General features: G+C 36.3%; 1 protein-coding gene across 2 annotated transcripts; it reads right to left on the bottom strand.

The window, feature by feature from the left end:
* Nucleotides 1-60,738: 60,738 nt before the first annotated feature.
* Nucleotides 60,739-138,198, bottom strand: CLVS2 (clavesin 2). 2 transcript variants are annotated; one of them, XM_024357399.3, is made up of 6 exons: nt 137,962-138,198; nt 135,967-136,913; nt 123,000-123,174; nt 84,998-85,108; nt 77,692-77,912; nt 60,739-70,032 (listed from the first exon to the last, which is right to left on the bottom strand). In XM_024357399.3, exons 2-6 carry the CDS (start codon nt 136,353-136,355, stop codon nt 69,945-69,947), a joined length of 984 nt encoding a protein of 327 aa, XP_024213167.1. In that variant the 5' UTR covers nt 136,356-136,913; nt 137,962-138,198; the 3' UTR covers nt 60,739-69,944. The 2 variants fall into 2 exon arrangements, with proteins under 2 accessions (XP_024213167.1, XP_527496.1); XM_527496.8 differs by lacking the exon at nt 137,962-138,198 and adding an exon at nt 137,386-137,476.
* Between the last annotated feature and the right edge of the window lie 5,981 nt (nt 138,199-144,179).

The raw sequence follows: 144,179 nt of genomic DNA, 5'->3' as shown, positions 1-144,179 counted from the left end.
GAAGACATTTATGCAGATAAAGGGAGAATTTCTCTTCAGCCCAAAGACTCTTTAATTACAGATGAACAGCCCTAGTAATTGTCTCCAAACTGAACAGCATCTTTACCCCACACTCACTGTAGGTCCATTTGTCATTATGACATTTTAGAAATTCTATTCTGCAATATATTATCAAGGAATTATTATATTGTGAGAAAACCAAAATTACTGGGTTATTTGATAATGCATTTTCCATATTAAATGCTTCATACATTCTTTCCCCCTCCAAATCTGTCCTTTCCAAGTGATCTTGAAAGTATCTATTTCATGGAAAGTTCTCTGTTGTTCTTAGTTAACTCACTATTAATCCAATTTCATACCTCATTATAATTAAAATCTGCTTTAGTTTGTGTCCATAGATCCTGGGGCACTTCTTCCATACCAAAGCCTACCCTGCCTCATATTGTATCTAGTGAATGACAGAAGTGGGTTGAGCCGGGCTCTGCATATAATTTCATTGTCAAACACAGTATGGCTTGTGTTCAGTTTCCCAAAATGGATCTTAACTGGCTTTGTTTTTTCCATTATTCCTTCTTCCTTCCTTTCTTTCTTTTCTTCTTTCTTCTTTTCTTTCCTTCCTTCCTTCATTCTTTTTTTCTTCCTTTTTTCTCTTCTTGAGTCACAGACAACCTTGCATGTGACTCATATGACTTCCCATATAGCACTAAACAGGAAACCAAATAAGAGTTCTACAGCAGTCCACAAATGTGAGACAAACTGCGCCACCTGAGGTCCAGGACAGAAAACACAGAAAAGCCAGATATATTATACAGTATGTCACCCTACCCCCACCCTGCCATATGCCTTTCCAAAACTCTTTTTTGTCTATATTTTAAAAATCCAGTTTTAAACTCAAGAATGGAAAATTAAATATAATCTGTTCTCATTTGTAAGTAGGAGCTAAGCTATAAGCATGCAAAGGCATAAGAATGATATGGTGGACTTTGGGGGCTTGAGAGGGAAGGTTGGGAGGCGGGCGAAGGATAAAAGACTACATATTGCGTACAGTGTACACTACTTGGGTGACATGATGGGTGCACTAAAAACCTCAGGAATCACCACTAAGAACTTATTTGTGTAACCAAAAACCACCTGTACCCTAGAAACTATTGAAATAATTTTTTAAAAAAACACCTTATATCGTATATATCCAGGAAGCTAATAACTCCACTCCTAGATTCACACATTGGTCACTTTACAGTACTTTTAGAAACAATATTGAAAACTCATATGGGCAAAATAGTAACTTTTACAACATACTTTATGTACTGTTTTTATTTTGGTTTTAACACTATAGCTTCTTTTATATGTTGAGCATATTTAAACTAGCTTTAATAATTGTTTCTTTTTTCTACCAATTCCTGTTTTTCATTTCTAATTGTCAGAATTTCCCCCACTAAAAGCCCACAATTCAGGCTGAACAATTTGTCCATTTTAACTCTAACCCAGAAACTACTGAGTCTCCTTGTTTCCTTTCTCTTCTTTTCTTTTCTTTTTTTCTGAGATAGGATATCACTCTGTTGTCCAGGTTGGAATTCAGTGGCACAAACACGACTTACTGTAGCCTCGACTTCCTGGTCGCAAGTGATCCGCCTGCAGCAGCATCCCACGTGGCTGGAACCGAAGGTGTATGCCACCACACCCAGCTACTTTTTTAATATTTTGTAGAGTCAAGGTCTCACATTGTTACCTATCAAACCATGATTGGGATTGTAAACCTGTGAGGAAAAGGATCACGTCACCTATATTATCTACTTTATCACAGCACTTATTTCAGTGCAGGCACACAGTAGGTGCTCAAGAAACATTTTTGAATAAATGAATGCATGGTTGAGGTTGACCTTAGGTGTTCACCTGGTTAGTCCCACTCTCAGGACCTCAAATGCTGGGCCATACTCACATCAGATTGGCTTTGTATAGGTCTTTATGAGCCCAAAGGGCTCTCTCCTTCTTGTCCTCCCAAATTAATTGTATTAACAATGAGACTTCCACAATGGTTAGACTAATTTACATTCTCACCAATAGTGTAAAGTGTTCACACAAAGGAATATAAATCATTCTATTATAAAGACACATGCATGTATATGTTCATTGCAGCACTATTCACAGTAGCAAAGACAGGGAATCAACCCAAAATGCCCATCAGTGATAGACTGGATAAAGAAAATGTGGTATGTATATACCATGGATTGCTATGCAGCCATAAAAAAAACCAAAACAAACAAATAAAACCAGATCATGTCCTTTGCAGGGACATGGATAGAGCTGGAAGCCATTATCCTCAACAAACTAACACAGGAACAGAAAATCAACACTGCATGTTCTCACTTTTTTTTTTTTTTTTTGAGGTAGAGTTTTGCTCCTGTCATCCAGGCTGGAGTGCAGTGGCGCGATCTTGGCTCACTGCAACCTCTGCCTCCCGGGTTCAAGAGATTCTCCTGCCTCTGCCTCCTGAGTAGCTGGGACTGCAGGCGTGCACCACTACGCCTGGCTAATTTTTGTATTTTTAGTAGAGACAGGGTTTCACCATGTTGGCCAGCTTGGTCTCAAACTCCTGACCTCAGGTAATCCACCCACCTCAGCCTCCCAAAGTGCTGGGATTACAGGCATGAGCCACCGCGCCAGGACTGCATGTTCTCACTTTTAAGTGGGTGCTGAATAATGAGAACACATGGACACAGGGAGGGAAACAACATGCACTGGGACCTGTTGGAGGTGGGAGAAGGAAGAGCATCAGGATAAATAGCTAATGTATGCAGAGCTTAATGTCTAGGTGATGGGTTGATTGACAGGTGCAGCAAACCACCATGGCACACATTTACCTGTGTAACAAACCTGCATGTCTGCACATGTATTCAGGAACTTAAATTTAAAAAAAGAAAAGAAAAAAAGGACTAAACATCTGTTAGCATATTTATCATTAAATACCAAATAACTAACACCAACACCACCACCAACAACAAAAACATGAGATTTTAGGGATTCTCCAGGTTTCTAGTGCAGTGTAACTAAAATTTTATATGTATACTATGGGCACTAAGTTAGAGGCTTACAGTTTTGAAATTTCCAGTAAAAAAGGAAGTGATTTACTTTTTATTGGCAGGGCCTGGGGGGCAGTGCCTGGCTCTCACATTAGTCAATATTGTTCACATGTGGAACTCAGGATTTAGCTCTATGTGCTACTCAATTCATTTTAAGGAAAAAAATTTGAGGCCTACTATGAGCCAGATGTGGTGCTAAATTGAAGTAACTGTATGAACCCTGCTTTCAAAGAGTTGTTACATCTTGCTTTATGCAAACTTTGGAGGAAATTTTAAAAATTAACTTGAAGAAGAGTTTTGTATTTCTGTAATTCTGATTTGAAAGAAGCTTATATTCTGTAAGATGTTTGACCTTGCTATACAGATAAAAAATACATTTTCATTTGAAGAAAGAACTTTCTTTAACATCCTCTACGGTCATATAAGACTGGTTTCTGATTCATCTTGATGTTCTTGGGCAGAATAGAATGATTTCATATTTAGTTCTTGGTGTGCCCATTAAGATACATTAAAATGTAATAATAACCATTTATTTGGGGACATAGTATTAGAAAATTTTATTTATGAGGCCTTGGGATATAACAGGAGTTTCAAAATTCACTATGATGTACCAATTGCTCTCTGGATTTTGGGAAAAATAATGTCCAATTTAGGCTTTTGATTAGAACAGTCTTCCTCAACCAGAGTTACATAGACTGGATCACAATCTTTTTACAGCAGCTGGTGAAGGTTCAAATCCTCAGGTAACAGCAGACCAGACCAGCTGCTAGAAAGAGTGAAAAGCAACTGGAAAAAAAAAATCCATGTTGAGAAAATCGAGGAACTACTTGAAAATAATTGTTAATACCACAAATATATTTTAGTAAAAGTTTAGGATTCACGAAAAATGTGAAGTGATTTTCCATAGACACATAAATTTTCACAAATTTTACTTGTATGCATAATGAGGTGGTCCAAAGTTAGTTTTCTGAAACACATTTACTAGAATTCTTTCATCAATAATATATCATAGACTTTGATAATGGGTTTGCACCAAAAAGATATTTGTGTGGTCTGAAGTATATTAGTTTATTTTAATGCCACTGATGAAGATATAACAGAGACTGAGACATTTACAAAAGAAAGAGGTTTATTGGACTTACAGTTCCACATGGCTGGGGAGGCCTCACAATCATGGCAGAAGTCAAGGAGGAGCAAGTCACATCTTACGTGGATGGCAGCAGGCAAAAATTTTAAAAAAGCTTGCGCAGGGAAACTCCCATTTTTAAAACCATCAGGTCTTGTGAGATCCATTCACTATCACAAGAACAGCATAGGAAAGACCTGCCCACATGATTCAGTCATCTCTCACTGGGTCCCTCCCACAACACGTGGGAATTATGGGAGCTACAAGATAAGATTTGGGTGGGGACACAAAGCCAAACCATATCAGTAAGCATTTTTTTTCTAGATCTTAAAGCTCAAAGTTGGTCCTTCAAGGACCACTATGTCAAGAATATTTCTTGGTTAGAAATTTGATTTTTAAATAGATAATAAAATAATAAAATCAAGATCAGAATGCCTAGTGAGTGCTTTTTACATGTTTATCACTAATCATATGCTAGTTGAATTGAACTGAAAATCAAGTTCACTACATTAATAACCGTTCTGATTAGTGCAGCCTTCCAAACTACAATATTTTCAATAAGCACTGTTCAACAACCAAATGTAATTAAAGGATAATTCCATTTTTACTAAATCTCATCAAGATCATTAGGGGAATACAGATGTGCAGCATTACTCTTCCTGTTATCTGTTGTTGCATAATAAACTACCTCAAGATCAGTGGCATAAAAACAGTTATTTTATTAGGCTCATAGTTTCTGTGGTTCAGGAATTCAAATGGGCGAAGTAAGGATGGGTGTATCTGCTCCACAATGTCTGGATCCCCAGTTGGCTTTGGGCTAGAATAACCTGGAAGCTTCTCATATCTAATGCCTTCATTAAAATGACTCAAAGACTAGGCCTAGCTGAGATTTCCTACTGGGCAAAAAATTACTGCTTTCCTGTGTGGTTGGGCTTCTCAGAGCATGGCAGCTGGGTTCTGAGAGGGAGCAGCTGGGCTCTGAACAATGTCCCCAGAGTAATATGTGGAAGCCACTTAGCCTTTTCTGATCTAGCCTCAAAAGTCACATGACATCCTTTGTATCGTACTCTTGGTCAGACAGCAACAAGACCCTGTCCAGATCCCAGAAGATTAGACATGTGGCTCCCCCTCTTGATGAGGGTAATGCCAAGGTCATATTGCAGAAGAGCATGTGGGATGCAAGAAGTTGCAGCCATCTTTGGAAAATATGATCTGCCACTTGTATGTATTTTCTATCCTGTCCCAACTATTTCTCGTGGTCCCTGTAGTTACTCCACTAACGTATTCTTTGTAAAAAACATCTCCTAAGTTTCCCCCAGTCTCTCTTTCTCTCCTCCTCCTAATGACTTTGCACCTTCTCTGTATTTCATTGTGTATATCAGTTTAACCTCTTATCTTAAGTCACTCTTGGTTTCATCTACTTTTTAGAGTCATAGATCCTTTTCTCTATTTTATTTAAATTTACAGCATCAAAAAATCAAAGAAAGAATCTAGAGTAGCAAACATTACCATATTCAGTGCTGAGAAGGGAGGGAAAGAAGAAGCTGAGTAATCAAATAAAACCCTCTTTGGCATATGGGAAAATGGAAAAATTTCCTTGGAAGCCAAGATGTTGTTTTTAGTGCCAACACCCCACTCAATAATATCCCCTTTCTCCTGCCCAAGACAAGGCTTCTATGGTGTCAGTGAGTCACTAACACCTTCATCACATCGTAGTAAAGCACTGGATCATCTCTCTCTCCTTACTCACCCCTTACTCTCTGTGATAAAGATACTTTTTGTTACCACCCTGCAATGCTAGAAGCAAATGTCCGGGTGTAGTCTCCAGCTAAGTACCCAACCTGGCTTTCCTCCAAACAAGACTGCCCTGTTACTTACCTGGAATTTTCATCCAAGTGGCAATTGAGTTAATTGCAGATTCCTAAGTCCATCTCAGGTCTAAACTTTAAGAACGGATTCTATTAACAGAACGCTGATTACACCACCTACTTTTATTAAGACCTGATAACCTTCAACAACAATAAGAGTTGGAGGACCTCCTAGTGCTATTAATGTAGTCAGTGCTTATTTACTGTTGACTGAAAAGTGTCTAGACAGCTTTTACTGAGCTGTTTATGAGCCCCCAAGTTTCCCTCTCCTGCCGCTCAGCAGATGGCCTGTTGAAACAGTGCATGGGCCCTTGGACACTGTAGTAAGAGATTTACTACCCAAGTTCCACTGACTACCCTGCCATATATTCACTCTATGTCTACTTTTTTGCCATTGATTCCAATAACAACTTTGTGAGCAGGTACTTTCTTCATATACAAATATGGATATTTCTCTATACCTGAAACTGTCCATTTTTACACTATTAATGTGTCATTCCCTAAGCCCCATTAAAGGCCTTATGTCTAGAATTTGGCACAGTACTTTCTGAAAATATACCAGAATTTTTGTAGGAATTAACATGTTCTGGTGACTAAGCCACATTTGTTTTGTGTCCTACAACAAAGCTAAATCTCTAGGGTTGGCATCGGCCTGTAAATCTGAGTGAAACTCTAAAATGCATCCAAGTGAACTAGACTTCCCTTTCTGTGTGTAAAAATGACTTCAGTATGTCAAGGAATCCTGCAGTTGCCTGAATGCAGGAAGGACTAAATTAATTTTCAGCTTGTTACATTAGAGGGAAATATTTTAGTCTTATTCGATTTAGTTAACTTACACAATTGTTGCATAGATTTGACCCTTTTGATAGTACATCCCATCCAGAGCACTGCATTTTCTTAGAACTGGCAATTTTCTGGCCTGAAGTCATTTTCACAGTGTCTCTTTAAATCAGCATACACATTTTAGTGGCCATCACGGATCAAGTTTAAACAATCTTTTTCCCTTTGCTTCATTGTTCCCATATACAGGCAATCATATGAAAATATGCTTATCTGATTCCAGATAAGTCCTCTCAAATATATGTCTCTCAAAATAACTGTTTCGAGTCAGAGCCCTATATAGCTTTGTACCAAGAATGCTATACTCAAGATATGTATTTGAACAAATCTAATTTATAGAAATTTAGTTTATTATTCACATGGTTCAAAAACATTAGACGAGATCCAAATACAGAATGCACATTTTCTTTTGTTTTGTATCCATTTTCTCCACAGCCTGCAGATTCCCTCCAGCTATACTCAAAGACACTGGGAAAATCTCATTCATCACTACCACTCTGCACTCTGTCTGGATCATTCTTTTTCTCTTTCCTACTTACCTCACACTCCAAAGGTACAACTGCCACAGAGAGATGATCCTGTAATCTGCTCTCCCAAGCTCAAACCTACCATCATTTCCACTTAAATATCCTACCAGGGCCTAAAGTGCAGTATATCCAAAATGTAACCTATCATTTTCTGACTTAAACCTTCTCATAGCTCTCCATTCCCTGGGAAAACATCACTATCCTCAATTCAAAAAACTTACTTGTTAGAAAATCTTTTCTGTTACACTCCTCAGCTTGACCCAGGAGGCTCTGCTATGTAGAAACCTTTCCAGCCCCTGTCATAGTACCTACCACATTGTATTTTTGTGATTATTTAGGTTGTCTTGTCCACTAGAGTAAGCTGAAGATCAGGGATTGTTTCTTTAATCTGAGAGCTTATCACAGAACATATTTTTTTTAAAGTAAATGAAAAATAGATAAGTAAAGTAATTCTGTTCATTACAAAATATGGGAATTATTCCCATCTACACACCAACTGCTGCTATAAATAAGAATATAAATAAAGGAGAAAATGAAAATTAAACATTTAAGACTATTGGTAGTCTGGAGCTCGGCCAAGAAAAAAGCATTACCAGAAGCCAGAAATAAAGAGGAAACCAGTAATGGCAAAATAGACATGATGCTATGTGCCCATGGGGTACCTGGATTTAATACATGCTTTGATGTTTTAATACTAGAGCAGAGATAAGCATTGAAGCTTGAAGTCCAGTATGAGGCAGGGAACTATAACTCATTCATGCAGGAGAACTGGAAGGCACTGCCATAAATAGAAAACAATATTTATAAAATATCTTAAGCCTGGGCCTAAATAATTATCAAGAAATTGAATCCAAATTTGAATTTACCCCAAAGTATGCAAATCCCAAATACATAAACTAATATAAAACTTTTTTGGAACTCCAAAGGGTCCTCTTAGGAGCATGTTTCCACAATAAGGCATGCAACAGAAGAAAACTCTGGAGATTAATTCACAAACAGAAATTGCACAGCACATTAGGAAATTCAACAACAAGGAAAACAGTCCACAGATCTAAAAAGTACAGCACATTTAATTTCTGATGTACTAGAGTAGAAGAAAGGTATTTTAAAAGAAGAATATTTATGGTAGAATAAAAATCAATCTTAAAATTCTAAAAATAGAATTATACATTTTTATCTAAGTAAAAAGTAAAAGATGGCTTAAAGAGTAAACTAGAATAGTGGAAAACAAAATTAGGGTTTAGGGAGATTAGTATAACACTAAAGGAAAAGAGATGAAATATAGAAAAATAACTTAGTAAACATGAATAATTGACTGTGATCCTCCAGGAAGTGAGAATAGAAAAAAATTCAATCAAAGAAGTACACCCCCCCAAAATAAAAAAACAAGAAAGCAAGAATTTTCTGGCATTAATTAACGCATACACACATAGTCAAACAAAGTCAAACCATGATTTTATATCAAGACACACAGCATTGAAATTACAGAAGAGCATAAAAAAGATAATCTCATGGGCTACTAGAAAAAAAAAAGAGGACAGTTATACTGACATTCAGACTGTTTTCTAATAAGCAATTGAAGATGGCTGAAGACTTTGAAATAGTATCTTAAAGTGCTGAAGGAAAGCAACTGTCAAGTTAATAATCTATACCCACCTACATACAATCTCAGTCCAAAAAAATGTTAGTTTACCATCTAAAAATACTCACAGAAAAGACAATCTTTGCAAGAGAAAAAAATCTGGGAGAAAGTGCTGCATGTAGCAGCAATAAGGAGGAAAGACAGCAGTACAAAGGGTAGTAGATGTCATTTAACTATTAACATCAATGTGTGATGACTTTAAATATCACAAAATATAATGTTGAATACAATTATAACAATACTTCTCTATGAAAAATATAATGGAAGATGCAAGGGGCTCTGTATGTAAATATAAAAGTTTCACAAAACATGGTTTTTGGTAACTTTTACTAGATACAAGTAGTTCCATAAACATCTCCACAATGACATCTATCAACAGAGAACTTTGCAACATCCATTACTATGAAAGGGTTTAAGCTGCTAAAGCTTACCTTTTTATATGACTTTAAACAATTTTGTTTTCTTTATCCATATTATTTTTGACACTATTGGGGATATAAGGCTTTCCTAATTGATAATATACAGACATATCCAAACTACAGTCATGCATCACTTCACAACAGGGATGCACTCTGAGAAATGTTAGGTGATTTAGTCATTGTGCAAACATTATGAAGTGTACTTACAAACCTAGATGGAATAGCCTACTGCACACTTGGGCTTATCAGGTATAGCCCTTTGTTTCTATGCTGCAAACCTGTACAGCATGTGACTGTACTGAATACTGTAGGCAGTTGTAACACAATGGTAAGTATTTGTGTCTATAAATATAAAAATAATTTAAAAGATATGGTAATAATACAGTATAAAAGCAATAAATGACACACCTCTATAGGGCACTTACTACGAATGGAGCTTGCAGGACTGGAAGTTGCTCTAGGTATGTCAGTGAGTGAGTGAGTGGTGGGTGAATGTGAAAGCCTAGGGCATTGCTGTACGCTCCTGCAGTCTTTATAAACACTGTAAACTTTGACTACACTAAATTTATTAAAGCACTATTTTTCTTTCTTCAATAATGAACTGACTTTAGATTATTGTAACTTTTTTTTTTTTTGAGACGGGGTTTCCCTCTGCCATCCAGGCTAGAGTGCAGTGAGATCATGGCTCACTGCAGCCTCTTCCTCCCAGGCTGAAGCAATCCTCCCATCTCATCCTCCCTTGTAGCTGACACTACAAGCTATGTACCCTCATGCCCAGTGAATTGTTTTACTTTTTTGTAAAGACAGAATCTCACCATGTTGCTCAGGCTGGTCGTGAACTCCTGGGCTCAGGTGATCCTCCCACCTCAGCCTTCCAAAGTGTTGGGATTACAGGTATGAGCCACTGTGCCCAGTCTACTTTATCACGTTACAAACTTTTTAATTTTAAAAATTTTCTTATTTTTTACTATTTTGCTATAACACAACTTAAGACACACACACACACACACACACACTGCAGAGCTGTACAAAATAGTCTTTATTCTTTATTCTACAAACATTTTTCTATTTTTAACTTTTGAAAATTTTTGACATTTTAAACTTTCTTGCTAAAAACTAAGACACAAACACACACATTAGCCGAGGCCTACAGAGGGTCAGGATCCACAATATCACTGTCTTCCACCTCCACATCTTGTGCCACTGGAAGGTCTTAAGGGGCAGTAACATGTATGGAGCTGTCATTTCCTAAAATAACAATGCCTTCTTCTGAAATACCTCCTGAAGGACCTGCCTGAGGTTGTTTTACTGTTAACTTTTCCTTTTAATAAGTAGAAGAAACACACTCTAAAATAATAATAAAAGTATGTATAGTATTATAAATACATAAGCTAGTAACATGGTTGTTTAGTATCATTATCAAGTATTATGTACTGTTCTATGTGATATATTTTTGTATGACTGGCAGTGCAGTAGATTTTTTACACCAGCATCACCACAAATACATGAGTAATGTGTTGCACTACACTTTATGATGACTACAGGATCACCAAGCAATAGAAGTTTTTAGGTTCTATTAAAATTTTATGGGACCACAATTGTATACGCAGTCTATTATTGACCAAAACATCATTATGTGGTGTGTGACTGTATTTACAATTAAAACATTTCAATATGAGTTTTCCTTTTGCTCCTGAGACCAAAATTTATATTGTGTAAGGAAAGAAAAGTATTACATATACAAAATGTCAAAAATTAAAATAAACAGTATAATTCATGAGTGTCATTGCTTCTAAAGGAAACTTTAAAAATCGACATTTATAATAGGAAATTCAGAAATTAATTTTTAAATGCAGGGCTCCAACCCAACAAGAGTTAAAAATGAATTGGAAGCTAGCCAACTTCACCTAGACACAGTTCAGCTTTGAGTCAACTGGGTGGACCAGAAAAGCTCAAGTCCTGAGATTAGATTATGGTGGTTCCAGATTGCTAATGCCCACAATAACTGACAGAAGCAAAGGAAAATCCTGCCTGGAGAAAAATAACATAAGATTAGAATGAAATTGTTTGTACAAATTATTTTTTAAAGTTTAACATAAAATGAAGCCTAATGAGGCACAGAAGGAAATAAGACAAAATGAAAGAGAACAAACAATAGCCAATAGAAAAAGACTCAGAGAAATTAAAGAACAAGACCAACACATACACACAGACACACACACTCAGCAACTCAGCTAGCTATGTTTGTATTTTTTAAATCTATTAATATAATTAAATGTATCAGCAGATATAAAAGCAATACCCATGTTTATCTCAATAACAGAAAAGAGAGATGCAATAAAATGTGATACAAAATTCAATACAATTCATGGTTTTTAAATAAAATAATTAATTGCAAATAATAGACGGAAACACTATTAATAGAGAATACCTATTGAAAAGTAACAAGCATAATATTTACTGGGAAAAGTGTGAATTACCTTTAAATAAGAATAACAAAGAGGATGACTGCATTCAGTTTTAATTTTTAAATCTGCCTGTGACTATGTCTCAAAGAAAATAGTTTAGGAAGTTGAGGCTTAAGACACATATTATCTGGTTTTAATATATAATATATGGACTTCATTTGGATTTGGATTTGATCAAGGAATATGTGTGTGCGTGTGTGTGTGTGTGTGTGCGTGTGCTCGTGCGCATGTGTGTGTGTTTATGTGCATGCATCGGTGTGAGTGTGTGTGTGTATGTAAGACAGATAAACAACCAGGGACTTCTAAATTGACCAAATATTTGACAACATTAAATCATTTCTATAATTTTATGTGTGTTAAGGATATGATAGCTTTTATTTAAAAAATACTCATATGCTGTATTGATAACTTGCAAATTAAATTATATGATATCTTGCATTCATTTCAAAATAATCTGAAGAAAGGGAGGAGTATGTAGGTGAAGCAGCTTGGCTATTAGTTGGTAATTGGCAAATTTGGGAATATTTATAATTCATAAGTGTTCATTCTGCTACTTTTCTAAATGTGTATATATATATATAGAATTGTTCCTAATTAAACATTAAACAAATTAGACCTAGACACATCATAGCGAAGCTATTGAATATATTTTATATATCTTTGAAAAAAGTAGATAAGAGAAAAATTATTTACAAAAAAATCAAAATTATACTGAGAGTAATATGTATTATAAAATTTCAAGAATAGATACTAGAAATATAGAAATGCATTTATGACGTATAAAATAGGGAAGGGGAGAAATGGCAGAAGGGAAAAAAATTACTACAAAAGAAGGGAAGAAAAGGCAAGGAAGGGAAAGAGAGAAACAGCGGAGAAAATGTATGACAAATAACACAAAATTAAATAGTAATGCAAGTCTAAATATATTTGTGTTCACAATGAATATAAATGTACTAAATATATCCATCTAAAAACAGCAGTTGCGCTCTGGATTTTAAAAAGTAGGTCACAAGTTATAAAGAAGAGGCACACCTAAATCATAAAACACTTGGAGTCTGAAAATAGAAGAATGGAAAAAGATATACGAAGCAAATACTAGTCAAATAAATCTGGGGTGGCTGTTAATATGGGTGACTTTAATATCATGTTAAAATTAAAATTTACTTGAATTTTTAAGAAAGCACTTTTAAGGATAAAAAGAGTATTTGTATAATGTAAAAGGTCTCCATATATGACAGTTGTAAACTTCCATGCACCAATAAAAGAGCCTCAAAATGTATGATGTAAAAATTAATAGGTGATGCACAAATTATTATTAATAGAACTACAAGGAGAAACAGGATTTTCATAATGAAAAATTTTAACAGTTGTTTCTCTATTGCAAGGGCAAGAAAGCAATGTTTAGTAAAGATTTAGAAAATGTGAGTAACAAGCTAACAAATTGGATCGAGGAGCCAAGATGGCCGAATAGGAACAGCTCCGGTCTACAGCTCCCAGCGTGAGCGACGCAGAAGACGGGTGACTTCTGCATTTCCATCTGAGGTACCGGGTTCATCTCACTAGGGAGTGCCAGACAGTGGGCGCAGGTCAGTGGGTGCACGCACCGTGTGCGAGCCGAAGCAGGGCGAGGCATTGCCTCACCTGGGAAGCGCAAGGGGTCAGGGAGTTCCCTTTCTGAGTCAAAGAAAGGGGTGACGGACGCACCTGGAAAATCGGGTCACTCCCACCCGAATATTGCGCTTTTCAGACCGGCTTAAAAAACGGCGCACCACGAGACTATATCCCACACCTGGCTCGGAGGGTCCTACGCCCAGGGAATCTCGTTGATTGCTAGCACAGCAGTCTGAGATCAAACTGCAAGGCGGCAGCGAGGCTGGGGGAGGGGCGCCCGCCATTGCCCAGGCTTGCTTAGGTAAACAAAGCAGCCAGGAAGCTCGAACTGGGTGGAGCCCACCACAGCACAAGGAGGCCTGCTTGCCTCTGTAGGCTCCACCTCTGGGGGCAGGGCACAGACAAACAAAAAGACAGCAGTAACCTCTGCAGACTTAAATGTCCCTGTCTGACAGCTTTGAAGAGAGCAGTGGTTCTCCCAGCACGCAGCTGGAGATCTGAGAACGGGCAGACTGCCTCCTCAAGTGGGTCCCTGACCCCTGACCCACGAGCAGCCTAACTGGGAGGCACCCCCCAGCAGGGGCACACTGACACCTCACATGGCAGGGTATTCCAAAAGACCTGCAGCTGAGGGTCCTGTCTGTTAGAAGGAAAACTAACAAACAGAAAGGACATCCACACCAAAAACCCATCTGTACATCACCATCATCGAAGACCAAAAGTAGACAAAACCACAAAGATGGGGAAAAAACAGAACAGAAAAACTGGAAACTCTAAAACGCAGAGCGCCTCTCCTCCTCCAAAGGAACGCAGTTCCTCACCAGCAACGGAACAAAGCTGGATGGAGAATGATTTTGATGAGCTGAGAGAAGAAGGCTTCAGACCATCAAATTACTCTGAGCTACGGGAGGATATTCAAACCAAAGGCAAAGAAGTTGAAAACTTTGAAAAAAATTTAGACGAATGTATAACTAGAATAACCAATACAGAGAAGTGCTTAAAGGAGCTGATGGAGCTGAAAACCAAGGCTCGAGAACTATGTGAAGAATGCAGAAGCCTCAGGAGCCGATGCGATCAACTGGAAGAAAGGGTATCAGCAATGGAAGATGAAATGAATGAAATGAAGCGAGAAGGGAAGTTTAGAGAAAAAAGAATAAAAAGAAATGAGCAAAGCCTCCAAGAAATATGGGACTATGTGAAAAGACCAAATCTACGTCTGATTGGTGTACCTGAAAGTGATGCGGAGAATGGAACCAAGTGGGAAAACACACTGCAGGATATTATCCAGGAGAACTTCCCCAATCTAGCAAGCCAGGCCAACGTTCAGATTCAGGAAATACAGGGAACGCCACAAAGATACTCCTCGAGAAGAGCAACTCCAAGACACATAATTGTCAGATTCACCAAAGTTGAAATGAAGGAAAAAATGTTAAGGGCAGCCAGAGAGAAAGGTCAGGTTACCCTCAAAGGGAAGCCCATCAGACTAACAGCGGATCTCTTGGCAGAAACCCTACAAGCCAGAAGAGAGTGGGGGCCAATATTCAACATTCTTAAAGAAAAGAATTTTCAACCCAGAATTTCATATCCAGCCAAACTAAGCTTCATAAGTGAAGGAGAAATAAAATACTTTACAGACAAGCAAACGCTGAGAGATTTTGTCACCACCAGGCCTGCCCTAAAAGAGCTCCTGAAGGAAGCGCTAAACATGGAAAGGAACAACCGGTACCAGCTGCTGCAAAATCATGCCAAAATGTAAAGACCATCAAGACTAGGAAGAAACTGCATCAACTAACGAGCAAAATCACCAGCTAACATCATAATGACAGGATCAAATTCACACATAACAATATTAACTTTAAATGTAAATGGACTAAATTCTCCAATTAAAAGACACAGACTGGCAAGTTGGATAAAGAGTCAAGACACAAACCACATGATTATCTCAATAGATGTAGAAAAAGCCTTTGACAAAATTCAACAACCCTTCATGCTAAAAACTCTCAATAAATTAGGTATTGATGGGACGTATTTCAAAATAATAAGAACTATCTATGACAAACCCACAGCCAATATCATACTGAATGGGCAAAAACTGGAAGCATTCCCTTTGAAAACTGGCACAAGACAGGGATGCCCTCTCTCACCGCTCCTATTCAACATAGTGTTGGAAGTTCTGGCCAGGGCAATCAGGCAGGAGAAGGAAATAAAGGGTATTCAATTAGGAAAAGAGGAAGTCAAATTGTCCCTGTTTGCAGATGACATGATTGTTTATCTAGAAAACCCCATCGTCTCAGCCCAAAATCTCCTTAAGCTGATAGGCAACTTCAGCAAAGTCTCAGGATACAAAATCAATGTACAAAAATCACAAGCATTCTTATACACCAACAACAGACAAACAGAGAGCCAAATCATGAATGAACTCCCATTCACAATTGCTTCAAAGAGAATAAAATACCTAGGAATCCAACTTACAAGGGATGTGAAGGACCTCTTCAATGAGAACTACAAACCACTGCTGAAGGAAATAAAAGAGGATACAAACAAATGGAAGAACATTCCATGCTCATGGGTAGGAAGAATCAATATCGTGAAAATGGCCATACTGCCCAAGGTAATTTACAGATTCAATGCCATCCCCATCAAGCTACCAATGACTTTCTTCACAGAATTGGAAAAAACTACTTTAAAGTTCATATGGAACCAAAAAAGAGCCCGCATCGCCAAGTCAATCCTAAGCCAAAAGAACAAAGCTGGAGGCATCACACTACCTGACTTCAAACTATACTACAAGGCTACAGTAACCAAAACAGCATGGTACTGGTACCAAAACAGAGATATAGATCAATGGAACAGAACAGAGCCCTCAGAAATAACGCCACTTACCTACAACTATCTGATCTTTGACAAACCTGAGAAAAACAAGCAATGGGGAAAGGATTCCCTATTTAATAAATGGTGCTGGGAAAACTGGCTAGCCATATGTAGAAAGCTGAAACTGGATCCCTTTGTTACACCTTATACAAAAATCAATTCAAGATGGATTAAAGATTTAAACGTTAGACCTAAAACCATAAAAACCCTAGAAGAAAACCTAGGCATTACCATTCAGGACATAGGCGTGGGCAAGGACTTCATGTCCAAAACACCAAAAGCAATGGCAACAAAAGCCAAAATTGACAAATGGGATCTAATTAAACTAAAGAGCTTCTGCACAGCAAAAGAAACTACCATCAGAGTGAACAGGCAACCTACAGAATGGGAGAAAATTTTTGCAACCTACTCATCTGACAAAGGGCTAATATCCAGAATCTACAATGAACTCAAACAAATTTACAAGAAAAAAACAAACAACCCCATCAAAAAGTGGGCGAGGGACATGAACAGACACTTCTCAAAAGAAGACATTTATGCAGCCAAAAAACACATGAAAAAATGCTCATCATCACTGGCCATCAGAGAAATGCAAATCAAAACCACTATGAGATATCATCTCACACCAGTTAGAATGGCAATCATTAAAAAGTCAGGAAACAACAGGTGCTGGAGAGGATGTGGAGAAATAGGAACACTTTTACACTGTTGGTGGGACTGTAAACTAGTTCAACCATTGTGGAAGTCAGTGTGGCGATTCCTCAGGGATCTAGAACTAGAAATACCGTTTGACCCAGCCATCCCATTACTGGGTATATACCCAAATGACTATAAATCATGCTGCTATAAAGACACATGCACACGTATGTTTATTGCGGCATTATTCACAATAACAAAGACTTGGAACCAACCCAAATGTCCAACAATGATAGACTGGATTAAGAAAATGTGGCACATATACACCATGGAATACTATGAAGCCATAAAAAATGATGAGTTCATGTCCTTTGTAGGGACATGGATGAAACTGTAAACCATCATTCTCAGTAAACTATTGCAAGAACAAAAAACCAAACACCGCATATTCTCACTCATAGGTGGGAATTGAACAATGAGATCACATGGACACAGGAAGGGGAATATCACACTCTGGGGACTGTGGTGGGGAGGGGGGAGGGGGGAGGGATAGCATTGGGAGATATACCTAATGCTAGATGACGAGTTAGTGGGTGCAGCGCACCAGCATGGCACATGTATACATATGTAACTAACCTGCACAATGTGCACATGTACCCTAAAACTTAAAGTATAATAAAAAAAAAAAAGCTAACAAATTTGGTTTAGTGGACATCAAAACACAGAAAGAAACTTTAAGAATGCTTCAACATTTTCAAAATCTGAACATGTGCTAGACTGCAATACAAGAAAATAGAATGCACTACAGTATCTCAAGACTAAATTAATTTTGAAGAATTGCTATTATACAGACCAGGTTCTTTGATTTTAACATAATTAAGTTAGAAACCTTATTTAACAAAGAATAAATAAGCTTTGTAAAGTTGGAAATTTTAAAATACATATTTTTGGTAACCAGTGGATCAGAGATGAACATAATAAAAATTAAAATACTTAGAATTGAATTTTGTAGAAAATGCTATATATCAATACTTGTGGAAAATAAGACAAAATCAACCAAAAAAAGGAGAACAATAACTGCAGAATCCCACTATTGTCACATACGATTGTGAAAGCCATGCCCAGCACAAAGCTAACTGGCAGTGTAGACAAATGGGGTTGTAATCCAACTATATTCTGCTAGCAGAGTCTTATTCCCACTGTGTTTTCTTGAGGAGCTATGTCTTTTTAAATTTTTTGCAACAGCACTCTTTATGGTGACTAGCCACTCTGATCAATAGTTACCAAACAGCAAGAAAGTAACTAGGAAAATCTATCAGACTAAAACCTAGAAGTCAGTGATAAAAAATTAAAAATGTATAATCTACTGAGACTTAGAAAACAATGCATACCAATGAGCAAAGATGCTCATATTTGTGCCAGACAAATCCTAATTGATGCAAATGAGGACATGTCAATCTATGTATCTGGTATCCAAAGCTCATGTAAAACTGGGTAGCAGCAAAATCCAACTAAGATTGGTAGACTGTATTAATGTCAATATCCTCGTTGGCATGTGGTACTATAGTTTTGCAAGATGCTACCATTGAGGGAAATCAGGTAAAAAGATCTCTATATTATTTCCTACAAATGCATGTTATTATCTCCTACAAATGCATCTCTATATTATTTCCTACCAATGCATGTCAATTTAAAATCATTTCAAAATAGAAAGTTTACTTAACAAAATCAAATTAGAGAAAAAAGAGTAAGTAAATTACAGAACAGGTGGTATTTAGCTGTGGTGAATATCCTGAAGGTGACATATGACTACCTGTAAACTAGGATCTTGGGGTGGTGAGATCAAGAATGTGAGCTCTTAGAAGCCTGCAAATTTGGGTTTGTCTGCCAAGCACTTAAGCACTAGTTTTTTAGGTCTTGGTGTGTGTGTTTTCCTTTCAAGTGAAGGAAGTGGAAATCGGAGCAATTCCACCTAAATCATGTCTGGGAGGAGAGTTTTCCTCAAGTGAATATATGTGATATTAACAGAAGAGTAATTGGTGCTGCAAGGCAAGAAAGGCACCTGAGATCTTCTTTTTGTGGAGAAGCTCAGAATAGGGATTTCTCCAAAATCTAATAATTAAAAAAAGGATATAAGGTGCCAATCTCTGCTTCCTTCCAACATTGCATAAGTGGGGATGCTCCTACAGTGTATAATTGTAGGCTTCAGTCATGTTTATATAAGGGAAGAAGAAGAAACCTTTGGGAAATGAACAGCATTACATTGAGAGAGACTTGGGCCAGGGGAGAATTAACCAGATTTTAGCTTAGAGGCTGGAGGATGAACTCAACATTTCTATAAACTCTAGAATTCTGATTTGGTCACTATTCATTTTGGTCACACTAAATGGAGATGATGACAAGCTAGGTAGAAGCTCCATCTGGGAGGAAACATTAAATCGGAAATTAACCTTTGCTTCATGTTCTAACATAGCAGATATGCTTATAGCGGTGGTTCCTGTTTTCCAAAGCTTGCATATAATGTGGAAATATTTTCAAAAAATTGCCTAAAGCAGTTTTTAGTATGTATGAATGTATGAGAATAGTCCCCATTATATTTATCCCGACAATTTAAAAATCTCTTAATTTGCAAAGAGACTGCTTATTAAAACAAAACAAAAAATTTCCCTGAGCCATAAGATTTCAATTGGTGAGTAGATTATATGTTTACTATGACTCTTGATGATTAGTACATATTATCAAGCAATACAATTATGCTTAACAAAGAAAATAAAGCTACGGATCATTTCAATAGGTTTCTAATGTTACCTTCTGGTAGGATCACAATCAGATATTTTAACTAATTTTTTAAAGTAGTTTATAAACTTCAGTTTCTAATGCCAACCAACCACAGCAATTGCTCATCAACAGAAAATTAGCACCTTGAGAAAAATGTTGGTCACTAATTACAGAGTACAAAATTCATGAAATTCCCTCCCTCAGTAAAATTAACTAGAAATAATTGTGTTGAAAAGAAGAAAAAGAGGCCACCCTTGCTGCTGAAAATACCACTTTATAAAGTTATTCTCCCCTTCAACTACTTTCATTTTCCTAAGTGAATAAGTGACAGTTATTTTAATCATTCTGCCAAACAAAAGACATTTCTAGGTAAGAAAATGCACTTTAAATGATTTATTTTCATCATCTTATGGCTATGAGAGAAGAATAGTCGTATTATTGTGAAATTATCTTCCATGTGATGGAAAATAGGCTCCCTGAAATGGCTAAAAGAAAATAAGTTATATACTCATTCACTTAATAATGATGCCCACTCATTTAAATAATGCAATGTAAACTACAGTGTGATTAAGAGCATGAGCTTTGGAGTTAGATAAACCTAGGTTAGAAATTTAGCTCTGCTTTTGATTGTCTGTGTGACCTTGGGTGATTTATTTAAATTCTCTGGGCCTTATTTCTTCATTTTAAAATAGGTGTTATATGACCTATACATAGGATTATTACAAAGATTAAATAATATGTTCATAAAACATTTAAATAGTATGTCAAAAAAGCATTTAAAGGCACAGTATTTACTTCATTGTGCTAAATAATGGAAACCAAATGGTGAAGATTTGTTTTTATTAAATTCAGAAGCTCCAATTGCTTGGACACACAGCTTCAATCACAAATTGTTGGCTAAATAACCCATAAATAACAGAGAAAAGCAACATATATTTTAAAGAAAATGTTAGTCTTCTAAAAGTTGAAAGTTTGAAAAAGTCCAAATATTTTAAATGCATTATATTGTAGCACAATGTTTGTTGAAATGTAGTATGACATTGTATCTGGAATTGGTTCCTTCCGGTAGGTTCTTGGTCTCGCTGACTTCAAGAATGAAGCTGTGGATCCTCCCAGTGAGTGTTACAGTTCTTAAAGATAGTGTGTCCAGAGTTTGTTCCTCCTGGTGGGTTCATGGTCTCGCTGACTTCAGGAGTGAAGCAGCAGACCCTTGCTGTAATGCGGAACCAAAGGGTGAGCAGCAGCCAAGATTTATTGTGAAGAGTGAAAGAACAAAGCTCCCACAGCATGCAAGGGAATCCCAGCAGTTTGCCTCTCCTGGCTCACGTGGCCAGCTTTTATTCCCTTATTTAGCCCCACCCACATCCTGCTGATTGGTCCATTTTACAGGGTGCTGATTGGTCCGTTTTTACAGAGTGCTGATTGGTGTATTTACAAACCTTTGGCTAGGCACAGAGTGCTGACTGGTGTGTTTACAATCCTTTAGCTAGATAGAAAAGTTCTCCAAGTCTCCACCTGACCCAGAAGCCCAGCCAGCTTCACCTCTCAATATAGTCTATAATTTCATAATATAACAATTCTTAGTTTATATATGTTATATATTTTAAGTTGCCCACTATAGATACATATATACATACATATATATGCATGATAAGCCATGCCCTGCCACACACATACACAGGTACAAACACACATACATGGCTAATAATTTTATAGAAATTACATAAGCCTTAAGTCTTAGGATAAGACTTTGTAAAGAAATTGGGTCAATTTAAATCAAGTTAGAGAAAAATATTAAGTAAGTTATAGTACAGGTTGTATTTAATGAATTCTAAAAGAGTGTTGACTACTTCAAGCCTCTTAATGTAGAAAAAGATTATAGCAAGGTTTTTAGTAAAGAATAGGCAAAGTTCTTTACCAAGGAATCATCTGTTTTGTACAAATCATCATGAATATAAGAGTCAAAGGGTTGAGGAAGATGGTCACTAACTCTTTAAAGAAATAAGATTGGAACTACACTTCATTGCTTCTATGTAAATCCAGGAGTGGTGTCTTCTTAGATGTATGATGGTCTTTCCTCTAAAACTATATTTTAAGACTGGGGAATTATAGTATGTCAATAACAGATCATTTTTCAGAGGCAGCCCTAAGCAGAATTTTGAAATGGATCAAGTTGTCTTTGTCATTGTTCCCTTCTTTTCTAATAATTCTACTCTCCACCTGAGGCACATTTCTTTTCAGTCCCAGTAGCATATGCTCTCATAACTGCTAGTAATTTAGGAAGCAAGATAATTCCCCTTATAATGCCAGCTGTTCAATAGTAACATGTATTTCTCAGGAGTATTATCAAGATTCTTGCTGACCAAAAGAATCTTCAATTCCCAAAGAAAACCATTCCTAAGAGTGCAAATTAGTATTATTATCAGTGCTTATGTACATATTTTGGGACAGAGAAATTTTATTAACATTACTGAATCTCTACAATGTAGATATTGTTCATTGATTAAAAACTAGTCTAATACCATCATTTTCATATATTTAGCTTATTTTCCAACTTGAGCAGACAGAACACACACATATACACACAAAATAAATACATAGGTATATATTTCTATGAAAGAAAACAGAGTAAGAGGCCCATGTCTAGCGTTGTCTAGGGCTTGTACCCTTGTTTTAGGATATCTCTTATGCTTGTTTAGGGTACGTCTTATCCTTGTTTTAAGATATCTCTCAAGTCTTACAGTTGTTTTTAGGGCTTGTAGAGCTGGCAATTGCTCTACAAGCCCTGGAGACAACTCTGTACTGCTTCTGAAATAATGCAATGTAGGAAATTTTTTTCCTGGGACGTTTCTGGCAGACGTAGAAAGTGGAACTCTGAGGATGTTTTCTTTTCTTGTTGTCTTAGGGGGATAAAGTGATAGTTTAATTTTGGATATAAAAGTTATCAACTGTATCGCTAATCTTTACTTAAATTTTCCATCAAAGCTTCTCCTTTGTGTCTTTTTCTTTATGCTCCCAACACCACACAATCTTATTTATTCTGAGGAGAATTTATTCTCACGAGAAAACAGAAATATCCCTTTGATTTAGTGCCTCTACTTGATTCTTTAGCTAATGCTCCTCTTTCCTTTCACTGCTGCCTTATTCAAAGTAGGCTTCCATGGTTATTACAGTAAATATCACGTTATCATTATGAAAACCATCTTGTACATTGTTGAAATCATTTTTCAATCAAGAATTTAATGAGGGAGAAAAATAAAACTTGGGCTATCAGTATGGTCACCTGAAAGGATGCACCGTAGGAGCAAGGGAAAACTCAAAATAGATCACTTCATACATAGAAAGCCAAGAATTTAATCACTGCTACCTAAGATTGGATTAATATAATTTTCAGAGGCTGAGGTGGGCGGATCTCTTGAGGTCAGGAGTTTGAGACAAACCTGGCCAACATGGTGAAACCACATCTCTACTAAAAATACAATGATTAGCTGGATGCGGTGGTGTGCGCCTGTAATCCTCGCTACTGGGGAGGCAGAGGCACAAGAATCGCTTGATCCCAGGAGGTGGAGGTTGCAGTGAGCTGAGATCATGCCACTGCACTCCAGCCTGGGCAACAGAGTGAGACTCTATCTAAAAAAAATAATAAATAAATAATAAAAAATTCTACTCTTTCTGTTAGAGTTAAAAGAAAATCACCTTTAAATCATCCAGAAACTCTAATCATTCATATAATAATATGGCAATCTGTATGATATTATCAAGAAAAACAAGTTAAGAAAAAGAAGATGACAAAACTAGACAACAGATTAAGGACCAACACACTGGTACGCATTTAGAGTTATCAAACACAAACTTAGAAATAACACAAACACAAACTTTGGATAGTTGTCCCTGCTGAAATCTCACATTGAAATATAATCCCCAATGTTGGAATTGGGGCCCTAATGGGAAGTATTTGGGTCATGGGGGTGGTTTCCTCATGAATGGCTTGGCCATCCTTTTGGTGATAAGTCAGCTCTTACTCTGAGTTCTCTGGAGGTCTGGTCATTTAAAAGTGTGTAGCCTCTCTCCCTACTCCTACACACTCTCTCTCTTGCTCCTGCTTCTGCCATGGGAAGTGCCTTCTCCTGCTTTGCCTTCTGCCAGATTGTAAGCACCCTGAAGCCTCCCCAGAAACTGAGCAGATGCCAGAGCCATACTTCCTGTGTATAGCCTGCACAACCATGAACCAGTTAAACCTCTTGTCTTTATAAATTACCCAGTCTTGAGAAGTGTCTGTTCATGTCCTTTGCCCACTTTTTAATGGAGTTGTTTGTTTTTTCTCGTACACTTGTTTAACTTCCTTATAAACTCTGGATATTAGACTTTTGTTAGATGGATGCAGCCAAGAAACATATGAAAAAAAGCTCAACATCACTGATCGTTAAAGAAATGCAAATCAAAACCACAATGAACTACCATCTTACACCAGTCAAAATGGTGATTATTAATAAGTCAAGAAACAGCATATTCTGGAGAGGCTGTGGGGAAATAGGAACACTTTTATACTATTAGTGGGAATGTAAATTAGTTCAACCATTATGGAAGACAGTGTAAAGATTCCTCAAAGAATTGAACAAGAAATGCCATTTGAGCCAGCAACCCCATTACTGGATATATACCCAAACAAATATAAATCATTCCATTATAAAGATAAGTGCACACATATCAAGTTCATTGCAGCACTATTCACAATAGCAAAGACATGGAAACAACCCAAATGCCCAACAATGATAGACTAGATAAAGAAAATATGGTACATATATGTCATAGAATACTATACAGCCATTAAAAGGAATGAGATCACATCCTTTGCAGGGACATGGATGGAGCTGGAAGCCATTATCCTCAGCAAACTAATGCAGGGACAGAAAAACAAACACTGCATGTTCTCACCTATACATGGGAGCTGAGCAATGAGAATACATGAACACAAGGAGGGGAACAACACACACTGGGGTCTGTTGTGGGGCTGGGTTGGGGGAAGGGAGAGCATCAGAAAAAAATAGCTAATGCATGCTGAGCTTAATACCTAGGTGATGGGTTGATAGGTGCAGCAAACCACCATGACACACGTTTACCTATGTAACAAACCTGCACATCCTGCATGTGTAATTTGGAACTTGAAATAAAATAAAATAAAATAAAATAATTCAGAATGGCAAAACAAAATTTAAAAAATATATTACCCAGTCTCAGTCTCAGATATTTATTTATAGCAATGCAAGAAGAGCCTAATACACATGTGATTAATATATTCAAATAGATGATAAGATCAAAAGATGATAAAATATAAAATTTCATCAGAAATCTGGAATCTATAAAGATGATGAAACTCTAAAACAAAAAATATAATAACATAAATTCAGGATTTAATTGGGCAAAATGGTGGACTGGAGGCTTCTAACATGCCTCAGCCAGTTGGAAATAGCAAAATCGTGTGTAAGGATCAACACTGTGAGCTTTAAGAAGGAAAACAGGAATCCACTACAATAGCAAAGAACACAGAAGTCCTATAGAGGTAGGTAGGCAAACAGCTCCTGTGACAGCATCTGGCTGATAAAAATTAATGAAGCCCCAGAATGTAAGACGGGCAGAGTTTCCCTCTCTGTGACCCACTTTTCCCCCGGCGTTTGTGCAATGCAGGCCATGGGAGAACTCTTCTTTTCTTTCAAGCTCTGGCACAAACTTGGGGAGAGGCTTGAAGACAATGAGCGGGAAGAATACCAGAAAAATCTACAGGCATTTTCCCAGACCTGGGTCTGGCAGCAGGATACCATTTTTAATCCAGGTTTATACAAATAAGTCATTCTTTGGCAATCTGGCAGCATGGCCACACAGGCATTTTAGTCTCAAGACAGAGATTGGAACACTGGGGCTCTGAAGTAGGGTGGGGGTCTAAACAGCCAGAATTGTGTGACGAGTATGGAAGGTGCCCCAGCAATAGGTCCTGGAATGTGCTCTTCCCTGTTGCAGGTCTGGGGCAGGAGGAAGGCTACAGTAGCTGCGGTTTCTCCTGGGTGAAACAAGGCAGAAAACTGACAAATAAATTATTGTCTTAAATTAGACACTTGATCAATTAGGCCTAATAGATATCTACAGACTACTCCACCCAGCAACCACAGATTATGCATTCTTCTCATCAGCACACAGAACATACTGTAAGATCAACCACATTCTTGGCCCCAAAGCAAGTCACGATAAATTCAAAAATTTAAAATCATACCAACATACTCTCAGACTGCAGTGAGATAAAAATAGAAATCAACAACAAGAAGATCTTTTAAAACCACACAATTACATGGAAATTAAACAACTGGCTTCTGAATAACTTTTTAGTAAATAATGAAATTTAGGCTGAAATAAAAAAAATCCTTGTAATTAATGAAAACAGAGACATCACATAACAAAATATCTGAGATGCAGCAAAAGCAGTGTTAAGAGGAAAGTGTATAGTGCTAAATGCCTACATCAATAATATAGAAAGATCTCAAATAGACGATCTAAAAACACAACTAGAGGAACTAGAAAAATAAGAACAAATTAACAACAAAACTAGCTGAAGAAAATAAATAACTAAAATCAGAGAAGAAGTGGACAAAATTGAGACCTAGAAATCTATACAAAGGATCAATGAAGCCAAAAGTTGGTTATTTGAGAGAATAATCAAGATCAATAGACCACTAGCTAGATTAACAAAGAAAAAAAGAGAGCACATAAAAAATGACAAAGGGGACATTATAACTGATCCTACAGAAATACAAATGATTATCAAAGACTATTACCAACACCTCTATGCACACAAACTAGAAAATATAGAAGAAATTGATTAATTTTTGGAAACACACAATCTCTCAAGATTAAAAAAGGAAGAAATTGAAACCCAGAACAGATCAGTATCATGTTCCAAAATTGAATCAGTAATAAAGAACTTACCAACTAACCTGGACCAGATGGATTCACAACCAAATTTTAACAGAAAAGCTGGTATCAATTCTACTTAAACTATTCCAAAAAAAAAAAAAAAAATGGAGGAGGGAATCCAGCCATCAGGAGGAGGGATGATGCTATGAAGCCATCTTCATACCAGAACCTGGAAAAGACACAATAGAAAAAGAAAACTATAGGCCAACATCCCTGATGAACATGGATGCAAAAATCCCTACACAACAAAAAGTTAATTCATCAGGATCAAGAAGACTTTATTCTAGAATGCAAGGTTGATTCAACATATGCAAATAAATAAATGTGTTCATGACATAAACAGAATTAAAAACAAAAACCTTATGATCGCCTTGATAGATGCTGAGCAACCTTTTGTTAAAATTCAACATCCCTTCATGATAAAAACCCTCAGTAAACTAAGCATCAAAGGAAGATACCTCAAAATAGTAAAAGCCATTTATAGAAAACCCACAGCCAATGTCATCCTGAATGAGGAAATGCTGGAAGCATTCCACTTAAGAACAGGATGTTCCCTCTCACCACTCCTATTCAACATAGTACTGGAAGTCTTAGCAAGAGCAATCAGGCAAGAGAAAAAAAATAAAAGGCATCTGAATAGAAAAAGAAGTGAAATTATCTCTCTTCACTGACGATATGATTATAGACCTAAAAAAACCTTAAAGACTCTGCCAAAAGGCTCCTAGAACTGATGAACAACTTCGATAAAGTTTCATAATGCAAAATCTATGTAGAAAAATCAGAAGAATTTCTGTACACCAATAGTGTTCAAGCTGAGAGCCAAATCAAGAATGCAATCCCATTTACAATAGCCATACACACACACACACAAATACCTAGGAATATATCTAACCAAAAAGTGAAAGACCACTACAGGAAGAACTACAAAACACTGCTGAAAGAAACTATAGATGACACAAACAAATAGAAAAACAGTCCATGCTCATGATTGGAAGAAGCAATATCATTAAAATGGCCATACTGCCCAAAAAAGTCTGTAGTTTCATCACTATCCCTATTAAACTACCAGCATTATTTTTCACAGACTTAAAAAGAATTTCTAAAATTCATATGGAGCCAAAAAAGAGTCTGAGTAGCCAAATATATCCTAAGCAAAAGGAATAAACCTGGAGGCATCACATGACCTGACCTCAAATTATACTACATGGCCACAGTAACCAAAACAGTATGGTACTGGTTCAAAACAGACACATAGACCAATCGAACATAATAGAGAACCCCAAAATAAAGCCATACACCTGCAACTATCTGATCATCAACAAGGTAAACAAAAATAAACAATGGGGAAAGGACTCTTCATTCAATAAATGGTGCTAAGATAACTGGCTAGCCACATGCAGAAGAATGACACAGGGCCCCCACCTTTCACCATACACAAAAATTAATTCAAGATAGGTTAAAACTTTAAATGTAAGACCTCAAACTTTAAAACCCTAGAAAAAACCTAGAAAATACTCTTCTTGATTTCGCTCTTGGCAAAGTACTTATTCTAAGACCTCAGAAGCAATTGCAACAAAAACAAAAATTAACAAGTGGGACTTAACTAAAGAGCTTCTGTGCAGCAAGAGAAACTGTTAACAGAGTAAGCAGACAACATACAGAATGAAAGAAAATATTCATAAACTATGCAACTGACAAAGGTTTAATATCTAGAAACTTTAAGACATTTAAACAACACAACAAGCAAAAACAAATAGCCCCATTAAAAAATGGCCAAAGGACATGAACAGAGATTTCTCAAAAGAAGACACACAAGCGGCCCACAAACATATGAAAAAATGCTCATCATCGCTAATCATTACAGAAATGCAAATCAAAATGACAATGGGATACTATCTCACACCAATCAGAATGACTATTATTAAAAAGTCAAAAAAAAAAAAAAAGATGCCGGCAATGCTGTGGAGAGAAGGGAACGCTTGTACACCACTTACTTGTACACCACTTACTTATACACCACTGGTGGGGATGTAAATCGTTTCATCCACTATGGAAAGTGGCTTGGAGGTTGCTTAAATAACTTAGAACAGAACTATCATTTGACCCAGGAAGCTGATTACTAGGTATATTCCTAAAGGAAAAGAAATTGTTCTATAAAAAAGACACATGTACTCATTTGTTCATTGCAGCACTATTCACTAGACAATGTGTTACATATTCACCATGGAATACTATGCAGCCAAAAAAAGAATAAAATCATGTCCTTTGCTGCAAAATGAATGCAGCTGGAGGCCATTATCCTAAGTGAAATAACACTGGAACATAAAACCAAATACTGCATTTTCTTACTTATAAGTGGGAGCTAAACATTGGATACACACAGACATAAAGATGAAATAATAGACACTAGGGACCACTAGATGAAGGAGAGAGGGTGTGGAGCAGGGGCTGAAAAATACCTGTTGGCTACTATGATCACTATCTGAGTGGAAGGATCATTTATACTCCAAATCTCAGCATTACACATAAGCCCATGTAACAAATCTGCACATGTATTCCCTAAATCTAAAAAAAAGGTTGAAATTATTTTAAAAAAAGATTTAATAGATATTTATCAGCTTGTTAGTCATAGGCTACTAAACTGGAAAACAGGTCAATAGAAAATATTCACACTGAAGGATGAATAGAAAACAATAAAAATTCATTAAAAAGTCTAAGTCATTTATGAGATTTCATGAAAATGTCTAAGATACATGTCAAAAATTTCAGAAAGAGAAAGGATAGGACAGATAAATAACTTAAAGTGATAATGACATAACATTTTCCAAAACTGGCAGTATTTTTTAAAAGAACCTGTATTTGAGAGCATTAGGGTAAAATTGTTTAAAAGCAAAGACAAAAAAAAAAAAAAAAGATCTTCAATGTAGCCTGAGAATTATTGAATTATTTTCAAGAGAAACAGCAAGAATGGCAGATGACCTATCAATGAACAATAGAGTCCAGAAAATAGTGAAATATCTTTAGACTGTGGAAAAAAATAACTACAAATCTTAAACTCTTCCAATACACACAAACACATAAATAAAAGTGAATGAAGTTGATATTTGTTTGGAGGTGGAAACTGATGAAGAGTTGTGAACATCTAACATGTTTTCCACTTCAATTTTGGAGTGGATGGTGAAAAGAGTTCTAGAATTCAAAAGGATAGGAAGAGGAAAAAACCGAAAAGCAAATTATTTGACACAAGCGTATATAAACATGCTTGCAGAAAGAGACCTAAGATGGATGTTGGAACTATCCATATGCATGTGGCAATGAAATCCATAAGATTTAATGAAAATCACATTAATAAAAAGAATCCAATACTAGAAATATTTAAAGAGTAGAAGAAGTTTAAAATTGACTGAAAGGAGTGGGTAGAGAGGAAGTCACTGATAGTTATATATATACATATATACAAGACATATATATATACACATATATATGTCATATATACATATATATGTCATATACATATATATGACATATATATACACATATATATATATGACATATATATGAGAGAGAGAGATAGATTTGTTTTATGGAATTGGCTTATACAATCTTGAAGGATGGCAAGTCCACAATCTGCATGGTCAGCCAACAAGCTGGAGACCTAGGGAAAAGCCAACATTGCAGTTTCAGTCCAAAGGCAGTCTGCTGGCAGAATTCCCTTTCTTTCTTGAGAGGTCAGTCTTGTTTTTATTATAGCCTTCACCCGATTGGATTAGGTATGCTCATATTATGGAGGATAATCTGCTTTACTCAGTCTACTGATTTAATGTTTATCTCATCTAAAAAACATACCTTCACAGAAACATCTGTAATAATATTTGATCAAATACCTGGGTATACATGGCCTAGATAAGTTGACACATAGAGTCAACCATCATGAGGATCAAAGCCAGAATGCCTTGGTTTGAATAATATTGGTGAAGTGGAAAGGAAGTTCTAACAATTCTTGCAGAAGGTTTGGGAGGAGCAAGCAGGAACTAGAGGATTCTAAGGCAATTGTGTGTAGGGGTGGTGTGTTGTTTAGAATAGGAAAGACTTGGCATATTTATATTCTGGGGGGAATATTCAGTAAAGAGAAAAATGGATGATGTAGAAGGGTATGTATATCTAGACCAGATCTCTTAGGCAGGAGAGAGACCCTAGCCTGGTGTGAGAATTTGCACAGAAAGTCAGCACAATTCTTCATAGCCAAGATATATATTTTCAGTGTTTTAACACAAAGACAATATATTTCATCAGTGGTGTGCTAATTTTTCCATATGTTAACTTTGTTAGCTATATAAGACATTCAATTATGTTTAGAGACAGAGAAAAATAACAAAACAGCATTTTATTAATATTTTAAAGCAGTTAGATAGTCTTCTATCAGAATTATATTGAGAAGCTCAGGTAAGCCTTCTTGATAAAAACATTTTAAGCTATTCTTAGAAATTCATAGAAGTTATCCCAGCAGGGAGAAGAGAATGTACGATATGGGGAAGATTCAATACATCCAGTTCATAGGATAATGATAACTTCTGAGTCCAAAAAAGAGTTTTGTTTAGCTGTGTTAAAAGGGAAACTAATACCATCAAAATATTAATGTAAATTAAAATGTTCATAAATAAAAACAGCAAGGTCTTTTATTTTGTATGTCTTTCTTCACAAATAAAATTTAGAATTCAGTTTATCATAGATATAAACACATATATTTCTAACACACTTCTTTTCATTACAAATGTTAAAAGTTTTCAGGCATTTTGTTCAATAATTGCTTATTGAGCAGTTACTATGGATCTAGGAATTATGGTATTCAAAAGATAGTTTATACAATGCAAAAAGATCTGGCACAATTTTAGACCTTAAGGAACTTACAATACTATTGAAAATGTGAAGCTTACACACATTATATGTTATTATATTAAATCCAAATATATTTTGATAAGTTTTAAGAAAGTTATAAAAATTAAAAAAAAGAAAAACTTTCCTCAAGAATGTGCCATCTAAGAGAAAAGACAAATCTGTAAGTTTCAATTCCTGGTTGAAGGAAGACTAGAACATAAAGAAAGTACTAATTGAGCTCTGTGGCATTTAAGGGAAGGAAAGTCACTTCTCAGGGAATATAGTGGAGGTCTTATAAGGAAAAATGTCATTTTAAATGAACCTCAAGGATTCTGTAGAATGTCAAAGGTTGGGGTGTTGCAGATGGTAATAAGAGAATTCCATCATTTTATCTAGAGAGACCAGGTTAGGTAAAGACATGGAGCTCAAAAACATAGACTTAAAAGGTAACCTAGAATTGCTCAGTGGCAAATCTGTCTTCTCTCTGAAGGAATAGTGAAAACTAAAATTGGAAATTTATTTGGACTTGTATCATCAAGAACATCAATGCCAAAAAGAGACTCTTTATCTTAATTTGACAAGCAATTGGTTAGTTTTCAAATGCTTTTTAATGCAGAAAATGGTGAATTTAAGTTAGTTAATGACTTGTCAGGAGGATGTTGTAGTAGTTTATACAGGAAAGCATTTGGTCCTAATTTAGAGTTGTGGAAAGAGAAAGGGGGATGGAAAGACTTTATAAAAATCTATACCAGGATCCCTAGGACTTGAATTTTATAAGACATGAATTTTTTTTTTAAATGGGGGGCTACCATAGGGCTACCAACATTCTATTTGACTAAGAAGGGATATTTTTAAAGCACATTCTGATATAACTTCATGGCTTTTTCTGCGGTTAGTATTGTCCACTCCGGAGTGTTTGGAAGATCCTTACTAACTGGGTCATCAAGCATGACTCAGTGATATAGTTTGGTTCTGTGTCCCCACCCAAATCTCATCTGAAATTGTAATCTCCTCATGTTAGGGAGGGAGCTGATGGGAGGTCATTGGATCATGGGGGCAGTTTCCCCAGCTGATCTCATGATAGTGAGTGAGTCTCATGAGATCCAATGGATTTGTAAGCACCTGGCATTTCCCCTGCTTCTACTTACTCCGTCCTGCTGCCCTGTGAAGAAGGTGCTTGCTTCTCCTTTGCTTTCCACCATGATTGTAAGTTTTCTGAGGCCTCCCCAGCAATGTGGAACTGTGAGTCAATTAAACCTATTTTCTTTATAAATTACCCAGTCTCAGGCAGTTCTTTATAGCAGCGTGAAAACAGACTAATACACTTACCTTGTGGATATTTATCAATCCATAAATATGTATTATGTACCTACTATGTATACTATACTCTTTTAGACTCTGGAATACTGCAATAAACAAAACAGAGTCACTGTTATTTTAAGTTTATACTGTTAGTAAGATGAGACAAATAATTTTTTTAAAAAACAAATGTAAATAGGCTATGAAGAAAAGTAAAAGCTTTGAATTTCATTCTGAGGTAGACAAGAAGTCTCTGGAGGTTCCTAAGGGTTCTAAAAGGATTGTTCTGGCTAATGTGTAGAATTTTCATCTGCACTAGTAGAAAAGGGGAGACTAGTTGGGACAAGAGGTGAATTAATCCAGGTGACAGTTGATGGTGGCATAGAATGGAGAAGTAGCACTGGAATTGATGAGGAATTCCAGATATATTTCCAAAGTAGATTTGACAAGGTTTGCCAATGGGTTGAACATGAGGGTGAGAGGAAGAGGAGAACGAAGTTTTCCACTTTGGCTGTATATTGAATATAGATGTCGGTGGCATACACCCCTTGTTGTGACACTTGGAAGTATCTTCAGACATTGCCAAATGTCCTGTGGGAGAAAAATTATTCCCCAGAACCACTATTTTAGACTAAAGAAGGAAGATATTTGAAAGACAATTGTCAAGAATTTATTTTAACTTAAGCTAATTTGGGATAAGTATTGCATATCTTAAAGGAAAATCAAGTATAAATCTGGAGATAAAAATATATAGCTTAGGAGGCAAGTCAGGGTTGAAGACATGAATGTGAGAGTCATCCATATATAAATGATATCAAAATCCTGAGAATGAAGGAGCATAAATTCAGTTAGAGAACAGAAGATAGCTGAGAACTAAGCCTGGAGCATGACATGTTTAGTTGTGAAGAAGATGGATTCGATCCACGTGGAACAATTGAAAGTAAACAAGAACGCTCTTCCAGAAGGCAAGACAAGACAATGTTTAATACAAGAAGGAGAGAGTATTTCAAATGTTGCTGAAAAATCAAGAAAAATGAAGGCTGGAATTTGAATTTATTGATCTATTACTATGGAGGTTATTGATGACCTTGACACTAGCAATTTTTGTTGAGAGGTGGAGATGAAAATCTGGAACAAATTCAAGAAACAACTGCGATGAATAAGTGGAGACTGCAAAAACCAAGAGTACTTTAAAAGAGATCTGCTCTAGAAGAGAGCAGAGAATTCAGGAGTAGCTAGAAAGGAATGTGAGGTCAAAGGAAGTTTTCTGTTCTCTTTTGAAGGTGGGGAAAACAACAGTATATATTTTTGTTGATGTGAATGATCCAATGAGAAGAAAAGAAAGTGATACAAGAAGAAGGGAAAACTGGAGTGAAGTCCTTGACTAAGGCAATACATGTCAAGATGAAAGCACACAAAGAAAGATGTTAAGAGCATAAATGGTCTGATCTGGGTACACAGGATTGAGGAGTGCCATATTTTCAAGCTCCTGGAGCAAAAGCAAGGGTCATATAGGCCACCCCAGCTTAACACCTGAGTTTCCTTCCAAAATTGTCAGCTCTTAGCTTAGAGCAGCAGCAGATATTTTCTACAACACCCTGTCAGTCAAACAGGCCACGGTGAGCATGCCTTCTTACACTGACTAAGGAATAAATGTGGGCATCTCAGTTGGCACTAGGATGGATATTAATATTCCCTGGGCAATATCATTTACTTATATAAATTCAGCTATCATTTACATGCATAAATAACTCCTTGCTTTCTTCACATTAACATATAATTTTGGAAATACGTTTACTATGTAAAACAAAGTCCACATGTGTTAAACTCCCTATTTCTTAATCCCAAATCTGTCCTGTTTTATGTAGTCAAAAATATTTTTTCTGGTTAGTTCCAGTGTAGTACTTGCAAAAGGTAAAAATTGAATTATTATGACCTTGAAAAAAATAAAAAGCAGAAATGTATTTGGGTCTATTTTGCAGCTAGATTATTTTTTGCTTGCATCTACATTTAAAAATACACCAAATAGCAGTGTAAAATTTTTAATGATTATAAAAGATAATGTCTTAGAAAGAAATTTATAAAATAATTTTACAAGTTTGTTAATAACAAACTGAACAATTGTGGGAGTTATTTACTCTTGTAGGTTCTCACTGCTTCTGCAGATGGTAGGAGAGATTGTCTTTGATGATATTAACACATTTAGTAAGAAGGAGTTTACCAAGTGCATACTGTTAATTTTGTTACATGGTTCAGCTTCATTTGATTGTACTTCTTCCCCAAGAATCGTTTGTTGAAATGATTCCCTACAGCTATGAACAATTCAGATTCTAAAATCTTATAATGCATTTGCTTGTAATTACAAAGTTAAATTTTTGGTACTCTTGAACCTTTAGAATATTTACTATGTGTAACCAATATATTTCAGTTCTACTCTTGAATTCATTTGGTGTGTTCCTTACTAAAGGTCAGCAATGTAATACTAATTGGATCAAATTCCCTTAAGCACATTCTCATCTTCTGATGTACAACAAAATAAAATAGCTTCCACTGTAGACACAGTAGAAGCCTAAAAAATGAAATAAGGACAATATCATTGAATATTCCTAACATGATGGACTGATCTTTCTGCAGAAGTGTTTCCTATGACTTTTTTTGTCTTTGCTCATGTGGATTTATCTGATCATTTTAACTAAAGCATTCATTATTTTAAAAGAAGATTTTTTTCTTTTTTGTTCCTTTATTTTATAACCCTACAATAATAAATTATAAGCTGTCTATAATTGTCTACTTATGAAAATGCTTGTAACTATACCTGGAAAAAGCACAATACTAATGTCCAGAATTTAATGCATCCACTAAGTACAATAGGAATTTCCCTTCCTGATAGTGTTTGTGAAATAAAGCAGTTAGGAACAAATTGTGGCTTCATTTCCTTTGAAAATATTTCAAAGGAATATTGTTACTAGAGAGTAGCTCTTTTTTCATGCTTTCTGTGTGGGAGGCAGAAAAGAGGCTCTGCATGCAATATCATACTGCCTCGTTCTCCTCAGCACCACAACTTTCCCTGCTCCCTGCTCTCCTTGCCAAAGATCCAACTCTATTACCTTAACCAAAACTATCAACCTTTGAGATATGTAAATTGTATATATACAATGTAATTTATATATATATATCTTCTATGTATATATAGTAACATACATACATAATTTTCCTATATAACACTTGAATTTGATAAGACCATCCACCACTGTAACTCTAAAACATAGAAATTGTACAAAAGTATATGGTTGAAGTATTTAGTGCTAAAACATAGTGTACACTCATTCACTCATATCTGTGAGCCATCTCTGAAAAAGAAAAATCATCTTACAACGAGAAACTGCTATCCTATGTAATTTATATTCATTATTCCAGTTAGTCCTCACAATAAAACTAGTAGTTATATATAATCACATTTTGTATATAATGAAAGTAAGGCTCAGAATGTTAACAATTCATCAAAGATCAAACTGCCTAGTTGGCAAGTTATAATTTTAACCCAGGCCTATCTTCCTGAGAATTCCCAAGGTTTCCATTTATTAATCCATTCAACAAATATGTATTGATCATCCATTATGTGTCCTCAGTGTGTTAAGTGCTGAAATATATAAATGAATAAGAGATACAATCCAGGTTCTCATGGAGTTATAGTCTACAAGGATAAAAATGTATTGAAAAAGATACATATAACTTATAATCTTGATGGAATCACTTAAAATTTTCAAAGTAATAGCACGAGGAAAAATCCTGACTGCAAATATATTTATTTATTCTGCATACTATTGGCTTGGAGAGAGTTTTTATTATTAGAATTAATTAGAACATTTGTAAATCAGAATATTTTATACTCAGACACTGTGTCAGTCAGTTAGAACTACTAAAATAGGATATTTAAGCAGCAGAAATTTATTTTTTGCTGTCTGGAGGCTGGAAGATCCAAGATCAAGGTGCTGGCAGATATGGTGTATAATAAGGGCACTCTTCCTGGTTTGCAAATGGTTGTTTTCTCCTTGTATCCTCATATAGCAGAAAGAGAGCGAGCTCTCTGAGATCCCTTTTATAAAGGCACAAATATTAATGAGGGCTGCACCCTCATTACCTAATTAACTCCGCAAATCCACATCTTCAAATACCATCACATCAGGGAATCGGGCTTCAAGATATGCATAATAGACACACACACGTACATACGCACACATAATAGACACACACTGCATAACAGACACACACTGCATAATAGACAAACACACGTACATACACACACATGCGCGAGCATGCAAACACACACACACACACACAAACATCTGGATTCCTGGCTGATCTGAAAAAATTAGAAAAAGCTGCTGGGCCATAATTCTGCAAGGCAATGATTGATTAGAGTTGAGGAGATTTGGGTTACTTTAATGGCCAGAAGCCTTTGAAATCACCACATTTACTACCACTCTTTACTGTCACTTTATTCATTAACAAAACCTGCCAGTCACTGTAGGCATCTGAGCTTGTGATACCTGATTTGATTACAGTTTCAGTAAGGGTTAGAATGAGGAAAGATGAACTAAAATGAGATTATATATCCAAGGGAGTTAAGCAAAATTCTAAGATCTCCTCCAAAGAGTTATACTCCTATAAGCCCCATCTCTTGAGTTTGAGTAGGACCTGTGAATATGATCGAATGTTATTCCCTTGATCAGGTTAGGTTATAAGGCAAAAGTAAGGGGATTTTGCAGATGTAATGAAAATCCTAATCAGTTGACTTTAAATGACTCAAAAGGGAGTTTTTCCTGAGTGAGCCTGTACTAGTCAGGTCAGCATTTTCAAGGAGGATCTAGAATTCAGACTTGAAGAAGCAGAAATAGTCTCCTGCTGGCCTTGAAGAAGCAAACTGCCATGCTGTGGAGAGACCCATGTGGCAGGGAATGTTGGTGATTTCTAGGAGCTGAAGTTCTCAATCCTATGGTCACAAGGAGCTGAATTCTGCATACAACCATTGAACTTGGAAATGCACCTAAAGCTTAGATGAGATCATATCCCAGGCTTTTATCTTAATTGCAACCTCGTGAGCCCCTAAGCAGAACACTCAACTAAATTATGCCTAGACTCCTCCTGACCCTTGAAAACTATAGTTTTAAGCTGCTAAATTTGTGGTGATTTATTAGATGGCAATAGAAAACCCATAGATATTTTCTTTTTCTTTTTTTTTTTTTTTGAGACGGAGTCTCGCTTTGTCGCCCAGGCTGGAGTGCAGTGGCGCGATCTCGGCTCACTGCAAGCTCCGCCTCCCGGGTTCACGCCATTCTCCTGCCTCACCCTCCCGAGTAGCTGGGACTACAGGCACCCGCCACGACGCCCGGCTAATTTTTTGTATTTTTATTAGAGACGGGGTTTCACCGTGTTAGCCGGGATGGTCTCGATCTCCTGACCTCGTGATCCACCCGCCTCGGCCTCCCAAAGTGCTGGGATTACAGGCGTGAGCCACCGCGCCCGGCCCCCATAGATATTTTCTAAGCACACAGATGAGGAAAATGTTAAGAATGAGAAGTAGTTTGTGACAGTCACTATGGCAGAGATTGGGTGGGTAGCAGTAAAAGTGTGCAAGAAGGAGAGCACAGACAGGAGCTGCTGGGGCCCAGAATGGAGGATCTACACTCCACCTTTTATATCTAATCCCAAAACATTAGGAAGACTTCTTTGGAAGGATTTTAATTTTAGGATTGGTACACTCAGTCTTGTACTTCAAAAGAATGTGTCAAATATGAAAAACCAAATAAAAGATTATTGAGATAGTCCATAAAGCTAGGATTAAGGAAGAGGACATAGAAAAGTAAATGGATTTGAGAACTATTTAGCAGGCAGAATCAACATGACTTGGTAACTGGATGCTGTGTAGATAGGTGTAAGAGCTAAAATTGAGACACTGTGCTTCTATCTCTAAATTAAATCCAAGTCAATGAGTTTCTGTTTCTGGAAGAGTAACTATAAACTTTTTCTTCTTCCGGTAGGTGTCACCTGAAAAGCCTGTTAAACATTAAAATTTCAGTATTTTCTGTATGGAGTAAATATTGCTTATTAAGGTTTTAAGGGGCAAACAAGGATATAGAGATAATGATGTTTATCTTAGGTTCCCACAGGCACCATTTACACCTAAACTTGAAAGATTCTTCATCATTGGAAATGAAAATGGGCCATTGAGAGGCTAATGACCTTCTCCCAAAACCTGACATTGTTTTTCAAGCACATATACATTTTGTCACGTATTGGTAATTTATTGTCCTTTACTCCATTATATGCTGGCCCCACTCTTCAACTATTTAACTTTTCTGCCATGTTAAAGAAAGAAAAGGCTTTCTTTATTATCTACCTATATTTACTTGCTAAAACCATCCAGGCCTTGGCTATAGAAGAGTTCCTTATCCGACTTTAAATAATTAAATTTATTTCTTTTTCTCATTCTCTTGCATTAGATTTAACAAACATTTGGAGGATCTTCTAAGTATATGACATTAAGAATACTGTGGTAGGATAAAGTGCCTGCCTACCAAAAGCTTGCAATTTGATGTAGAAAAAGTTAAGCAACTTTAATACAATGGGAAAATTGGTATAATGAAAATACATGTGAGATAACATTGAGACACATAAGGGAAGAACTAACCCAAGTTCATAATGTTCAAGGAAGGCTTCCTGGAGCAGATTATATATGAGCTGAAAGAATAAATAGGAATCAAATAGGAATCATCCAGTAAAAAGGGGTATTAAATGCAAGACTATTTTAAGTATTTATCAGAATATGAAAAAGCACAGAAAGAAGAAATTATGGTGAAATCAGTCTCCTGAAACTCATGCTGAAAAACGGAAGCCGGGGGTTCCCACATGGCAGTGCCGAAGAATGAGGCTTGTCTGGTAAGCAGGATCCTTCTTATGAGTGTCATTTTGTGCTTTGAAAGAATCTTGATGTTACTATCATTAAGGCCAGAAAGAGTACCAACTCTGACTCCTTGTGTCTAGATTTGCCAGCCTCAAGAGGCAAAGGACAGAACAATGACCTTTCAATGCTCATTTTCATTCCTGAAGATAAAATTACTCTCCTGATTTTCCATTCTCCCATGTTCTGTCTTCTACTTTGATGGTGCTGCCTGATAAATGCAGTTCTGATTAAAATATGGCCTTATGAAAAGCAGGTTTTACATACAAGAAAAATGCAGAATAATTTAATAAAAGATAAATAAATGGATAGAGGTGGTTTATCTATATCTGAACTCAGATCCTGTCAGATTCTTTTTTAAAGGCCTCTGCTGGTATTCCACCTTCTAGAGCAAAAAAGGCAACAATGTTACTCCCCACCTCCCCACTCCCACTTACAACCTGCCCCACTTACCCCACAACCTACTTGCAATGTGCCTTTCTAGTTTTGCCTCCACACTGTCCTCACAAAACCTCACTCTACAGCCATGCCTGATGTGTCACCATTCCTAAAATATACCACAAACAGGCCCTCTGCTATGATTTTGCCCATATTCTTCCCCAGGCTTAGAATGCATTACTTCACTAGTCTACCTGAAAAATGATTTTCTCAGGCTTTAAAATCTATCACAATATCATCTCTGTTCTGGTCCATTTTGTGTTGCTGTAAAGGAATATCTGAGACTGAGTAATTTATAAAGAAAACAGGTTTATTCGGCTCACGGTTCTGCAGGCTGCACAGGCTGTACACAGCAATCTGCTCGGCTTCTGGTGAAGCTTTAGGAAGCTTTTGGTCAAATCAGAAGAGAAGGGAAGGAAGTGCGTTAGATGGTCAGAGAGGGAGCAAGAGAGAGTGGGGAGGTACTGGGTCTTTAAACAACCAGCTTTCAAGTGAACTCATTGCCACGGAGAGGGCACCAAGACATTTCAGAGCCATCTGCCCCAAAGATCCAAATACCTCCCAGCAGGCCCCTCCACCAACATTTAGGATCACACATCAACTTGAGATTTGGAGGGGACACACATTTAGACCTTATCAAGCTCCTAGCTCCAGTTTTCTGTAATTCTATTTTCATTCCTAACTCTACTTTCAGTCAGGAAAAAATTATTCTTTCATTATTCTTTTCATCATACTTTCTAATTCTACTATTTCTCATGCCACATTACACTGACAGGTGTTTGTGCTTCTGTCTCCCTTATTGGGTTGTAAGGCCCTCAAAAGTAAAAGCTGCTTCTTATTCATACTCCTATCCCAGCAACCAGATGGAGTCCACCAAATATTACATGCCCAATATATGTTTGTTCAGTGCTGGATTGACTTGAAATTAATCTTGTCACAAGAGAAGGAGTGAATTGGGCTCCCCATGCCCATTGGTTTTATTTGTTTACATATACTACAGAGCAATCAATCATCATTGATTTATAATTCTCCCCTGGGAATTATAAAGTGATTTTTGAAAGTATGGGGTGGTGTGGGGTGATGGTGGTGAACTTGGGTTGTACTTGTAAACAAGAGCCTGTAAGAAAACTTGATGCCTTAATAACTGAGGTGTGGTATTTTCCTTGCATCTATCTGGTGGCTATGTGCCTAATTTCTTTCTAAACATAGATCCTGAGTCTAACAGTGCCTCTATATTTCAAATCCTGAGTCTGTGGTGTTTTTTTCCCCCTCAGGTTTGGGAATACATTGGTGACTATGTCAATGAAGTCAGTGAGCATTGCTCATACTCTTAATGTGAGCCCTGAATATGACACCAGACCTGTGTCACTATGAGAACTAAAAGGAAAGTAAGACTAAAGACTCACTACAATAAACTGCCAGAATTTCCCCTTATCTGCATTTCACTGAAATGAAAAACTGTGCCCCTAGCAAAAATCCATTTCCAGCATGGCAAAGGCATAGGCTCAGCAGCTTCTCTCTATAATACTTTAGTAATGAAGCCCTTCTAGCTGGGAATCACATCCTGTCTGTCTGACTTTCACTTAGGAAAACATGTTTATCAACTCAAAGATGAATCATTGCGGCATTTATGCGAAATGGACAAGCCAGGGCTACATAGTTATTTTCCACTGCTATGGCAGCCTTTCTCTTCTATTTACAGCTGAATCTCAGCCCACTCCTGCTGAATAGAAAGTCTGGGCTCCTTCCAGACCTCCCAAATCTGATTATGGAGTCCTCCAAGGATATATCTGATTGGTATACACTACCTTGAGGGCCAGCTCCAGCTCAGGGAGAGCCTTGCTTCTCTGGTCTAATTTGTGTGTCATGGAGATGTCAGTCACACTGAGTCATCAGCAAACATGAGTTGAAGTACAAGGTGTCCTGAAACTATGCAGGACAAAGCAGAGTCAGTCTTCAGCTTTGCTGTCTTCTGACTCTTGATAATGTACAAGAGATTTCAATTATAATGCTTCACGTTGACTTCTGTAATTTCTTAAAAGAAATATCTGTCTTTTGTGGAGCAGTATGTTGCAGTGGTTAAAGATGCTGCTGTGATCTGAATGTTTATGTGTCCTCAAAATTTGTATGTTCAAATCCTCACCCCTAAGATGATAGTATTAGAAACTGGGGTCTTTGGGAGGTTATTAAGTCATATGGGCAGAGAACTCATGAATGGGATTAGGGCCTTTATAGAAGAGGCCTTAGAGAGACTCCTCTATGGATTGCCATGTAAAGTTAGAGTGAGAGGAGCTGTCTATGAGAAAGCTTGCCATCATCAGTCACTGAATATGCTGGTGCCTTGATTTTGGAATTCTCAACCTCCAGAACTGTGAGAAATAAATTGCTGTTGTTTATAAGACACCCCATCTGTTGTATTTTGTTATGGCATTCCAAATGGACTAAGACAAAGTCCTAGGTTTATGAATCAGAAAGAATTGGATTCAGATCCTGACACTGTCCTTGAGCAGATTAATTGATGTCACTAAACGGCGGTTTTCTCATCTGAGAATTTTGGCTAATCTTAGTATCTACTCTATAGGGTGGTTTTAAAGATTAAATTGAATAAAATATATAAAAGGCAGAGCATAGACCCAGGTGTAATATAAGGGCTCAAAAACTGGTAGATATCATTACCAGTGTTATATTAAATGTCTTATGTCCATAGTAATCCAATGTTCTTTTAGCTGTCACTATCTTCATTCATTCTTCTTATTTAGTCATTCCCTTAAGCTTAACTGTCTTCAGCAGGCCCCTTTATCTCAAATCTTCTCTTTCTGTTTGAAACAATCCATTTATCCAAAAGGAATAAAGAAAAAATTTTCTCATGTCTGAGAAGAAGCAGTAATGGGTAACAGTAACATTATTTTTTAAAACTCAAAAACTAGGCCGGGCACGGTGGCTCACGCCTGTAATCCCAGCACTTTGGGAGGCTGAGGTGGACGGATCACAAGTCAGGAGATCGAGACCATCCTGGCTAACACGGTGAAACCCTGTCTCTATTAAAAACACAAAAAAATAAGCCAGGCGTGGTGGCGGGCACCTGTAGTCCCAGCTACTCGGGAAGCTGAGGTAGGAGAATGGTGTGAACTGAACCCGGGAGGCGGAACTTGCAGTGAGCTGAGATTGCGCCACTGCACTCCAGCCTGGGTGACAGGGTGAAAGTCTATCTAAAAAAAAAAAAAAAAAAAAAAAAACACACACTCAAAGACTAACATATCATTAAAATGGAACCCAAAGCCCATTTAAGACCTGGTTGTGCTGTTTGTTTGTTTCTGTTTATTTGTTTGTTTGTTTTTTCCTACAGTTTCTAATTATTAACAACAGAAATGGACTTAAATTAGGCAGCTGGGCACTAAACCTTGGAGTAATTACTAATATGCCAGAATTTATAGGGTATTGTGTGAGAAGTAATATAAACAAAGTATAAAACTCAAAATAAAGAAAGCTATTTGTAAAAATAGCTAAAAAAAAAATCTATTTCTACTTGCAGACATGACTTATACTAGGGTATTCAGCCATGCTGACAATCACCTGATGTTAGAATAAGGCCGTGGGCCACCTGATGCTGCTAGGAAATGTTTATATTAGGAAATCTGATACTGCCAGCAACTTTGCTGAAAAGGCCATTTGGTATTCCTTTAATATCTTCAGTTTCATAGACTAATTAACCTGTCTACTTCTGGTCTTTCATCTATTTCTGGGCTTTCAATCTCATATCTTTTCATGCTGTAGTAGCTGTATTTATTTGCTAGGGCTTCCAAATCATAAAATTTCATGCCACAAAATTCCATCCCACAAAATACCACAACCTCATTGACTTAAACAACAAAAATGCATTTTTTTCACAGCTCTAAGGCCTGGAAGTCTAAGATCAAGGTGTTGGGAGGTTTGGTTGCTCCTGAGCTCTCTCTCTCTTGTGACAGTCTCTTTCCTGCTGTGACTTTTTCCTCTGCATATGCACACCTCTCATGTCCCTTATAAGAAGATCTTATAAGGACAGCAGTCATATCAGATCAGGGCCCCAACCTTATGACCTCATTTAACCTTAATTACCTTTTTAGAGGCCCTATTTCCAACCACAGTCATATTGGGGGTTATGGAACACAATTCAGTCCATAAAAAGTCTTGCAGACTAGTCATTTAATGAGGATCAATCTCTCTGACTCTCTTTAATGGAACTGAGATAGCTAAACACTACCCTATAAGCAGCTTGCACAGAGAACAATGTTCACCTTAAATGGCACCTGGACCTAATTTAACCACATTTTACAGGGCCTGGAAAACATGGACACATGTGGGCCTTTTCGGCAGGTTAACAGAATGGCACTTCATCAAAATTATTTAATTGTCAGGACAATATTTATATAGTGGTGGAGTAAGCCAAAATCATGACATTCCTTTTTATAGTGAAATATTTCAAACATACAAGAAATTTTAAAGAATAATAAAATAAAGACTCACATACCCCACCATGCTTCTTGATCAAAACTTAAAAGAAATTAAGATAATTCTTTTTAAAAATACATATTTTTAAAATATGTATTTCTTTTTTAAAAATACATATATTTAAAGCTACTTTAAATCCCTGCTTGATCTTACTTCCTTTTTTCCTTCCCCACAGGTAATCAATTTTTTGACTTTGTTAGGTTGTTATAGCTTTGCTTTATATGAATAGAATGCTCTTTTTCTTATTATTAAATTTTACATAAGTTGCATAATAATATAGGTATCATTTCAACATTTTTTGTACTTGTAGCACCAGTTCTTTTAATTGTTGTATAGCATTCCAGGGTGAAATATATCACAGTGTAACTATTTGTTCTTCCCTTGATGAATGTTGAGATTGTTTTTAATTTGTTAGCTACTACGAATCATACAAGGAGAATTGTACCTAATCTCATTGTGTGCATGTTAAAATTCTCTAGAATGTACCCCTGAGAGTGAAAGGATTCCATATTTCCAATTTTATTAGATATTGCCAAATTGCTCTCCAAAAAGGTGACACTAATTATACTCTCTCCAGAAACCTCAGCAAAACTTGGTGTTATAAAATATTTTGAAATTTCCTAATCTTTGGGTGTGCTATAGTATCATGATGTTACTTTAACTCATATTTCTCTAATATCTAGTGAGCATCTTGTATGGTTCTTTTTTGGCAATTCAGATTTCTTATTTTTCTCTCAATCACTTTTTTTTTTTTTTTTTTTTTGAGACGGAGTCTCACTCTGTCACCCAGGCTGGAGTGCAGTGGCACGATCTCGGCTCACTGCAAGCTTCGCCTCCCAGGTTCACGTCATTCTCCTGCCTCAGCCTCCCGAGTAGCTGGGACTACAGGCGCCCGCCACCACGCCCAGCTAATTTTTTTATTTTTAGTAGAGACGGGGTTTCACCGTGTTAGCTAGGATGGTCTCAATCTCCTGACCTTGTGATCCACCCGCCTCGGCCTCCTAAAGTGCTGGGATTACAGGCATGAGCCACTGCGCCTGGCTGATCTTTGCTCACTTTTCTACTGCATTATCTACCTCTTCGTTTTTATTTTCAGAAGTTATTTATATATTCCAGATTCAAATCTTTGTTGGATATGTTCTTCCCAAAAAGCCTTCGCTAGTCTCTAGCTTATCACTTATTTGTGGTATCTATTTCTGTATAGGGAATTTTAATTTTAATATAATCAAACTTATCTCTCACTTTACAATTATTTGGAAGGAGGATTTAATAAATTCTTTCCTATTCTAGCATTAGGTATTCTGTACTTTCTTCTAAAATTTTTGTTTTATTCTTATATTCAAGTCCTCAATTTATTGAATGCAAAAACAAGTGTGTGAATCTGTTAAGAAAGTTGACTAAATAAGTCAGTAGGCACACTTACCATTTTTATAATCTTTGATAGTTTAATATCTAAAACTTTCAGGGAGATGATATGCCTTTTACAGTTTCTCGTATCTGATGATTCTTGTTCATGGTAAATTTATTCCTCCTAGATTTTAAAACTGGATGGTGAACTTCTCTTCAGGAAGCTTATCTCTGTGGAAATCCTGAGAACATGGGTTGGCCATGTCTCCAGAATGGTGCTTTTGTTTTTGACAGGCCTTCCAGGGGTGCTGCCAGTTGGGACTACTTTTAAAATACGATTTCTGATTATGATTTTCAAGACCACTCATGTAGTATAAATTGGAACCTGTAGTCCACACGAGCGAGAAGGAGGTGGATGGTTATGAATTCTCAAAGGAGACTTATATTTGACACAAGAAGCCAGACTGAGGCTTACCAGGCTCCGTATGAGGGTGGGTTTACCTTTGGGGGTGAGTGGGCTCTTTCTATTCTAACCTTTTACTGAGAGTACACCCCTTTGTGGGACCTACCTTAGTGCAGGATCTCAGTTCTGATTTGTCACCCTTTTCTTACACCCAAAAATAGCAAAGTTCTCCACCAACTTCCCACCTCTCCATTCCACACACCCACCACCCAGTTTAATGCAAGTGCTTCAGTACTTTCATTTTATGTTGAATATTTCCTTTATTTTCTTGTTTGCTCAGGTATTCATTTTAAAAAATTTAAGTATCGTACCCATTCTAGTTGTGTTGCTTGTACATGTTGCTATAAATGAATATCCTGTTTTTCTATTTATAAATATTATATATCAAGTGACTCACTGATTTACTACAATTGGGAAAAGCAGGATTTATGTTATAAAAACAATTAGCAAAAACTCTCTATCCTATGGTTTCTGTTTTCTTCTCAGTACTTTTATGCATTTTCTTTCTAAATGGGAATCACATGGGAGGTAAATTAAAGAGTTTAAAATTAGGAATAATGTCCCATAAACAGCACTGCACTATGAATTATTAGTTTTCAGAATTTCCGTCGACTGTGACTGGCAGCCAAATTACTTTTGTCATGTAAATTGCAAAAATACCCAACTGAGATATTGTGCTATCAAGCAATGTTCTCCACCCCCACCACTTGGGAGTGAGAGCTGGGCCAATTTAATTTTTTTTTCAAAATATGTCAATGTTTCCCTGTTCCATAAAGAACATTCTGTGTCCTATAAAGATCCTTTATATCACCTATCTAGCTATAGAAAGAATCAAATGATTCACGTTATGCAATTTTTTGTTTCTCATTCCAGAGGGCTTCATCCAGAAATTTTTTTAACCGACTAAAATTTTGTTTTATATATTTCTCATCTCTCTCTTTATACTTCTTTAATTTTTTCAAAACGTCTGTTACTATTTATTATGGGAAACTGGTAGGAGGCATATGGTTAATCTAATCAACCAAGTAACGGTAGGCTTTAGTTGTTAGAGTTCCCAGAAATCTATTCAACGTCTCTTTCACTATGTCATCTGAAAGAAGTAATATGATAAGATCAGACAAACAGAGCCAGCATAAGAGATTTTTTTTTAATTAACAGAGATAAGGATGAAGATGAGCATTTTAATGATCCTCATGCCATGTGTTTTGTCCTTTTCACTTGCCAAGCCTGTCTGGAGGAAGGGGAGCCATGCCCCATGCAATGGAGATCATGTATACCTTAATAAAACTCACTTGTTTGCGAATAACAAAATGTTAGAGATCGTTTTCTCACACTTTTCTTCTTTTTTTACAGTGATTTTTAAAACTTTTTTTAGATGGAGTCTCGCTTTGTCATCCAGGCTGGAGTGCAGTGGCATGATTTCGGCTCACTGCAACCTCCGCCTCCAGGGTTCACGGGATTCTCCTGCCTCAGCCTCCTGAGTAGCTGGAATTACAGGTGTGTACCACCATGCCCAGCTAATTCTTGTATTTTTAGTAGAGATAGAGTTTCACCATGTTGACCAGGCTGGTCTCACACTCCTGACATCAAGTGATCCGCCTACCTCGGCCTCCCAAAGTTCTGGGATTACAGGTATGAGCCACCATGCCCAGCCTATAAAGTGATTTTGCTTAAAAAGTAAACTTTAAAAAATTCTAACACATGTAATGCACATGCCACATTTGTACTATATTCACAGAACACTAGAAGCCATTTCCTGGTGATTATTTCCAAGAGTCTTAGATTTAACATACGCTTCCAATATGAATCTCCTTTTTGGGAGTGTCCATTCTTATTTTCAATTCATATATTTCATTCAGCTTTGCCTTTGATATAGAAATAATGGCATTCACACACCATAATTTTCACATTACTGGTCATTACATTGCACTAAAAATCTGTCAAAATATGTAGATAGAACTGTTTTTATGGGATAGATCTTCCATGTATTTTAGATCTTGCTTTTATTGACACATTTTGCAAATATATCAATAGTGAAAGCCAAATTGCTGTAAATAAACACAACAGAGAGAAATTTTTTATTACTATAAAATGACTTAAGATCATTTCCATTAGCAGTTAAACAACTAATCTGTGTAGATTACACAAAACATGTTATATATAACATGCTTGATATGCTGCACAGTATAACACATATTGCAAAATCTCTATGAATTAGAATTCTTTAAAAAGCAGAATATCCTGATTAAATTAACTTTCTGGTAATATCAAGGTACATGTAGGTAGCAGAAAGCTGTAGTGGAAATATCTTAGGTATTAGATAACTAAGTACTTTTTTTAAAATCCTGCTTCTATCATTTATTACTCTGAACTCATATTCAGAAAATCTTTACTTTCATCAAAATAAAGTATAAAAATAATGAACTTTCATTTAAAAAGTACATGGCACATAATATGGTCTCCATTATTTCATGTTTATTAAAAATGTTTAAAAAGTAGAATGTTATATATTCAATAATAAAGTAAAATAATTCAGTGTTTAGTGACTTAATAATTCAATAATCTTTGTTACATTGTCTGTACTGTTAACAACGCTTAGTGAACATAACGACCAATATTATTTCAACATTCGTTATTATTTGAGATTTTCTTTGACATAGTTTTCAATATTGCTTAAAAATACTCATCTCAAACTGAAAAGTCTTGTCTCCCCATCTTCTAGTTCAACTTCATGACTCTGCTGACATTTTTCCATTTCCCATTTGCCCTTTGTAAGCTGCAACCTCCCATTGATGGGGGGTAGGGGCAAGAATTACTCAGTGGTAAGAGAAGGTAGAAATGGATGGTCTACAAGGCAAGAGACACAGGCCAGAAACACTTTTTGTTTCTTCTGTCTTCAAATGGGGTTTGAGGACCTGGGAAAAACCTACTACATTTATAAATATAAAAGACTAATTTGGAGCAAAAGAGGCACTAGGTTTATGACCTGCAGTTTTCGATGCCCTCCTTTACATTAACACCACACTTCACACTATTATCTTATTTCTTTGTATATTATAATTTTTCACCTAAAGGTAAAAATGTAAAGTTTCTATTACATCATAATTAAAACCAATCACCAACATTTGCTTTTACCTGGCATTAAGCTAAGTGCTCAGCATGTGCCTTTTCCTTTAATAGTCATAACAATCCTAAGAAATACAAAGGAGGAAAAAAAATGGCCTGATGTCTCTCCAGCTACTAAATGACAAGGACGGATGTTATGGGCTGAACTGTGTTCCCTTAAAATCATGTGTTGAAGCCCTAACCCGCAGGACTTCAGACTGTGAATATATTTGGAGTGATATGATCTGGCTGTGTCCCCACCCAAATTTCAACTTCAATTGTATCTCCCAGAATTGCCACATGTTGTGGGAGGGACCCGGGGGATGTAATTGAATGATGGGGGCCAGTCTTTCCCGTGCTATTCTCATGATAGCGAATAAGTCTCACGAGATCTGATGGGTTCATCAGGGGTTTTCGCTTTTGCTTCTTCCTCATTTTTCTCTTGCTGTTGCCATGTAAGAAGTGCCTTTTGCCTACTGCCATGATTTTGAGGTCCGCCTAGCCATATGGAACTGTAAGTCCAATTAAACCTCTTTTTATTTCCAGCTTTGGGTATGTCTTTATCAGCAGCATGAAAATGAACTAATACAGTAAATTGGTACCAGTAGAGTGGGGCGCTGCTGAAAAGATACCCGAAAATGTGGAAGCAACTTTGGAACTGGGTAACAGGCAGAGGTTGGAACAGTTTGGAGGGCTCAGAAGAAGACAGGAAAATATGGGAAAGTTTGGAACCTCCTAGAGACTTGTTGAATGGCTTTGACAAAAATGCTGTTAGTGATATGAACAATAAGGTCCAGACTGAGGTGGTCCCAGACAGAGATGAGGAACTTGTTGGGAACTGGAGTAAAGGTGATGCTTGTTATGTTTTAGCAAAGAGACTGGCAGCATTTTGCCCCTGCCCTAGAGATTTGTGGAACTTTGAACTTGAGAGAGATGATTTAGGGGATCTGGCGGAAGGAATTTCTAAGCAGTGAAGCATTCAAAAGATTACCTCGGTGCTGTTAAAAGCATTCGGTTTCAAAAGGGAAACAGCATAAAAGTTCACAAAATTTGCAGCCTTATGATGCAGTAGAAAAAGAAAAACCCATTTTTTGAGAAGAAATTCAAGCTGGCTGCAGAAATTTCATAAGTAGCAAGGAGCCTAATGTTAATCTCCAAGACCATGGGAAAATGTCTCCAGGCCATGTTAGAGACCTTCACGGCAGCCCCTCCCATCACAGGCCCAGAGGCCAGGAGGAAAAAGTGGTTTCATGGGACGGACCCAGGGTCCCCGTGCTGTGTGCAAACTAGGGATTTGGTGTCCTGTGTCCCAGATGCTACAGCCATGGCTGAAAGGGGCCAACATATAGCTCAGGTGTAGCTTCAGAGGGTGGAAGCCCTAAGCTTTGGCAGTTTCCACATGGTGTTGAGCCTGTGGGTGCACAGAAGGCAAGAATTGAGATTTGAGAACCTCCACCTAGATTTCAGAAGATGCATGGAAATGCCTTGATGCCTAGGCAAAAGTTTGCTGCAGGGGCAGAGCCCTCATGGAGAACCTCTGCTAGGGCAGTGCAGAAAGGAAATGTGGGGTCAGAGCCCCCACAGAGAATCCCTACTGGGGCACTGCCTACTGGCGCTGTGAGAAGAGGGCCACAGTCTTCCAGATCCCATAATGGTAGATCCACTGGCAGCTTGCACTGCATGCCTGGAAAAGCCACAGACACTCAACAGCAGCCCATGAAAGCAGCCAGGATTGAGGCTATACCCTGCAAAGCCACAGGGACAGAGCTTCCCAAGACCATGGGAACCCATCTTTTGCATCAGCGTGACCTGGATGTGAGACCTAGAGTCAAAGGAGATCATTTTGGAGTTTTAAAATTTGACTTCCCTCCTGGATTTTGCACTTGCGTGGGCCCTGTAACCCCTTCGTTTTGGCCATTTTTTCCCATTTGGAACTTCTGTACTTACCCAATACCTGTACCCCCATTGTATCTAGGAAGTAACTAGTTTTCTTTTGATTTTACAGACTCATAGGCAGAAGGAACTTGCCTTGTCCCAAATGAGAGTTTGGACTGTGGACTTTTGGGTTAATGCTGAAATGAGTTCAGACTTTGGGGGAATGTTGTGAAGGCGTGATTGGTTTTGAAATGTGAAAACATGAGATTTGGAGGAGCCAGGGGCAGAATAATATGGTTTGGCTGTGTCCCCACCCAAATCTCAACTTGAATTGTATTTCCCAGAATTCCCACATGTCTGTGGGAAGGACCCAGGGGGAGGTAATTGAATCATGGGGGCTGGCCTTTCCCACACTATTCTCATGATAGTCAATAAGTCTCATGAGACCTGACGGGTTTATCAGGAGTTTCCACTTTCACGTCTTCCTCATTTTTCTCTTGCTGCCACCATTAAGGAAGTGCCTTTCATTTCCCATCATGATTCTGAGGCCTTCCCAGCCATGTGGAACTAAAAGTCCAATTAAACATTTTTGTTCCCAATTTTGGGTATGTCTTTATCAGCAGCCTGTGAAAATGAACTAAGACATGGAGATAGGGCCTTTAAGTGGTATTTAAGCTAAAATGAAGCAATTAGGATGGGCCCTAATGCATACTGACCAGTATCCTTATAAGAGGAGATTTGAACATACAGAAAACACTAGGGAGAACCATGTGAAGGCATTGAGAAGGCGTCAGCCGCAACCACGGAGACAACCCTCAGAATAAACCATATCGATCTTGGGTTCCAGAGTCCACAACTGTAAGGGCATACATTTCTGTTGTCTAAGTCACCTGGTCCTTGGGATTTTGTTGTGACTGCCCTTGTAAGCTAATACAAAGGACTTAAACTCAAGAGTCTGATCTGAGCGACCACCTAACCACCATTCTAGGGTATCAGGGCTTACTCTCATGGTTATCTTAGTTTCTCCCTGATTTTTTCATAAGTATCAGTTGTTCTAGTCTATTCATATTATTAATACCCACTGCGAACCTTTTTATCCAGACAATTGTAGAAAACTATTTAGGAATCTAAAAGTCATCCTAGGTTCTGAGCAATGTTCGATAGGTTTCATGTTGGTCCACAAATAACAAATAGGTTTCATGTTGGTCCACAAATAACAAATCTTGTAAGAGACCATCATAAATCTTATAAGGCAAAAATTTTGTAAGAAAATTGTGTAATTCAGGACCACTCATTCTATAAGGTATAAAATAATTTTGTTAATAAACTGCTTTAGAGACAACCTGAAGGTTCTGAAAAATTAGAAGTAGAAAGAAGCCTACCCAATTATTTTGGTTATCTTAACATTGCCTCCTATAATCCCAAAATGAATTTGTTTCTCATATGTGATTGTTTAAAAAGAATAAATGCAGAAGAAATGACAGACTCTTTGTTGAATACTTTTTGTGTATCCATGCCCTCAGAAAGTGCTGCCTAATATTATGGAAGAGTACACAGGCACCAGGTGACAAAACTTTTTGCCTATGCCAATACATAAATTGTCTGTAAGAGAAAAATAAATGAAGCAATTGTGATTCCAAGGAAACTTACCATCAGTTACAACCAATATGGAATACCTTACTTAATGTGCACCTACAATGTCTAGAATATATGTTTTTAAATCAGTGGCTATTTCGCGTCCTACTCCCATAATTTTCTTTTCTTGAATGAACAATATTGGAACACATTGTATTGAGACATATGTCAAAAGTGTTGATGATTAAAAAAACACATAAAGGGATTAGCAACATTAATGTAAATTTCTTTAAAACTAAGTTAGGTTCATTATCCCAAAGGCTTTATTCTGTGGGAGTTCCAAGTTCTTATAATGACGATCAATTTAATAGATTTCTCGTACTACTCATATGTAATACACTATCAACTTCTCCTTCAACAACACAAGTAGAAATGCTATCATACAAACAACAACAACAAAAACCCCACACTATTTAAATAAAGCTAAACTGGCAAGAAAATAAGGGAAATCTTCACTTTATAAATACAAGAGAGGTTTAAGAATCCAAGGAAGGATATCAGAGACCAATGACATCCACAGAGCTGGATCTTCTGCTGACTTTGTTTCATCTAAAGTTTTGGTTTGAATAGTTACTGAGGGTACAGAGTAAAACAGGTCTAGGTCATTTGAAACACAGAGCAATAACTAATTACATCAGGCTACACTATCTCCTGGTCAGAAGGGGGAAAAGCAGTATTTGATCTGTACCATTCACTACATACAAATATCAATTCCACATAGGTCTAGAATTAAATATGAGAGGCAAAAATGTAAAATATTTTGAAAAAAAATCATTTCCCAAGGGAAAATCCATCGCTTTCAAAAAAATTTTATTAGAAAATAGGAAAGACTTAAATTTAATAGTTTAGAACCAAATTAGGAAATTATAAAAAAAAACAAGATTCACAAAATTTTACACAAGAAAGAAGCAAACAATAAACATTATAGTGGAATTAGTGAATAGGAAGCAAAGGTACAAGAATTTCAGCTAAGTTATATAGAGAAGGCTTCAATTAATTAAAATATTAATTTAAAAATTAATAATATGAAGAATAGAAAGGAGCAATAAAGACAAATGCAGCATTTATATTTTCAAAGGTAGAGAATATTATAAAATGCAAGCAATAATTTTTTAAAATTCAGTGAATATAGTCAAATTCTTAGAAAATTAAATGCAATAACAAAATGAACTCAACAAGAAACCAAAAATAATACTAGTCCTAAAATCATTGAGGGTATGAGATTGATAATTCAAATATTTCCATAAGGAAGACACCAATCCCAGGTAATTTAACTGAGTTACGTCAAACATTCAAAGAAGTGATCATTCCAATCTTACATGAACTCTTTTGGATAATCAAATTTACGGGAGTGAAAATGTATAATCTTCAGTGCAACATCATGAATGAAACTGAAAAACATACTATTGAGTGAATATAGGAAGTTGTGGAAAAATGCATATAGTAAGACATTTATGTAAAGTTCAAGCATGCAAAGGTATTTTTTAGAGATATACACGTAAGTGGTAAGCTATACAAAAAAATAAAAATAATAATCAACGTAATTTGGGATAGTTAGCTTTAAGTGGAAATCAGAGGGCCTCAAGGGGAAATCAGAGACATGCAAGAGGAGTTAAAACTATGTATAGTAGTCTGTATCTTAGGTTGAGCAGTATATATATATATATATATATATATATATATGGATGGAATACCATATATCTATATATCAGAATATATACACACATCTGTATTACAATCTTTAACTATTTGTGATGTCAAAATAATGTAAGATAAAAAAGATTAAGTCATTTAAAAAATTTTCAATAGGTAATACATTCACAAAGTTCAACAACGAAAACAAATTGTAGAAGAGTGAAAATCTTCTTCTCAACTTGTCCCAATCCACCCAATTTCTAACTCTTCCCAGCAAACAACCGATGTTATTAGATTGTTATATAGTCTTCTACATTTCCTTAAGAATATACAAGCAAATATGACCATTTATTTTTATCCCCCTTGCCACATATTTACATGAAACATCACATATACTATACATAGTACAGTAGCTGTACCTTACTTTTTTTTCTGAGTAGGATATCTTAGGGATCTATATCAGTGCATAAAGTGTTTCCTCACTATTTTTAGATATGCATAGTATTCTTTTGATTGGCTATATCAATTTAAGTAGATTACATTAGATTTGTATAGTGTCCTCTCTTTGGCTACATTATATATTTTTAAACTTTTTTAGTTTCTTCAATTTTTTTTTTTGTTCTTGTAATTTACCTGTGAGTATCCTTGTACATATATTTCTCAAATGTGCAAGTATGTTTGAAGGATACATTTCCGGAAGAGAAATGGTGAGTGAAAGGATACTTCCATTTGTAGTTTTAATAGATATTGCCAAATTGTCATCCACAGAAATTGTATCCATGTAGTCTGCTGATAGTAAGGTAGGGGAAAGATGCTTCCCACAGCCTCTCTGAGGGTGTATTATGAAACTACTGCATAGTTTGAATATGATGTAGCATCTTTTCTTATTTTTAGAGCCACTATATTTTCTTTTTTCTGAACCATGTGTTCGTATTAGCTGTCTATTTTTCTTTTCTTTCTTTCTTTTTTTTTTTTTTTTTTTTTTTCTTTTCAAGAAATGGAGTCTCGCTGTGTCGCCCAGGCTGAAGTGCAATGGCGCGCTCTCAGCGCACTGTAACCTCCGCCTCCCGGGTTCAAGCGATTCTCTTGCTTCAGCTTCACAAGTAGCTGGGACAACAGTCTTGCGCCACCACATCCAGCTAATTTTTGTACTTTTTAGTAGAGACGAGGTTTCACTATACATCGGCCAGGCTGGTCTCAAACTCCTGACCTCAGGTGATCCGCCTGCCTCCGCCTCCCAAAGTGCTGGGATTACAGGCGTGAGCCACCGCGCCCAGCAATTTTAGCTATTTTTCTAGTAAGTTTTTTTCTTTTCTTATTAATTTCTAGAAGCTTTTTAATTTAGAGGTGTTAGCTCTACGTCAGTTATATGAGTTGAAAAATTTTCCCAGTCTGTCAGTTGTCTTTTGGTTTTGTTTATAATTTTTTTCATACAGAAATTTTAAATTTCACTTGATGAAATATATTCTTTTTTTAACTTTTGGAATTTGAATAATTGGCATAAAGGTCGCTACACCAAGGTTATAAAGACATTCTTTCATGCTTTCTACTGATACTTTTATGGTTTTCTTTTTTAATATTTGAAATTTATAATACATTTGGAGTTTATAATGTATGGTATAATGCATGGAGTTGTGCTGTTTTTAAACATAATTTCTTTTCTCAGAAAGAAATCCTATTTAAAATAGATTACTGTCAGCTTAGAAGAGAATGCTATGATAAATACTGTTTTTTAAAATGCATTATTTTAAGAGAGTATGACTCTGTGATGTTTATATCCTTGGTGTGAGTCTAATACAATGTTTTCACACATTATTTTTAAAACCATATAAAAACAGTTAAAATTTAGATAAAATGAGAGACCAAGTAACTCCAAGGCTGCCTTTTTCCAAACTCAACAATAGCAATGCTAAAATAATCTCAAGCAATATATGATGCAGAACCTTTTAATTACCTTGTAGTGAATCAAATTAAATATTTTTGCATGCTTAGGTTAAACCGATCTATTAAGATCTACAACTTCTCTCCATTTTTTTTAAGACTTAAGATAATCCAATGTGTTAACATTCTAATCCATAAAATTACTACGGTAAGTCTTATTAGAAAAGCATTTCATAAGTTAATTTAATAGGGGAAAATTCCTGAATCAACCTTTGGGAAGGACTCTCTCCCATGCAGTATCAGAGCTTTCTGATACACTACATAGTTGCTTGGCAGCTGTAATGATAGAAAAAGTCAACATCCTGAGCTTCTACTTGCCCTAAATCATTGACAAATGTAGAGAAGAAAGTCAGGAGATAAATTGACTACCTGTGTTGACCTGCTCCCCGTTTGATCAGCCAAATGAAGGCTATTCACAAGGGAAAGTGAAAAGGGCACAGAGAACACAGTTTTCTTCTTGAAGTTAAGGAGCACATGCTTCTAAAATCAGGAACGTTGGCTTCCTTGAGTGACTATCATTTGATTTAGACATAGGCCTGTTGAAATCTCTTCTTCCTACTGGACTGAGCTCATCCTAAATCCATTGATTGCTAAAATCTTGAAAGGCTGGAGAGAGTGGATATGTACAATCTGTTTCCGATGTAAAGATTCCTGAGTGTTGTCCCCCTTTGCATTAGTAGATGTTTACCTAATATAATACTGATGAATAATTCTGAGCACAATTAATGATATAGAGAAAATGAAATGAGGTCATGTCCAAGTAGAACAGAATTTAATAGAAAAAGTTTTAGGAGAGCCAGGGGAAAATTATTAAAAGGAACAGCAGCATAACCGGACCAGTTGAAATCTTGGTTCTGGTACTAGTATTTCTCTTAACTAGTGATGTTACTTTTATCAAGACAGAACTGGTATGTCTCTATTTATATACTAATAAAATTAAAGATTTTGATTTTGATTATTTTTTAGATTTAGGGTCTTGCTCTTTCACCCAGGCTGGAGTGCAGTGGCATGATCATAGCTTACTGCAGTCTCAAACTCTTGGGCTCAAGTGATCCTCCAGTCTCAGCCTCTCAAAGTGCTAGGATTATAGCTGTCAGTTACTGTACCCAGCCATGTTTTGATTATCTCTAAAGCTCTAAAGGATCTTCTAGCAGTAGCATCTATTATTTGAAAGAGAAAGAAAAAAAGAAGAAAGAAAGAAAGGAAGGAAGGAAGGACGGGAAGGGAAGGGGAAAGAAGGAAAGAAAGAGGAAAGAAAGAAAGAAAGAAAGAAGAAAGAAAGAAAAAAGGAAGGAAGGAAAGAAAGAAAGAAAGAGAAAGAAAGAAAGAAAAAGGCAGGGAGGGAGGGAGGAAAGAAGGAAGAAAGGAAGGAGGGAAGGAAGGGAGGGAGGAGAAAGAAGAAAGAGAGAAAGAAGAAAGAAAGAAGAAAGAAAGAAAAGGAAAGAAAGAAAAGAGAAGAGAAAGAAAAGAAAGAAAGAAAAAAGAAAGAAAGAAAAAGAGAAAGAAAGGTAGCTTTCAATGGGATGAGAAGAAATAGGAAAGTTTATACTTTGTGTATTTTCGTAGATGTTGATAATTATCTACTTGGCAGTATCTGCTATTTGAATATTTTATATAATTGCTAAATATCCTCATCATTATTCTAAATTTAAAAATATTTTTGCTTAGATATTTCTAGTTATTTTTAAAGTATTTAATTGTTTCTACAGTTTATTTTACTTTTTTTTTTTTGAGACAGAGTCTTACTCTGTTGCTCAAGCTGGAGTGCAGTGGTGGGATCTTGGCTCACTGCAATCTCAACCTTGTGGGTTCAAGCTATTCTCCTGCCTCAGTCTCCCAAGTAGCTGGAATTACAGGCATGTGCCACCACACCCAGCTAACTTTTTGTATTTTTAGTAGAGATGTGGTTTCATTATGTTGACCAGGCTGGTCTTGAACTCTTGATCTCAGGTGATTCACCCATCTCGGCCTCTCAAAATGCAGGTATTACAGGCATGAGCCACAGTGCCTGGCCTATTTTACTATTTTTGAGAAACTTGTTAAAACATGTTTATAATGTTCACTAAATGATAAAAGATCAACTTTGGCAAAATAAGGATTAAAATTATTTCATCTCAAAAAATGCTTTCAAATGTCTTTTAGTAAATAAGTTGTATAAAATCACAATTTATTTGTTTTTTCAGAGACTGGCTTAAATCTTCAGTACACAATCAATGATGGAAATAAATTTATAAAGACTTCATAAAGAAAACAGTTTATTTATTTCTTTAAAGGCAATCCGAAAGGTATGTATACCTTCCTGCCTCCAAAAATAGTATTCTTTACTATGATCATAATAGAGGCTCTGATTTTTCTTCATCATAAATCTAGTGACTCAATCGTTGATGGCCTGAAATATTGCTTTATGAAAATCAGTATATGAAAGAAGAATCCATTTTATGTTCATTAATTAATATGGCATCCAGCCTGCACTAACATAGAAACTCTCCTATAGTAATATTTTTATATGAAGAGAAATAGACATGTTTCCTTAAGATAGATATCATTTGCTGGTTGTTACTTTTTTTTCATAAGAGAAACTTATTTACTTATGGCTCCTCCTAGATGAGTACAATCAGTACTCATGGGATTTCTGTACTCTGTCCATACTTTGAAACTTTCTTATGAGTTTTTCAAGAGGTTTTATAGTATGATCATCATACAAAAAGCAAATGTTTTCATTACATTTCACATACCAGCCAAAATGATCCTTTTAATACTACCTAAATTAGCACGTCTGGAACCACAATGGTTGGGCTTTCCATCAGTTGTATTACATAAAGTATACTCAAGCCCATCAGTGGAAACCAGGAATTGTGGTTCTGACTGTGGGTAAGGGGGAATAACAAATTAAATGGAAAGAGTAAATTGTGCAATTTCCAGAATTTTAAAATCTTTTGTTCTTTTTTGTCTTCTGATGGCAAATCAAAGTTTATTTTTCAGTTACAATGAAGTAAATGAGTATGGAATTTACCTCAAGAGAGATAAACTCTGCAGGAGCCAGCACCTCTGAATGACCCTGAAAAGCACTGATTAGGAGATTCATTTGCCCTGAGCATCTACAGCCCTGGCAATCACTGCCACCTCTGAGCAGAAAGACAGAAACCACATGACCGTAATGCCATTCTCAAAAGAGCATGGATAAGGGGAGATTATATTGGGGTTTTCCATGAAAAGGAAGGAACCAAGTTTTCAAGAGGATACATAGGAAACTTAGCTCATATTGTTGGTACAATTATTGCCCTATTTTACTGATGAGAAAACAGTGTGCTGGAGGTCACACAATTAAACTAGTAGGTCTTCATTGCACTTGCAACTCTTACTAGCTTTTTATATGTTGTCTCCACTAGAGTGTGACTTTCAGAAGGGCAAAGACATTGTTTTGTTTATTCCCATACTCTCAGTACACAGAACATAGGTAATGTTAGTGTAAAAAATGAAATAAACTGAAATCATTATTCAACCCAGTCCACTTCTTTAAGGGGAAGACTTTATATATAACTGACACTTTCTTGTATCTCCATTCTATCTATCATTCTAGAAGTCAGGAAGTTCTTTCTAATGACTTGGAGATAATACCAATGTATCAAATATACTTGATCAAATCAACAATAAATTCAAAATATAACAACATAGCCATATATGTTTAAAGCCAGTTTTTAAAGCATTTTGTGTGTCCAAATGCTAGCACCAAATTCATATGTCTCTATATGACAAATTTCTTCATAGCTATTTGATATGATATTTTCTAAATTTACAGAAATTTAGTTAATGATGAAAAAACTGAAAGGGCATATACACACACACGCATTTCTGAATCTGAAGTTTCATTTAGTGACATTTTATTTAACAGTACTTCATTCATCCTCAGAAATCAAAAAAGACAATAGTTTCTCTTCAAAAAAAGAAATAAAATATTAATATAATGGTTTTCAGAATATAATAAACAATGATCTGCTTTGTAAAATTGTTAAATCCATTATAAAGTGGACATAATTAACATAATTTACCAAGGAACGTACCCTTAGAATTCAATCATAAAAGATTATGGAAAGAAAATTCAACCTAAGAGAACATGAACTATAGGATCTTTCATGTGCTGTGTATACTTGAGCTTGAACTCTATATCTGAAGTGACGCTAAACACATTCATATAGGTTGGCAAAAAAGGATGTCACAGAGGGAAATGGTTTCCACTGTACAGACTATCAAGGATCAAAAATTAAGAAACATAAGGAAATTCTGCCTTGTTTGTGAGCAAGAATCATTAGTATCTTCTCTAGAGAATATTTTCCGAACTGTTAACTCTGATTACCATATCCTTGTGTAACTGACAAGAAACATAATCTATATTGGTTAACAATGTCCTACATAGCACACAAAGAGGAATAAAACCCCTACCCATTACAAAGCCACTAAAAGACTGGTTAACTTCTGAAACAGTTTCAAACATCTATTCTTATTCTTCAGGTTATATTTCTTCTTCAACATCACCTGCTGATTCTTTAAATTCAGTGTCTTCTTAATATAGGTTCTGATAGAAGATTATAAAACAGGAGGCTTAAATTATTACAGTGTTGGGAAAGGCACAACAATGTAGCTGAAGAAAAGGAATAACATATGTTTGGTAAGGATTAAAAGTTAAACTGCAAAGGATACAAATCAGAAACCTATCACACCAAGAACCAATATCTAGGTCATTTAGTTACTAAAATTATGGAGAAGTCAGTCCAAATAGGAAATAAAAATTTGGGATAGTTAAGAACAATTGTGACTGTAAGGCTCTAAAAATGATAGCTGAAATTAAAAGAGAAGGGAGCAAGCTGAAAAGCCAGTTGGAATATATGTGAGCATGAGCAATTTCTATCATCTTGTGTCACAGCTATAAATTTTCAACATAAAAATTTAAAGATATGTAACATGAAACCCAATTGTTAAAATGGTTCACAGACTAAGTGACTATAATATATAGATTTCAAGATCATGGAAAGGCCTTAGAAACACCAAAATACTTCCTCATTCATTTTATAATTGTTGCAGAGAAGGTACGAACACAATGTCTTTCCTTTTTCTTCCTCTTCTTCGCCTTTCCATTAAAAGTAACTACATAGTCATATTCTCTTAAACTGACTTCCAATACTGGAATTATAGTCTTTTAACTTCCTGCATATTTTTAAAAATTGAAATTAACTATGATAATCCATAAAGAACAATTCCATATAGTTTTAATCTCAAAATGACTTTTCCCCTGAGCTATCTTGTAGTCTCTCCAAGAGTAAGCCATGTGGATAGATATAGGGTCCAGTGATCGTTGAGTAACTTCTAAAGACAAAACTGAAACACTGATGTAAAACTTAGGCTCAGGGATAGAGACCACAATTGGGGAGAAGAGGATATCATTTTTGATTCACGATTCTATCATCATGAGAGGGTAAAATTTCCCCTTTGAAGATAAATAACAAAATTTTTTAAATTAAGACAACAAGAAACTCTTTCAATTCATACTATTGACTGTTACATAACTTGCTGAAACAAATTAGGATCCTCATGAAATCATTTTGGATTTGTTAAGTTCCAGGAACTGTACAAGGCACCAGTAATGCAGTAGTAAACAGACAAAAATTCCTGCCCTTGTGGAGTTCACATTGCTATTGGGGGAAAATGCAAAGTAAATAAATAATCTGTATGGTGTATCGGGTGATAAATGCTATGGAGAGGAAATACAGCAGGAAAGGAGAATATGAAGAACCACAGGGCTGTTTCATCTAAAATTGGGAAAGAGAGTCCTCACAAAGAAGATGACATTTAAGCAAATACCTGAAGAAAATGAAGGAGTAAACCACGTGGATATCTGAAATTAGAGGCAAAGGGAACAGAAATGCGAAAGTCCTGAGGTAGAGGCATGCTTAGCAAGTTCCTGGAACAGCAAAGATGATAGTTTGGCAGCAGTAAATAAAGGAGAGATTCTTAAGAGATGATCTAAGAAAAGGCAAGAACGGGGTAGAGAACTTCAGAAGCAAGAAATTAAAGTATTTAACAACTATTTTTGCATAGTACCAGCAAAAATGCCAGCCCAATCAGAAACCATGGTATGTTGCTGTACTGGTGCTTACTGCCTTCATATCAAGACTTCTCATACACCGATATAAAGACATCGGCTTTTACTCTTTCAGAGGGTTTTGAGAACAAAATGGTCTGAGTTACATTTTAAGAGACTCACTCTTGCTAATGTGTTGAAAATTGACTCTGGAAGCAAGAAGGCTCGTTTTTAGTTTATTAAAATATTCCAGATGGAAAATGTTGAAGACTTGGTCCAATACAGTGATGAAGAAGATTGGAGAAGTGGTTAGAGTGTGGATATATTTTGAAGCCCCAACAACGTGAGCTAGCTGATGGGATGTAGTTTTGAAAGAAAAAGAGGAAGGAAAGAGAGGATGACTCCAAAATTTTTATTCCTAGAAACTGGAAGATTGGGGCCGACACATAGTGAGATGAGAAGGCTAAAGGGGAAGCAGGGTCAGAGTGAAAGTAGTTTGGTTTTGTAAATGTTAAATCCGCCATATCCATTAGCCATCCAATTAAAATTGTTAGCTATATGAATGAGGAGTAAGGGATATTACCAGTCTTCCCTATGAATACAAGACACAAAAAACAACAATTTTTCTAGCACTAAAACTTTGTTTCGTAAAACTTTTAGGTAACAATTTATAAACCAGCATGCAAATATTTCAATCATATGCAACTAAGTGAATTATGTTCATATACGTATAATATAGGATTTTTTTCTTAAGTGGCAACAATTCATTTGTGGCTTCTTATACTTTTATGATACCAATTAGAAGAAAGGGAGGAAAACAGCATATTTATTTTTATTTTTAGAGAAAGAAGTGATGCTCAGAGGTACGTGTTTTTGATGATGTTTCTGTGTGGAAACTTGCTTCACAACAGAGATTTGACCATCACTTCCCCATGGCCTCTTCACTTGTCAAGTATTTAACTGTTGATATTAGAAACCCCTGACATTTTGAAATAGCTTTCTGCTTATAATTAAAAATATTTTCTACTCAATCCTCCTGAAGAAGGAACGCACTTTTTTGTAACGAGAGTGGAGACAATATCTCTGGCTTTTTCTTTGTTTTCTGGTTCATTCCCACTGAGGATACTACTGCTGGAAATGTGGCTTCTCCTGGCCTGCCTTTAGGAGGGAGCAGCAATAACGATTCTTGATAACCTCAAGAATCCTGTGTAAAGGAAATCCTCTGAGTTTGAGCCAAAGAAATTCATGAAGTCTACTTGTAGATGGTTCTAGGTAAATGTAATTGAGTCTCTTATACCTTATTAGATGACTTTTCATCCACAGATAGGATAAATGAGGGAAACTCACAGAAGACACAAATACGTATTTATTGAGTAAGCATTCTTTCTCAAATCAGGCTGAATTTTTTTTTTTTAATTTCACATCATATTTTGACCTGGGATTACTTTTATGAGGATTTATTTAAACCAATGCTTTTCTGTAATTCAAATTTCTAAATTTAATCTCTTGCCTAATCCAGTCATTCTATTGCAAATGTGAAAACCCTAGTTATTTTATTTACTGATCATTCCTTTGCTATATGTAATTAAAACATTAGTTTACTTCTTTCAAACTTTCATTTGAAAGTTTGACTAGAAGTTACAGAATATTGAATACATCATTTTGATGAAACAAATTACTATATATTTTCCTCTTTGATCCCCACACATACAAATATCACAAACCTGAGGAATCTTAAATAGCTAAGCACAATTTCTCTCAAAATAAAAATAGTGCTAATTTTTAGACGATTTTTTAAAGAAATCTCCATTTTATAGATGCAGCAGATCCAGGACTACCAAATTTAACATTAACAATGTGCAAAATAAATGTATACATTTGAAATATAAAATATACAAAATAAAAGCATACATTTCTTTTAAACAGAAATGTATACTTGTCCAAAAATTGTATTATAGTGTTTTGGAATTTATAACTCCTTCAAAAGGCCAAATAGTAAATACCATGTAGTACTAAATAAGTAGTATGTAGTAGTAAAAATTAATAACATTTGAGTAAAATAGCAAATAATATACTCAGTATTCTTCAAGGACTTGTATGATTTCCTGTCAGACATCTTTTATTTTTCCTGGATAGCTTTGAAAACAAAAACTATTTGGTTTTCTGAGTTTTATTTATTGTTTAAGCAAATATAAAATCTGAAAAATTGAAAAATTGGATTAGAAACAAGACAGTGCTTTGTATCTCTGTTAAAAGTAAATGAATTAAAATTCATTGCAATTTTTTAAAGTAGTTGAGGATTGGGTGACCCTTAAAACTGTGGTTAAAATTTATTTTCACCTAAGTCCATCTCGTTCACCAGGTAAAATAAGTCTTACAGAATAAATGCACCTATATCAAGGACAGACATATTTGCACTGAGACTTAAGTCAAATAATGACAAAACTCTTCTAAATTTTAACAATTTCCACTATTTACCATGAGTGCATTGATTATATTTAACTTCTATAATTAAGTGATTTCTACATTTTTTTATTTCAATAGCATCATTTGTACACCTGCTTCCTTGAAAAAAAGGCTAATTTGAGTGTTTCAATCCACAAAGTTGTTATTTTATATTTTTTCCTATGGTACCGGGGAATTCATTCCCATAGTTAGTACATAACAGAATCCACAGCACTATTTTCATGTCCGATGTTAACCTCCAAATATTTATAAAATAAAATCTTTAATTCTTAAAAAAGATTATATTCTCTAAGCCATTGAGATCATAATATAATAATGTTACAAAGCCAAGCTTCTTTTGTATTTTTACTTATTTGCCCTTTTTCATGTAGTAAATAATGTCAAATAGTTCCAGTAGCATATGGGAAGCTATTTTTTCAACTAAAACCAAAGACCAAAAACAAGAAAACAAATCCTTTCCATTACTGAAGATAATTACACACCTTGCATATTTAACCAATCTTCTTTTGTTCCAATATATTGGTTTATAATCTGCCTCTTCTTATATGATCAGTGACCTCACAAATTTCAAATGCATTACTATGTTTCAGGCTATGTATTTATATAGCAGATCTAAAATGGAATATATGCCTATGAGCTTATTGTTGTAAAAAATGTACATATACCATATCTGAAAGTTCAAATGTCATGCTAGAGCTCTGCTCATTTTATTTTGTGTGTTGAAAATTTTTTGAAGTGTCTTCATGGCTGATGGCAACTTTTCATGTAATCATTAATAAATATACACAAAAAAAGAAGCTGAGATATTATTCACCAACCACACAAGGCAGACCTTTAAATAAAACAACAGAAGAGTGTACAGCCTCTCAGCAAGCTTTCTTAATGTAACTTCTTTAAAGGACCACAGACATGTCCATAAACCTTTACATTGTAGAAGCAAATGATCCCTGTCCCTGAAGACATACTCCATGGCTCTGAAGGTTTCTTTATGTGAAGAGTCATAAACATATTCCCCAATGTCTAGAACAACTCTCCAATTTCTTGATGCAATAGAGGGACTTCTGTTCCCTCAGGAATATTACAGACGCTTCACATGTTTAACAATATGACCTAGTTAACAGTATTAAAAAAGCTAAGTATTAATGTATGAATTTTTGGCTTTCCTGCTTATGAATGTATGAATTTTTGGTACTATAAAGTAAATAAGTATTCTATATGAAAAAACTTAGGAAATATCTCTGTCTACACTTATGCAAACCATTACTGAAATGAAAGAATTCATGCATGCCCACTTCAAAAACTTGCTTGCAAAACTCTGTTTAATACTTGTATATCGTTTTAGCCTAGTGCCACGTTTATCATTAACATGTACTAAAGTTACTGTATTTAACTTACACAACAGAGACTTAATACTGTATGAGTATGCTCAAATAAAGGCCTTAAATATCCTTCTTCAAATGATATCTATATTTCACCTATATAATATAGATTTACGTATTTACTTTTTGGAAGAGAGTACAAATAAAATCCATATGCCAGTATCGTTGCTTTATTCCATTTTCAAAGAGGCACTTCTTCATATTTCTTAGAGTATATTTTCATGATAATCTCTTCCTTCTTAAATAGTAGTCAAAAATGCAGGCAAACATCACTGACAACATAAGAGAAGTTATTTATTTTTAAACCAGCTTTGGAATCACCTGCCCCTGAAATAACTGGAAGAAAGAAAAAATATCAGAAATAGAAGATGGAACAGGCAGGGTGAATGAAGTCAATGGACTACTGGACCATTCCAAGTCAAATGCGATAATTCTTTGAAGCCCACAAATTTCAAGTGACAAGACAACTAAAATAGCTCTCGAAGTACAGAGGAAAATTCATTAGGGCAAACAGTCTAGTGTGTTAGTGTGTGTGTAAGAGTGTGTGTGTGTGTGTATGAGAGAGAGAGAGAGAGAGTGGAGGTATACTATTGCAATTAAAATACAAGAGTATAGGAGTGCTTATAGGCATACAACTATAGTGTATAGGTTATACATAGACATAGGATGTGACACAGAATATCATGAAGGGAAAAATTCCTAAACAGTGCTAGATAGCTGGTGCTGAGGGGTAAATTTATAAAGTTGAATGAATATCCCTTGACTAAGGTTCACTAACATTACTAGAAAATGAGTTTATTCACAGAATGAACTAGATATGGTAATTTCAAAAGGCATCATCATTGTAATTTGTTCATTCATTTTAAAATATTTTACACAATCTAGCCAACTCTCAATTGCTCATCTAAAGATGAGCAGTAATGCAATGCAAACTTTCCAAATGTGGGTCTGGGAGACAGTGTGAATGATACTTATAATTAGATAGGCATACATATAAAATATGCCTTTCTAGTTATTTTTATATATGACACTAACTTTACGATAGGGGAAAGAAGCTGCCAATGCTGGTTGACATCTGAAACTGGCAGAATTCTGAAAACTGGCAATAAATGGTACACATCAAGAGAAACTCATGAGAATGAAAAGTTGACTGCCCTCTGCACTTACACTGTTTCTATTTTATTCCAATGGATTATACTGCCTAAGGTTTATATAGTCTAAAAAGCCCATGGCTACAAAATGTATGTCAGGTAGGCAAGAATGTAAGAATATCAATGGTTAGAATTGTTATAAAGATAAGAACTGCTGAGACATGTTGTCCCCAGTGCATTCCAATCTCTGTAAAAGTCACAAGGAGAGCAGAGTGCCTGACAGTCATTATTCTTCTGCACTTGACTGGAGGTTGGCATTATTAAGGTATCTTTCATTTGTGTTAATTAACGTATTTTTACACACATGAGGCAGTCCATTGATACACTGTACATTGGTGTATTCAGCTTGCTTTTACAATTTTTGGCTGCAGAATTATAACAAATTTTGGTGAAGGCTGACATATGCCTTTATTTTTGTTGGTTTCCAAGAGTTTCTGAGATATTTTTCTTCCAAAAGAATACTTTAATGGTAAACTCTCAATCTCAAAATTTATTATGGGTGATAAAAATCATTTTTTCACATTGAAATTTAAAATTAAAAAACTAAGATTTGCTGTAATTGTATAAATTTTATGAAATAAAATGTTAAATATGCAAATTTCTAAATCCACGTATAAATGATTACATGTTGTCATAGATGCCTTCCAATAATTTCATTATATCTCCTGAATATAATGTGTTTTTTCAGTCTTTTCTGAAAGAAATTGTGGATAAATAGGATCACGAAGATAATTAACTTAAATTTGAAAATAAAATTGGCTTTCTGTCACCTGATGCTACCTACACTATGTTGAGACCTATTGCTTCTTTGAAGGAAAAATATAGTTCAAATAAGATGGCACATATGTAAGATTGCATTATAAATTAACTTGGAATTCCTTTAAATAGGTACACTGAAAGTCAGTTTCACTATTTCTCATTTTCATTAACTTCAGTGGAAGTAGTTTTCCAGAGTTATCTCATGTAATTATCCATAAGATCATTGAATATCTATGATTTATTTTATAAGCCTGTCACATTAAGGATTTATTAGAGCTCAGTAAAAATATATATGTGTGAATATATATATATACTTTTTAACCAGTGCACAACAATTAGAAATTAGCCCCTCATCTGTAAGTGGAAAATTTTATGTTCAAAATTAGCTGTCAAAACACTGTTCACGTGAGTTCTCATTCTCTTAGTCAAAGAGTTTTGGAGGGGAAATGTACTTAGAGTACATTAGGAAGAAATATAATGGGGTCTTGAATAAAGGGCACATTGTGAAGACAGCAATTTAAAAAGAATCCACTCTTTTTTACATTTCTACATCTTAATTGAGGAAACACATCTTTTCACAAGATTCCAAGAATTAAACAACATAGAAGAGTTCAAGTGTTCAGTTTACCAGCTCATCTGCCATTCCTTGCCTCCAAAATGCAAGGCCAATGATAGTTACTAAGACACATTTCTCTGAAATGAAAATCACTAGACAGGAAATACATTAATCATAAAATTTCCTGGAATCACTTAGTTGTGTGTGCCCGTTAAGAGTATGTTTGAATACTGACAGAGTTTCAGAGAAAAACAATGAAACAATCACTATGAGAGCTGAAATATGGCTTCATAGGAAAGAGGGCTACATTTAATTAGCTTTGACTGTGTCTTTTCTGCTTTTTGTTATAGTTCATATCACTGGCATGGACTTTTGAGCCAACCTTTTTCCAAACTGAGTTACTACTGAAATTTACAAACTTGACATGAAGATTACATTATATTTACAAAGAACTTGGCACTTACAGAATAAATTATTGACATTTTAAAAATCCAGCCCAGGGCCCCCATGGTTCAGGCCAAGGAAAGCCTGATGCCTTGTTATATATTATGCTACATTAACATGAATAAGTCGGTTTCCAGCTGGTAATTCCTCTACAGTGTTGTCTCTGTTGCTGAAAACCAATACTTTCCATTTCTAATCCATGAAGAGGATGTAGAGAAGTTATTAGTCCAGAGAAAGCAATGGTTGCATGTTTTCTTCCTCATTTTTATCCATGCGTTTTAGTACTGTAGGATCCACTACTGATTGAGATCTGGAAAGGATAAAGCCAACGTCAATGAGTTATTACCAGGTAATTGTGCAGATGACATTCTCTCCCCTTTTTGTCATTACTTCTCCCAGGAATGTGAATTCCTTTCCTCTATATCAAGAAATTTATGAATTGTGGATGTTGCACATTTAGAGAAAAACCACTGCTGATGATGTTTTGCACTGGAGTGAGGAAAAAATCCCCTCTGGCCTCTAAATAGAATAGTGAGCCGCCAATGATTCTAAATAGACAATACCAGGCTTAAGAGCTCTTCACAGTTAGGGAAGATTCTTTTCTTTGAGATATCACAAATTTCTAGTGTAGGATAGATGTTTTCCAATAAAACATCTCCAAATGGAAAAAAAATTACAGTGAAATGATTATTATGATAAACTAAATAGAAATAACAGGAGGCTTAATTCCAGTCTTTAAAAAACATATGAAAAAAATGCAACAAGAATGCACCTTTTTTTTGACCGTCATTTTTTAACTTTAATGATTGTATCAACAAAAAGATCAAAATTTGTATGTTTCTGTTAAATGTCCTAGTAGAATATCCAAATAAAATCAACCTTCATCTTGAGAATTTCATGGAACAGTTATAGATTTTTAAAAAGTAAAACCCCCTCTTGTTTAGGCAGCAACAGTTTATGATTAGGAAAGCACATAATTTGAAAACCCAATTTGAAAACCCACTTATACATGCCTTTGATAGCAGGTGGGGCTTCTGTCTCAATTTGTCATTAGGAAACAATATGAGAGTGGGAAAGAGGAAAATCAATGAAACATGCTCTGTCATGGCAGGAAGCTGCCATCTTAATAGCTGTAGCATTTAGTAAGCAGCTGCCCTTTTAGAATTCTCCTTGGTAATGAATTCTTCCCCTGCTGTTGCATTCCAGCCAATTGGCTTTTGCTGTGGCAATATGCCTCTTAGCAGACCTCATTAACTTCTGAAAAGACTATAAGCTAAAACACAACTGCACATGCAAATGAAAAAGAACAGCAACGGAACTAATTATCAAAGAAAAAATAATTACAGGATTAACTGATAAACTGATTAAATTTAAATAAACTTAAATTATTTCCTAAAGAGGGAATGAAAATGAAGGTGAAAGCATTAAAAAATTGAGAGATTTTGTTTCCTAAGTGTCATTTACACTATTTTATCTCAATATTAAATAGGCATTAGATGCCTATCATGGAAAAAAAAGACTTGCTAAAGTTGTGTGTGTGAGCATAAGACAGAATAGATGAGGATATAAGATAATAATAGGATAAGATACGAATATAAGAATAGGATGAGGAAAAGGACAATAAGGAGAAAGAGTAGAGAGAATAGAGATTTTGTGTCACTTTTAAATGCAATAATACATAATCATCTTTATTTAAAGTACATGAATAAAATACTTTTTAACAAAGGAGACAATTGCACAAAAGACTAAGTAATTAGACTTCTAGCTTTGTTTTTAGGTAAGACCCAACCAAGCAAATTGGCTCTCAGATGAATTCATGTTCAAAGAGAAAGAGGCTCATTTAATGTCCTGTGCTAAAGTATTAACCTGACAACTGATATGCACTAGACTGCAAGTTCCATAAGCAGGGACTTTATCAGTTTCTTTCCTTATTGTGAATACAACGTGCATCATAGGGCTTGGAAAAGAGTAAGTTCTTCATGTCTTGACTTCTAGCCAGTAAATAATTTCCAAATTGAAAGAACTTCAGTATTAAGCACTCAAAATGAAGAGTAATGAGGATAATAGAGAAAGCAATTCTGTTTTCTTTATAGAAAATAAATTTTAAATTTTTCATAAAATTAAATATATTATATAAATATTGAGGTATATCCTAATAATATTCCATAAGTACATACCAAAGCTCTCCAGACTGCACAAGGCACAATAGTTAAGCATTTGCCATAATATTCTATTACACGTTATACAGACATGCTCACATATACACATTCTAAGTCTGTGTGTTTCATGACTGTTTTTGAAAACAATATTAGAGAATATGACATTTTTAACAAAATATTTTAAATTACAGTGTATTATTCAAGCTGGGATTAAGTTTCTAGTTTGCTTTTAGCATGCACTACAGATATGAGGATTGTTGGATGATGAATGCTGATTCCATATGTGAAACAATGCCTCAATCACAGAACAAAAGTGAGTCAGAAACAATTTGTGATTAATTCTTTTTCTTTTTGGTATTTAGTTGTCCCAAGTGTATAGTTATTTTAGTCCAATTTTTTTTTACTCTCTTTTATGACAGAACAGGATTATTTGTGCAGGATCAGAAGTATTAATGAATTGATTTATTCTAGCCACAGCAGAGGGAGCTATCATTAACTCATACATCTCAGAGGTTTCTGGGTTTTTTTTTTTCTTTGTTTTGGTTTTGTTTTGTTTGAGGCAAAGACTCACTGTGTCACCCAGGCTGGAGTGCAGTGGCGCCATCTCGGCTCACCGCAACCTCCGCCTCCCGGGTTCAGCTGATGCTCCCACCTCCACCAAGTAGCCAGGATTACAAGCGTGCACCACCATGCCTGGCTAATTTTTGTATGTTTAGTAGAAATGAGGTTTCACCATGTTTACCAGGCTGGTCTCAAACTCCTGACCTCAAGTGATCCACCCGCTTTGGCCTCCCAAAGTGCTGGGATTACAGGCATGGGCCACTGTGCCCAGCCCATCTCAGGGGTTTCTATGCAGCTTCTATTGTTTTCACAATGAATAACTTTTCTTTCTTTCTTGAAAACTAGTAATTTAGATTTAGATATCCAATACTCATTTCTCATGCATCTACAATACATAGTGTTTAAGAAACTAGATTTCGGACAGAAGTAGATCATAACTCCAGTTGCTAATAACAGCAGTTTACTAGCTGTGTGATCATGGGAAGACTAAACTTCCTAAGATTTTGTTCTTTACTGTTTAAGATGGGAAAAATAACACCCACATCATAAAGTTATAATGAGTATCAGATGCAACAATGCATCCATAAACCCCGGCACAAATTCTGGCATGTGGTTAAGGAAATGGCTCATGGAATACTATTGCCTATGTACAGATATTAGCATTGCTACTTTGTAGTTATGCAACATGTGGAAGTCACTTACCTTTCCTGTTTCTCAGTCTCTCTATCAATAAAATGGGGATACTACTACTTTATTACTTGCTTCAAGAAGCAAATGAATCAACATACATAGAGCATTGGAACAGGGTTTGGCACAAAGCAATAATAAATGCTTAACCTTATTCAATAATAACATATTCAATATTCAATAATCAGAAGTGCGTATCATGAAATAGGTATGGTTACTCACTACCGTTATGTGCCAGGCACTATCATAGGCATTGGTGGCATAAGGTAAAAGACACTCTCCAGTTCTAAAATACTTAGTCTAGTGAACTTTGTATATTTACACATGACTATGCTTCTCCTCCAGAAATTAATACAAAAAGACAAGTCATCTTTTTGCATGTCTAGCTACATTTACCCAAAAGAAGAATTATCCACAACTCTTTAGTGATGGAATTATTTTCTCCCTCTTAATCTAAAGATATCATAAAACTACAAAAAGAAAAGGGCCAAGGGGAATCAGTGTGGAACATAGGAGCAATCTTCTCTTGTCCTGGATGGCGAACTGCCATTCCCTGACATAGAGAACATGAGAATCAAGTGCAACACCTTTCTTAATCTCATTTTTCAGGAGTTTTCCATAGAATCATAAATGTTTCATATGATACCAAACATACACCAAACAATGCCTAAAACTCTAATCAGCCCATGACACCAGCAGGAAACTCAGGATTGGGGCCACTAATGGGCTATAAGCAAAGTGTGTAGGGGAGAAAATGGTCTATTTAATTGGAGAAAAGAATCAGGATACAAAAGGTGGATAGACTAGGCTATATCTAACAAGATGGGCCTTAATCAATTAAAATAATGTGATTGGAGGACAAACCTAAACAATAGGAGGATACGGATTGGTAAGTAAAGAGACTTTCCAGTTTTAGGAACCCCCATACCAGTCAGTTTTGGCTGCTTGAACAATAGCAACAGTGACAACAACAGCAACCCAAAGAAGCCAGTGAGGTCTATCCTGCAAAGCGAGAACTCTGCAACTTAAATGCAAGTGCCAATACCAGGTTAGATGTTCCCTATTCAGTTATGAATACTGCACTTAAAGGGGGCCACTGATGGGCAGCAGAGCACTCCTCCATGCATTCAACTGGTATTTCCTGAGCACCCTCTGTTTTTCCAGGACCTTCTCCAGGCACTGGGGATTCAGAGAATAGGGTAAACATAGACAATATGGTCTCCTTGAAGCTTACTTTGGGGTGGGGTGCAGATAGAAAATTAAACAAAATCAGCAATTTCAAAGGCTAAAAGTGTTATGAAGAGAATAAAATAAAGAAGGGTGATGGACAGGGAGTGACCAGAATGAAGAGCAAACAGAACTGACTAAGACCAGGTGGGTGACAAAGATCAAAAGACTCTTTTGAGGAGCTGACCTTTGATTGGGACCACCCATTTGAAGATGAAGGAAAAGAACATTCCAGGTGGCGGTGACAAGGGCAAAAAGAGAAGACTAGTGTGTCTGAAAAGCAGTGGAAGAGGAAGAAGACAGGATACACCTGGAGGAGAGAGGGAGGCAGGGTCAGATCAGGTAGCATCTGGTAAGCCATGATTAGGAGGTGATTCTATTCATTGTATAAATAGCAGTCATTAAAAATATAAAGCCAAGGCCTGCCTGGTGGCTCACACCTGTAATCCCAGTGCTTTGAGAGGCTGAGGCAGGTGGATCGCTTGAGGCCAGGAGTTTGAGACCAGTCTGGGCAACATAGTGAGACCTGGTCTCTACAAAAAAATAAAAATAAAAATTAACTAGGCATGGTGACAGGCACTTGTAGTCCCAGTTACTTGCGGAGCTGAGGTGGTAGCATTGCTTGAGCCCAGGGAGTTGGAGGCTGCAGTGAGCCATGATCACGCCACTGCGCTCCAGCCTGGGCAACACAAAGAGAACCTGCCTCAAAAAAATAAAAATAAAAATAAAAATAAAGCCAAGATGTGACATGGTCTGATTCATATTTTAAAAAGATTTTTGGATTGCCATGTGGATAATAAATTGGGAGTAGGGGAGCAGGTAAGGCTGGAATCAACAAGAACAGTTAAATAATTTTTAGGGGGTGGGTGCAGCTGAGCAGAGTGCAGGTGATATGTAGAAGATACAGAGAAAAATGTGCTCACGTGATGGGCCACATGAGGAATCATGCCTCAGGCAGAATGGCTGAAGAAAAAGGGCCTCATTAGCTGACAAAGAAGAACACTAGTGGACACCGATGACAGCTGCCTCCAAATCCTTATGTAGTTCAGTTCTGAGAAAGGGCCTCTGTGCCACGAAGGGTAGGCAGGCTTTATGTCAGTGGTGCGAAGGACTCCACATCTCATGCAATGGAGCCCTGCTCCACTATATATAGACTACCTAACGTTGAGGGTGCAGTATCTGTTTAACACGGTTGTTGTGAGGATTTATAAATTAATGTAAAAAAAAGACACCTACTTCATGAAAAGTACCTAGTAAATGATAGATTATAACAACTGTTATCATTAGGATTATTTTATTAGAAGAAAACTATTTTAGGGGGAGTTGCTTTTAACCACTTTTGTTTTTAAAAACTTTCAAATAATTTGATGAAATATATGACTTCTCCCCAGAAAATAAATGCATGACATATACATATAGTACATTCATACTTGCACACACAAAATTTTGCATACAACTTTTAGCACTTAACAGAATCCTTTGAGAGCCCATCCATGAACCCCTTAGGAGAGCAGAGATCTTGAGAAGTTCTGTTCTAAAAGAAGGGAGTTAAGAAGCCTAAAGTTGGTTTAAATATAAGCTTGCTAACTAGTGGAAAATTAGAGCAGGGAAAATTTCTTGCCTTTCCGTTCTCTCCAAGGAGTTGTGCAGCAGCCTGGGGAGATGAAATCAATGCACACACATACTAACAACAATCACAACAGAGGTAGCAGCATAAAAGAGACCATCCTGGCCAGGCGCAGTGGCTCGCGCCTGTAATCCCAGTATTTTGGAGGCCAAGGCAGGTGGATCATGAGGTCAGGAGTTTGACACTAGCCTGGACAAGACGGTGAAACCCTGTCCCACTAAAAGTACAAAAATTAGCTGGGTGCAGTGTTGGGAGCCTGTAATCCCAGCTACTCCGGAGGCTGAGGCAGGAGAATCCCTTGAACTAGGGAGGTGGAGGTTGCAGTGAATCATGATTGCGCCATTGCACTCTAGCCTGGGAGACAGAACTAGACTCATCTCAAAAAAAAAAAAAAAAAAAAAAGAAGAGCATCCTTAAAGAACAGGCACATTACTCCATGAGTCAGAGCTATGGGCAAAGGGCCTTAAGGCTTTCATCAGAGAAGGATGCCAGACATTGTTATGACCCGTTCATTGTCCTTGTATCCTCTCTGAGCTAGGTGAGGGGAGACTTGCAGGGGCTACGGTGCCCATATTTCTGTGAATGTGAAATGAACCGGAGAAGTAATATTTGTTACTGTTATCCAAATGGACCCTGAGCTGTGGTTGCCTGGGAAGTCTGAGAATTACACATCTACTTGTTTGTGACAGAATGCAAACTCAGAGCCAGGTATGCATTTGTGCAATGTCTGACAACTCCCCAGACTATTGATTGAAAGATAAAAGGCATAAAAGTGCTCTGAGAGTCAAAGCAGGTATTTGGACTCTGACTCAACAATCAACTCTATAAAGATTAAAACTGAAGTGAAATACAATGTTTTGTACCAGTAATGTTTAGACCTTTAGACAAAGACTTGGCAGAGATATTGAAATAGGACCAGAAACTTTGAACACAGTGTTTGAACTGGTGTGTGTGGTTGCTTTCTTCAAAAGAAATCTTACACAGAAATCCAATAAATTGCTTATAGGAGAGTTGCTCCCACAACAGTGGAAATGGGCACTCTCTCTATTCCACCTACTTGGCCTAAGGCACCCCTCAAAACCTTTGGTTTCTCAGGATACAATTTGAAAACCACCAGATTTGGTGACTTCCAAGGGCCCTGCTAGACTGTCTGTGAATTTGGAACAACACTAAGTTGAGGTTACCTCAAATTACTTTATCTTTTCCTTAATTGACAGATAATTGCATATAGTTATGGAATACAATATGATGGAAAAATACTGCATGATTTCACTTATATGTGGAATCTAAAAAAGTCGAACTCATAGAAATAGATAGTAGAATGGTGGTTACCAAGCACTGGGATGAGGCAGGACGGTTTGGGGGGGTGGATGGGGAGATATTCATCAAAAAGTACAAAGTTTCAATTAGACAGGAAGAATAAGTTTGGGAGATCTATCATACATCAGGGTTACTACAGTTTTCAAATATATGATAATAATGTATTGTATATTTGAAAACTGCTAAGAGAATAAATTTTAAATGTTCTCACTATAAGAAAATGACTTTATCTTTGACTCAAAACTCTTAGACATACAATCATAGGGCATAAAGAGTTTTAAAATCCCACCAGAAAAATGTATACAGAAAAACAGAAAGCTTTGAGTTTGACTCAGGATGCCTCTCCCTGCCCTGGCCCAGCCCACTCCCCAGTCTACCTCCAGCATACCTCTTCATGGACTTTGGGGAGAGTTCCTTCTCTACTTCCTTCACAGGCATGCTGTAGGAGTCTACATTGTACTCGCTGTCATCGTCATATTCATGGTCTAGCAGTGTTCTTGCCCATGTCCCCATGTCATAAGGAGGCAGCATTCCTCCAAACTCAGAGGGCAGGATCTCAGGATGAATTAGTTGGTGTAGACTGTTCAGGTTGTTACCATGCAAAAATATCTATAAATGCAAGAAGACGGGAGGAAGGGAAAGACACAGAGGAAACTAAATACCATCTAAATCCTACAGGGGGGATGTGAGGATAGCAATAGCAAATATGAGTTTCCCATGTCTGTTAAAGTACTTTAGCCAGTCATCTACTCTGTAAAACAGGCAGAGCTGGTACTGTTATCCTAATATTTCATACCAAAATCCTGAGGCTCAGACACTTTAAGTAATTTCTGGAAGGTCAGAGAATTATTGGGTAAAAGAGCTGCAACCACAAATTTGGTTTCCTGCTTCATAGGCAGGGACATGGGCAGAATAATATGTACATGCTGATCTGTACATCATCCTGGTGTTAGTTGTGCAAACTTGATGATGTGTATAATGAATGCTGTGAAAACAGACCCTTCTCATAAGGGACTCATCAATTACAGAGCCTATGCAAGTTATTACACCAAAAAGCTGTCACTTGCAAGGCTTTCTCTTTATCATCAATAAAAATAAGAATATTGTAACCACTAAATTACTGTTTTATAATGCAAAGTGGGTGATGTAAATAACCAAAGTAGATTAGCATCATCATAATGAAAGGCTGAGTGAAGTTCATGTCCCAAAGGACATTATGTTCTGTAATGTTGCCAGTATCTTCTCTACTAAAGATTTCCATACTGACTGTCCAAATAGAAAAAGAAACAATGAATTAAAAATGTAAAGCTGTATGCATACCTTAATCATTTTGTCTATGATTATAGACAAAATGCTCTCCTCATTTTTCCTAAATGGAATCCAGTCTGGCTTTGTCTCTTACCACTGAATGAAAACAACTTTTGTCAAGGTCCTTCTCATTGCTAAATTCAGTATCCAATTCCCAGTCCTTATATATCTTTAACCCTCAGTAGCAATGGGTATAATAGATGACTCTGTTTATTGAAACATTTTCTTCATGCATTTCTGATTTTCTTCTACCATCCTAAATAGTGCTTTAAAAAAAAAAAAACTTGAGGCATATTCAAGCCACATACTCAAGATTTGTTTTTCCATAAACTGCTACCTTTGCTCTTCTTTCATTTCAGTTTCAAAACTACAGGTTGGCCTTCTCTGCTACAACACTGTTGTCTCATCTACATTTATATAATATTTATTTCAAAATTATAGTTTATAAGTCACAAAAATAATTTCATTCTTGAGTTCAAGAAGAATAAGCTAACACATTCATATTTGCTTTCTGTACCTTCAGAATCCACTGAAGTAAATACATTGGAAAACAAAGAAAGATTACTCTACAATATCAAATAAAATTAGAAGATGGTAGTTGCCACTTAATAAGCATTTTCAACAAATTATAGAAGAGTAAAAGCAGATAACAGCAGGTCACTGGCCAAAATAGGCAGAGCAAACAGCTGCCTGGAGTACATGACAGGAGGCCCACAGGAGGTGGAAGAGGCCATCTGCCCCAAAGTACACCAGGTTAACTGCAAACTTTACACCTTCCCTCTCCTGTCTGAGGGCACAACAGCCAGTATTTATATCCAGGAAAACACATGTGCACCCCTGTGTTCTTCTTATAAGAAGAAATGAAAATAATTTTCCTGTGAAAGTTAAGTTATGGCACGTGCAACCCTTATTTTATTAGATATATAACTTTTATTTTATCAAATGGGATCATTCACATAAGAAATCTTCTTCAACTCATGCAAGAGTCATGGTAATAAATCCTTGGAGCAGTCAGTGTAATCCTAGCACACTACTTCCTCTCTCTTCTCTAACACTCTGTTGCCTCCTTCCGCAGCATCATTTTCCGCTTTGGCCTTGCTTCCACTTTCACTAAGAAAATAGGACAACCAGATGACATCAACCCACCCACCAGCATCTGTGTCTATGTATTTTGCCTTCACTGCTAGTACAATGAACAGATAAACCCTACAAAGGGCAACCTCTCCACCTGCGCACTAGAATTCATCCTCTCTCCCCTACTCGGTTGTATTTCTTAGCAGTTCTCTCCTGTCTCTCACACATCCTCAGATTTCCTCTCTCTGCTGGATCTTTCCCATCAGAGAAAGAACATCCTGACTCCACTCCCCCAACACAGACACATAAAACCTCTCTCGGCCCTACTTCCATCTCCAGTTGCTTTCCTATTTCTCTCCTTCTCTTTATAGCAAAATTCACCCAAGGAATTGTCTATATTCATAGTCCAAATACTCTCCTCATTTTTCCTAAATGGAATCCAGTCTGGCTTTGTCTCTTACCACTGAATGAAAACAACTTTTGTCAAGGTCCTTCTCATTGCTAAATTCAGTATCCAATTCCCAGTCCTTACATATCTTTAACCCTCAGTAGCAATGGGTATAATAGATGACTCTGTTTATTGAAACATTTTCTTCATGCATTTCTGATTTTCTTCTACCATCCTAAATACTTCTTGGCAGTCTCTTTTGCTGATTGCCCTAATATCTTTGTTTGTTTGTTTGTTTGTTTGTTTGTTTTTAGACAGAGTCTTACTCTGTCACCCAGGCTGGAGTATAGTGCTGCAATCTCAGCTCACTGCAACCTCCGCCTCCTGGGTTCAAGCGATTCTCCTGCCTCAGCCTCTCGAGTAGCTGGGACTACAGGCACGTCATCATGCCCCGTTAATTTTTTTGTATTTTAGTAGAGACGGGGTTTCACCATGTTAGCCAGGATGGTCTTCATCTCCTGACCTCTTGATCCACTCGCCTTGGCCTCCCAAAGTGCTGGGATTACAGGCGTGAGCCACTGCGCCCGGCCTGATTTTCCTAATATTTTAACTGGAGAACTACTGGTCTCATCTTTGGATTTTTTCTCTTCTTTAACTATATTTTCTCATTGGTGATTTCATTAAGTTCATTTTATTCAGTCAGTGGCTTTAAAATAATATCCCTGCACTAGAAATGTATGTCTTGAATCCAGGCCCCTTTTTCAAACTCCATAACTGTATTTCCACTCTCCACTTAAAATATCCACTTACATATTCAATGGCTGCTGCAAATTTAACGTGTTCAAAATTGGACTCATAATCTTCCCCCACCTCAAATATGCTCCTCCCTATCTCCAACATCAGTTAATGGTGTCACTATTCTTCCACTTTCTCAGACCAAAACTTTCAACTCAGCCTTTTACTCCCCTCATCATCTCAGTTGTCAGTAAATCTTTTTGGTGCTATCCTCAAAATGTATCCCAAATCCAATCATTCTGATTAGCTCTACCCCTACACCCATAACACAGCTACTATCCTTTCAGGTGTGCTCTTGCATGAGCCTCCTAACTGTCCTCTCTATATCCACTCTTCCACCTACACTCTATTCTCAACAGGGCAGCCAGAATGACCATGTCAAAATATAAGTCAGGTCATATCTTTCTCCTCACAATTCCCCATTGACTTCTTTCTCTTAGCATGAAACTATAAGGTCCTATAAGAATTACTTCTTTGAACCCATCTCATTCTATGCACTTGCCTCAGAACATTTATAACGGATATTTCCTCTGTCTGGAGATTTCTACTCCCAAATGTCCTCATGGCTTGTTGACCTACATCCTGCACATCTCTTCTTAAAAGGCCCCTTGTCAGGAAAGCCTTCCTTGGTAAACCTATTTAATACTGTAAACCTGCCCAACCTGGGAAGCCTATCCACTTTCTATGTATCATGTTTCTTGACAGCACCTCCCAACTTCTAATATATCATATAATTTCCTTACTTAAATCATGCATATATTGTCTTGGCAATTCATTAAGTATAATGCTTTTATTTCTCCAAAGCCAAGATTTGTTGAAAAAATATATATTATATGATGATGCTCTTTTAGAACTCTTACATGTTAATTGCATCTCTGGACCAGGCAGTAAAGATGCATTGCAATTGCCCAATTGTTAAGTTTCTACTTTTGGATTTTTCTTTGTTTTCACTAGTTCTGTGTAATAACATCATTTATTAACATTTTACTATTTTTCTCTCCTTATATTTTTTTCCTTCCTCCATTTCATGCAAGAAGTTTGGTCCTTGTTGTTTCCTGTGCCTCTGAATACCTTACAATTCTGAGAATTAGCCTGAATAATACTTCCATTTTTTATTTTACTTTTCTACACTGTGCCATTAAAGAGATTATGCTAGGTGATCTGGAGTGAAAAAGAACAGATGAAAGACTTTTGAGAATCACCAAGGAGTAGAAGACAACATTGGCCATATTGACTAAAAGGAAGAAATTTGTGCCAATTAGTAGGAAAACCTGTTTCCCATCAACTTTTAAGTAGCAGGAGCACAACTATTGACTTGCTGAAGAATACACTAGGGTAGTGGGTTTCATTGGATTTTAGCTTTTGCAAAGATACCCCTTTTTCACAGATAACTTGGGAGCAGTAGGAGACCTTAGTTTAAGGAACTAGTATTGGTTTGAACAATGAGGACATCAGAAGTGGCCATGATGGATGGGAAGTTTGGCTCTGCGTGAAAGACTCCAGATACTGGTGAGCTTTTGAGGGAAAAGGACACCTGTACTAAGGGTGATATTCCCAGCAGCCCAGTAAGTTGGAGACTCAAAGTCAAATTTAATTTAATTTAAGAAAATGAAGCAGGTGATTCTTGCACACCTGAGTTTGTAGAAAAAGATTCACAACTGCTTCTTCAGTTCTCTTTTACTAGTTTTTCAGAACATAGACTTACAGCATCTGAAGCATAAGGTGTGTGAGTAATATTGTGATACTGACTCACTTGGAATATCAGTGAAGAAATTTAATAGCTTTGCACTGTGTATTGATTATATAAGTAGAAATTTAAAGTATTTAAATATATAATTATTTTCTCATATGAAAATTTCCAAGTCATATAATTTTAACTAAAATGGTAAAGTTTAGATACCTTCCTTCCAACTGGAATAATGCTAGCAGTGCATACTTCTAGGTTGTCAAAGCTGTCCAATTCAATTACAAAACCCCAAAACGCAGTGCACTCCTTGCTTCCCAGAATTGATCCTCTTCAGTCTTTTTCAACAGAGCAGAATCATGTTAAAAATCATTTCAGAACAAGTAACCCCTGTATTCAATGACCTTCAAGGGCTTCAAATTTCATTCTGACTGAAAGCCCAGATTCCAGCAATGGTATATGAGTCCCTATGCGATCTGGTACAAAGCAGTCCCTCCTATCCCATCCTCTACCACCTACTCCATCCCCTATCATCTTCCCCCATAGCTCATTCTGCTCCAGCTTTTCTACCTTCTTGCTGTTTGTCAAATACACTAGGTGTGTTTCTACCTAAAGACATTTGTCTTTGCTATTCCTTCTGCCTGAAACTCTCTTTCCCATAAATTCATGTATCCGGCTCTATGATCTGCTAGCTGTGATTCAGAGCAAATTGGTTAACCTTCCAAGCCTCATTTTTCCATCCATAAAATGAGAAAAATAACAATATATACTCCAAAGTGGTGTCGTAAGTACTAAATGAGTTAACTTATGCAAAGCACTGAGAACAGCATGTGGCATTGAGTGAATACTGTATAAGCATTCACCAGTATAATTTGTACTAAAAGCCCCTGCAGTTTTTTTGGATCACTTGATCATCCTTTCATTAAAGCAAATCTTGCAAAAGCACTTGTGAGGCATTTCAATACACTTTCTGGATTCCAAAATATGAATTAATTTAATACTTGGTGGTAGAAACAATTTTTACTATAAATTATAATTGTTTATAGAATTCTTCCTCCTAAACTATTAAAACATTGTCAACAAATTCATTTACAGTAAACCCTCTGTTCACTGATGCTTGATATGAACATGTAATTATTGTATTTTCAGGAGTGCAAATTCACTTACAGTAAGCCCTTTTGTTCATTAATGCTTGATATGGACATGTAATTATTGCACTTTTTTAAAATTATACTTTAAGTTTTAGGGTACATGTGCACAACGTGCAGGTTTGTTACATATGTATACATATGCCATGTTGGTGTGCTGCACCCATTAACTCATCATTTAACATTAGGTTTATCTCCTAATGCTATCCCCACCCCCTCCCCACATCCCACAACAGGCCCCGGTGTGTGATATTCCCCTTCCTGTGTCCATGTGTTCTTATTGCACTTTCACACTCACAATAAAGCTTCTACCTGAAGTGCCTTCTAGGTCATTGAGAAACATGGAAAATTATCTTCCATATAGATTTAGAGGAAAATGTATTTTGCTGTGGAACTAATCATTCGAAAACTGGGAACAGCACCAGGAAGTAAAAATAGCTCTATACATGGGGCTGAAATATTTGGGTTTGTATACTAGCTCTGCAACTTTTCTTCTGTGTATGTGAGTAAGCAGGTTAGTTATCCATTCCAGGACTTAGTTTCTTCAGCTCTAAAACAGGAAATAATGGTTACTAAATTTACTTTTCAGAGCTGTTGCAAGAATTAGTGAAATGCACATCAAGACGTATTTTAATAAAAATAATATGTTCAGTATTTACCTTGTGCCCTACACTGTATTAAATGTTTTACATAAATTATCTCAATCTCAGAAAAATTATTTTGTTTTGTGCACTTTGACTATCCTCATTGTTAGATTAAAGTGAATTTAAAGAGACTTCAAGTAACATATAATTTAAAGAAATATTAAAATTTCCACACATTAGCATTCTTTTCAAAATGTGTGACTGATCATGATAATTATTGTAAAAAATTATATTAGATACCACAGATTTCACTACATTCATTGCGGTACATACTGTGAAAAAAACATCCACTTACCAGCATATAAAATTATAACTTTTGTTTAGACTTTACTTCAAATTAAGTGCATCAATAACACTATAGTAACACGGCATAAGAGTTTTTTTTGGCCTTTAAATTGAGTCTTTAACATACAATGAATGTGCTAAAATGTCCTCCTTTTTGTGAGCAAGTAGGAGAGCTAGCTTTTAAATGCTTCTTTCACAGATATACTGTTCCCAACCACAAAATCTGGAAGAATCTTAAAATGTCTTCTATGTTGATTTCTATACAATGTAGAAGTACATTTTACTATAGCTAACATTATATACACATTATGCATTATAATTCATTGGATGGCGGAGGAGAAAGGATTAAAAATCAAAGAAAAGAATACCCTTTTCCGAGTTTTCTCCTTCAGGAAAGGCCGGATCACGGTGTACAGGGCATGGATATACCATGGTTGATTAACAAAATGAATTCCTCCAAATCGCGCTGGGAAACTATCCTAGAGTAACATGGAGAAAAAAACAATCAAAATATGCTTTAATAGACTGAGAAGGTTTAGGAAAGGTTATATGGTATACAAATTTGTTCTTTCACATACTTAGATGAGATTATCTGTGGAGTTAAGGAGAGAAAAGAAGAACCTTACCATGTTAAACATTGTACTTTTCATACAGTAACTGAAGCAATGTATAATAAATCAAATCCTTCCCAAGAATAGGTTCTTGATAAGAATTTCAGCATTTTTAAGAGGGTCGTAGTTTAAGCCTATAAACTGCTAATAGTCAGTACAGGCCAAGAAACAAAAACAAAAGTCATTAGAGATTTGTCAGATAATGAATCTACATTCTATAAAGGTTTCATTTAAATTATTTATATTTATATTAAAATCTATTTTTTAAATAAAATATTTTATTAAATCCCTATCTAGTCATCTACAGTGTGAGCAATGCCAGACACAAAACTCATTTTATTCTCTTTATCTTATTATTTTATCAACTTAGTTATAAACATTATCTTTTCCTTATTTTAACTACAAGAAAGTAACATGCTTAAGCAAAATAAAAATGCAGAGTTGTACTGTAAGAAACTTAAGGATGTATTTTGCTAGGTTAAATGAAAATCGAATCTCTCTGATCTCACTCCACAGGAGGAAAATGTAAAGCCAGCCTCCTCCTCTTCCTACCCATGATTAAATAGGTACAGCCCTAGCCCATTCCAAAATATGAAGGGAACCCTTAACCCAAATGAATGGCAACATTTGACACTGCACTTGAGTATGTTAATGATTCTACATAAATGGATCTGATCCTCGCTACTCTTTCAAAATTACGCGTTGAACTCACTACAAAGGTCTTCTTTAAAAAGAAAAAAAAAAAAACTAGCCTACTAGAAGTGCCTCTGAAGTGGCATCATAATACTCGGCATTCTTCTGAATTCTATTTAGAGCATGAGCAGGAAGAAAAGAAAAGTAAAGGAACTAAAATAATTGTATATTTTCAATTTAAATGTTCTCTTGAATAAGAGTCTCTGGTCAAAGACTTGCAGGGCATAACCCCATAAAAATATTTTGTTTTTATTTTGGACACTTACGAGCAGTAGTGAATTAATCTAGTATTTGCATATTGATTTGCAGAGCTGCCAAATTTCATTTTGCAAAGCAACTTCTACCTCTGAGAATAATACTCTATAAAGCAATAGTAGTTCAACAAATAATAAAATAGCTTCAGGTAAAACTTTTACTTTTTATGCCAGTGTCTTACTTCTTTTGTAAATATGTGGTTTTCATTCATTGAGAGGTTATTATAATAATAAAATGAATCTGAATACAGGCATAGTATATTTTAAAGTTATGAAATATGTATAAATAAAAAGAAGATAGTATATACCTAAATAAGAGAATACTAAGACAAATACTCATATATCTTATTATTATTATTAATAATTATTATTTCACCTGGATATGGGAGTCATAGAGAGGTTTCCTTACAGGTTTCCTGGCCAGCAGGTATTTTCCTAGTTTAATGTTTCCCTAAGAATGTAGCACTTATAGGAATGAGGTCTCGCATCCAGTCCCCCACTTGCCCTCAATGTGTGCAAGCCTAGTCTTTCCTCCTGAGCACCCTACAATTCAGGCAACCACTCACTATTCTCCAAAGTTCTAGGTTCCTGTAGTTAAGAATTTCCTCCCAGCCTTCACCTGCTCTCCTGTTTTTCTCCTGTAGATTTTAGTGTGTGCTTGGCTTAGAAGGATTTGTCTCACATTCTTGAGAGTTCAGCAACGCACGTGGAAATATTTTTGTTGTGATGAAACCAACATCTTGGTACTTTATGGCAAAAAGATCTTTAAAAATTGTTAACCTGCTGCACTACCTGAAGCAATCTCTAGAATAAAACTAAAGGAACACCAGCTATTAAGCCAAAAGTCTTGGCTCAAGTGATTATTATTATTTTTATTTTTTTTTTTTGAGACTGAGTTTCACTTCTATTACCAGGCTAGAGTGCAGTGGCGCAATCTCGGCTCACTGCAATTTCCTCCTCCCAGGTTCAAGCGATTCTCCTGCCTCAGTCTCCTGAGTAGCTGGGACTACAGGCATGCACCACCACGCCCGGCTAATTTTGTATTTTTAGTGGAGACAGAGTTTCACCACGTTGGTCAGGCTGGTCTCAAACTCCTGACCTCAGGTGACCCGCCCACCTCGGCCTCCCAAAGTGCTGGGATTACAGGCGTGAGCTACTGCACCTGGCTGGCTCAAATGATTCTTAAACTTTGAGAATCACAAGAAGGTCATGCTGCTTCTTCTCTCCTGAAAAACATGAACATGCAAACATATACACATAACTTGCACACAATGCAATGTCATGGGCTTTCTTGGACACATCTTTAGATATACTTGATCAATACCCAATCACAGTTGAGGCAGAGTGAAAGAGCAGGGAAATCTCTGACTTTGCAATCAAGTAGATTTAGCTTAAAATTCTGGCTTAGCGTCACCTGTCATGCATCAAAGTCCAAAACAAGAACGTAGCCCTTGATTTCTTTCTTTCCCTCACTGTGATCTTCCTCGCTTCCAGTCATGCCCAAGTGCATGTCATTTTCCTGCCTCCCCTTCACTTTTGTGGTCAACATGCTGTTTTACGGCTTGTTAACTGTTCTCTCCCACACACCTACTGTGGCCTTCCCTCCCTTTGAGTATAATCTGGTTTTACTAATCCCTTAAGACTTAGCTCCAAAAATATCATTTCCAGGAAGCTTTTTTGATCTCTTCTCTCACTTCTCACTCATAAAAGCCCACTCTCTGCCATCACTAGCAAAAGCCTGGGTCCATCACTGCACTTGCCATATGACCCTGAAACTGTCTCTTTGTCTGCGTCCACTATTAAACCGTGAGCTCCTTAAATGCAGAGGTTACATGTTCTGTAGGTCTATTGGTGCCTGGCCTGTAATCCATTTCCACTCACATCATCCCCTACCCTATAAGGTGGAAATGGAAGGTTAAACATAGCCTTCTAAATGGGAGAGTTCTGCCAATGAGATGTACCTGAGCAAGATTTAAGGGACCAAAGGGAGGCAGCAGTCACCTTTTTGTTGCAGTGGCAGCTGCTAAGCACCTTATTAGCTGAGAGATTGTTTGCAGCAATGTCTGAACCCCACCTTCCTCTTTCTCCGTGTCACTTAGAGGTGAGAGGCCTCCGGGACAGCAGTAGCCAATGTGGGCACTAGTTTCTTGACTCTGAATCACTTCCACAGGGATGTGGCCTCAAAACCAAGGATTCAGCTGTAGTCCTCCTTTAACTTCCACTGCCCTAGGTCTTCCAATGAGGCCCTAAACACTAACTCCCTGTATTAAATCCGTTTGTTCTTGAACTATCCAAAGAGATTTCTGTTTTGTTGTACTGAACTCTGAGCCAGACTGTGCCTCATTCATCTTTATATTCCCAGAATTTCAAAAATGTGGTGTGTGTGTGTGTGTGTGTGTCCCAGAAGAGGTAGATAAATGTTCACTGAGTAGGCCTAGATACAAACTATTTAAGTAAACTATCTTCTCTGATTCACAATTTCCTTATCTGTAAAATGGGAACAACATTTAATAGGATTACTGATCACTCACAATATCTGTTAATTATTCAGCGCACCCTCTAGATACAGGGTTACCATATTAACCACCAGCCCCATCTTACAAATGTGGAAATGACCATGGAGGAGTGAAAGGAAAATAAAATGTCAGGACATCAAACTCACTAAGCCAAAGGGAAAAGTTAAGCTTGGAAACTGAGTCACACAAAAAACTACCTTTGCTCCTAAATAGATAGCTGCAAGATAGAAGGCCACATAGCTTCCCCAGTGGTCTCCCTCATCCTGACAATCTAAATTAACAGCTTATCTTCACAGGTTCAGGACAAAGAAAAGACTAGAAATCATCCCTCTACCAGCCGAGACAAATGCAGATTTACCAAGTAGCAGGAGATGAATGCATAATTGACTGTTCTTCTACACCCTCCCTTCACACCTAATATGTAGATTCAGTGGGCAGCTAATCAAAGCTTCACAAGAATGTGACCCCTTATCTCACTACTTATCCTCCCTTGTTTTTTTTTTCTTTCCCCTTTCCCTCCTGCCCACTCATCCCTCCTTAAGTACTGAAGTCCTCAAAATGCTCTCTGGAAAAAAACACAGGCCATAGATCCTACTGTGGCTTGGGTCTCCTTTTCCCAGGCACGTCCTCAACCTTGGTGAAATAACCCTTTAAATTGATTGAGATCTATCTAAAGTGCCTTTGGTTTTACAGAGGTAGTTTTACACTGTGGTTTAAGCGGCAGTTGTTTGACCTACAAAGTACAAAGTAATAATAAAAATCACAATATACAATATGCCAATCATTGACTTGCTGGCTACACAGTTCTTCACTGGAGACAATGAAATAGAATGGCCTGGCAATCAGGAAGAGTGCAGCCAAGATGGGTTGAAAAAAGGTAATAAAATTTCTAACTTCCAAATGGTTTTGCCAATTCACCTGCTTCCACTCCTTTGTTTTTCTTTGAGCAAAGCACTTTGTGCCTAATGCAAAGACTGACTTGCCTCAATGCTTCAATTAATGGAAAGTTGGATGTCATTTATGGGGTAAATTAATTGATATGTATCATTATATGTGTGTGTATGTGTATCAGTGAATTATTCATGTATTTCTAGCAAAAACATGTTTGCCTCACATATCTAACTATTCAGAAAGAAAAAGTAAAGAATCCGAACCATAGCACATTATTCTAACTTTTAAATAAATTTTGATGAAACACAAAAATGATGTGTTAGGATAAATACTATTACAAGTAATATTGTCTGATTTATGAAGAAAATAAAACAGTATAATTTCTGGTACAGTCAATCAGGATACAGTTTATGGCTCCAAATGAGAGCAAAATGAACTTTTCTATGAGAATTAAATCCACAACTTTGGTCACAAGTAACACTGTCTAGGGTCCTAAACAAATCAGTTGTGTTAATATGTGTTTTCAGTGTGAACATAAGCAGAAATCGTATGTGTAATTTACTTATTTAAAATTAAATCTATCAGCCTTTAAAATATGTTTGTTTAATCACTTTCTTGTACTTTTTTGAAACATTTAGCTTCAACTACTATAGGCCCCATAGCAAAGGGCATATAGTGATAAGGTGTAGCGCCCAGCACCTAGAAATTACATGTTTAATTCCATAACTCTACCCATAAAATTATACTAGGACCTAAAATATTGCATTAATCCTACTTGACACTAGGAATACACTATGTGTATAAATATAAAAGATACTTACTCTAGACATTTTCAATACAAAAAAAGTATAATTTTAAAAAATCACTCATAATTTTACCAACCAGAGGAAGACACAGTACTCTAAGAATCTTGATGTATGCGCTCAAGTTTTTTTCCAAGTTTTATATAGATGATATGAAACTTGATGTACCTGTCTGGAATTATGATAATAGTTATTGGTAATGGCTCAGAGGTGTACAACATATATAATATCACTGTTTCTGAAAGTGATTTGGTTTAGAGAGTAGAAGTGATTTTGTGGCAGTTGGTATTGCTAATTCTCTCAGGAACATCACTATTAGCTTCCTTCAGATGTGTTTGAATTTAAGTTTGGTCTGCCTTAACATGCTAACCACACTGTGATTCCCTAAATATGACTTTTGGGGGTGTCTTTTCTAGATAGTATAACAGCATTTGGATACCTTGTATCCATTTTTTAGAATGTTGTATTAGCTGTTTGTATACAGGTCTTATTCATCTTCTAGAAGGTTCTGATTCCTGAAGAAAGTCATGCTTTTCCCAGTTCCAAATCGCTGCTCATTATCACTAGTGGACAGACAGATCCAGGCAAGCCATTCACTTGCTTTCCTGACGAAAGCAAAGATTTTTACCAAAACATTCCAACCAGTGTCTTCTGCCAAATTGAGAAGAGACAGCCAGGAAACTATTTAATTACCAGCTAATTGGAATGTCTTTTTCTGTGCCTCACTTATAACTGGTAATGAGCCATATTTGAATGAATGGATTGAAAACAAAAGATTTCATCCTTCATACAGAGATAAGAGTTTAAATTGGGATTGTACACTTGACAGAGGCAGCTCCACCTCTGTCCACTTAACTTTCATTCCTCATTAAAATCTCATGCTGCCCTGGCACACACACAATAAAGGAAATTGATTAGATGCAAGGAATTGTGTAGAAGCCAAATTTCACCTGAAAAAAAAAAGTAGTTAGTCTGATATATAGGAAAGCAATAATAAATAATATTTTTTCTTACCAAGTTATTTAACACTCAGGAGTTTACCATCAGAGAAAAGAGAAAAAAAGATAATTGAATGGCTTGAAAAATGAATAGTCAATTCCTGTTACGGGAGACATCAGTCTCTAGAGATATACAACACTGTATTTTAAAATCAATGGTTAGAAAGGGTTTTTACTTGATGAGCATTCTCTAAAATGAAATGCACATGAATCACATATTCATGATTCCTTAAAAATAGTGTCTCAATTTTAATAAGTGTTTTAAGAAATAATATGGATTTACCATAATGAATCACTTAAAATAGTGATTAAAATGATACAATCATTTCCCATTAATATGTGGCTTTGTAGGTAACTTTTTTTAGAATATTCAATTTTTGAAATACGAATATATTTTGAAATAATTGTGCCCTCTCAGATGCTAAAATCTTAATTCCAAATATGCACTAGAATGTAGATAACTTTTTAGCATTAATTTTTAAATTGAAAATTGATGTTCTAGGTTCACATCTAGATACTTTACAGTATCTCTTTAAGACCCTCAGCCAAATGCCAGCTATTGTTTAAATTTTCCATCATGAATGTAATTGTGTCAACATGTATTTCTCTTAAGTGTAGTCAACAGAATATGCTCTATCCAAAGGCATACATATCCTTTCTGCCATTACTATTAAAAAAAAATCATTTCCCCATTCTACATGTGTTAATATTGGTTAAAGAAGACTTCACAACACTGTGACTCCTAGAAAATCTCTCTTTTGCCCTGTCACTCTCCTTTAAGGGAATTCAGTTCCCATTATAGAGATCTGCAGCTTTACTCTGTTTCATTTCTGTCTGAGGGTGTTTGTTGTTATTGCTGTTTTAAAGTTAATTAGAGATAATGCCCAAGTGACATATCTTCTCGGTGCACACTACTAGAAAATCTGCCATGGATTCTTAAGGTTTTACAAAATTGTGTTCTTTAAACTGTGGGCGGGCATTTACTGTAGGGAGAACAGGTCTCACACTAACATTTTGAAGGCAGAAGGATTTGGCTGCATTGCTTTGGTGATTCTACGATCACTATTTATAGTTTGGACAGGGAGAGTTTTCAATTTCTACTCAAGATGACTGGAAGGAATTTTCCCTGCAACTCAGATCTATCCTTTTATTAAGTCCTTTAAGTTTTTCTTTATGCAACCTGTAGAGGAGCCTATCAGACAACATCATTTCACTTGGGCATTATTTCTAATTAAGTTTAAAAAACAACGTGGTGCTCAGGGCTGCTCCAGTTTATGAAAATGCAGGCCCATACAATGGCATGAGTTCCACTTGTTTCATACAAAATAGCACACAACTGTCACCTGCCTATGGAAAAATGAGAGTTTTGTGATGGTCTTATCATTATTGTAATCATAATGTAGACTATCATTTCCAAATTTTTAATTTTTTAAACTCTGAAAAAAACTGTATGAATAGTCCAAATATACAATGAATAACTTCATTTCCTCTTTTGCCACTTAATTATCACTTGCAATTAACAATTCTTTTCTTTTCTTTTTTGAGACGGAGTCTCACTTTGCTACCCAGGCTGGAGTGCAATGGCGCAATCTCGGCTCACTGCAACTTCAGCCTCCCGACTCCCGAGTAGCTGGGCTTACAGGTACCCGCCACTACGCCCAGCTAATTTTTGTATTTTTAGTAGAGACAGGGTTTCACCATCTTGGCCAGGCTGGTCTTGAACTCCTGACCTCATGATCCACCTGCCTCGGCCTCACAAAGTGCTGGGATTACAGGCATAAGCCACTGCGCCTGGTGCGTAATTAGCAATTATATATTGATTCCATGGTGGGGAGAACACAATGTTACTCTTTTTTTTTCTTTTTCTCGTCTGTTTTGAACACATGTACTGAAATAATCTATAACATTCTTGACTCCCAGATTCCAGTAATAAATCCACTAACCTATTAGGCAATGTGTCTGTATCAGCAAAGGTATCCCTGCTTTTCAGTTTCAGCCATATACCCAGAATTACCAAATAGAGCAGAGGAATTATTATGGGGAAAAAACCTACAGGAGTATATTATGACTATATGCACAGGGCCTCTGACATGTGTGGGCCAGACATGATTAGGCTATCTCAAAATCTGAGGCATATTCTAATTATTGACAAATCATTCTTTTGTTACAGTTTTTCTATGCCTACAGTTGATCACTTGGTGATGCCTAACAGCACTTCAGATACAACCCACCCCCTGCCCAAGCCTGGACATTAACATAACATACGATGTTAATGTATTTGTATGGATAGATCTCTATACCAGGATAAAACTCTCAGCTTTGGTGACTGCTGTTTTATTAGTGATTCAATGACATCAACTTTGCATATGGAGTGAAATGTCTGAGTCCTGAGTACAGTAAAATATAGACAACTTAAAGTAGAATACTATATAAAATATTCTCCCTTGAAAGAGGGAGTTTTACATAGCTAAAGAGCTAATTTTACCTGGCTACCTGTTTCTCAAAGTAAAACCAACACTAAAAACTAATCTGTAACATGTTTAGTCATCATAACTGAATGGGCAAGAAGATCTCTCTTTTGTGAGCAAAACATACATGGCCTTCTCACCAGTTACCTTTTCTGCCAGAGAAGGCTGATAACAGATGGAAGCAAGTCATAGCCACACACCTCAACAGGAAGACACAGGGCTTGTTTAAGTCAGCTGCTGATGGTGTGTGCCTGATACAATCAGGAGTAAAATAGCCTAGAGAATGTGACACAAAGTCATTCTCACACCACCTCGCAGTCTAGGAAGCACCAGTCTCAATCAAGTACAACAGCAGGAGAGAACGCAGAGCAAAAACTACCGCCTTATAAAAATATGTTCCTAAGTCAGGCTCCTTTATTAAAACTAAATGCACAGTAAGGGTCACAAACAACTGTGCCACTTTTAATCAAAGGAGTGAGTGTATTAATTTTCTATGAACCGTATTGAGGCTTGTAGCTCCAATTTGTCATCTGACAGCAAAAAGGTCTTACTATTACTCCAGCTAGTATATCAATAATGGATTGGGTCTACTACTTGACTTTCAAGCTACTTTAGATAATACACATTTAGAAGTGCTGATGTTCTCGTATCTAAAATTGCCAAAAGGGAGGTAAGTGGCAGAATGTAGGCTAGAGAAACTGAGAGGAAAAAATTACAGTAAGAATCAGGCTAAAGTCTTTAGTGGATATTCCAGGACACTTCTGCCTACATCAGGCATGTGAAACTAGCCAAGATTGAATTTAATGATGAAACAGTGCTGCGAGGGTTTGGCAAGACAGGAACTGTCATATTCTGAGGAGGGGCCATATATTGGTAAAATATTATTGAAATAAACTTCAAAACATACTTGTTATGTCCGTAATGTTGCTTCCAGACATCAGTTATAAGAAAATTATCATTAATTTGGGCAAAATGTTTTGTGCAAGAATGTTTATTTCATTTTTACATTTTGTAATTAGGAAAAATGTTGGAATCAATTTAAATTTACTTCAGCAAAAGAATATGTGGATAATGTGTTTATAATATGTAATATCAAAGAGCCAGTAAGCGGCATTTTCAAAGAATTCCTAATGACCAAAAGAAAAAAATCAATATACAATATTAGGTTAATAAATTAGGAAAAAATAATTTATTTAAAAAATAATGTGAAAGGCTTGGAAAAAACACATCAAAATATTAACCTGATTAAATTTGTGTAATAGTAGATGACTTACTTTATTCTTTGTACATTTTATATTTTGCAAATGTTCTGAAATGGCCAATGTACTGTACACATGCATGCATGTATACACATTTACAAATATGTATAATAAAAAAATCACATCCTTTAAAAAACTTGGCACAAAGACAAATTATATAGCACTGTAAGCATTAATTAAACTTAACAAATATTTACTAAGACTTACTCAAGGATAGGAAATGTAAGGGGAATGTGAATGAAGTAGTATTTACCTTGAAGGAGTTTATATTCTGGTAGAGAATAAGTAACATAAAGCAAGGAGAGATAACTTCCATAAGGTGTTAAGAGGCTTAAAGAAGAGAAAGAATGAGAGATTGAAAAGTTGGAGGGATGAGGGAAGAACTCACAAAAGAAATAGCATTAGGAATGGATCTCAGGAGTGTCAATAAGAATCTGGTAGAAGAGTGTCCCAGGAAGAAGGGGCAGTAGGAACAGAGACAAGAAAGATCAGGCCACCTTTAGGATCCAGTTGTCAAAACTGTTTGTCTGGAGTTGAAATCTTGGCAGCACAGCTGAGAAGACAATGTGGAGTCTACCTGGATAGTGCCAGCTGTCTCACAGAAAGGTTTGTGCATATCTTAAAGGCACTGGGTATTCTTGAGAAGGGTGTGACCTAGTTTTTCTTTTATAGTTAACCCTTTGGTATGACTCAGATTTGGGCTCTGGTTACCCTGCCAGTACTGTGCTTTGGGAACATTGAAGCTGTGCTGCGGGAACATTGATTTAGTAGGGGCATGTGGCTTGGTATAGAAACTTCACATTTTAATATTTATATTTTAGTGCAACCAATTTAATGTGGAGACACTGAGTCACAAGTAAAGAAAAAACAGCAGTAGCAAGTAGAGTTTTAGTTTAGTTTATTTTAGTTTAATTTAGCTTTTTTAATGACTAAGTAATGTGTGAGACAGACATCCATATACCAGGTTCCCCCAATTCACATCATGGCCACCTAAATCTGAGTTAAGGCAGTGAGGGTCAGGGCTGGGTAAGCACTGAAGTCAGACTTGAGAACTGATGGAGATATGAGTGGAATAAGGGTCATAGGTGTCTTTGGTGCACATTTCTTAGAGCAGAAGACAGTGATTTTATGTTTTGGCCTGCCAAGGTTGTTTGCTAAATACCTGCAAAATTCTCTACCTTACTTGATTTCAAGTAGAGAGAAAGTGAAGTTGGAGATGTCAAGTCAAAGCTGTTAGTACTGGCAGGGTAACCAGAGCCCAAATCTGAGTCATATCAAAGGGTTAACTATAAAAGAAAAACTAGGTAACCATGTTGAACACATGAGTGACATGAGGCTCTACAACTTCACGAACAATTGTATGCAGAGGGGATGTGGGAGAGAATAGCTGAAAGCAGTTTGCCACAGTTTAATCTGGGTTAGTTGAGAGACCACTAATTTTACTAGAAACTGAAAAGAATCATATTTGAGAGAGTGATGTGAATTTCAAGTGTCTGTAGACCACACACATGAAGATGTTCCTGAGCTGGGATAGCTCAGGCCACGGTAGAGATGTAGAAAAGCAAAAACACAGAAAAAAAAATAAAAAATAAAAGATTCATGAATACATGTAAAGGCATTTTTAAGTGCCACAGTAATCTGTATATTTGAAAATAATAAGAATACACATTTTTCTTTCTAATTTAAGTTATTGACCAATATCATGGAGTTGGCTCGACTAATGAGTTGGAGAGAAGAGGGAGGTTACTGAGCCAGAGTGATGATTTCCAATCACTTGCCAGAACGCTTTTAGCTCTACCACCTCCTTTCAGAACTGTGTGGTGTCCATATGGATTGTGAGGCAGTAGATTATAAAGATAGCTTGAGAGGATCTAAAGATGTTTCAGGCACATGTTCTTCAAAAAAGCACACATGAACAACAGCAAGACTGGGGCTCAGCATGTAGGCAGCCCCTCAGTCTGACAGTGCTGATGAGGAACTCTAATTCTGTCTCTAAATGTTTCCTGAAAAGGTGAAGGGAAAAGGGGATGGTACCTCAGTTTAGCTAATCTAAGAAGATCTACTTCCTCTTACCTGTTAGTTTTATTTAACACAACAAGAAAGAAGCAAGCGTTCAGCTTGGGATCATTACCCTCTTTTCAAAATCCAGAAACACTTAATGAATGTACCTCTAAACACAAAAAAGAACATCTAATTCAATGCTTCAAAGATTTTACTGAGCTTTTCTTGGATTTATTACAAAAAATCTTACAGAAATTTATTAATTTTGGTTAATTGGAGTAGATTCTAATTAAAACACCGGGAAATTCAGATGGCCTGAGTAGAATTCTTTCTCCTTTTGCTTTACCCCCTGTGACTTTATTGGAAAGTAATAATCACCCAAAGCTATTCTCTAGAAGTTTTATTTTACATTGCTACAAAGTTCTCCAACAAATAAAGCTTCTCAGGAAATAATATTCAACAAGTTGTTGAACCATCATGCAGTTCATGGGAGTGGAGATGTCAATGATTAGCACTTACTGTCTGCCCCTAGCATTATTGTGCATTCAATGCTTCCATTCCCTCAAATTTTACAATGGAATTGGAGTGTTTATACTAGTATTTGGTCTACTAATATGCATGTGGAAGATATGCAAGCATCTCTGTTTGTCCAAGCGTACACATCAGGACGACCACACACATCTACAGTCTTTCCTTTCACAATCTCAGTCATATAAAGAAAAAATGTCCATCCCAGCCACATCACTGTTGCATAAAATCCTCTAGGAAGAACAGATCTTCTGAATAAAGAAATGTTCTTTCCAACAGTTGTTGTGTATATGGGTATGTGTTTGTGTGGTTAAGAGACCTCCCTAGCTTCAACTTTTTCCTTGAAATGTATGAGTACAAGTGAAAAAGATTACATGCTTTGCCTTTCCACCCACCCTTGATACCTAACTGAACAAAGCAATTCTGAAACTAGAAAAAAAACCTGGTTCAATAACCTGTTTTACAGAACATGAGAATCTGACTGCCACTGGGGCAATGCAAGTCATTTCAAACATGGAAGTATGTGAAATATTTATGGTATTTCAATCTTCATCTTTTTTTTTGAAACCTAATCTCTACTTTTTAGAATAGATAGTGTAGCTCAACTAGGTAGATTCCAGAGATTTTTGAAGACAAAATATGAGACTTTTTACCTAACATCTTCATCTTCAACACTCTAACCGACCTCATCCATGTAGATTGTCATTGGATCAGATTTTGATAATATTTCCTTTTTTCTACCATCTGTTTCCCATTCCTTGAACATGAGTCTTATATGTGTTCATGTTTGTATGGGTATGTATGTGTGTACCCAATGGTAAGTTCCATTTTAAGATTTATGTATTAATCCTAAAAAAATCCTCACATTAAAAAAAAATCAAAAAACCCTTCACTCGTAAAAGTTAACAAATAGGTAGATTTTACTTTGAAGAATTCTGCTTTTATCCTTTTTATTCTCTCTGCCATATAGATTTGACCAAAAACAAAACAGTAATAAAATACCCTACTTCTTTTAATGATGCAAAACAAAAATGCTTTCTGAAGATAATGTCATGGTGTTCTTCAAAAGATATAATAAAATGTTCTTTCTTCTCATTCAACAAGTATTTCTTGTGCCTGCGATACTCTGTATTGGCACAATGCTGGTAATGGGGTGCTGACTGTATATTTTTACTTTTCACCACTCAGAAAGTACCTGAATCTATCTATTGATTTATTACTTTTTTTTCATTTTGAAATAATAATAGACTCACAGGAAGTTGCAAAAACTGAGCTGGGTGTGGTCCCATGCACCCCTTGCCCGGCTTCTCCCAGTGAAATTACTAGAATAACGACTAAAACCAGGAAATTGACAGTGGTACGATCTGTGGAGCCTGTTCATATGCCACCAATTTTGCAAGCACTCATTTGTGAATGTGTCCATGTATGTACTTCTAGGCAATTTATTATCTATGTAGCTTTGTGTAACCACTACCACATTCAAGATACAGAAATGTTCTATCACCACAGGGCTCCTTCATGCTACCCCTTCAGAGTAACGCTCAATCTATCTGACCTCAATTCCTAATCCCTAGTAATCATTAATCTCTTCTCTGGCTCTGTAATTTTGATGGATTTTGTTGAGAATTTTATGTACATGATACAGTATGCTGCCTTTTGAGATTGGCTTTTCTCACTTACTGTAATGCCCTTGATATCCACAAAAGTTGTTGTGTGTATCAATAGCTTTTTTATTTGTTTTTCCTTCTACTGCAAGGTAGTATTTTATGGTATGAATGTATTACAGCTTTAACCATTCGCCTATTTTAGGACATTTGAGTTACTTCCAGTTTTTGGCTATTATGAATAAAGCCACTATAAATGTCTGTGTACAAGTTTTTGTGTGAAAATAAGTTTTCATTTCTCTGCATTAGATGTTCCAGAATGCAATTGCTGAATCATATGGTCTCATGTTCAGCTTTACAGAAAACTGCCAATTGTTTTCCTGATTGCCTGTACCATTTTATATTCCTACAAATAAGGAATGAGAGAGCCAGTTCCTCCTCATCTTTGCTAGCCTTTACTATTTTCACTTTTTAAAAAATTAAATGATTTTGAGAGGTATGTAGTGATATCTCACTGTGGTTTTAATTGCATTCCCTAATGGCAAAGATGTTGAACATCTTTTCATGTGCTTATGTGCCATCTGTGTCTCTTCCTTGGTGAAATGTCTGTTCGTGTGTTTTAACCATATTCTTATTGTTTTTTCACTGTTGAATTTTTAATGATTTTTTATATGACCCTAGATAAAAGTCTTTTGTCAGATATGTGGTTTGCAAATATTTTCTCCCCATCGGTGGCTTATCTTTTCATCCTTTTAACAGGATGTTTCACAGAGCAAATTTTTTTTTAATTTTGGTGAGGTTCAATTTACCAATTTTTAATTTTTTGATTATGCTCTGGGCACCAAGTCTAAGAACTCTTTGCCCAGCCATAGATCCTAAAGATTGTCTCCTATTTTTTTCTAAAAGTTCTACAGTTTGCTGTTTTACATTTAAATACATAATCCATTTGAATTAATTTTTGCCTAAGGTTTGAGCTTTAAGTTGAGATTCTTTTGTTTCATTTGCCTGTGCTTTTCCAATTACTTCCAGCAACATTTGTTGAAAAGCTATATTTCAACTGTTTAATTGCTTTTGCACTTTTCTCAATTATCAGTTGGACATATTTGTGTATGTCTATTTCTGGGTCCTCTGTTCTATTGATCTATGTTTATCCCATTGTTAGTTCCACATTCTAATATTTATCTCTCTAATATTATTACTGCTATATCAATTTGACAAAAAAGAACAAAATCTTCTTTTCACTATGTACATTAAAAATATCTTTCAAATATAATCTTATGTTGTTCTCTAAAAGGTAAAGTTGATTTTTAATAAAATAATTCATTATCCCCAAAGCTGACAAATTATCTTGTCATTTTAAATCTTTCATCTTCATGAACCAAATAATATTAGTGTGAAATGTTTCCTTTAAACCAAAAATGGCTAATATGCCACCATGAAAATGATAAACCATATACCTGAGTCAAAGATACATTATCTAAAGACTGAGAAAAATTAGGAGAAAAAAATACAACTAAGAAATGACTAATTCAAAAAACTCTTACCTATATAAAGAAACAATAGACAACAAAAAAATCTTTGCTGCTCTGGATTTATAGAATACCCATAATGCCTTGGACAAACCTGTCATTGTATGATCTTAATTTCATACCTGAAGAAACTGAGGCACAGAAAGTTTAAAGGCCGATATAATCAAGCTGTTGTTGATCAAGGTAAGCATGGACCCTACCACAGTTTCAAATCTACTGCTTACTCCACTTACCTATAATTTTTGTATTCACTGGTAAGTGGGAAAGAGATCAAAATTTGAATATTAAACCAGAGCTGAGTATCATACTAAGAATATGCTATTTCACATACTCCTATAGCCATGCAGCATTCACCCACTCTACAACCAACACTCACTTTTATAATTTTCTTTGTTTAGGTTAAAAAATCATATTTTATTGATGATAAAGTAATTTAAGGAATATTTGTTAAATGTCATTTTTGCCACTCCCCTAGTAAGTGTAAGACACCATGCCTGCTTCCATGGATTTTCCTTTCTAATTGAAATAAGATTTTTTACTCTATATTTTACCAGAATGCCTTTGATAAAGTAAGTATCATTATAAGTAGGTATTTCTGATTTAAAGTGACAGACTGAAAAAACATATTTGTCTCCCCTACTCCTGAGATTTTATTTAAAATGACAGGAAAAACATTTTTTAAAAGAAAAGCACAAATAGTGAGATAACTGGAGGAAAAACATCATCATATCAATTACTTCAAAGTATTTTCAAATAGGAAAAGGAGATAAAAGCCTACCGGGAAAAATCAAAGGCACTATAAATGCAAAAACTAAGGGGAAAATGTACATGAATTAAACAAGAAACTGTAGGTTTAAGTTAAGAGTTAAGTGAACCCAATCTAGGATATTAGCGCTGCAACAAGACCAGGAATCAATTAGACAAATTAGAAAAGAAAGTGACTGGGCTAAAAGAATAATTTTTAAAAGAATAGAAATAATTTCCCAAAGAAATGTTAAGAAAAGTTAACTATAAGATATTGGCAGTAAATAGTGAAAAGGGGGTTCTGGCTTGTAACTATAATCTCTTCTATTTAATCTTCATGAAGAGGTAAGTACCTTACTTGATATAATATTAAATCAAGTCAAAGAAAGAAAAATAAGACCAAGTTCCTCATAATGAGGCTAAGGCAATTAAGAAAAAAAAGGTACTACTGGTAGACTTCCAATACATCCCTGGGTGTCTTAGCAGCAGAGTTTGGAGTTTTACTTCCTGACAATCTTCTGGAAACTGCCACTTAAAAGATCATTGTATTCTTTTTCCCCCAGCTCTATTGAGGCATAATTGATAAATACAAATTGTATCTATTTAAGATGTACAACTTAGGGTTTTGGTAGACACAGACTTTGTGAAATAATCACTATAATCAAGATAATTAACATATCCATCACCTCATATGGTTACTATTTGTATGTGTGTGTGGTGAAAACACTTAAAGTCTACCTTCTTAGTAAATTTCAAGTAAATGATATAGTTATTATTAAGTATAGTCCCCGTGCTGTACATGAGACCTCCAGAACTATTCATCTTGCATAACTGAAAGTTTGTCTCTTTTCACCAACATCTCCCCATTTCCCCCTCCTTTAACAGACGTGTGAGCTGGAGTTAGAACTGACATTTGCTTGTGCAAACAGAGGTAATTTTAACATTTTAGATAGGATTGAGATTCTAGGCAAGGCATAGGGGCTCACGCCTGCAATCCTAGAACTTTGGGAGGCTGAGGAGGGAGGATCACTTGAATCCAGGAGTTTGAGAACAGCCTGGGCAACATGGCGAAACCCTGTCTTTACAAAAAATACAAAAAATTAGCCAGGCATGGTGGTGCACAAAAAATACAACAAGTTAGCTAGGAGTTGTGGTGCATGCCCATATTCCCAGCTACTTGGGAGGCTGATGTGGGAGAATCACTTGAGCCCAGGAGGTTGAGGCCACAAAGAGCCATGATTGTGCCACTGCACTCCAGCCTGGGCAACAGAGTGAAACCCTGCCTCAAATAAGAATATATATATATGAGATATATGAGATATATATTTGAGAATATGAGATATATATATATTTGAAAATATATATATGAGAATATATATGTGTGTATATATATTTTATATATAATATATATTTTATATTTTTTATATATATTATATATATTTTATATATATAATATATATAATATATATTTTATATATTTTTACATATATATTATATATTATATATTTTATATATATATTATATATATTATATTATATATTTATATATATATTTATATATATTTATATATATTTTATATATATTTATATATATATTTTTATATATATATTTTATATATTTTATATATATTATATATATTTTTATATATATTATATATTTTTTATGTATATATATTTTATATATATATTTTATATATATATATATATTCTCCTTACTAAAGTACTTTGACTCTGCCCTAATGCTAGCAAACAAAGTAACCTTTAAAGCCCTAGGATTAACTCGATTTAGTTTGGCTGAGCTACTCCTATATTAACATAAAGAAGAAAGTATGTGCTGGTCTCAGATATTAACATGAAGAAAAAAGTATATGCTATCATTTGGATATACAGTCTACAGCCTAGTTCCACTTCAATATTACCTGGACTGCAAAGTCCAGTTTGGAGCTATGGAAAGAGACAAAGGGAAGCAGAACTGGAGAAAATATTACTGAAGATAGGGCTGACCTTTATGCTCAGCCAGCAAGGAATGAGCAATTCTCCAAACAAGCAATCATACATGAGTCTGAACAACAGATAGTTTTAGGTGGCATAAAGCTTGACTTCAAAATGACTCATTCCTTCTTCTCCCTGCTAGAGCCTGAAAACATTAAAACAGAACATTAGACAAGGTTCTTGGATAACTGGGACTCCACTGAAGATTAAACACTACACAATGAATTCAAGAATCCAGTCTCTTATCTGTCTCTTATAATAGCTCCACAGGAACAGAGATGAGATGAAAGATCCAACACGGACAGAAATGAACAAAAAAAGAACTAAATTTACACACTTTTATTAACAGCCCATTTAAAATTCTATTTCAAAGAAATAAGAAAAAATGATATGAAAGGAGACAATGGAATATTACAAGACAACACTGTGATGGTGATAAACTGTACTTCTTTTTCTGGCAGCCAGCGCTTGCACAGTTTTTACTTTGCTCTTTCTGTATGACTTGGTAAATGTCCAGTGTGCAGAGGTTATGAGCATTTCACTAAGTGAAGGTGATGCATCTTCAGGTCTAACAGCCTTTCTCCACGTAGGACGATGCATGAGAACTGGTCACACCGTGCTCTTGACAAAAACTGCTTCATCGATCTGTTTTAATACCCAGGCTCCTTGCTACCTATGAATTCCATCATCAGGCAGTATTTGTAAGAAATATGGCTGCTGACATACTTAAAGTGAACCAACTGCATGTTGCAACTGTTATAATATCTTCCCCTGTTTAATCCATTCTTTATCATAGAATGGATTAAATAATATCATAGAATGGATTAAATAATGGATGCTAGATTTATCTATTAAAATACACTTGTCCTGTCAAGTCAATAACTCTCCTACAAAAACAAACAAACAAAACAAACAAACAAACAAAAAACTTATCTTTTTTACAGTGGCATTCATGTCCTTCTACTATTTTGTTTCAACTAAATTTTCCAACCTTATTTCCTTATTCCTTATTTCCTTATTCATGCATACTAAGATACAACTAAACTAACCTACTTCCTAATACCCAAATGCATCATGTATATGATCACCTCTCCATCAACTGTTTCTTAGTCTATAATGCTTCCAACGATGCATTTTCTTTCTTTCAAAAGGGCTTTGTATGGATATCTCTTTTCTCAGTCCTTTCCCTAAGCAAGATCTAATGGCTTTTTACTTCCTTTTCCTTTCATAAGTTGTTTGCACTTTTACATAGCATTTGAAATTTTAAATTAACACAGCCTTTAGCTTTTTAATGAGATACTTTTCTAATAGTGGGAAATGTGTACCACACTGATCAAAACACAAGTGGAGTGATTACTTTTCTACTTTGGTAACTTAGTATGAAAACTTATAACAAGAATATCATAGTCTGGGTCGTTTAAACAACATTTCTTTATCACAGATATAGGGGCTGGAAAGTCAAAGATCAGGGTGCAGGCATGGCCAGGTTCTGATGAAGGTCTCCTTCTTGATTTCCTCATGTGGAAGAGACAGAGAAAGATACAGCAAACTTTCTTCTGTGTCTCTCCTTACAAGAGCACTAATCTTACCATGAGGGCTCCACCTTTATGACCCAATTACTTTCCAATGACCCCACTGGGGATTAGAGTTTCTGCCTATGAATTTGGGGGTAGGGCAAACACAAACATTCAGTCCCTAGCATTGACGATAAACTGACAAAATGTTGTGAGTTTAGAAGGTGAATAATACACTATTTTAAAACTATGTCATGAAGAGAAAGGGATAGAGAAACAGGTCACAAACATTTGGAGAAAAAAATATAAAAATGAATAATATCAGATAGCTTCCAGTGTTCAAAGAAACAGGCTGCTTATGTCTTTGAAAAATTGTTTCATACAAGACACTGCATTTAGTAGAGTGGCATTAATCCTGTGTTCAAGATTTAGCTAAATTTAGGAAAGACTTTTGTTGCCAAACTCAGAGATGAAAAGAGCTGCTGTGTGAAGTAGTACGCTAGCATGCTCTGAATGTGCACAAACAAAAGCTGCATGACCTTGTTTGGTTTGTTTGTTTGTTTTTTAGAGACAAGTTCTCACTATGCTGCCCAGGCTGGTCTCGGACTTTTGGGCTCAAGCAATCCGCTTGCCTCGGCCTCCCAAAGTGCTGGGATTACAGGCATGAGCCACCGTGCCTGGAAGTTATGTGTACACAAGATGTTCAGCGATTTCTAAGTTTCCTTCAAATGCTAAAATTCTAAGATTCTAGACATGTTTGCACTAAACTTTTCATACAGGATCTAATATAGCATGTGCTTATCTGCTAAAACTGATTTAGATCTGTATAGCATAGCCAACAGTTCAACACAAAATGCCAAGAAATAGAATCCCTATTAAATGAGAACAATCACATTCAGATGCTCTCTGATATTTTAATACTCAGTTTTTCACTCATGTGCACTTAATTATTGGTCTAGAAAGTCTAAATGAAAAATAATTTGTCTGACTGTGAATTTGTAACCCTTAAACCTTTAAAGTATACAAAGTTGCTTATGATTTACCAACATTTGATCAGATTTTAGAAGAAAATAAATGTTATTATTAAAAATTCATGTAAGATACTGTGCTATTAATGTACTTCTCTGTAAATGCACAGTACATTAATATAATAAACACAATTTATCATCAGATACAGAGCAAATGCAAATATAAACCTTCTCAAGCAAATCCTTTCCACAAGAGATTTTAACATGCATAACAACTTACTTAATTTTTTTTCAAAGAATCTCTTTAAGCAGCATTCTAAATTAAGTCCCAAACTGTTGTCTTGCCAAAACTCCTGGTTTATTTCACTTAAGTTAAGCCCGATGAGCTCCAGGTACACATAGTATTGCAGAGCCTTTACTTCTAGTCTATGCAGAAGAAACAAGGTGAGAAAACCAGTGGACCAGAGAGAATGACTGTGAGAGAGATCATGCTTTCAGAAGACAATTGTAATCACCATGCACAGGAGAGACTGAACAGGGGCAGGCTAGAGGCAAGGCAATGTCCTCATGTTCTGAGGTAACCAAGGTGAGATGAAACAGATTTAAATGAGGATGGAAGAAAAATGTGAATGGGAGAGGACGTAGACAAAACTATCTCCCCCTTCCTTTTAATTATCGCTTGGCCTGCACTAATGTGGACTTTTAGCATCTCTGGGCTGGTTTGCTATGAAAGTCTCTAAACTTCTTACTCCTTGAACTTTTCTCTTTAAAATTATCCCATTTTATGAGTATTTATAGGGTGAAAGTATAAACAAATGAATGGTGTCACATTAATTTTTCTATTGTCCGTTTTTCATGATTTGTTCCTCTACTCAAGATGTCACTGATTCTCCATTCTTCATAAAATAGAGTTTAAATTCAAAGTGCATAACATTTTGACCCTTATCTAACAGATGACTTCTTTACTTTATCTTAAAAATAGAGTTTAAATTCAAAGTGCATCACATTTTGACCCTTATCTAACAGATGACTTCTTTACTTTATCTTGCTTGCCTTCCTTTGATCAACTCTTCGCATCAGACAGCCTAGACTCATTACGATACCCATAATGCAATATATGCATTTTCGCCTCTGTACCTTAGCTCATGCTGTTTCCCTACCTACATCTCTCCACATACCCCAAGAAAATCCTGTAAAACTTATTTTGCCATTTGTTGAATTGATTTTAATAACATAAGAATATAACTAACAGACAAGAACAATGCATATTGTTTAAAAGTGTGAGTGTCTTCATATGATGTAATTTTTCCCCTTTTTTGTTTTAACTTCATTCATGGCTATCTTATTCTAGATTTTCATAAAACTATTTTTAAATGGTGCTTATTGATGGCTACCAGACTGAATTCAACTTCTTTCCTTTCCCCTACCAAAAACTGATCAGTACATGCCAGGTACAATATTAGCATAATATTTGGGATTTTATATGAATCTGATAACTTCATAAAATATGCTTTTCAAAAGATGTCTGATATTTTTCTCTAAGGCATATTTACATTTTCACTAACTCTGCTTCCTCAGGTCTTGCTATAAATTTCCTTTGTGGCCCCAAATGTGACCCACCACAGCTATATGTATTCACAATGCATAATTTTCTTAAGATGAGCAGCTGCAACTGCCTGATTCTATTAATTTGCTCATCAAAGTATGCTAATATTATTTTTGAAATAGAGACTAACCTTTTTAACATAATGCATTGTATATTTATTTGCAAAATAATTTGCTTTACTTTTTACCATATCTCATGTCTCTTTGAAATAAAGATTTTAGAGTGAAAATATTATGTTCCAAATAGCAAAATATGTAAAATGCAGAAAATAAAAAAGATAATTTCACCATAGTCCTATTAGTATCATATAAGCATTGTGTCCCTTCCAATGCCTTTTCTTCTGTCTTTGAATGTATTATTTACATCAAAGTGACAATATTTTACATTTGTTTATATTGCACATATTCCACTTAATATTATGCATAATCATTGTTCATATTTTTACACTTTGCAAATATCACTCTTAACATGGAAAGATCATCCTTCATAGAAATCTGTCTCACTCTATTTCCTTACTATATGCCTACTATGTGGGTCACAATTTTCAGCATTAAAATTATCAATATATTTATAAATTTATAATAAATATCATAAATAGTGCTATGTGTTTTAAGTGGCATTTCCTAGGTAACAGATGCCAAGACTAGTATTTGCTTACAGAAATTTTATCAGGGAGTGATCTCAGGAGCAAAACTCATAAGAAAGAGAAAGGAACTAGGCAGAGGGAGACATTCAACTATGATGCAGTTACAACAGAGGAAACTCCACAGAAAGCTCTGGAGTTGAGGTGGTCTCTCAGAATTGTCCATAATGGAGGAAATGGGTAAAGTATTTGTACTTGTGCATTGAACCTATCACATTATGTTTACTTATGTTCCCTGGGGACATAAAGTCTGGCAAAGTAGCTCCCTTTAAGCAAGGGCAATTCTTGGAGAAGGACTCAGCTTGAGCTATCAGCAGCGAACATTCCTGGCACCTGGGAGTATAACTGCCTTGGTCCTAAGGAAGGGAATCTAGGCAGCACACCGCACTATCCATTACAGTTCACCCTTTATACCACTCAGATTCACTTGCTTCATATATGTTCATATTATCTTGTGGAGAGGAACTTAAAACAGGATAGTGAGACAAATCACAGCTCTCACAGATGCTGCTGGTCTCAAAGCACTTCCTTCTTACAATGCATTTTTCCCAACCAATGACAATGAGCCAAGAACTGGGCTATGGATTCAGTCCACCAACTGTGAATCAGATCACAGCTAAAACTCCATTTATTCATTTTTTTGCACCTATTCACTCCCACTCTAATGTGGGGGGGAAGGCGTGCTTAATAACGGCTTTCCAGGTCCCCGGATATTGATGTCAGCTTAATTCCTGTGTCCAACAGAACTTTAAATAGCTGGGCAACCCCCTTATTCCCGCGTTTAGTTACCCAGGTGAATGACTGTAAATCTCTTTGAAAACAACTGATGAAGTAATTTTATACCCTTGGTATTGCAGGGTCTTTCTTCATGGGGATCTATATTCTTCTTCAGTTCATGGATTTGGAGTCTGAGAACTGGCTCAGGTGAAGAAAGTAGGCATGGTATCCTAAGCTTATATTGGGATAGCTGCCCTCATCCTTTGAATTTCTTTTGGTTGACTATTTTAATACCTTTATTGTCTTCCCATTTATATTTCTCCTAGGAACACATGGCTTAATAATTATATCCAAAGCTTCCTGAGTACTAGGCGTCCCCTATGCTGCCATTCCAAGTGTGACAACTCATTACAATAATTGCACCCAACATACTTCTGATGTTAAAATGCCACAACCTGGCCAGTATTATTTCCAAATCTTATTATCACCATTTTTCAAGAAAGTATTTCTCTAATACATTAGATATCTTTCTCATAGTCCTTTTGATGACTACTTATCCTGAATCTTTCAAATGCCTGAGATATTGAACCCTCCAGGGTATGGTCTCTGGAGAGAATCCTACCCTATTTCATGTCAGGTGGAAGTTTTAATAATCAAAATTCTACCATATGCCTTTAGTCCACCCAGAGCCAATGGCATGACCCTCCTTGCTGCCACCTGGTGAGTTAGCTGAATTGAGTGTTTTTGTTACCATTGAGGGTCTCTTCATGTAGTTGAGAACAGTGAGGAGATATGTGTATATTAATCATGTATATACAAATCTCTTCATGTGGTTTCAGTAGAAAATATTTGTGACATTCCCAAAAGTGAAAATCTCAAGTTTTGTGTCCTAGGAATAAACCAGTGATTTCCATTTGTTGTAAAGAGCTAATACCTATGATAATCATTTTTAATCATTATCTTACAACATGGAAGGCCAGAGGCAGTGGCCATAAACTTCTAAGAGAAAAACTGCCTATGACTGCCTATGGTTTTTTAAAAAGAATATTATTTTAAGAAAATGGGGATGGTATATGTTCTTCATATCAAACTTCTGTTGGTGAGTTTTGTATGATGTGCCAGGTTTGGCTGATTAATTACATTATATAAAAAACATATTTCAGCCTGAAGGGTTCATCTTCTTGTTACATAAGTTTACTTACATTCTCTTCTTGAGCACAGGATAAAAAAGAAATGAATGACCAAGGCTGATTTTAACCTTATAGGACTGGGTACCATGCCAATTTCTTTCATGTATGTCAATTCACATAATCATCACAATACCAGGTAGAGGCATTAGCCCTATTTTTGATGTGATAACAAAGACTTCGATCAGTTAAGTATTCTATCCAAAATTAAAATCTGGACGTGATAGGGGCAAGATTTAAGCCCAGGAATGCCTGATTCTAAAGTCTAACCTATCCTAGCAGTTGTCAAGAGAAGAGAAAACTGTGATTGGACTATATCCTATGTAATTGTTCTCCAAAATCTCTTTATGAAGAAGGCAGATAATCAAAATATGATTTTCCTAGATGCTTTCTTGGATGAGAAAAAGTAAATCTCTTTCTTCCTTATGTGGCCTCATGATAAAACTCAAATCACAGTACATCAATTCTCTCTTATTGTATATAACTTAAGAATGTTTTGTGCTTGTAAATTAGGTTATAAACAACCTTATGGGAAGCCTCCAAGGGAAAAGAAAAGGGAGGGGATAATTCTATTCTTAATACCAACACATAAGCTTCCAGTAAATAATTCCACCAACTCTAAAAACAAGAGCTGAATAATGAAAAACAAGCACTCCTGTAGGGAGAAGCTTGGCAACTCAAACACATAAACTGTGAGATTCAGAGACAATGCAGGAAAACCCTACTTCTGCAGCAGCCTCAAGTTATTCTAAGAGAGGGACCTTCTTTAAAGGCCTTGATGGCTAGAGAGAAACAGAACTGCAGAGAAAAGGACACACCACAGCAACTGAGTTCCAGAGAGCTCTCCATGGTGCTGCTGAAGTCAATCTAGGCTTCCTCTGATGGTTCCTAAACAATGTTTAAGTTACTGTTACTCTTTTTGAGTTAAGGTCCTTCCTAGTTCTAAATATCTATAAAACTGGAACACAGTTTCCTGTTATTTACATAAGAGTGTTTTCACTTCCCTTTCCCTAACTAAATTATGTCTCCACATTTAGCATTTAATAGGACCTGCTTTGATGTTTATCATCCACCTTATGTTAAGACACCATGCCTCAGTTATCATTAAATATAGTTTGTTGTCCAGTCCTGCAGAAACCCATCATTGTTCTATGTGAGGCAGAATGTGCTTTCCCTTAGTCATCTTAAGAGAAATAATGGGCTGACCAGATGTATCTCCCTGAGGTCTTTTGAAATCAAGTGATAAAGTTGCCAATCTGCTTGCATCACTATCCAGCTACAAATAAGCATGGTTTTCTAAGCTTAAGAGTCTTAGTTCAAGGCTGGTTGCATTTATTTGCCAAGAATTATAAGTACATCCATTAGAATTTTGATTTTGGAAATAAATTTCTTCCATATTTTACCCCGGGGGGGAAAAAAGACCTCTCTGGGGATCCAGATTGAAGAGTATCATCTTTATCATCATCATTATCATCATCACCATACAACAATTACCATATAGAAAAAGAATAATTTATCTCCTACCACCATTATGCTAAGGTAAAAATGGTGGCTAATGACCTTCATTTTTATCATCTTGTAATCATAAACTAATCACTGGCTTTAAGGCATTAAGGAGCTTCCAAGTCAACATGGCAGACTGAATAAGCACACTTTCCTTACCTCCCTCCTCAAGTTTAAATGACAGCAGACAGTACAAACTATGATGAATTTTCAACACTACTAGAAACCAAATGAGGCAGACTAACATTAGTAAATCAGACAGTTTGATAAAATTTTAGAAGATAAAATGTACATGTGGCTCTAACTTCTGCTTCCGTAAAGATGGGATGGTAATAATTTTCCCCATTCCTCCCATTAAGTATAACTAAAATGCCTAAACATTATATATAAAATAAACATAAGAATACTCTGAAAGGTAAGGAGAATAAGGTATACCAGCTAGGGGCCTTGATACCCAAAGAATGACACAGTGGTAAGCTTCCTTAGTTTGATTTTGCCTCATAGATCCCAAATTTAAAGCTAAAGAAACTGGAAAATCCTATGGGCACACAAAGACTAAAAGCCATAAGAAAAGCTTGTTCTCACTAACCAAAGAACCAGGAAAGATACATACTAGCAACAATTTTAGGTAATAACTGTACTATTCTAGCCAAATATCAGGAAAAAAAAATATGGCCTCATCCTCACCCATACCAGCAAAGGCTGAGAGGGGAGCCTAGAGTTACACCCTCACCAAGCTGTAATAAGGCATCTCATCCCCATCTGAGTGATGCCAGAGAAGGCTGCGTAGGCAACCAGGTCCTTCATTCCTGCTGTACCAATGCCAATTTCCTGGTTGTGATATTATACAATCGTTTTAGAAGATGTTACCATTGGGAAAGACATATATGGGATCTCTTTGCATTATTACTTACAACTGCATATAAATCTATAATACAATGGTCTCAAAATAAAAATAAAACATTTATCATATATATGTAATTACAAAACAGAAATGTTATTATATACAGAGGACTAAGAACACAAATACAAAATCCATGCTATAGAAACACCAAAAAAAGTCAGAGGAAAAAATAATAATTTTTTTTTAACTGAAGCATATATTAAGTGTCTGGTGGACACATAAAAAGATCCCCTCCCAGTTGCGTGCTTAAATGCCAAACATAACAAAAAAGGTATTAAAATCTTTTACAGAGAGATTTCAGCTACCTACAAAGTAATAAGAACTTGTTTGAAGTCAAGGTTCTCATCAGAAATAATGGATACCTAACAACTATAAGATAATAATTTCAAAGTTCTCATCAGAAATAATGGATGCCTAACAACTATAAGGTAATAATTTCAGAGTACTAAGAAAAAAGTTATTTTGAAGTCATATTTGTATATCTAGTAAAACTGTCAAACAGATGTGAAAACAAAATAAACATTTTAGAGAATGCAAATATTCTGCAATTTTACCCCCCCCATACTCTTTCAGATAAGTGAACAATGACAAAAGCCCTTAAGATTGAGTCTAACGAAACAAAAGAAAGAGAGAGAAAAGAGTTCTAAGATTTGCAGCAATGAAATTCGAGCAAGAGCTAAGATGACACAAAAGTGAAATTTTTTAAATTTCTAGGATGACAGCTCTAATATAGGACTAATAAAAAGAGGGAAAAATTATAACATAAAGAGCTTCTAGAATATTCCCAAGAGGAAAGTTGATTATTTGAAGTATATAATATAATTGATAGACTAAGTAATGATAATGTATTTTTAAATTTTATTTATTAATTTCTATACTGATTAAAATTGTATTGACTTCTGCATGTTTTCAGTATGTGGCTAAACAGTAAGTAAACCTCCAACCAGTTTGTAAAGTACTTGATAAATCTTGATAATATGGTGAATCCTATTTACATGCTGAAGCTTAACAGTGATTCTATTCTCTAAGTCCACACATATAACAAGACTTTATCGTGAAACTCTCTCAGTATTGTAGCAGCTAGTATTCATTTCTGAAAGTTTCTTGTTAGGCCACCTCATTTTTAAAAATGTCTTATTCTCATTGTATGACAACTGAATCCCAAATTTGGATGATTTCTAACTTCAAGGCAAAGCAACAGCTATATTGCTACAGTTTGACCATCCCAAATCTGAAAATTCAAAATCTGAAGTGCTCCAATATTCAAAACTTTTTGAGCACTGATATGGCATTCAAAGGAAATGCTTGTCGAAACATTTCAGATCTTGGGTTTTAAGATCTGGGATACTCTACTGATAAGTATAATGCAAACTCTGAGAAATACAGAAATCCAAAGTACTTCTGATCCCAAGTATTTTGGATAAAGGAATATTCAACCTATGTAGCTATTGTGATAATTTATTGTATCAATTTGACTAGACCAAGGGGTGCTCAGGTATTTGGTTAAACATTATTCTGGGTGTCTGTGAGGGTGTTTGGGATAGGGTTAACATTTGAATGGATAGACTGAGTAAAGCAGACTGCCCTCCCCAGTGGGGAGAGGCCTCATCCAATCTGTCAAAAGTCTGAATAGAAAAAAAAAGGCAGAGTAAGAGTCTCACTCTAATTATCTGTCTTTGAGCTGGAACACTGATCATCTCCTGCCTTTGAACTTGAACTTGGACTATAACTTATACCATAGGCTCTTTTGGTTCTCAGACCTTTGGACTTGAACTGGACCTATACCATCAGCCCTGCAAGGTCTCAAGCTTGGTGAGTGCATATTCTGGGACTTCTCAGCCTCCATAACTGCATAAGCCAACGTCTTATATAATAAATCACCTTATATATTTGTTCTATTTCTTTGGAGAACCCAGACTAATGCAGCTGTCCTGGAGATAGTCTTCAGAATTTACAGGAATAATTTACCTTTTTTTTCTTTTTAAATTCAGGATGTTTGGAAATACTCATCACAGGAGCCAGGGAAATTTGTGGAGAGTAGAATTGATAGAATCACAGGTGTATTGCATTTGTTATAGAGATATAGCTATACTGATACAAAAAAATAGAAATCGCCTGCCCCTTAACCTATGCAAACCTAGTCAGGTACAGAGAACAGTCAGTACATAGAATGAATTGTAGGGGTGATATATTTATTCCTTTGTCCTTGAATGTAGGAATTAAAGTTCCTCAAAACACTGCCTGATTATCAACTCTTCCTTTCACAGAACATAAGCAAAACACCCCTTACAGTGCCGACTGAAGAATCATCAAAATTATTTTAGAGGGTCAGCATTGTGAAAGAGAGTACAGGTGCCCACCCATTCCTCCTCGTCCTAAGACCAAGTTATATTCAATTTCTCAGCCTCCCCTGTCATAATGATTGTCCGTTGTCTGAGTTCTAGCCAGTGGAATGCAAAAGGCAATGATGTGCAACACATCCAGATGTGACCCATAGGAATCTATTGCATGTGATTCTCCCTGCTTTTTACCCTACAGGGAAAAGGAATAAAATTAAGCAAAGTGGGCTTGGAAACCATATGGAGAAGACAGCAGCACAAGAAGGTGGAAGGAATACGGGCCACTGAATCAAAAGGAGCAGCACCATCACTTAGACTTCATGTGAGAGATGGTTGAGTCAATGTACACATTTTGGTTTGTTTGTTACAGCAGCTATCATTAAATTAAGTAATGACCTTATACTCATCCATGTTTTAAAACTCAAATTGAAGACTTTCAAAATGTAGTTGACTTTAGGTCATAGAAACACACTGTTATTAATTGCACATCAAATGGTATCCCAGGATGAATCCAAGGAGGCATTTCTCTTGTGAGTTTACTGTGGCTTCTCCAAATGCAGAAGAGAAGAAAATCAAGCCCACTTTAAAAAAAAAAAAAAAAAAAAGCTATTCAGAATATAAAGAAAAAAGAGTATTTTAGTTTTCAGAACAATATTAAGAGAATAGAACAAGAGTATTATTCATGGATAAGAGAGAATCACTCACTTCTAAGATTCTGGCAATATAGTACCAGAATTTTTAAATATAAGAAAACAAAACTAACCCTTTAAATTGATACTTGAAAGATTTTAATTAAGTGTTCATGAGATAAAATTTATAAAAATGAAATGAATAGACATTTAAAAGACAAGCATGTCAATTTCATCAGTATCTACAGAAAAAACCGATGCCATTGAGTCCTAGTGTTTTAAAAGGATAAATTGATGTTCACATTTTGGAGTTTTGATCTGAAGAGAGAAAAAAACGAGGTTTTGCTGGGAAAGAAGAACACATCAAGATGGATTTACATTGCTGCTGAAAAGAATAAGAGAGGGCCTGCATTCACTCATCTTTTTTGTTCTCTAGTTCAGGACATGTCTAAACATAGCCAATAAAATGAAATCCAGAGTAGTTCATATGCTTTGTTCAGTTTTTCATTATAGATAATTACTTTTTATCCATTTGTCATTAGCTCAATGACTCAGACCAAAAAGTGTTATTTTCTTCTTTCCCTTGTGTTACTTCAGTTGTTCTATTATTTGAAGCAAAATGATAACAAGTCACATTGTCAGTAGTTGAAGGTGTAGAAGTATTAAATTTTATTAATAATTAGTAATTCTCTTTAATTCAGTAAATGTTAAATAACCCTAGAGCACTCATTTCTCTATTTTACTTTTTGTCAAGGTTGACACCTGCTTCCTACAACTAGACACTTTTAACAGATTTCAAAATCAAAAGAAATGAACAGCAATTTTAACACAAGAAAAATACATCAATTATATGTACATACATAGGCATATGTACAGAATTAACCTAGTCCCTTATCAAAGATTATATAATCCTTAGCCTGCTTGCTGAACTGAATATTATATATAGCTGTTACCTATTGTCAGCTTTTAAGAAAGACTTACAACGTCCTACTTCTGAGAACTAAACCTCTCAGCCAAACTACATTCTCACACCATGAAATAAAGCAACTTTAGGGTTTTCATTCATTTTGTTCTAGGTTAAGTAACAACTAAGAAGAAGCACACTTAGCTCAGTCAGCTATGCATGTGACGAACAAAATGTCACTTTTTTTACACACTACCCTTGTCACTGTTTCTCAATGTGGTAATGCCTCTGCATATAAAATGTAGAAATAAACGTTCCCATCTCCAGGCTGCCTGAATGAATACAGTTCACGAGTCTGTGTGTTTACTTTCAAAAAGATAGGCATTGCTTCAGCCCCCTCCCATCAATGTATCATAATGCTGCCTTAAGCTTAAAATGTAGCTCGTAAACAAGAGGTTTCTGCTATTGTCTAAAGCATTCTAAGCCTGAAAACCATTGGCAGCTTAACAACCACTGCAAAGAACACTGTTGTAAAACACAGACTCCTTTTGTTTTATTATGAATTCCTAATTTAGTCAATATCTCACTAAGTTCTTTTCTACACTCTCCCTTAACCATCTTACACACACACACACACACACATACACACATGCAATTTCAAAGCTGTTAGAAATTACAAATAGGTAGGACTTGAAGGACTGAAAAAGCAAATGCTATAGTGAAGCTAAGAGAGCTCCTCACGCCCCAGCCTTGGACAGTGATGTTCCAAGTCATTAGCATGTCCTGCATTTTTGGCAAGATTCCCTAGGTAGGACTGGGCTTCCAAACGCTTAGAGCCAGAATGTGTAGCAGCAGCACTTTTTGCCTTCCACATGAATGATCACAGCTCTCAGAGCTAGCAGATTGGTGGCCACTGGTAACACTGGGCCCTTGAGTCAAATGAAAGGACCAGTGAATTGATTACATATTCTTTATTCTGTCACAAGTCCTACTTATTAAGGGCTCTTACGCTATCTGGCACTATTTTAGGCATTTTGTGATGGCCATACATCTGAGTCTTACGTAGCAATTCAAAGAGCTATTCAATCCCTTGTTACAGCCAAACCCCTTGCCAGCAAGCCATGCCTTGACTACATTATGTACTTATTGGCAGATGGAGTTTGGGGAGTTCTGTGAAATTGTGAAGGCAAAAGCACAGAGACCCAGTAGGGCAGAGGCAAGGGAGAAAAACAGATAAATATGTCTCAAGGGCAGCAGGGTAGGGCTAGGATAAGCTAAAAATCATCTATACATTGGGAGATTCTGGATTTATAAAAAAGTCCGAGTTTCTCATTAATAAAGAGTTTTAGAGATATTTTATTAAAAAAACACAGTAACCCTCCCCCTCCTCCCCAAAAAAAGCACGTAATTTTACTGTAAATTCAGAGTCTAAGAGGTTGTAGGTATTTCTAAACAGTTTGTGTTTTAGTTGGCTTTCTAGGCAGATATCTTAGCCGACCAGTTACATTCACTCAATCTTGTATTGATTTTCTAAGAAACTTCCTGTTTCTATGACTACCCTAATCAGTTAACTTCTTGTAAGTAGGAAGACAATTTTTTCTTTTTCTTTTCTATCAAAGCCGAATACTTTCTAATTTTTTCTTTTTTTTTTCTGTTTGCCACCCTGAATACTCCCTTTCCACAAAAAAAAAAAAAAGTCTGATGTTGTGCCTTACCTATCAAGGAAATACATTTTGTTGGTAAAAATGGTTGCTGTCTTTCATATTTGAAAACATTTGAAGATTTTTGCACAGAGAAAGCATATAAACTTACCTTGGACCAATATTATGAATGGCTTATCACTTTGTTGTTATATTAATAAAAGTTATCTTTGGTGATCAGCAAAGTGGCTTCCCCTTGGCCTTCATGCTTTATCCTAGAGAACTGGGAGGCTAATAGTCACTTAAAGAGATGGCTCACTGGGAAAAGAACATGGTTCTGCCATGCGGTGTCAAAAAAGTCCAAAGCCACAGGCCAGCCATTTGTGACATCTTTAGTTAGAATTGCACGTCTATTCCAATAAATAAATTTTACCTATATTAATATGTGAGAATTTGAGTATTGGTGGGAGAAGTTACTTTGATCTGAGCCTACCTACTGTTTCTTAGAGACAGGCCTGGAAACAATAGAAACAAGATTCATGAAAGACATTGGCCTCTGGAGTCAGACAACCAGGACTCAAGCCTTGAGGTCAGCTGAGAAAACTTGATTAAGCATCTTAAACTCCTCAAAGTTTCACTTCCTATCCTATAAAAATGAGACTATTATAATTATTTCAAAGGTGGTATGGGGTTCTCCAGATCTAACTTCTCTTTCCTTTGATCTAAGTCAGTTCATTTATCCAAAGGATGTTTCCAAATCAGAGAAGTGATTAGGATGCTTTCCTGTCCCAAACCTCCCTATATTTGGAGAGCACAAGCCACACCATATAGTATGCAGTCTTTTATGCCATAGAGCCAGGGTTCAGCCTGCCCTTCCAGCCTCATCTCTGGTTATTTTCCTCAATTCATTTCCCATTCTAGCCATGTTAATACAGATTCATCCTGTGTTTTCAGCCCCCTATAGCTGCATGTTTGTTCAGAGTACTTCCCCAATGTTGCTCTGATCAGTATGTCCTACCTGTTTTTGTCCACTTAGCAAACTTTCACTCAACTTTCAAAGCCAAGGATATCTCCACAATCCTCACCTTTCCAGCTATGCCTAGAGCTTCTTCCAAAAGAAACAAAGGTGAAATTTCACCAGGTGAAACAATCTCATTCTTTGCTTCTAACATGAAAATGTATTTTATTTGACACCCAACATAAAAATATCTAGATGCTATTTAACTACAGAAAAATTGTAGAAAAGACTGCAGTCTGTGTATCTAAAGTCTGAGCACCAAAAGAATACTATGGTATTATTCAGATTCCCAAGGTCATTCAACTTTAATTCATCACAGTTTACGTAGTCACTGACTTGTGAGAAAGGCAGCGCACCTCCAGAAAAATATGGCACCTGAAAAATGAGCTGATCCACATCAATTACTTTAATCATTGATATTACCTGCCAGGTAGAAGACATATCATTTCTAATATAATAACACTTGAAAATTGGTATAAATGAATAGACTGAGATTCAAACAAGTGCCCAAGTATTTGATGCATGGCAGGGTTGCCATCCAAATCCTATTCTGTCTGCCTTTAGAAGCTTTTCTATTTCTACCCTCCTACATTGTCCCTTAATTGATCTTATACTATATTCATGTATGAATATATATAATAATGGTTCATGTATCTTTATACAAGGTATATGGTGCTATATCTAGCCAGGTCACTTTAAATACTCTTGCTTAAGAAAAAAAAAGTCAGGAAACAACAGGTGCTGGAGAGGGTGTGGAGAAATAGGAACACTTTTACACTGTTGGTGGGACTGTAAACTAGTTCAACCATTGTGGAAGTCAGTGTGGCGATTCCTCAGGGATCTTGAACTAGAAATACCATTTGACCCAGCCATCCCATTACTGGGTATATACCCAAAGGATTTTAAATCATGCTGCTATAAAGACACATGCACACGTATGTTTATAGCGGCAATATTCACAATAGCAAAGACTTGGAACCAACCTAAATGTCCAACAACGATAGACTGGATTAAGAAAATGTGGCACATATACACCATGGAATACTATGCAGCCATAAAAAATGATGAGTTCATGTCCTTTGTAGGGACATGGATGAAAACTGGAAACCATTATTCTCAGCAAACTATCACAAGGATAAAAAACCAAACATTGCATGTTCTCACTCATAGGTGGGAATTGAACAATGAGAACACATGGACACAGGAAGGGGAACATCACATACTGCAGCCTGTTGTGGGGTGGGGGGAGGAGGGAGGGATAGCATTAGGAGATATACCTAATGCTAAATGACGAGTTAATGGGTGCAGCACACCAACATGGCACATGTACACATATGTAACTAACCTGCACGTTGTGCACATGTACCCTAAAACTTAAAGTATAATAATAACAAAATAAAAAAATAAAATAAAATAAAATGCAGAAAAAAAAGTAGGTTTATGATGTGGATTGATAGGTTACAGCCAACTCAAGAGAAAAAGAGACAAGGAATCCTCAAAACAGAGTTACATCCCATTCATAATGCATGTAAGTTTCCTCTCTGGCTGCTAGATTGATAGCCTTTCTTATTTTTGGTTCAATCCCCTATAATATTTTTTATGTTTTTCTAAATAAAGGTGACATGATAGCAGAATTATGGCATAAGTTCTAATTGACTTATTTAAAATCTTCTCATTTCTTCATTTTACTGACTAACTGGAAGAGGTTTATTACTGTTGTGGTGTTGATTGTCTTGGCATGGTGGTGGCTGTGTTTAGCAACCTAAAACTCTGTATGTATCTTTACTTCAAACATTTTGTGGTCTTATGTTGATATTGAAAAAAATGTTTATTCATATTCTGAATGAAACATATAGTGGTACACAATATTTGTCACATAGCAAATGCAAAGTAAAACAGTGACTTGATTTAAAAAGTCAGAAAGTGTTACTTCAGTACGAGACCAAATATGAGATCATGCATGTCACAACGGAACATTTCTAGCAATCCTATATTCGTATTCAGAATTACCATTGTTTTTAGATATACATATAGTAGACAGAGACACAGATACAGACACAGACATAGGTATAGATGTAATTATATAGCATTAAAAAGTCAATTTGAACTTAAAATAAAAGAGTTTAAAGGTTAGTAACACATCAAATCTATTCCCAGGAAGAGCTTTTTTCTCTTAAGTGGCTTCTTAATTGGAAATTAGGAGGAATCAACCCTTCTTACTCTGTCTTGTGTTCTGGGAAAAAGGAGAAAGGGGCTGAGATATTTGTGGGGAACAGAGAGAAGGCAGCTCCAAATGTGCAGCCATTACAGGTCCATGCAGAGAATGGGATTATTTCCTTCACTAGACATAAGCACAGAGGTTTCATCTGAGTGTAGTTCCTTGGTGTTCACAGGTAGCACTTAAAGAACTTCTGATAGTAGTTACAGCTAACAAGGAAGCTCCCAAACATCTCCAAATTGTCAGTTTGTTCTCCTGCAATGACTTATCACAGTATTATTAAAAAAACTCCATAAAGTAGGTTGGAAAATAGCAAGAGTCTATTCTTGAAGTGTTTTTTTTTTTTAATTTCTTGGGAAAAAAAAATATGAGTTCTCCAGTCCTTCAGGAGCTGAAGGCCTAGCCTAGCTCTAGTGCAAAGAGAAGACACAGGTTAAATAGCGATAACAATTATAAAAGGCTAGGTTACCATTCTGTGTTAGGTAACATAGTGGGTGGTAACCAATCTTGTTCACAAACTGAAGAACACCGTATACATTGCTGGAAAAAGGGCAGAGTTAGGACTGATTCTATATGATATACACATTTCCAAACATGCATTATCTTATGCTGTCTACCATCATGTATTAACTGTCCCTGTGGAGGTTTTTAAAAAGCATTGTTTAAGATAAGAGAGGAGCAAGGCTGTCTCACCAAGAGCAAGTCAGGAAGCCTACATCAGGAAAAACCTATATGGAGAAGAAACATCAGTGTGTCTTATTCAGTCCAGAGGCAGAAATCGAAGATTTCCAGCACCTGGAAAAGTTGCCCACTTTTAAGAGGTCAGCAGTTATCAATTTAGGTGTGTATAGATGCAGTCAGAAATTACTAATGAGTAAAAATCTAGATGACTTGGGCTTACTCAACATTGATGCCCCAGTCTAATGAATTACATCACTCAAGGACTAACTTGCGAATATTTTTAGAAGTTTAAAATCAATTCCATAAGTATTGTACACAAAGTAGCATAAAGCAAAGAGAGAGAATAGAAGGACACCCTGGAAGTTAAAAGCAACTTGACAATAGCAGGTTTATGACAGACCACTAAATAATAATATGTTTCCCATCTTCTAATTCCCAAGTAGTTAAACATTACTCACTGGAAGAAGCACTATTCCTATATAAATTCCATGTGACAGCCCCTCCCACTCACAAAAAAAACCCAATGAAGTCTAAAGAAAATTTCAGAGAGATGATCTTTGCATCTTAGAGACCAAAAAACATATTGATTGACTTTCCAACAGTTGAACATATTGCTGATCATATCCCAAATTCACCAGGTTAAATGAAATAATGAAGAAAATATTTAGCTAATTAATAGGCACAGAAAAAAGAAACAAAAACAAGCCTAAATAGCTAATCATTACAATCTAAAAAATGTTGCTTGTTCTGATTTTCAGATTAAAAATCTCAGCTCATTACCTGTATTTATGTTTAGACAGGGAGCACTGTACTAGTGTCACAAACTCTCTTCCTTCAGTGTTTCTTCTATAATCCTTTCTTCAGTTAGTATTTTAATGTTTGTGCTCAACAACTACAAATTTTTTTTGTTTTTGTTATTCTGTAAGTAAGACATTTTTTCATTCTAACACATTAGACAAGAGAAGTCAAACATAAGAGACCAAGGAAGTAGGTAATTTCCATATCCTACCTGCAGGCCTTCAATAGCTAATCGCAGCATACTTGGTGTGAGTTTAGAGGCTTGCTTGAAAGTGAAGTTACTCCAGTCTATGATCAAAACAAACCCATTCACTTGAAGCTCAGGATCTTCAATCATGGCTTCTAAAGAAAGTAAGATGGCACGCAAAATATCCACCAGTGTGTACCTATCGGCGACAGAAAAGTACTAAATTAGGTCTGACAACCACTTTTCCAAAAAGCTATAAAATATTTTCTAGCACACTAAAAATTCACTTTAAAATACCTTCAGAATGTTAAGGAAATAATTTTGTTTAAAAACCTATTTTAGGAAGAGGTTTAATTTATATGTACTCCAAGAACATAATCGAATTTAACATGTATTCTGCCCAAACAAATGGAAATGCTTTTTCATATTTTATCATCATTTAGTTTACCTCCAGGCCTTCTTATGATTTTCTAAAATCTCATTCAACTAACCCAAAACTAGGCATCACACATTTTAAGTGGTTCAAGAATGCCTTCAGTAATATTGACATTTCATATCTTCGTATTTGAAAAAACTGAGAATGAGATTTGAGTGAGTCTCATCAATAAATGAAAACACTGTACATGACAGCTATCAATAAAAGTTACTCAATTCAAATTACTTGTATTGAGTCTGTATCATAAAGAAAAGGAAAGGTGGTAGGGATAGAAAGAGAAGGAGATAAATATAAATAAAAGTGGGAAAAGTCATGGAAATTTACCTACAATAATACAAACCATCCTAATTCAAGGGTTGGATCTTTTTTTGTTTTGTTTTGTTTTCTGCTTTTCACCTTAGCAGGTTAGTTCCTGAAACGTTCCAGTAACCCAATAAATGCTCTTTATATTACTGTGAAAGTGACTTGACTAGAGTAGAAAGACACTGGTTGGAGATTAAGACACTGCTTCAATGGAGGCAACGGAACTAAGAACAAAAATAAGAAGCCAAATTTGAGTGGCATTTTAGACAATCTTGTTATACTGTGACAATGTGAGGACTGAAATTAGGGAAGATAAAAAATGACACATATTTTAGCTTCAGAGCCTGAATACATAGTAAAATTTTTAATCAATATCAATAATGCAAAAATAGGATACTGTTGGAAATGGCTGGGAATACAAAGTTTTGAATAGAACTTATTGTATTTGAGAAACATGTAGTATACCCAGAGAGGTATATCAAGCAAGCTTCTGAAACAAATGGATCCTAAACTCAGGGGAGAGCTCAAAACTGAAAATTCTGGAATTAAAAGCTTATAGACTCTAAGTTCAATGAAGTGAAGGAGGTAATGCAGTCAGAGCTAAGAGAAATATCAGATAATTATTCTAAAAAGGGAATGCCTAGAAATCTCAGCATTTTAAGAGGAGTGAGAAATTTTATGGAAGATGTTAACAATTTCAGTTTTTATACACCTTGCATTTTAAGTTTTTTTCTCCGGACACACTCAGGAGAGATTTCAGGAATAGCTAGAGAAAGAGATCTGGACCTCAGGGAAGAGGCAGGATGGGGAGGGTAGTGGATTAGGAGTCGAAATCATTCCCATTTAGTGGAAATGATGAGTTCGTTAGGAAGGCAGTATGATACAGTGAAGATATATGAGGGAGTAGGTCTATTTTTACTTCTAAAAATACTTGGATGTGCTAGGAGAAAGCATAGTAGTTCAGAAAGGAAAGAATAATTAACATTAGCACTTCAGGCAATTTCTCACCATTTCAAGACCTCATTTCTTCACCTGTAAAATCAGCAGTTTGGAACAGAATCTTGTTTAGAATCCTACATTAATCAAGCACAGGGCATGGTGTCAGAAGACTTCAAGATGCAATCTCTGCCCGGCGCCTCATTAGCCATATGGTCCTGGATATGTCGCTGATTTATAATTCTGAGGATCAGTTAACTGTCCCTATCTCATGCTATTCTCATTATCTCATTGGCCATGTTTGGGGGAGGGCTGGGGGCAGCACCAGAGAGTCATCAAAGAGATGACTCAGGTGAAAACATTTGTGCAATTTTGCACAGTTCTTGGTATAAACAGGTGTTCAGTAAATGTTGGTTGGAATACACACATAGCATACTTTTTGTTAGCATGATAAGCACAGATATAGTTTACTAGGCAGAGTATAAATCAGAAATGATAATCTTTAGGATAGGCTATTAGTATTATAAAAGGCAAAAGTCAAAAGGCCTAGGGATACAGCATCCAAAAAACTATCTGAATATATAAAATAATAAAACTTTTTATAGAGCTCTACTATGTATTTGTTATTAAATCTCTGAAACATGTGTGGGTGAACACCTTTAAAAGTCCCTTTATGGCTGGCCTACCTCCATTTTAAACATAATGGCCTGACACACTGTCAGGACCTGAAACCTATAAACACAGGCATTGGAAGGTTGGAACAGGAAGACTGTATTTCTGGCTGAAATTCAGACCCCCACCAAAAAAAAAAAGTTTTAATTTCTGAAATTCATAATAATATCATGGTGAAGAAAATTAAGGATTCAAAAAGTCCAACTTCAAAGGTTTCCCTCATTATGAGGTTGACCATTCTTATCCATAAGAAATCAAATAGCATTAATACCAAAATGCCATTAAATAAAATTTAAATTTGAAATCAGCTTTGGAAGGATGATATATTGTATGTAGTAAAAATTAATCAAGGTACCAGTAAGGACTGAAAACAAGAGGCAATGTGTTTTAAATAACACACTTGAAGTATGGTTCTCCTAAACTGTTTCAAAATCAAGATAAACGTTGATACACATATCATTATTCCAAAGGAAATAATATAAGGCAAATCCCAAAATCAGCAATGAAGAAAAGTAGGTTTGCAAAATTATCAAGAGTAAGTCTAACCACCTTTTTTGAATTCAATATCTGGCTCCAAGAAGAGAATCAAATGATTTTTATAAAAATCACATTAATTTAGAAGTTTAGAAAAAGAAACATAAAAATACACTAGCTAACTCCATTCAATGGGCAGGTCAAAACCACTCTTGACTTAACTCCAGTCCTCTGTTGTCAAACATCTCACATTATTACCATTAGCAGCTCAGCAGGCTATTCCTCAGCAGAACAGTACTACACAGGATCTTGCCAGAATCTGTAAAATATCTTCCAAAGAAATGTAGCATCTATGAATTTTATCTCTTCAGGACTCCTGCCATACTCTCCTATTTAAAATTATTTTAACTGTTATAATTTACAAATTAGAGGTCACTACAATGAAATACTCTACTTGTTCATGTTTGGGGTTTACATTGAAATTGTGTGAGTTCCACCATTGTTATTCTTCTCTTGTATGCTGAAAGAAAGCTATAAATCAAAACTAGCACATAATTGCAGCTCTTGACTCCTGATTGTGCTTCTCAAAATAGCATTAAGTAAAATTTGAATTTGTGAAAAGAATGCTGTGTAGCATGTAGTAAGAAGAAATCATGACACCAATAAGAAATTTTACAACTGACACCAGACTATGTAGAATACTGCTCTTGAAAAGAATAAAAGCTGCTAGAACACATAAAAAACATATGAAGCAGACTTTAATACCCATAGCAACTGTGTACTACCTGTGCAATCAGAAGGAAAACATCTAATACCTCTTGAAATTTTTCAGTTATGAAATCAGTCTTCCTTGCACAGTAGGATATATATTCATGAATTAATTATTTGGGGCATGTTTATGTAACTTAAAAGCCTTTTTAAAGTAAAACTCACAGCTATTAACAAATACAAAATAAAATGGAGATCCTTGATTATTTGTCTAATCGCAGCTTAGTCTCATACACCTTGAAGTTACTGAACTTTTCTAAGTCTCCATTTTCTCTTTTAAAAATGATGATAATAATAGTTACCTCATAGGACAGAATGTAAACTACTTAGCCCAATGGGTAGCACATAGCAAACAATAAATGTTAACTTCTATGACTTCTACAATTGTATGACTTTTGCTTTTTCAACAATCACATATTCCATACTTGCTTTTTGTACTTTTTAACCACTTAACTTCATAGAATTATTGTGAGGACAAAATGAAACAAAATAATATATGTAAAGTTTTTAACAGTACTTGACATATAATAGAAACCATAAATATTTTCTGCGATTATTGCTGTTGAAACTCTTCTATTTGGTTCTGTGACGCTGCATTGAACTTTTTTTCCTTCCACTTTTCTGGTCAGTCTATTATCTTTCATCTTTGGTTCCCTGCTGCGATCATCCAAATGTAGAAATAAGACTTTGTTCCCCTGCTGTCATCATATAGTATCTCCTGGAGTTACCAAATCATGCACTCATCCCCTTGGCCAATACATTGGTGACGGCTCGATATCCACAGAGCTAGTGTCAGTCCTGTGCAACATCCTCATCTTTCTAGTTGCCATCTGAACATCAGCACCTTAGTGACTCCTTGCTACCTGACATATATTAGTGTAACTCAATTTAGTGTCTCCCATTTTCCTCTGGGATTGCGTACATTAATCAATTAATGAAGAATCATTCTCAAATATTCCCTTTCCTTCTCCCTCTACATTTATTCACCAAGTCCTAATTTTTTTTGTCTTTTATATATTTATACATCTTTGGCATCTAACTCTTTCTACTAGAGTCCTAGCTTTATTTCCTAATATAATGGCACTTGTGTCTCTTTTTCTTTCTCTCCCATCTTTCTCTTCCAGAAATCTTGCCTACCCTCTATTGTGAGATAAATTGTCCTAAAACATTAATTGGCCTGAAAAATTGTCCTGCACACAACACCACTCCCCCATGGCTCTTTCAAAACTACACCATTCCCTTAATAACCATACTTCTTGTTTTGTACACCCATGCATAGGCTCACCCCAGCTGTCAAGGTCTTGTCATATTCAACCCCCAACAAGCTGGTACACTCCGATGCTTTAAGTTCACTTAAATCTAGGGGAACATTCCCCTTCCTTTTCACCTCACCTAAGCTCTACCCTTCTCTGGGCCCGCCACCAGCTTTCCCTGCTCTGCAAGATTGTCTCGACCTGCTGGAGACCTCAGCGCCCTCTCTCTCATATTCTGAAACTATAGTGCTTCAGTGTTTGTTCTATGGCCCCAGATATATAAGCTTAGCTTAAAAACTCTTTCACTGTTTGATACCACTTTCTATCTTCAGCGCCAAATACTGTTCGCTGCACACTGTGGGTGCACAATAATATATGTTAAAATCAAACTATTTCCCAAGGGCATAGACCACGCTGCTTTATTTTACCTATATCTACATTTACAGTCATCAAAGTGCCATAATGGCATCATTTAAATATAACATTCACTTAAGGCTTCCCTGCCAGCCCAATACAAAACATGCTCCTGGACCAGAAAGAGGACAAGAGCCTTGTCCTGCCACACTGTGGAGGGGTGGCACCCTGCCTGCAGCCAGGAGCCCCCTCAATTTTTTAGATCAGAGAAGCTTCTTCTCCTGCCTCTGGCCATGCAATTTTTTTGGTGACTACCTGACCCATGCTTCTTTGCTGGGGTTCTCAGCATCTCCTCCTCTACCACAGCTTTCAATCAGTGCAAAGATCAACTTAATGACAAATAGGTCATATCCCTCTACTTTTCAACCTTTTCAGCATGACAAGAAAAAACTAGCATCTTGGCATCGCATTGAGCAGCCTAACACCAGCAATTTCTCTTTGTCACTAAATCAATCAGCCATTATTAAATTCTTTATTAAGGCTTCCCCCACCCCTCAGTTTTCATTAAGCCACATTTTCTAATGTCTGAAGCACTTCATAGTAGAAGGTGCTAGGGGGAGGGGAAAAAAGGAGAAAAATTACCTTTATTAATGCCTCAGGGTATTATTAGTGGTAAAGCTGATGAAGCCTTCTAGGTGTTTTATATTACTGAGTGGTAATAATAACAATATGTCTATCTGGGTAATAGTTTAAGATTTCCAAAGCAATTTCAAATGCATTATCTTAATCTCAAAACAATTGCAAAATCTCTGAGCTGGATTTGTTCTTATTATTTTACAGATGAGGACAGAGGGTCTCAGAGAAAATTAAACAGTTTGCTTTAAATCACCTTAGGAAAAACGGGGAACCTAGATTCGAAGCCAAATCTTTCTGATACCACATAGACCAGTGCTCTTTCCCTCTCCATGGTGCCTCCTACTCAGAACAGAGTTTGATGAATAGATAATTGGTCTTTTTTTTGTTTGTTTTTTTGTTTTTGTTATTTTTGGAGATAGAGTTTTGCTCTTGTCGCGCAGGCTGGAGTGCAATGGCACGATCTCAGCTCACTGAAACCTCCACCTCCTGGGTTCAAGTGATTCTCTTGCCTCGGCCTCCCAAGTAGCTGGGATTACAGGCGCCTGCCACCAGGCCTGGCTATTTTTTGTATTTTTAGTAAAGACGGGGTTTCACCATGTTGGCCAGGCTGGTATCCAACTCCTGACCTCAGGTGATCTACCCGCCTTGGCCTCCCAAAGTGCTGGCATTACAGGCGTGAGCCACCGTGCCTGGCCTGGTCTGCTTTTTCATGGTAGCATAATATATATGTCAGAAAATAGGAGAACAGGAAGTCAATATCCTGGCACTCTCCAGCCTCACCACAATAGGGAGCTTTGGTGGAGGAAAAGCAATAAGACATCCTTAGGACTCAGAATAAGAAATGGCTAAATCTACAATCCCTGGAATAAATATGAACTCTTGAAATTTCATCTGTCTGGCTTGTATTACTGAGCACAGAAGATTAGATGTCTGAGCCTTGCTTTAATTTTACTGCTGTGGGAATGTAGGTGAGTGAGAACAAGAGAATTGTTGGAAATGAAACGTCTGCGGGCAAAATGTCTTTCTCTGAAGAAGACGGGTAAAGAAAAAACTTTTGCATCTATTGCCACCAAAAAATAAAATAAAATAAAACAGAATTGTGCTGGGAGAATACAAACACATCAGAAAGGCAATTCTTTTTATCAGGGCCAAGTACTCTAAGCAAACATCTAGTTACTAAAGTCTTTGATTTCAGAAAGTTTATTCTTCCATCTTAACGTTCTGTTCCTAATTGCCTGTTTTGTTATATTTAATCGAGATCTTCTAAACCATAGATGGAATTATCTTTAATTATCAGAATTTGATTTTTTTATACATTTGCCTTTCCCTAGATTTAGGTTGGTAACTGTCTACACACACACACAAAAAGCGACTAATTCACTTACCAGTTGTATGATCATGAGTGAAGTACTTAATTGCTACAATACACACAGTAGAATTATTTTGAAATGAATAATGAATAAAATGGAACAATAAATGTTGAATTCAGTTAACCAAGCAGGCAATGTCTTTCCTACACAACACTGAGTAGCCCACAGCTGCCCACCTCTCCCCAGCTTCTAGCACTGGTAAACAGTGTCCTCATTAGCTGCATATGACCTCTGATAGTTACTCAGCTTTACATGTTTTTTCTTCCCAGAGAGGTTACATATTGCTTAAAAGTACAAAGTATATGTCTTTATTTGCCCCCAGTACCTACTAAAATGCCATGTACATAACAAATTCTCAACCAAAGTGTATTTTTTTCAATTAATTTGACCAAAATATTAATCACTCAGTTTGTCATATGGTGTCATAACGATCCCACATACAGGAGTATCCTTTCCTTCATGTTACGATAATAGTGTAATAGCCACTTACTATAATAGTGAAATAGATGTACCTGCCCTCAGTAAAGTAAGATAATTTAACATTTCCCACAGAAAGGAGGAGATGTATTAATTTACTAAGGATAACTTCTTAATATACTAACTATTGGCTCATGTTTTAAAATATCTTTAAACATTTCTTTTGAGGCATCCTTTCAGGACACCGTAGTAACCTCAAGTCCTTTGCTTCTCGACCTTCTTTAAAGTTGATTTTGAAACATGAAAATAGCTTGGCTCAGGCCAGCCTTAGTCAACGTCCTACTGAAGGTTGGCACTTGTAGTTTTTGCTGTTATTTCAGGATTATTTTACTAATTATTGCATAATTGCCCCAGTTTTTGGAGATTGTCCTATTTTTGCAGAGATTCATCACGGTATTCCTCCAACATTTCTCAGGACAACTTTTTTTCCTCCCCTATTTGCCATGATATGTACCAAGAGTATAGTTTGGAATAAGTTGCAGTTAGCAGAGGATTTGTTAAAAGAGTTTCCCTGAAAGGAAGCAAGATGGAAGCTCTGCTGGGAGAGAAGTCCCATGGAATACATATCTGCCATTTGTGGTTTTGCCCTAACCAGTATCCACCCAAAAGACGGCAAAGCCATGCCTCCGGAATTTTTACGAAAAGGACTCCTAGACTCCAGACTCTGCCAGTAGGTATGACAATGTGAAGCAAAAAGCTGGGAATTATTTAATATGTTAATAAACTGAGAAAAGAATTCTTGAAAAATTAAGCTGAAAAATTAAACTTCTTATTTTTTTGCTTTTTTTGTTGCGGAGTAAAAATATTTCTCCATAATTATCTGGATAATTGCCCTGGACTGTTTTAATCTATTCCTGTTCATTTTATTTTACTTTATTTTATTTTATTATTTTTAGTACAATTCCAGAGATGAGTAAAGCTTTGTGATTGGCATTAATGCACATCTGTGTAGTCTATGGCTATGTTTTAAATTGTAAGTTATCATCACCATAACCTTCTATTCTGAACATTGGCCATATTATTTTAGTAAATGCAAGCATAATCATAATTCAAACTGAACCACAAATAGCAACCATTCATACAATGTTTGCTTTTGAATGAAAAAGCCACACAATAGGAGCAAACTGACAAGTTTTTGGGCAAATTCCAGGATAAGTTAGAGTATCATATCAATGTCTGACCAATCAGTTTTCTGCCCCTTCCAGAGCTTCACTACTATAAGTGGTAATCACTGTCCACTACGATAAGCCAAAGACCATGCAAGGTGGCCAGTGCTTTCTGGATTGCCACCATACTAAGAATCATTTTGGTTCTAACTGTGTTTGTTTTCGAATGGCCATTAACTAGATTCCAGATAAATGGTTGTTTGCTATACTAAAGTTCAGAGAATTACTGAGAATTAGTGTTTCTAATGACTATTAACCATATTCCAGATAAATGGTTGTTTGCTGTACTAAAGTATAGTGAAGTATATACTTCTAATGAGATCTAGAGAAATAAAATATGACTTGCAGGCTGACAACTTACAGGTGAACTCTGACACTTCCTATCATCATTATGTTTCAGGTGACACAATTTCAATCATGAATATCTCCAACAATTATGTGACAGTGGATTTCAATTTCTTAGATACATGCTTGCATGCTCTAGGACCTAGAATGCCATGTACTTTCTTTCTAAGCTTCCTTTTCTCCAGCAGTGTTACCTCTGCTAGATTTATGGCACCTTATCCTCACACCTGTTGATAAGATCCTGCGAACCATTTGAAGGTATTTGCTGAGTCCTAAGCAGGTCACTATCATTTAGGAAGGAAAACAATATGCAATACATGGAGGACGAAAGCATCTTTGTGATGCAGTGTAACAGTCAAATCGTTTTTAATTCCATGGCATTTATTTTTGTTGTCAGAAATTATATAAGGCAATCTAAAAGGAGATAAAATTATATGAGTCTTTTCCAAGGTAGAGCTCAATAAATGTAACAGGTCATCTGGGCTTGCCCTATTGTTTTTTGGAAGAACCACAGGCCACACTGCAACTCATTTTGACATTTGAGTATTTCCATTTTTTTTTTAGATTTGTTAGAAGGCGGGTACACTGTAAATATTAGGATTTTACGTTAGTCTTCTTAATGATGCCATGTCTCTCAAAAAGGCTTTGGAAATCATCCAATTCTTTACAATAACCTAAAAGTAAACTACACTAAATTGCAGCAGAAACAGACACTATTTTATTTATAGTCACTGTCTCACACGCTTTTACTGTTTTCAGCGTCCTGAAGAGCACAGAAAACTGTCCTACAAATTTCATATAGGAGAAAGCGTATATCAAATAAATCTCTACTCAGAATTCTTTTTATACAAATGCATAACTCAATTCAACTCAAATATTTATTGAGCATCTACTCTAGTTCAAGTGCCGTACTAAATATAATAACATGACAGTCTTTTTATTAGATCAATTCTGTTGGGGGTCTTTACGAATTGTTTCAAAATTCATAAAATCTTGTTTTTCCTTTTGTAGTTGGAAAGTTATAAATAACCTGTTTTCCAAATAAACTGAGGCATTTTCTTCTGCCTCATTTCTAGAATTTACCTATGTAATCATCTACACTTCTCACACACTGTTTCTTTAAAACAGGCTACTTTTTAAGAAAGTTGTTGAAAGCCAGGTGATTCACTTAACAACTCAAAGAATGTTGCCAGGATTATTTTCAGACATGCAGTCTTCTGGAGAAATCCAGGTAGCTTTGGATTGGTGGGATCAGGGCCTGGAAGGTGAGAACATCTCACTCACAGAACAGGGGAGGGATGAGGGATAAGAGAAACTAGCACATGGCATTATCCACCTAACAGAGCAATAATAGTAACTTAAACACCTAGGGAAAGAGGCAGACTTCTGTAGGAGTCAAGGAGCCATCAGGGTAGAGGAAAGGGATTCAGGCTAAGAAGGGTTGGTAACATCCTGGCATTGGCAGAAAGGCAGCTGTCCTTTGAGTTTCAGAGCAGGAGCCAAGGACGTTTTTGTGCACATGCTCCAGTGATAAAGGTTTATAGAGGGTGCAAAGATGACAGATCTGTTTGTCTACTAGTCCCTGTCATTGGGTTATGTAGATTTGGGATAAAAGGAAGGTGGGAAAGAAGAGGGAATTATTTTTTTTTAATATAGGAAGAAACTCAACTGAAATTTTGACTAAGCTCTAAATCACTTGTATACCTTTTCACCTTGATGTGTGATAATTTCTTGATTATACCTGTTTATTTCCAACCATAGAAATAGAATTCATAATTACAAGTCTAGACATCTTGACAGGAAATTTCTACAGAACACAGCTTCTCATTTTGTTCTAACACACAACATTTTAGTATTTAAGATTATGTGTAAGTTTAATGAAATATAATTCTATATATCAGTTATTAACTCCCTTTCCATTATAGATTTCTAGGGAAAGAGAATTTGATTACTAGTTGTCTGCCCTTTATATGGAAGCATGAGATAGACAACTAAAACACAGTGTCTTTAATAAATTCAGAATTATCACCTTCTCATATATATGAAAACTATAAGTGACTTTCATCTTAATTAGGTTTACAAATAATTATGAATATTAGTTCACTTATAGAAATTCATGAAAATAGGTCTGATATATATGTATGCCTCTCTGAATGCAATCTGCCTCCATAATGGTATCTCTAACAGACTTCAAGATTTATATAAATATAAAATTTCCAGTTTCCATTTCACTATAGCTCAATTAACAAAGTTCCAATCTGACATACAGAATATTAGTTTTTTCCTTGAATAAAATTTTTCAGTTCTGTTATACACAGTCATTGATTTGCATGATCCTACAATGTACTTTTATGATGAAAAGAAAATATTTTTAAACAAAAATTGTGGTCAATGGATAAAAAGTTGTAATTCTTTAAAATTTTAAGCTACCTGATAAAAAGTGGAATAACATCTCTATAACTGGCCAAAGTAAGTAACAAAACTCCATTCCCTCTGAATGGCTAACTCTGTATGAGTTTCTTAGCATTATGAATCTTCAGGGAGTAGTTTGTCTTTCTATTTGCCTAAAAAAATTGGAGTGATTCTCAACCTAGAATTACAGGGGAAAAAATCACAATAAAATGAGAGAAAAAATAATTAAAAATATTAGTTTACATTCTAAGATACCAAGACTCGGAAGCCTATCTGGAAATCTCTATGATCCATAAGCCCTCTTGGTAACTGTAAATATCTTGTACGATGGCTCCAGAGATGATTTAAACTAACCAGATGCATTGAAAGTCACCATTCACAGAACTAAAAATACACCAATGTTTTAACAAGCAGCTTCTTATGATTCATAGCTCTGGTAGCATTTTAAGTCCCATGAAATATATTTAACTTTGAACTTAATTGAAACTACCTTACACAAGAGCCTTTTATGATTTCTTATATCTTTCAGTCTGAGAAAACAGTTCTGAAGGAGGACAGAGAAGTGTCATTGTCTGCATTTTTCTGTAATAATGTAGATAAAAAGAATATTATTTCTTCTCTATTAAGTAGCACATGAGCTCAAAAAGTCCACCAACTGACACATCTGAATATTTTCCACTTCCTTCCAAAAGATGAAAAATCACATGAGACAGGAGACAGATTCTTTAGATTAGTGGCAGGTGTAGAACACATACACCAGTCAGTGTACATTTTCAGTGTCAGCAGGCATGCTCAGCGACAGAGGATGCAACTCTTCCTTTCATCATTGAAGGGACACAAATCATATTATTTCTTCTTCTACACATCACCAAACAGAGAACTTCCCAAGCAACAAAACTACTTGCTTTTGGTCGAACGCCAGGCTATGCTTAAAAGATAAAACGTCAGTACCAAAGAGAGGATGATGATGATGATGATGACAATGATGATGGGTCTAGTTTAAGAATTTTTTTAGGAAGAAGGAGGAAAAGTTGTCCCCATTTTCTTACTGGTTTATCCAGCCCAATAAACTTTTTCAGAAGGTGAAACATATAGAGAAGCTTTATTTACAAGTTAAGTGATTTAGATCTCCGTGCAATAACGTGGTTAAGGTAGCACCTTAAAGCTGCAGTAGAAAGTGGGTGTTAGTGAAGTAAGTTTTAAAAGTAAAAATACAAGCCCTCCTCCCTTCCCAGGGTGCCCACCAAAAACTCATCTCCTGGTTTGTTTCTCTTTTCTCCAAGCCAAATAAACAAAAATATCAAATCTACAAAACCATGACACTACTCGGGGTAAATTCTGGAAAATGGGAGAGTAAAAGGAGAATACAAGTTTGGATTTAGGATTTACCTGCTCTGATCCCAATTGGCAGCAAAAAGGACTAGAATCTTCCTGCCATAGTGGTCCAGATTGGCCAGGCCCCCAGGGAAGCCATCCTTCAGTGCCTGCTTGATGCCAGGGTCGGTGGCCTTAAAGCTTTTGAACATGTCCAGGTTCTGCTGCCGGTACTCAAAGTACTGCGCCAGGAGGCGGAAGGCCTCAAAGTGATGAAACTTCCTAGCCCGCAAGAAGCGTAAGATGAAGGCATCATCCGTGCGCAGAAAGCCGATGTCCGGCCTGGTGATGACCATATCCCTCACCTCCTGGATGTCCTGGTGCAGCGTGTCTGGGTTTTCATTGAGCTCCAGGCGAGCTTTCTCCAGGGTCTCAGGGGAGAGACCGGCTTGCAAATGAGTCATTGTTCTGCCTATCTCCGAGCTTTCCCTCAGAAGACCTTGTTGACTGTCCCAGAGCAAACCTGGTCCTTGCCACCACCAGACTCCAGCCCCCAGACCTCCTGCTGCCTGCTTCCTCTCCCCTACAGGAAATTAATAATCTTGGTGTCCAATCAAGTGCCCTGTTGCTCCTGCTTTCCCCCAGCAAAGCTGGGGGGCTGGGGGGTGTAAACTTCTTCCTCCGCCCCCTAAAATACAACACCCTACTTTGGCTCCCTCTTTCCTTTCCTTTAAAGAGATGTGAACCCCTGAAGGGCTCCGCACTCCTCTTCTTGTCCTTTCTCTTTCCTAACAAATCACCCCTAATTCCACCTAGCACGGGTGGTTCTGATCTTGGTACTGTCCTCTTCTCTTCTCTTCCAAGATGTAACAAAAACAACCCCCACGCACATCTCAGCCCCTGCACTGTGAATGTTCCTGCGGTCCCTGCTGAAGGATACGCCTGCCAGGGGTGGCGATGGAAATTCTGATTAATAATAAGGTAGCTCTTCAGCGCTGAGCTCCAGGGCGGAGAGAGATCATCTTTGCCAGAAAGAAAAAGAGACAGAGAGAAAGAGGGGGGAGAAAGGAGATTATTTCTCCCCCTACTTATTCAAAGACGCTATTTTTAAAAGACAAATTTGTGTGATTTATTTAAGATTATTGTGATCCAATTAGGTGAAGACTCTGCAGATAGCGCACCTTCCCACCACCCCTCTGAGATACACCGTGATCTCATAAGGCACCAGCAGGGGTTCTGGTGGCGTTGGTACCAGCGTGGGCTCCCCCAACCCCACCCCCAACTTCTGCCTTCCTCTAGCCCTTCATTTCCACGGACTTGCCGCGGGGTTGGAGAAAAGGGGGGAGGGGGAGGGAGGGGACCGGGGATATCTCTGGGAATGCACATTTCAAAAACGAAGAGAAGGGGAGGACGTTGTGAAGAATAAAATAAAAATGTCCTTATCTTTTCTATAAAACCCCAAAGCAAGAAAGAAGAAAGAGCAGCCGCTCCTACCAGCAAACCCGGAGGCGGGGTCGCTAAGCAATGCGGCACTCCCTGGCATCCATCAGCCGCGGCTTCAGCAGCGGCGGCGGCGGCGGCAGCGGCATCAACTCCTCTGGGCGGGATGGAAGGAGCAGAGAAGAGGGGTGGCGGCGGGGACCCGGGCCGAAGATGCGCTCGGGAGCAGCCGCGGCCACATCGTCCGCGGGCAGCCCGCAGCCTCTCCCAGCAGGAGGGGTGAGGATCGCAGGGCTAGGGCCACCGCTGTCCCAGGTTCTCGCCTGGCCCTGCCATTTTCGCCTTCGGGAGAGAAGGTGGGGAGGAGGACGCGAACGCCTGGATGGAGAAGGCCACTCGGGCGGCCACCGCCTTTGTGAGCCCTCCGGGAGCAGCCGGGGAGGTCGGCGCAGCGGGGCGGCTGCTGCGCGGCGCTGGCCTCTCCTGGGGCTCTCCCGAGCGGTCCGAGTCAGGGGCGCCCCACCGGGCTGCGGCGGCGGCTCCGGCTGCTGCTGCTGAAAGAGGACTCGGCTCAGCCCAACTCCTCTCTAATTATCCCAGCACAGATCTCGCTGCGACGTAAGCACTCACTCAGCTCGCGCGCGCGCTCCGCTCCTTTCCCTGCCTCGTTGGGGTAGGACGGCAATTTGGGTGGCATCGAAATATCCCGAGCCCTAAGTTTAGGCTGCTCTTCGTCCCCACTCCTCAGCAGGCTGCTGAGCGGGCGTCGCCGGGCCAGGCGGGGCAACCATGCTTTCCAGCCTCCCCACGCCCCTCTCTCGCCCTTTGTGTGCAAGACCCCAGATCGGCCTGGAGAGTAGCTGTTGTAGACGGTAATTCACATTGACACGCATTTTCTCGTTCCTGTAGGAGGCAATTTTGATGTAGAAGGAGTACGGAAACATTCTGTACTTTTCGCATTTGTTGTAGACAGAGATATTTAATTTAGAAAACACCAGAGTGGTTCCAAGGCAATGTACTGATGATTAAGCCTCCGGAGGAACTTATATGAATAGTTTTTCAACCAGTCTCCCTGCTAAATTTCTGTTGAAGAGGATGAAAATGAGCACTACGGTAAATGATAATAAAAACATAATTCTCAAAGGAAGAAAAAAATAGGAACTTCACTCATATCTCATCATAAAGCAAATATTTCTGGAAACACATACCATCCTTCCTTCAGTTGTATGCATCTGTATACGAGAATCATTATAAATAAACAGAAGTCCTTGCGCTTAATATGACTATCTATGGATTTGAGGAAAAGGGATATTTTCTATTTTCAAAACACAGCACATATTACTGAGCGTGTTACTAAGAGCAACTTTTGACTTTATAAATTGTAGAATGGGGTCTTGAATTGAAGTTAATTCAATGCAACTAATATTTACTGAGTTCCACGAGGTGTGGGGCATTTTTCTGCATTCTGTGTATAGGAGGTGGTCTTGAAGATAAGCAAATTTTGTCATTTTCTTATCTTGACACTTCTTATCTTGTCATTTTCAATGTTGATGACTATGAGAACCCTCAAAATACAGGCACACTTGTTTTTGCTCTTCTCATGGCGATGGTGTTGACAAAAAGAAAGAAGGGAAAGGGTTGTATGGTAGAGCTAGAGCATTTATTAATTAAATTAATGCAAATTAATGTAGGAACCCGAATAAGACAATAAATTACACACACACACACACACACACACAGTCATTATTGTCAAGGAATTTATGTTTTAAATGGGGAAGGCAGAAAATAAACCACTTAAGTGTGTGTATATGTGTGTTATATATATGCACTATATATAAGGTCCTTCTAGGATTTTAAGTGATTATGACTTTCTCAAGCATGCTGAATGCAATGTGAACTGTTAAATTTTTGGTTCTCATTTTTAAAAATTTGAAAAAATCATTTTTTTCTAATATTTTAGAGGTTGAAGAAAATTTATGTTTCGTATCAACTGTATGAAGAAGTTTTAGTCATCACCAACATGGAGAGACAATTCTCCCTGGATCCATTGTGTTTCTACCTGTCTTATGACCAAGGCACTAATTGCCCCTTTTTCTAGACTGTCTTCTCAAGGGTATTTGTACAGTAAATAGTCTTGGAAGATATTGGAAGATAGAGATAGTACCTCCACCTGAAACAAAGCCTTGAAAGCTGTGATATCTCTCTCCTGACCAAAAGGTAGGCAGGCTTATTTGAATTCCCTAAACTCAGAGCTATTCTGCTGTAATGCCACCCATTGTTTATGCCAGTATCACTTGATCCTCTTTTCTTAGCTATCTGTGGGAATTAGAGCTCAGGGGACCAGTCAATGCAAGATATGCAGATGCTCATACTGCCCGCTATGCCTGAGTGACAAAATCCTTTATCTCGAAGTCAGGAGTTTTGCATCTTCCATCGGCATCCATGAAACTACAGCCAGCTAACTTGTTAGCCTGTAAGTGAAGTTAAAACTCAGATCTTTCACCTTGATGAAAAAACAGTTGCTTAATTTTGTTCTCTGAGATGGACATATTAGACTATATTTTTAAGGGAATTTATAAAATAAAATGTATTTTTTGGCCCAGCATATGTTATGACCAGTATTGAAGGTTGAAGGATGACATTTTTATTATTTATTATTTACCAATAATAGAATTACTTCAAATAGATTTATTTTAACATATCTACATATGATAGAAATAGTCTCTATCACCCAGTAGGATTGTTGGAGCAGGTCAGTTAGGTATATATAAGATTTTTAAATCATATTTACAAAACTTTAGTGATTATACTGTTATTCTCTCTCTACTTATACATTTGAACTCAGTTCTGAAACCAAAATGAATACACGAAGCCATCTAAAATTAAACAAGGCGTTTATTCAGATGACATCAGAGCATTTGGTTTTCATTCAATATTAATCTACCTTGCCAAATTAATGCAAAGTAATGTAGGAACTGGAATATGAGAATAAATTATCTAAACAAAAGGATTAATTAAAGCATTATTGGAAAAATAATTAAATCAAGGACTTCAGGTGTTTTCAAGTAACTAGAAAGAAAAGTTTGGTTTACTGCTATATTTAAAATGAGTAGAGTAAGTACTTTATGTTTTAAAACATTTTATTCCCTTTATTGTTAAATAAAATATATGCACAAAAAGGGGCACAAAATAAAGATGTACGGCTCAATTCTATCTTACAAGGGAAACACACATGTAAGTGTCCAACCAGGTTAAGAAAGCAAGCATTGTCAGTAGCCAGAAAGCCCCCTCCCATTCCCCTCCTAACTACTGGCCTCTTTCCAGCAAAGGAAGTCACACTGTCTTTATTTTAAAAGTAATCCTTGTTTGTTTTTTTTTAAATTTTACCAACTAAATAACTACAATTTTGTTTTTCTGTTTCTGAACTTAAATGTAATCATTTATATGTAATGTTATGACTGACCTCTTTCATTCAATATTAAATTTGTGTGATTTGTCTTTGTCAGTGTTGTTGTATGTAGCAGCTCCCTCATATTCAGTAATGGTGCATAAAATTGCCTTTCTTTTTTTCCTGAGACAGAGTCTCCCTCTGTCACCCAGGCTGGAGTGCAATGGAGTGATCTTGGCTCACTGCAACCTGCGCCTCCCAGGTTCAAGTGATTCTCCTGCCTCAGCCTCCTGAGTAGCTGGAATTACAGGCACACGCCACCACTCCTGGCTAATTTTTGTATTTTTAGTAGAGACAGGGTTTAACCATGTTGGTTAGGCTAGTTATGAACTCCTGACTTCATGATCTTCCAGCCTCGGCCTCCCAAAGTGCTGGGATTACAGGCATGAGCCACCGTGCCCAGCCGTAGAATTTCATTTTTATACACCTACTACAATATGTGTGTCCATTCTACTGTGGAGGGAAATTTGGGTTGTTTTCAGTTTGGAGCTCTTATGAACCATGATGTATGAAGATTCTGGCACATGTCTTTTGGTGCACATGGAGAGACCTAGGAATGAAAATTTCTGGGTCATATGTAATGTGCATCTCCAAATTTAGTAAATAATGCCAAACTGTTTTCCAAATGGTTGTTTCACCAACCCCCAGCAATATATGAGTGTTCTTACTGTGCCATGTTCTCAGAAATCTTATTATTGTCTATAATTTTAACTTTATCCATTCTGATTTTGAACAAGGGTATTGCATTATGGTTTTGGTATGCTTTCCCATTACTAATGAGGTTAAACTTTCACGTTTTTTGGGCCATTTGTACATTATTTGTGTGAAGTGTCATTTCAGAGATTTTGCTGATGTTTATAGTGGGGCGTTGATTGCTTTAATATTGAATTGTAGAGCTTCTTTATAGATTCTGAATATAAACCCTTTGTCGGTTGCACATGTTGTGAATATCTTCTCCATGTCCATGGCTTGTTTCTTTCACTCTCTTAGCCCTGTCTCTTAATCAACATAATTTTAAATTTTTAGGTAATTCAGTTTTTCTCCTATGAATAGTGCTTTTTAGGTCCTGCTTAGAATATCCCATAATTACTCAGATATTTATTCTCCAGTTTACTGTCTAGAAGTTTTATTGTTGTTGCCTTTCACATTTAGACTTGCAATTCACCAGATTGTATTTTGCTCATAATGTGAGAAATAGGTCAAGTAATTTTTTTCTATGTGAATAACCTGTTTACTCAGTACCATTTACGGAGACTATTTATCAAAAAGATCATCTTTTTTTCCCTACTAGACAGCGCAACTGTTGTCACAGAAAAATAATTTTTCACATGCGAGTAGATTGTGATTTAATGTAAATTTTAAACTCCACTTTTTTTATACAACCAATATTCCTCAGTGGTTCCCAAAATGTGGGTCCCAGACCAGCAGCATTAGAATTACCTGAGAACTTGTTAGAAATGTAAACTCCCATGCCTGACATATTGAATCAGAAATCCTCCCTAAAATTCAGGGACTCACAACGTTTTCTGCTCAGTCCTTTGAATGATTCTAATTTACACTGAAATTTGAGAATCAATGCTTTAGATTTAACCCCATATGTATCCTTTTTACCCTTCTTTATTCCTTCCTGTATCTCTGAGTTTCCATATAGTAGTGATTTGTTTGTTTTTTCACTTGAACACATTATAATGTGTCCTTTAGTACAGATCTGAGGGTTATAAATTATTTGCTTTATTTGTCTGAAAGTTATTTTACTTTTACTCTAAAAACATATTTGTAAGCTATAGGATTCTAAATTAGCAGCTGTTTCCTTTCAATACTTTAAATATTTTTTTCTTTTTTTCTGGCTTGTCTTATTTCTGTAGTCAAGTTAACTCAATTTTTTCATTATTCCTTTGAAAGTAATCTCTTATTTGTGTCTGCCTGATTTTATTTTCTCTTCTCATCTTTAATTTTCAGCATATTTCTGATGAGCTTTTTTTCATGTTTGTTGGCCACATAAATGTCTTCTTTTGAGAAGTGGCTGTTCATATCCTGTGCCCACTTTTTGATGGGGTTGTTTTTTCCTTATAAATTTGTTTAAGTTCCTTGTAGATTCTGGATATTAGCCCTTTGTCAGATGGATAGACTGCAAAAATTTTCTCCCATTCTGTAGGTTGCCTGTTCACTCTGATGATAGTTTCTTTTGCTGGCAGAAGCTCTTTAGTTTAATTAGATCTCACTTGTCAATTTTGGCTTTTGTTGCCATTGCTTTTGGTGTTTTAGTCATGAAGTCTTTGCCCATGCCTATGTCTGTAGATGTGTGGTGTTATTTCTGAGGGCTCTGTTCTGTTCCATTGATCTGTATATCTGTTTTGGTACTGGTATCATGCTGTTTTGGTTACTGTAGCCTTGTAGTATAGTTTGAAGTCAGGTAGCATGATGCCTCCAGCTTTGTTCTTTTTGCTTAGGATTGTCTTGGTTATATGGGCTCTTTTTTGGTTCCCCATGAAATTTAAAGTAGTTTTTGTAATTCTGTGAAGAAAGTCAATGATAGCTTGATGGGGATAGCATTGAATCTATAAATTACTTTGGGAAGTATGGTCATTTTCATGGTATGGATTATTCCTATCCATGAGCATAAAATGTTTTTTCATTTGTTTGTGTCCTCTATTATTTCCTTGATCTGTGGTTTGTAGTTCTCCTTGAAGAGGTCCTTCACATCCCTTGTAAGTTGTATTTCTAATTATTTTATTCTCTTTGGAGCAATTGTGAATGGGAGTTCACTCATGATTTGGCTCTCTGTCTATTTTGGTATATAGGTACGCTTGTGATTTTTTGCACATTGATTTTGTATCCTGAGACTTTGCTGAAGTTGCTTATCAGCCTAAGGAGATTTTAGACTGAGACGCTGGGGTTTTCTAAATATACAATTATGTCATCTGCAAACAGAGACAATTTGACTTCCTCTCTTCCTATTTGAGTGACCTTTACTTCTTTCTCTTGCCTAATTGCCCGGCCAGAACTTCCAATAGTATGTTGAATAGGAGTGGTAAGAGGGAGCATCCTTGTCTTGTGCCAGTTTTCAAAGGGAATGCTTCCAGCTTTTGCCCATTCAATATATTGGCTGTGGGCTTGTCAAAAATAGCTGTTATTATTTTGAGATACATTCCGTCAATACCTAGTTTATTGAGAGTTTTTAGCATGAAGCGGTGTTGAACTTTATCGAAGGCCTTTTCTGCATCTATTGAGATAATCGTGTGTTTTTTGTCATTGGTTCTGTTTATGTGATGGATTACATTTATTGATTTGTGTATGTTGAACCAGCCTTGCATCCCAGGGATGAAGCCAACTTGATCATGGTGAATAAGCTTTTTGATGTGCTGCTGGATTCGATTTGCCAGTATTTTAATGAGGATTT

This window comes from Pan troglodytes, chromosome 5 (assembly GCF_028858775.2).
Source record: "Pan troglodytes isolate AG18354 chromosome 5, NHGRI_mPanTro3-v2.0_pri, whole genome shotgun sequence".
Taxonomy (NCBI): domain Eukaryota; kingdom Metazoa; phylum Chordata; class Mammalia; order Primates; family Hominidae; genus Pan; species Pan troglodytes.
The sequence above is the reverse complement of the archived record's forward strand: the minus strand, read 5'-3'. Positions and strand labels throughout refer to the sequence as shown.

Coding starts and splice junctions, on each gene's coding strand:
- CLVS2 (XM_024357399.3), bottom strand. CDS start 136,355: ATGACTCATTTGCAAGCCGGTCTCTCCCCTGAGACCCTGGAGAAAGCT. Junction 123,175..135,966: donor GCCAATTGGGATCAGAGCAG/GTAAATCCTAAA, acceptor TGTCGCCGATAG/GTACACACTGGTGGATATTT. Junction 70,033..77,691: donor TCCCCAAAGTCCATGAAGAG/GTATGCTGGAGG, acceptor TATCCTTTCCAG/ATCTCAATCAGTAGTGGATC.